The sequence below is a fragment of the Loxodonta africana genome, chromosome 4, assembly GCF_030014295.1.
Source record: "Loxodonta africana isolate mLoxAfr1 chromosome 4, mLoxAfr1.hap2, whole genome shotgun sequence".
Lineage (NCBI taxonomy): Eukaryota > Metazoa > Chordata > Mammalia > Proboscidea > Elephantidae > Loxodonta > Loxodonta africana.
The window spans coordinates 184,515,730-184,659,908 of NC_087345.1; positions in this window are offsets into that span (position 1 = coordinate 184,515,730).

The following is a 144,179-nucleotide window of genomic DNA, read 5'->3' on the forward strand; positions in this document are numbered from 1 at the left end:
TTAGACATCCAGTGCTATATTCCAGGCAGGTGTAATGTGGAAAATGTTGACCGATAGTCTTTGGCCTCACTGAAATTGCGGTGGTGAAGACATGTAACATAGAGGCAAAAGGAAGGTTTGCTGGCTTGACATTTTGAGAATTCTCTACTAGTTTTCTCCTATTGTAACAGGAGTCCATTCATGTATTCGCTCATTTTAATAGCTCTTTGTTGAACACAAACTTCACGTCGCAGTCTGTCCTAGGCCATGGTGAAACAGAAGTAAACAAAACTACTGTTGATGGAATTTACATTCTGGTTGGGGGAAGTAATAAATAAACAAAAAACTATTTTTTGGTGAGCAAAAAGGAAGATTAATGAAGCAATATAAAGTGTTAGACTTTTTGGATAGAGAAGTTGAAGATCACCTACATCCCATAATAATCAACTGAGATAATATATGAAAAATCTCTGTAAATGTTAAAGGGCCATGCAAAAGATAATCGTTAGTATTTTATTGTGCTACTTAACGTGGATTAGTGTTCAAAGTAAAATGCAAATATAACCATGAGATGTAAGTAAGAAAAAAGTATTTCATAATGAGTAAAACCTATTGTTTATAATATTGTTGTTGTTAGGTACTGTTGATTACAACTATAGTGACCCAGTGTGACAGAGTAGAACTGCCCTATAACCATTTGCACCACCAGGCCTCCTAGTGTTCATTTTAATGTCTGTAATTTATTGAGTAACTATTAAAAAACTATTATATACAACCAAAAACCCAGTGCCGTCAAAGTCGATTCTGACTCATAGCGACCCTATAGGACAAACTTGTATATAACTATTATATACAAGACAGTTTAAAAAGCACATGCTGTATTTTTATTCAAATAATGTGTGCCCTCTGCATTTGTTGGCCAGCCACACCAATTCTCTTCCACATATTGCCATTAAAAAAAAAAAAATACCATAGCATGCTTATGAAAAGACCTTGTGGGGGAAGGGCACAGACAGTAAACAAAGAAGGTATGTGTTATTTGCAAAAAATACAGTATATTCTTTTATTTGATCTTATTGTAGCCCTATTTGAGATATGTCCTTCACTTTACAGATAAGTGAGCTAAATGTAAGAGAGACTAAATAACTTTCCTAGTAAACTTGTAAACTATGGAATTAGGAGCTAACCTAGGCTTCCAATCTCCAAATTCTATGTTCTTTTCTCTATATTATATGGGTTCTTTTGAGTGTGTCCATCCAGTTTATTAATCTCTGAGAGCAGTACATGAATGGGTAGGTTATGGCTTGACCATTTATCATGCAGTTTGAAAAAAACAAAAACTGAAACAAAACCTCACCTGATATTGGACATGCCTATCTAATATGTAAAGGTGGGTTGTATGAGGTTGTATGGAGATAGCCGTCCTGATGAGGTGTTGGAATCTGGCTAAAGTGTCTCCTAAAGAGGGAAAGGGTATTTCCACTACAAACAACCAATGGAAGAGTAGATGCTCAGATGGGAATTTGAAATCATGCAAATGGGTTTTTGTGGTTCTCGTTGCTAGATGACATCAGGTCAATTCTGACTCATAACAACCCTATATTCAACAGAACAAAACACTTCCCGGTCCTGCATCATCCTCACAATTGTTGTTATGTTTGAGTGGATTGTTGTAGCCACTCTGTCAGTCCATCTAGTTGAGGGTCTTCCTCTTTTTCCCTGACTTTCTACTTTACCAATCATGATGTTCTTCTCCAGAGATTGGTCCTTTCTGATAACATGTCTAAAGTATACAAAGTCTCACCACCCTCACTTCTAAGGAACATTCTGTCTGTACTTCTTCCAAGACAAATTGGATCTTCGTCCTGTTAGTCCTTGGTTCTTTGCCAACATCATAATTCAAATGTATCAAATCCTTCATTGGTCTTCTTTATTCATTGTCCACTTTTTTGCATGTATATGGGGCGATGGAAAATACTATGGCTCGAGTAAGGCACATCTTAGTCTTCAAAGTGACATCTTTACTTTTTAACACTTTAAAAAGTTATGTTGCAGCATATTTGCCCAATGCAATACATTGTTTGATTTCTTGACTGCTGCTTCCATGGGCATTGATTGTGGATCCAAGTAAAATGGAATCCTTGACAATTCCATTCTTTTCTCTGTTTATCATGATGTTCCTTATTCGTCCAGTTTGAGGATTTTTGTTTTCTTTATGTTGAAATGTAATTCACACTGAAAGCTGTAGTCTTTAATCTTCATCAGTAAGGGCTTCCAGTCCTCTTTGCTTTCAGCAAGCAAGGTTGTGTCATCCACACTTCACAGGTTGTTAATGAGTCTTTCTCTAATTCTGATGCCACGTGCTTCTTGATATAGTCCAGTTTCTTGGATTGTTTTGCTCAGCATACAAATTAAATAGGTATGGTGAAAGGATACAACCCTAACACACGCCTTTTCTAATTTTAAACCATGCAGTATCCCCTTGTTCTGTTGGAACAACTGCCCCCTGGCCTATGTACAGGTTCCTCATAAACACAATTAAGTGTTTGAAATTCCCATTCTTCACAATGTTATCCAAAATATGTTATGATCTATACAGTTGAATGCCCTTGCACAACCAGGAAAACACAGGTAAACAGCTTTCTGGTATTCTTGGATTTCAGCCAAGATCCATCTGACGTGAGCAATAGCACCCCCCCTTCCATGTCCTCTTCTAAATCCAGCTTGAATTTCTGGCAGTTCTTTGCAACTGTACGGCTGAAACTGCTTTTGACTTATCTTCAGCACAGTTTTACTCATGTGTGATACTAATGATATTATTTGATAATTTCTGCATTCCATTGGATCACCTTTCTTTGTAATAGACGCGTATATGGATCTCTTCCAGTCTGTTGGCCAAGCAGCTGTCTTCCAAACTTCATGGTATAGGTGAGTGAGCACTTCCAACATATCATCCATTTGTTGAAACACTGAATTTAGAGACTATTTCAAAAATAGGTTTCACTCATTGAACACTAATGACTAAAGGCTAGGGAGTTGTGGGATGACATCAAGAACATCATGCATCAAAAAAGCAAAAAGTCATTAAAAAGACAGAAAATAAAAACCAAAAAGAGTTGTGAGAAGAGACTCTGAAACTTGCTCAGAGTAGCTGAAGTGAACAAAAGAAATGATGAAGAAAACAGCTCAACAGAAGACTTCACAGGGTGACTCGAGAAGACAAAGTAAAATATTATAATGAAATGTGCAAAGACTTGGTTATAGAAAACCAAAACGGAAGAACCCACTTGGCATTTCTCAAGCTGAAAGAACGGAAGAGAAAATTCAAGCTTAAAATTGAAATTTTGAAAGTTTCTCCAGGAAAAAAACTGAATGACACAGGAAGCATCAAAAGAAGGTAGAAGGAATACACAGAGTCTCTGTACCAGAAAGAATTGGTCAACGTTCAACTATTTTAAGAAGGTATCATATGATCAAGAACCAATTGTATAGATGGAAGCAGTCCAACCTACAGTGAAAGCACTGAAGGAAAACAAGGCTCCAGGAATTGACAGAATACCAGTTGATACGTTTTAACAAATGGATGCAAGTTTGGAAGCGCCCATTAGTCTATGCTAAGTAATCTGGAAGACAGATACCTACCTGGCCAACCAAATGTAAGAGATCCATATTTGTGTCCATTCCAATGAACAGTGACGCAACAGAATGCGGAAACAACAGAACAATGTCATTAATAGCACAAACAAATAAAATTCTGCTGGAGATTACTAAAAAATGGTTGGAGCAGTACATCGACAGAAAACAGCCAGAAATTTAAACTGGATTCAGAAGAGCACATGTAAGGAGAGTTATCATTGCTGATGTCAGATGGATGTTGGCTGAAAGCAGAGAACACCAGAAAGAATTTTACCTGTGCTTTATTGACTATGCAAAGGCATTCAGCTGTGTGGGTCATAACAAATTATGGACAATATTGTGAAGAATGGGAACTCCAGAAGGCTCAAAGTAATATACAATACAGTACTGAATGAGTGGGGCAGATAATGTATCAGTTTTTTTTTTAATAATTTTTATTGTGCTTAAGTGAAAGTTTACAAATCAAGTCAGTCTCTCACACAAAAAAATTATATACTCCCTAAAGAGACAGCCTGCTCTCTCCCTCCACTCTCTCTTTTCGTGTCCATTGTGCCAGCTTCTTACCCCCTCTACCCTCTCATCTCCCCTCCAGGCAGGAGATGCCAACATAGGCTCAAGTGTCCACCTGATACAAGAAGCTCACTCCTCCCCAACATCCCTCTCCAACCCAATGTCCAGTCCAATCCATGTCTGAAGAGTTGGCTTCAGGAATGGTTCCTGTCCTGGGCCGACAGAAGGTCTGGGGCCATGACCACCTGGGTCCTTCCAGTCTCAGTCAGACCATTCAGTCTGGTCTTTTTATGAGAATTTGGGGTGTACATCCCACTGCTCTCTTGCTCCCTCAGGGGTTCTCTGTTTTGTTCCCTGTCAGGGCAGTCATCTGTCATAGCCGGGTACCATCTAGTTCTTCTGGTCTCAGGATGATGTAGGCTCTGGTTCATGTGGCCCTTTCTGTCTCTTGGGCTCATAATTACCTTGTGTCCTTGGTGTTCTTCATTCTCCTTTGATCCAGGTGGGTTGAGACCAACTGATGCATCTTAGATGGCTGCTTGCTAGTGTTTAAGACCCCAGAAGCCACTCTTCAAAGTGGGATGCAGAATGTTTTCTTAATAGATTTCATTATGCCAATTGACTTAGATGTCCCCTGAAATCATGGTCCCCAAACCCCTCCCCCTGCTACACTGGCCTTCAAAGCATTCTGTTTATTCAGGAAACTGCTTTTAGTTTAGCCCAGTTGTGCTGACCTCCCCTGTATTGTGTGTTGTCTTTCCCTTCACCTAAAATAGTTCTTATCTACCAACTAATTAGCGAATACCCCCTCCCACCCTCACACCCTCCCTCCTCTCATAACCACAAAAGAATGTTTTCTTCTCAGTTTAAACTGTTTCTCAAGTTCTTATAATAGTGGTCTTATACAATATTTGTCCCTTTGCAACTGACTAATTTTACTCAGCATAATGCTTCCAGGTTCCTCCACGTTATGAAATGTTTCACAGATTCCTCACAGTTCTTTATTGTTGCGTAGTATTCCATTGTGTGAATATACCATAATTTATCCATTCATCCATTGATGGGCACCTTGGTGGCTTCCATCTTTTTGCTATTGTAAACAGTGCTGCAATAAACATGGGTGTGCATACAGCTGTTTGTGTAAAGGCTCCTATTTCTCTAGGGTATATTCCAAGGAATGAGATTTCTGGATCGTATGGTAGTTCTATTTCTAGCTTTTTAAGGAATCACCAAATCGATTTCCAAAGTGGTTGTACCATTTGACATTCCTGCCAGCAGTGTAGAAGTGTTCCAATCTCTCCACAGCCTCTCCAAGATTTATAATTTTGTGTTTTTTGGATGAATGCCAGCCTTGTTGGAGTGAGATGAAATCTCATTGTAGTTTTGATCTGCATTTCTCTAATGGCTAATGATCGTGAACATTTCCTCATGTATCTGTTAGCTGCCTGAATGTCTTCTTTAGTGAAGTGTCTAGTCATATGTTTTGCCCATTTTTTAATTGGGTTATTTGTCTTTTTGCAGTTGAGTTTTTGTAGTATCATGTAGATTTTAGAGATCAGACGCTGATCAGAAATGTCATAGCTAAAAACTTTTTCCCAGTCTGTAGGTAGTCTTTTTACTCTTTTTCTGAAGTCTTTGGATGAGCATAGGTGTTTGATTTTTAGGAGCTCCCAGTTATCTAGTTTTTCTTCTGCATTCTTAATAATGTTTTGTATACTGTTTATGCCATGTATTATGGCTCCTAAAGTTATCCCTATTTTTTCTTCCATGATCTTTGTCATTTTGGATTTATATTTAGGTCTTTGATCCATTTTGAGCTCGTTTTTGTGCATGGAGTGAGGTATGGGTCTTGTTTCACTTTTTTGCAGATGGATATCCAGTTATGCAAGCACCATTTTTTAAAAAGACTGTCTTTTCCCCATTTAACTGTTTTGGGGCCTTTGTCAAGTATCATCTGCTCATATGTGGATGGATTTATGTCTGGATTCTCAATTCCGTTCCATTGGTCTATGTATCTGTGCTTGTACCAGTACCAGTCTGTTTTGACTGCTGTGGCAGTATAATAGGTTCTAAAATCAGGTAAAGTAAGGCCTCCTACTTTGTTCTTCTTTTTCAGTAATGTCTTATTTACCAGGGCCTCTTTCCCTTCCATATGAAATTGGTGATTTGTTTCTCCATCTCATTAAAGAATGTCGTTGGGATTTGGATCGGAATTGCATTAAATGTATCAATCGCTTTTGGTAGAATAGACATTTTTATCATGTTAAGTCTTCCTATCCATGGGCAAGGTATGTTCACCCACTTACGTAAGTCTCTTTTGGTTTCTTGCAGAAGTGTACTGTAGTTTTCTTTGTAAAAGTCTTTTACATCTCTGGTAAGATTTATTCCTAAGTATTTTATCTTCTTGGGGGCTACTGTAAATGGCATTGATTTGGTGATTTCCTCTTCGATGTTCTTTTTGTTGGTGTAGAGGAATCCAACTGATTTTTGTATGTTTATCTTATAATCTGATGCTCTGCTGAACTCTTCTATTAGTTTCAGTAGTTTTATGGAGGATTCCTTAGGGTTTTCTGTCATCTGCAAATAGACATTAATGTATTAGTTTTTATAGTTTATCATATGTGACCAAAAAAATAAAGTGACTCAAACTATGTTAAGTTAAAAAAAAACAGAAAAACAAAAAACAACTGGAAAGCTAGGAGGAAAGCTGGTTATTGGCAGATGTGAATTGAGGGCTCATTGTGTCTTTGAGGTCTATTTCACTTACATGGCTCCATTCTCTGCTCCATATCAGGGGCCCTTGCATATTTAGTCTCACGTGATTCTGAAACTCAGTTTAGAGAAGAGGATGTCTCTCATTAAAAAAAGAAAAACTCAAAATTTTAGGTCTCAAATTTCATTTGTCTTATTGCCTTGCCTGGCATTATGTTCTTTTCCCAAACCAATCAATATGACTATTGTTAATTGGCTTTTCCCATATCATTACTAATTTCCAGATCCTGGAGATAAATTTAACATCACCTGAAAAATATTAAAGAAGAATGTGGTAGGACAGGGCTTTGGGAACATTAATGTACACTTGATTCATTTGGGGATTTTAATAAATGCAGATTCATATTTCATTTTGGACAGACCTGAGACTGCATTTCTAAAAAGCTCTGGAGTGATGCTGATGCTGCTGAACTGATGACCATGCTGGGAGCAGGAAGGGAGAAGAGAAAATCTTCCCAAAGCACAATAGGATGCTCTTACTGAGAAGAAATGGGAGTGGATGAGGAGTGGGAAAAATAACAAATAAGTGTCAAAATAAAAATTGAGTAAGAGTTCCAAAGAAGGATATCTTAAAGGCAGCTGAGTGGTGGTCACAAATTGTTTTATGTAGTGTCATATTCAAGAGCATGGACTCTAGAGCCAGACTGCCTGGGATTGGAACCACTTACCAGCAGAAAAGTTACTTAATTCCTCTGTGCCTCAGCTTCCCCCTTTAGAAAGTGAGTTAGTGCAGCTCTTCTGTCATAGGGCTTCTAAGAGGTTAAATGGGTTAATGCCTAATATACTTAGAACAGTCCTGGATATATAGAATGTGCTGTGTAAGTATGTATCAAATAAAAATAAGTAAAATAAGCTACGTATAAAAGGGGGAAAAGATATGAGTAGGAGGAAAGGAGAAAGAAACACATTCTAATGGGGAAAAAAGTACAGAAGTAAATATAGTTTGAAGGTGTTGGGGGGATAGTTAGGCAGATTGTTATATTTGGATGTAATTATTGGGGGTAGTTTTTTTTTTTTTTTTAAAGATGGTATCAATAAGATAAAAGTAATTGTTCACAAACTTTAACAAGCATCAGAACTACCTGGCCTGTTAGAGATTAATGGGCCTCTCTCACTCCAGAGCCTCTGTCTCAGTGGGCCTTAGGATGGGAAAATGATTAAATCCATAAAGGGAAAATGATCTTAAAGTTTAAATAATGATTTTGTTTAGAATGTGGACATCTGGGAAAATGATATTATGTGATTATTTTTATTCCTGTAGCATAACAATTTTTCCTCCCTTTGTCTCCACTATAGTGGTGATGTAGGGGTCTATGACAAAGAAATAGAACTACCTCACTTGTGTTATATACATCTTAATTATTTTTTAAGATGTTAAGTTTAATAATCAATTATTTCCCTTTCCTTAAAGGCCTGATGGCTTAATATTTTATTTCACCTTCTAATATTTGTAATATAGATTCTGTCATGCATCTTCAGGTAGGGTAGACACATAACAAGAATAGTAATTAGGAAACTTCTCTTCTAGTTAAATCTCTGCTTTCAAATACTGCTGCAAGTTGACATTCAACTTTCTGGAGGCTCAGTTTTCTCATCTGTCAAACGAGGAGCCACCTAAATAATCTCGAGACTAGACACCTCCATAGAAGGCCCCTCAAGTAACAGTAGTTTCTATTTCTCCAGGACAGACTCTAAATACGTAAGGTGGAGTTTGAGTAGCTCATTCTGTTTCACTTGGCCTAGTTATTGAACAGAAATGAACTTTTTACATATACAACTTTTGTTCCAATTTAAGCCATTCCTTCTCTTCCCAGGGGTTTGGTATTTGGCACTGAAAAATCATAGGTACAAATTTTTTGGCAGCAGAACCATGTCAATGGCAACACACAGGGAAGATTTATGTAGTTTTGCTGCTGATATTCCTGGGATGCCCTGGTGCTCCTACATCTTAAAGACTGACTTTTTTCAATTCTCCAAGTCCTACTAAAAAAACTGCTTATTTGAACTGTAGTTAAAGTTAAAAAAAAAACAAAAACTAGTGCAAAGTTAGAGCCTATTAAATGGAGCAAGAACATCAGCAAACTATATTTCTTAAAACCCTTTTTTCTCTGGTAGATTTTCATATTCTTTGAATAAGAATTGATTGTATTGAGCCTGTAATATCTGTAAATGCACTTAATAAAGGGAGTAATAAGTATATAGGGCAAGTACCCTAGTACCGTGTGCATCACTAAAACAACCTCATTATCCCTACCCAACTTTCTCCAGAATTCTTGGGCATATGGGAAAATGCTGGATTTTCCACCAAATACGAGATGAAGAGTTGAGCAATTTTATATAAATCTCAGTGGACAGAGCATTCTTAGCAACTAAAAGTTTTGGAGTCATCTAGTGTGGTGGTGGAGTCCTGGTAGTACAGTGGTTTAGAGTTTGGCTGCTAACCAAAAGGTCAGCAGTTTGAATCTACCAATCACTCTTTGGAAACCCTGTGGGACAATTCTACTCTGTCCTATAGGGTCTGTATGTGTCAAAATCAACTCGATAGCAATGAGTTTGTTTTTTTAGTGCAGTGGCATCTTGATTACACAATATAATAGGTTGATGCCTAAAATCACCTATATTTATAGGATATTCTTTTGAAATAATAACTCTTCCAACTCTAGGAACTTAAACATTTTCTTCCATTATAATTGCTGTATATATATATATATATTTTTTTTTTTTCCCCTAGGAGCACTCCATCTAGTCATCCTTGTTATATTTGCTCATTTTTTTAGTGTAATTGTTACTGTAGAAACAAGAATATGCCCTTTAATCTTTGTAATGGGGACTCTTCAGGGAAATCTCAGACGTTATAGATATGTTGCTGTAAATTTAAATAATCATCAAAGTAATAGTGTGTGAAGAGCTAAGAAAAAAAAAACAGGTGTGTTAAAGCTTCTTTGCAAAACTTGAAGCCGTAACATATGTAATGGAGGGAGGACAAAACAAAACAAAATAGCAATAAGAGCTGAACCAAAAAATTATCATTAATCCAAAATGACTACTTTTACCAAATATATGCTGGTTTCTTTCTAGGCTCTGTCACCCCTTTTCACCTATGAAGAATCCATATCTTATCTCGAATCTAATTGTACCTCCTCCTTGTAAGCATCTGTTTGAAGAACTTACAAGAATAGCTGCTTAAACTAGAAAAATAAGCACTTATTGTGCACTTGGTAGGTCTGAAACACTATGCTAGTTTTTATGAAAACTAAATAAAATAAAACACTGCGCATGACAATTTTTATGCTGCAAGGATTCAAAGCCATTCATTGATAACTACAAAAGCTAGAGAGGTAGTGAACGATCCTACACAGATGACCTGGGAATTCAAGGTAGCTGTAGTATTTTAAAGCAAGCCCTTTGAAAGGTGTAAAGAGATTGACATTTAAATCAACAAGACCATTATTCTAAGTGGATTAGATAAACATAATTAAACGTGGAAAGGCATGAAAGTTTCTGGGACTTAATGGAATGAAGGGTGGGGTGATTAGACTTTATCCCGTGTGCCAGTAGCATGTGTTAAGAAGTGGTGGTTTAGTAAAGGACCAGTGAGAACCTAGCAAGTCAGGCTAAGTTTGGCTTTTATTCTATATAAGTAGTGAGCCTTTGGAATATAACATTGAGTCATGGGACATTTACTTTAATGTCTAGCTTGCGCAGTAATTCCTCTCCTGGGCAATTCTAAATTACTATTCCTAAGTCTTTCCAATGATGTATGAACAGAAATAAACTCATTGAATTTATGATAGTATATGAATATCAGGTAACATCTCTATATGCTTTGTAGATTGATATTGAAATATCCTTTGTAGGAAATCTATTTAAGCTCCTCTTCCTGCTCTATGTCCTCTCCTTCTTTTGATAGCTTGATTCTATTAGGACATGCCTATATCAACAACAACAGCAAATTCATAGTTTAAAGCCTTTTGAATCTGCCTCAATTACCAAGGCCATTAAGATTTATTTTCTTTTTTGTCCTCAGAGAAAACCTGTCTCAATGACAGGACAGGCACTCTGTCTAAAAGCCCATGAGTGTGAACCGTTGCTGAAGTGTGCAACAATTGAAGAACTTTAAATTCTAAACCTAACTCTCTTAAATTTCCAGCATTTGCATGGCAAATGTCTTTGCACTTCTCTTTTCTGGTTCCTTCATCACTAAAATGGTGTTGATAAAAATCATCATTCATCTGCCTTCCAGGGATATTGTGAAGATAAGCTCATATCCATAGTAATGCATGCCGCACATAGAATTCTCAATAGTAACTGTATTAATAACCGTAACAGCAATAAGGCAACATTATTCTGCTGTGGTTATTATAATTTATTGGCATTGGAGCTTGACTCAAGGCCTGAGATTGCAGAAATCTATGAGGAGGTGAAGCTTTCACTGGCATGCTCTTTACAGATGCCTGTTTCTTTAGCTTTTCCACAGAGATTATAAACATTTGTCTATATTCAAAGAAGTAAGTAAAGCGTTTGTTTTCTTTTATAGCCTTACATTTAAAAATAACGTCGGTGCTTCCCAATTAAGACTCATGCCCTGGAGAATCGATCCAATGAAACATACTCCAAGTTAGAAAGAGTGAGAAAATTTATTTAGGAGAGGTACACCATTGGAAACCCAACAGTAATACAGACTGTCTCTATGGAATCCCAAAAAGCAATTTTTACATTAGAGCTTACATAGAATTTTTACAAGGGTTAGATGTGTCTTTGTAGCCCACAGATGGCAAGGCTGGAAGAGTTTTTTGTCACAAGATAGTGACAAGAGACTCTTTTTCAGACTAACGAGATACATACTGGACATCTCCTTATCAGGCTAAAGATATGTAAGTCAGACATCTGGGCTCTAATTTCCCTGTGGGGGGTTGTAAGTCACAGGTAGTTGGACAGAACAAAACAAAATTATTAGCATTAGATCAAAACAAAGGACAAAGTTATTTGCATCAGATCAAAACAAAGCCATTAACAAATGTATGTGGAAAGGAGAAGGCAGGCAGAGGAAGGAGAAAAACTTACAGGTTCATTATGGGTTAGTTTTGTCAAGCTCTCAGTTGCCCATTTTGTAAAGGAGAAAACATGTTGGGGAGTATTAGGGTCACTTTGGTGACATTCTGCTTCTGTCCATACATAATACACTTTTAGCAATCTAATGAGCCAGTCAGCGTATTTGTTTATTTTTCCTTATTATTTGTCTTTTCAAGTTTTGACAGAAAATGAAACGGAATTCAATAGGACTGACCCACCCAGTGCAGGCTATAGACAACTACCTACATGGCATGACTTTCTTAGGGCTCAGATGTCTCCCTAATGTCCTCCCTTGGCTTGCCTCCTAAGGTGATATTCTAAGGATTCATTCTTCAAAGATGGAGGCATTGTCATCTGTGAGAAGCTAACACATTGAGAGGATTGAGTGTAATCAGTGCCTGATCAAACTTCATTGTCAATAGGACACATAGAGGTTAGAAGGATGGCTAGTGGAAGCTGCTACGTCCTGTGCTGCTCCAACTACTTCGGCTTGCATTAGGCAGAGTGAGTCGACTGCTCTAAGAATTCCCAAGCCCAGCAGCTTAACCCTATAGGAGTTACTTCCTGCTCACATAGTACTTCACTGTCTTGTGAAAGCTTTCTATGTGGTGATTCAAAGACTCAGGCCCTGTCTACTGTGTAGCTTTGCTCTCCATCAGAACTTCTTAGTCCTTCATTTATCTTCCAAATAGGAAAGATATAGTGAGGGTTTTGGGAGAAAGACTTTAATGGGCCAGACCATGAACATATTCCACATGCATCTGACCACCTCTAACTGCAAGGAGGCTATAAACTATATCTAGCCGTGTGTCAAAAAGATAAAGGAAATCGTATTAGTATCTGCCACAGGGCCCTGCAAGAGGTAAACAGCATAGGTTTTGGTTTCAGACGAACCACGTATTAATTCTTGGTAATGCTGCTAGCCATGTGACCTAGAATAAATGCCACTAACAGTTGTATGGTCTTGAGTTTTTCTTTTCTTTTCTCCTTCTCTTCCTTCTGCTCTTCTTGTTCTTCTTCCTCTTCCTCCTCTTCCTTCTTCTCTTCCTCCTCCTCCTTTTTCTTCTTCTTTTCTCCTTCCTTCCTTCCATCTATCCTTCCTCCCTCCCTCCCTCCCTCCCTTCCTTCCTTCCTTTCTTACTCCTTTCCTTCCCTTTATTTTTTAATATCTCTAAAACTTGTTATGTTCACTTTTAAAGTAAGAATTATATTGGGACTTTCTTCATTTGAGTAGTAGCAATCAAAATAAATAATGTATGTAAATTTTATCAGTGTTTCTGGACCAAGTATGGAACCAAGGACACGTTATTTCCCATTATTTTTAATATATGCTGGAAGAATATGGGATGGTGATAGCAAGACTGAGTTAATGACATTGAGTTTCTCTACCTTTGTCAACTGACTAGACAGGAATTAAAAGATTTCTCAGCCTGTTAGGTATCAAGTACCAAGGATATTTACTGTGTGTCCTGACCCTAGACTCATGTAACTGGACACAGAATATGGAAAAATATTTAGGCTGCAAAATACATCTGTATTCATAGCATTTCTCACATATGTAGCTTCTTTTCCAAATACTTTGAAAAAAACACATTAGTGCAAGGGTGAGTATGGAAATGAGACTTTTTTTTTTTTTAATAGTAAACTGCATGGTGTCCCAGTATATTTTTTGGTTTGTCTTACAGGCTCTTCAGCCAGTCTATCTAGACTAATTGAATCTGATTAATTGAGCTACAAATCTATGAGGGTAATTTAAGGGATTTTGTAAACTTCCTGCTTATACATAAATCAAAATGATTACAAAATAGTGCTTCTCACTGTGTTTGGCTTTAGGAGTCTATAAAATTAGAGGAAATGTGCGCATTCTAAAATATGGGATAAACTGGTTGAGGTTCAGTTGTGCACAGATGTTGCTGTTGGCTCCTGTTTAAAGAAAGTTTTCTCACTTCAATCTGAATGATGATTGCATGCATCCTGGAAATAGGGCATAGATTGAGATATTTTTCTATCAATTGGACTTCTCGCTCTATTGCTATAATGTTAAAAGTGTTCTTGAGAAATAGTAATTAAAGAAGGTATTCTTTTCTGAAAAGGAGATAAGCCAAAAAACCCTGAAGTGAAGGTAATTCCTCAGTATACTTGTATTATCAGTATTTTAGTACCTATCCACAGTTAAAATTCATGGAACACAGCTTTCTGAATTGAAAAATACTCATTTTCCCTACAAAAAAAATGTGGTTAAAAATCAGGTGTTAGTGGCCTGCTGAGATTGGAGTTTGGCTGTTCCTTGGCATTTTAAATACTATGAATAATGTAAATGCTGTTTTCTGAAAATGCTTCAAGAAAGAGAATTCATGTTCTAATCTGATCTGTACCAGCTGCAACTCTTTTCGCTTTTTACCATTATCTATAGATATTTTTTTATAGATATAAGAAAAAGAGGCCATGTGTTTATAATTATAATTTGTTAGGCTTACACATAAAAATAATTAACCCATTATTAGGCTAATTTCCATTTATACACTTTAACAAATAACTTCTTTATTTCCCCAGCTTTAATATTCTGAATTACAGACTTTCTTATGCTTTCACATGCAACATAATGGTAAAAAAGATTGGAAAATTAGTAATAGGACAAAATATTAATATTGGTATTATAATATTTCATTTCTTGTCAATAGAATATTTAAGAAAATTAAACTACAGTAGCAAAATAGGCAACATAAGTAATGGGTTTATGAAAACAGAATCCATTCCTTTCCCAAATATATGTTACCAGTGAGAAAATCAGGACAATTTTAAGTCAGCTTTTCAGATAATTATTGTTACACAGCTTATTTTAAAAATTGGTCTCTAAAACTAGGCTGATACCTGACTCAAAGTCAGTGCCCATGTGACCTAAATGTTCCAATGAAAAATAAGCCCCTGACACACTCAAATTAAATTTCGTAAAGTTCATCTAGTAGCTCCTTGGCCTTTACTTACAAATCCATTTAATCATATATGCTGTAAATTGAAAAGTCACAGAAAAAGTGATGGCGAACAGCTGTCTTGCTAAATAAAAATTCTGGGAATGAAATTAACTGTGGTTTATGGTTCCACTTCAGGGCTGAGGATGAAGGAAACTGTATAACAAACGAGGTTTTCTTTGTTATACTTTACAAATATTCACCAGAACAGATGCGTTTATAGTATAAAACATATTCTCTGCATCTGTGTGTGCAGACCAAATAAGGTATATAGATTATAAAGACTTAAAAGGTCACTGAAAGCCTAACGACTAAAAACTAAAAAGGACCTTCTCTTACAAATTTACGTAATTCCTTATAATTGCTCTTATTATTTATTTTTGTTTCATATCATTTTAGATCCTAAAAGATTTTTAGTAAAAAAAAATATAATACCACTTATTTGTAGGGTGAATTGCATATCAAGAAGGAGTTTCACATATATGGTCTTCATACCCTAGTTGTATAGAAAAGAAAGTGGATTTCCTGGAGACAATAGACTTTGGACTTTATTAAAGCCATGTGACTAAATCTATGAATTTTGACACTGGTCATTTTCTCTTTATATGATGACACTAACACCTTAATTTACTATTTCATAATATAAGTTATTTTATAATTAATTTAAAACTTAAAAATGCTGGAGAAAATTAATGTGATAGAGGACAAAAGAAAAGAATCTAATGCGCTGATCCATGCCTAGAACAGATGAGAAAAGACAAGTTTCAGACCCCAAACAGACACTATCTTACTGAAACTAACTACACGCATGGCATTGCTCAGTTGTCAGGAAAGTAAGGCTTTCTGAGAAACTGAAAGCAAATTTAAAAATGGGAATCCAAGTGAAAAGCAGGACATGGAATCTAGATTTCCCTCTTAAATATTTACTAAAACTTGGTGAACACAAGTTTTTGTTCTGAAAACTGAAGTTATAGAAAGGATGTGACCAAGGGGCAAAGTCTAACAGGACACCTGAAGATACACGTCAGTATAATGGTGAACTGGGAATAAGCCTGCCCCAGAGGATGAAACAGCAAAGGACCTTAGCTCAGAGAGGATGAAAAAAAAAAAAAAAACTCTTCTGATAATTCATAGCAAAAACTAACCCTCATATTACATTGTGGACTCAGTTCATATGGAAAATAAAACACCTCAAGAACAGAAATTAATTTATTATAGTCCCAGGTTTGTGGTATACATAGAAGCAAATGCAAAGTTTTGGAGGGATGATATATTAACTCACTCTCCAGAGTATTCTTAAATATAAACTTGTAATAAACGTGAGTTTACAGTGAAAAAAAAAATTAGAAAACATGCAAGAAGGCAACTCACCACAAGCAAGAGCATGTGGTTGTTATTGTTAGGGGCTGATGTGTTGATTTTCGACTCATAGAGACTCCATGTGACAGAGCAGAGCTGCCCTATAGGGTTTTCTAGGTTGTAAGGGGATAAAGACACAGACTGAAGAGAAAGACTTCAATGACTTCGGATACTGCAATTTTTAGTCAGGAATTATAAAATAAATATGTCAGGTATGTCTGAACAAATAAAAGAGGCATTTAAAGACAAGAGTAAAGATCAAAGGTAAAAAAATGATGAAGCAATTTTTTGAAATGGCCAAATTGAAATCTAGACATGAAAAACAAAACTAGGTACAAACAGAATAGACCCAGATGAATAAACAATTAAATAAATGAAGTGTGTATCTGGAAAGTTTTTTCAAGATGGCAGAAAGAGATAGAAGGTAGAAAAAGTGAAAGACAAGTCAAGAGAAACAGTCAATAGAAATAAAAGGTCCAGCATTTGAATCGCAGTTTAGTAATGAGAGATGAGAATAAATGATGAAGAGAAAATATTCAGGGAAAGAATATGTATATATATAAAACCATATTATATTAAAAGATTAATCACTTAAGGGAAAATATTGAAGTATTAAAAGGGGGAAGAACAAAACGAATAATGCCTTAAAAAAAAAAAAAGCAAGCCTGAAGGTGTCTTCTTATTAGCAACAATGGGAGCTATTAAGACAAATTTTTGTTTTCAGTAAAACTCTGCCTTAAAATAAAAGAATAAAAAAGTCATTTTCAAATAAATATGTGTAATATACTTGTCAACAGGAATATAAACCCAGATGAATAGCCTTACATGTAGGCAATGGTGGACAATGGAACTTGTAAATAAATGTAAATATTATCTAAATATTAGTAGTAATAATAATTTCAATAAAATCTAAATTTTGAGGTTAAGAAACAAAATAATACTAAAATAAAAGGCAATATTATAACATGAGTGACAATTGTGGTAATTAAAGTTAAAGATTCTAAGGACTTTATATCATTTGGAAGATGGATAATTGTATTTATTTTTGACTGTTTAAGTACACATAAAAGTGTCAAGAGGAGCCACAAAAAGAATCATAATACAGTAAAACCAGGGAAAGCTGGAAACTATGTGAGGTGTAAACCTGTCAGAGAAGGAAAACTAAAAGGACGTAGGATTCTTTATACAGAGCACTAGTAAGGACACTGTCCAGGTCAGAGAACTTTCTAGACCTAGGAAAACAATGCAGTCCCGTCAAGTTCCAGTTCTCACAGGTTTCAGTGTAGTATGCATAACTTCCATAGAAGTAAAGAAGAAAAAAAAAAATCAGGGCAAAAGGAAGCAAAAGCGAGAAAAGAGTATAAGAGAATGGGTCAAATATGAAGCACAAATAATAGAATAGCAATGAAACCAAATATATTTATTATTGATAGACGCAAAGACTGTCAGGATGGACAAATAAATAAAAAGATTCAGCCCTATGTTGTTTACAAGAGACAAACCTAAAAACTTCAGAACAAAGTAAAGGTTGAGAGAAAAGGAATAAAAAATGATGTCTTAAATACCAGGCAAACACCAAGCATAGCAAGGTTGGTATACCTATTTTATTACCATGCAAAATGCTCTTTAGCAGAAATAAAATAACAGTAAAATTAAAGAGGGTTATTACAACAACTTGCATGCACTAAACAGTGTAGCTTCAATTTATGCAAATACAGATACACAAGGAGAAAATGCAAAATCCACCATCGTAGTTACAGATTTAACACAAATCTTTAGGTAATTCATAAATAAAGCAAACAAACAAAAACATCAGTGGTCAATGAAAATAAAAAAGATAAACTACTCCAAAGCATTTATATAGACCGTTACAACCAAATATTAGGGAATAGTCACCCTTGTAAGAACATCTGTGTACTTACATAATGCCTGCATGTGCTCGGGAGTCATTAACATGCACAGAAATAAAAACCTCAAGGGTGTTTTAGAGTCACTACAAGAGCAGAAATTGAAATCTTATAATATCAAATTTTTGTGAGGATCTCAGTCATACTCCACTGAGGAGGGGAATGGTGGTACATTCACCATTTTTTAAAATATCATAGACTTTATTTTTTAGATTAGTTATGGGTTTACAGAAAATTGGACTCTAGTTCCCACATAAACTTCCCTCTCTTCTCGCATTTTCTTCTATTATTAACATCTTGCTTTGGTGTTGTACGTTTTTTAAAATTGATGAATGGATATTTTTTTTTTAATAACTTTTATTAAGCTTCAAGTGAACGTTTACAAATCCAATCAGTCTGTCACATATAAGTTTACATACATCTCACTCCCTACTCCCACTTGCTCTCCCTCTCTTGAGTCAGCCCTTTCAGTCTCTCCTTTCTTGACAATTTTGCCGGCTTCCCTCTCTCTCTATCCTCCCATCCCCTCTCCAGACAAGAGTTGCCAACACAATCTCAAGTGTCCACCTGATATAATTAGCTCACTCTTCATCAGCGTCTCTCTCCCACCCGCTGACCAGTCCCTTTCATTTCTGATGAGTTGTCTTCGGGGATGGTTCCTGTCCTGTGTCAACTGAAGGTCTGGGGAGCATGGCCGACGGGATTCCTCCAGTCTCAGTAAGACCATTAAGTTTGGTCTTTTTATGAGAATTTGGGGTCTGTATCCCACTGATCTCCTGCTCCCTCAGGGGTCCTCTGCTGTGCTCCCTGTCAGGGCAGTCATCGATTGTGGCCGGGCACCAACTAGTTCTTCTGGTCTCAGGATGATGTAGGTCTCTGGTTCATGTGGCCCTTTCTGTCTCTTGGGCTCTTAGTTGTCGTGTGGCCTTGGTGTTCTTCATTTTCTGTTGCTGTCCAGTCGATTCTGAGTCATAGTGACCCTGTAGGACACAGTAGAACTACCTCATAGAGTCTCCAAGGAGTGCCTGGTGGATTTTAACTGCTGACATTTTGGTTAACAGCCAAGCTCTTAACCACTAGCCACCATGCTTTCTGAACGAATATCAGTACATTATTATTAACAAGTCCATAGTTTACATTGGAATTTCGTTTCCTAAAACTTTTTAAAGGTATAAAGCTTGCATAGACTGTGGTGTGCAGTCCTGTGGGTTTTGACAAATGCATAATATCATCTATCCACCATTATATTATCATACAGAGTAGCTTCATTTCCTTAAAAACACTTTGTGTACAGTTAATTCGGCTGCTAACCGAAAGATCGGCAACTGGAATCCTCCAGTCACTCCTTGGAAACCCTAGGGGGCAGTTCTACTCTGTTCTATAGGGTTGCTATGAGTCAGAATCAACTCAAAGGCAATCGGTTTTTGTTTTGTTTTGGTTTTGTACCTGTCTTAGTCATCTAGTACTGCTATAACAGAAATAAAACAAATGAATGGCTTTATTAAAGAGAAGTTCATTCTCTCACAGTCGAGTGGGCTACAAGTCCAAATGTAAGGCATCAGTTCCAGGGGAAGGCTTTATTTCTGTTTGCTCTGGAGGGAGGTCCTTGTGATGCATCAGTCTTCCCTTGGTCTGAGAGCATCTCAGTGCAGGAACCTCAGGTCCAAAAGACGTGCTCTGTTCCTTGCACTGCTTTCTTGATGTTATGAGGTCTCCCCTTTCTGCTAGCTTCCTTTTCCTTTTATCTCTTGAGAGATAAAAGATGATGCAGGCCACACCCCAGGGAAACTCCTTTTACTTTGGATCAGGGATGTGACCTGGTAAGGGTGTTACAATCCCACCCTAATCCTCTTTAACATAAAATTACAATCGCAAAATGGAGGACAACGACACAATACCAGGAATCATGGCCTAGCCAAGTTGATACACACATTTTTGGGGGGACATAATTCAATCCATGACAGTACCCTACCCTGGAACTCATGGCAACCAATGACCTTTTTACTGTATATTTTCACTTTTCCAAAAATGTCATATGTTGTTGTTGTTAGGTGCTATTGAGCCAGCTCCAACTCATAGCAACCCTATGAACAACGGAACAAAACACTGCCTGGTCCTGTGTCATCCTCACAATCAGTGTTGTGGTTGAGCCCGTTGTTGCAGCCACTGTGTCAATCCTTCTCATTCAGGGTCTTCCTCTTTTTCGCTGACCCTCAACCTTACCAAGGGTGATTGTCCAGGGACTGGTCCCTCCTGACAACATGTCCAAAATATGTGAGACAAAGTCTCACTATCCTTGCTTGTAAGGAGCATTCTGTCTGCACTTCTTCTAAGACAGAATCATATATGATATAGCCTTTTCAAACCGGCTTCTTTCACTAAGGATTTAAGGTTGCTCTCCGTCTTTGTCTTTTCATACCTTGATAGCTAATTTATTTTTCATCACCGAATAATAGTTCATTGTGTGGATGTCTAAGGAGCCCTAGTGGCACAGTGGTTAAGTGCTCGGCTGCTAACTGAAAGGTGAGGAGTTTGAATCCACCAGCCACTCCATGGGAGAAAGGCGTGGCAGTCTGCTTCTGTAAAGATTGCTTCCTTGGAAACGTTATGGGGGCAGTTCTACTCCGTCCATAGGGTCATTATGAGGTCAGAATCAACTCCATGGCAGTGGGTTTGGTTTTCTGTTTTTATTTTGTTTTGTTTTACTGTGAAGGTACTACAGTTTGTTTGTTAATTCACCTATTGAACAATGTCTTGTTGCTCCCTAGCTTTTGGAAATTATAAATAAAGCAGCTATCCTCAGCTGCTAAGGAAAGGTCGGTGGTTTGCACCCACCAGTGGCTCTGCGGAAGAGAAGACCTGGCAATCTGCTATCAGTTACTATAAAGATTACAGCCTAGGAAAGCCTGTGAGGCAGTTCTACTTTGCCCTATATAAAACCAAAACCAAACCCACTGCCATTGAGTCAATTCCAACTCAGAGTGACCCTACAGGACAGAGTAGAGCTGCTCCATAGAGTTTCCAACGAGCGCCTTGTGGATCCGAACTGCTGGACCTCTTGGTTAGCAGCCGTAGCACTTAACCACTATGCCACCAGGGTTTCCTCTGCCCTATATAGTTGTTATTAATTAGAATCGGCTCCATGGTACTCAACAACAACAAATGTGTAAGCCTACGTTTACTTTTTATAAGAAACTCCCAGAATGTCTTTGAAAGTGCCTGCAACATTTTGCATTACCATCAGCAGTAAATGGGAGTTTCTGTTGGTCCACATTCTTGCCAGCATTCCATAGTGTCAGTTTTTTTTTTTTTTTCTGGATTTTAGCCATTGTGATAGGTGTGTAGTGGTCTCTCATTGCTTTAATTTGCAATTCTCTAATGACATATAATGTTGAACATCCTTTCATACGGTTGTTCTCCAGCTGTATATCTTGAAACCTTTTGTCCAGTTTTTAATTTTTTTTTTGTATGTTTGTGTTTTCTCACTGGTGAGTTTTAAGAATTCTTTGTATATTTTGGATACAAATATTTTATTAGATACGTATTTTTCAAATATTATCTCCTAGTCTCTCTTAACAGCATTTTTCATAGAGAAGATTTTAATTTGAATGAAGTCCAACTTACTATTTTTTTAAATTTCATGAATCAGGATTTTGTATCTAAAACCTCATCACCAAACTCAAAAACACGTAGTTTTTCTTCTATGCTAGCAACTAAAAGTTGTATGGCTTTGTGATTTACTTTTAAGTTAATTCAGTGAAAGGTGTGAGATCTGTTTATAGACTCTTTTTTCTTTTTTGCTTGTGAATTTTCAGTTATTCCAGAACCATTTATGGAAAAGTGTATCATTTCTCCATTGAATTGTTTTTTCTCTTTTGTGAAAGATTAGTTTACTATATTTGTGTGTGTTTGTTTCTGCGCTTTGTATTCTGTTCCATTGATCTATTTGTCTATTCCTTGGCCAATAGCACACTGTCTTGATTATGGTGGCTTTCTGCTGTCTTGAAATCAGGTGATGTCTGTCCTCTAATGTGTGATTTTTCATCTTTAGCCTGGAGATGTAATGAATTGCATTAATTGGTCTTCAAATGTTTAACCAGCCTTCTTGTATACCTGGAATAAGTCCTGTTTTGTTGTGGGTATAAATCTTTTATATACTGTTGGGTTAAATTTGCTTTTATATATATATATATACACACACATATCTACATAGTTAATTTTATTGTGCTTCAGGTGAAAGTTTACAGAACAAATTAGATTCTCATTCAAAAATTTATACACAAATTGTTTCATGACATTGGTTGCAATACCCACAATGTTTCAGCACCCTCCTCCTCTCCACCTTGGGTGCTCATGTCCATTCGTACAGTTTTCCTGTCTCTTCCTGCTTTCTCATCTTGCCTTTGGGCAGGTGTTGACCATTTGGTCTTGTATACTTGGTTTAACTAAAAAGCACATTCCTCACCTGTGTTATTGTTTGTTTTATAGCCATGTCTAATCTTTGGATGAAAGGTGGACTCCAGGAGTGGCTTTAGTTCTGAGTTAGTAGGGTGTCCAGGGGCAATAATCTTGGGAGTTCCTCCAGTCTCTGTCAAAGCAGTTAGTCTAGTTTTTTTCTTTGTGATTTTGAATTTTGTTCTATGTTTTTCTCCTGCTCTATCCGGGACCATGTATTGTGATCCTGGTCAAAGCGACTGGTGGTGGTAGCCAGGCACCACCTAGTTTTTCTGGGCTCAGACTGGCGGAAGCTGTGCCTTATGTGCTTCATTAATCCTTTGGACTAGTGTCCTTGGTTTTCCTCATTCCCCTCTTCTCAATAGATGTATCTTAGATGGCCATTCTTAAGCTTTTAAGACCCCAGATGCTATTCGCAAAGGTAGGATGTAGAACATTTTCTACATGGACTAAGTGATGCCAATTGGCCTAGATGTCACTTGAAACCATGGTCCCTAGCCTGAGACTAAGTAACTTGGTCCCTCAAAGTGTTTGAATGTGTTTAGGAAGCTTCTATGATTTTGCATTAGTCAAGTTGTGCTGACTTCCCCATATTGTGTGTTGTCTTTCCCTTCATCAAAGCTAACACTTGTCTGACGGCAATGGGTTTGGCAATGGGTTTTTACTGCCTGGTTAGTGATTCCCCCTCCTCCTACCTAGTAACCATGAAAGATTTGTGTGTGTGTATGTTTAAACCTATTCTTGAATTATTATAATAGTGACCTCATGCAAGATTTGTTCCTTTTTTTTTTAATTGTACTTTAGAAGGTTTGCGGAACAAGCTAGCTTCTAATTAAACAATCAGTACTTATACTGTTTCGCTGCTATTCATAAGGTTTAAATAGACTAAGGTGCGCCTGACCGAAGCCATGGTATTTTCAATCACATCATATGCATGTGAAAGCTGGACAGTTAGTAAGGAAGATCAAAGAAGAGTTGACGCCTTTGAATTGTGGTGTTGGCGAAGAATATTGAATATACCATGGACTGCCAAAAGAATGAACAAATCTGTCTTGGAAGAAGTGCGGCCAGAATGCTCCTTAGAGGCAAGGATGGTGAGACTGTGTCTTACATACTTTGGACATGTTGTCAGAAGGGATCAGTCCCTGGAGAAGGACATCATGCTTGGCAGGGCACAGGGTCAGCGGAAAAGAGGAAGACCCTCAACAAGGTGGATTCACACAGTGGCTGCAACAATGAGCTCAAGCATAACAACGACTGTTAAGGATGGCGCAGGACCGGGCAGTGTTTCATTCTATTGTGCATAGGGTCACTACGAGTCGGAACCGACTCGACGGCACCTAACAACAGCAACAACACTTATACTGTTATATGACATTGCTTAACAACCCCATGATTTGTCAGTACTCTCCCTTCTCAACCTTGGATTCCCTATTACCAGCTTTCCTTATCCCTCCTACCTTCTATTCCTTGACCCTGGGCTGGTGTGTCCCGTTTAGTCTCATTTTGTGCTATGGATCTGTCTAATCTTTGGCTAAAAGATGAATCTCTGGGGTGACTTCATTACTGACCTAAAAGAGTTTCCAGAGCCCATACTCTAGGAGTTTCTCCAGTCTCTGTCATGCCAGTAAGTCTGGTCTTTTTTTTTTTTTTTTGAGTTAGAATTTTGTTCTTCATTTTTCTCCAGCTTTGTCCGGGACCCTGTATTGTGATCTCTGTCAGAGCAGTCAGTGGGGGTAACTGGGTACCATTTAGTTTTACTGGATGCAGCCTAGTGGAGGTCATGGTAGTTGTGGTCTATTAGTCCTTTGGACTAATCTTTCCCTTGTGTCTTTAGTTTTCTTCATTTTCCCTTGCTCCTGAATGATTGAGACCAGTGGAGTATGTTAGATGGCCACTCACAGGCTTTTAAGACCACAGATGCTACTCACCGAAGTAGAATGTAGAACATTTTCTTTATAAACTATGTTATACCAATTGAAGTAGATGTTCCCTGAAATTGTGGCCCCATGGCCCTCAGCCCAGGAATTTATCCCTAAGGGAGTTTGGATTTGTCCATGACCTTACCCTGAACAAATTGTGCTGGCTTCTTCAGTACCGTGTGTACTGTCTTATGCTTCACTGAAGTTATTATCACTTGCCTAATGTCTATGTAGTGTTTTTCCACCCCTACACCTCCTCATCCTGGTAACTGTCAAAGATTGTTTCTTTTTGTGTGCAAACCTTTGCATGAGTTTTTATAGTAGTGGTTTCACACAGTATTTGTCCTTTTGTGATTGACTTGTTTCACTCAGCAAAATGCCTTCCAGATTCATCCCTGTTGTGAGATGCTTCTCAGATTCATCACTGTTCTTTATCGTTGTGTAGTATTCCATCGTGTGTATCCTAGTTTGTTTATCCATTCCTCTGTTGATGGGCATTTAGGTTGCTTCCATCTTTTGGCTATTGTGAACAATGTTGCAATGAACATGGGTGTGCATATGTCTATTCATGTGATGGCTTTTAGTCTCTAGGATATATTCCTAGGAGTGGGATTGCTGGATCATATGGTATTTCTATTTCTAGCTTTCTAAGGAAGCACCATATCTTTTTCCAAAATGGTTTCACCATTTTGCATTCCTACCAGCAGTGCATAAGAGTTCCAATCTCCTCACAGTCTCTCAAAATAACATTTGTTATTTTCTGTTTTTTTGATTCGTGCCAGGGTGAGATGGTATCTCATTGTAGATTTGATTTGTGTTTCTCTCTCGGCTAGTGATCACCAGCATTTCTGCATATATCTGTTAGCTGCTTGAATGTCTTCTTTGGTGAAGTGTCTGTTCATTTTCTTTGCCCATTTTTTAATTGTATTAGTTGTCTTTTTGTTATAGAGGTGCTGAATTTTCTGTAGATTTTAGATATTAGACCTTTGTCTGATTTGTAATAACCAAATTTTTTTTCCAGTCTATATGTTCTCTTTTTACTCTTTGGTGAAGTCTTTTGATGAGCATAAGTGATTAATTTTTAGAAGATCCTAGTTATCTAGCTTAAACTCTGGAGTTTATATGTTGTTCATTATAATTTGTATCCTGTTCATGCCCTGTATCGGGATCTGTAGCATTGATCCTATTTTTTCTTTTATGATCTTTATAAATTTTTTCATATTATTATTATTATTTTTTATATTTGGGTCTTTGATTCTTTTTGAATTAGTTTTTGTGTATGGTGTGAGATATGGGTCCTGTTTCATTTTTTTGTAGATGGACATCCAATTTTGCCAGCACCACTTGTTAAAAAGACTGTCTTTTCCCCATTTGATGGACTTTGGGCCCTTGTTGAAGATCAGGGGTCCATAAGTGGATGGATTTACACCTGGGTTCTTGATTCTGTTCCACTGGTCAGTGTATCTGTCTTTGTACCAGTACCAGGCTGTTTTGGCTACCGTAGCTGTATAATTAGTTCTGAGGTCGGGTAGTGCAAGTCCTACTTTATTCTTCTTCTTCAATAATGCTTTACTTAACCATGGCCTCTTCCTTTTCTATATAAAGTTAATGACTTTTTTTTTCCATCTCTTTAAAGAATGTTGTTAGTATTTGGATCTGGATTGCATTGTATTTGTGAATTATCATTTTTAAAAAAATGTTGAGTCTACCTATCCATGAGCGTGGTACGTTTTCCATTTATATAGATCTCTCTTGGTTTCTTGCCGTAGTGTTCTGTAGTTTTCTTTGCATAGGTCTTTTACATCCCTGGTTAGATTTATCCCTAAGTATTTTATTTTTTTAGAGGCTATTAAAAATGGTATTGTTTTCCTGATTTTCTTGTCATGACTGTCTTTACTGATGTATAGGAATCCAACAGATATTTGTATATTTATCTTGTATCATGCTTCACTGCTGAATCTTTCTATTAATTCCAGTAGTTTTCTTGTGGAGTCTTTTGAGTTTTCTACATGTAGTATCATATCACCTGCAAATAGGGATGGTTTTACTTCTTCATTACCAATTTGGATGCCCTTTATTTTTGTTTCTTGCCTTATTGCTCTGGCTAGGACTTTCAGCACGATGTTAAATAGGAGTGTTGATAAAGGACATCTTGTCTTCTTCCTGTTCTCAAGGGAAATGTTTTCAGCCTCTCTCCATTGAGAATGGTGTTGGCTGTTGGTTTTGTATAGATAACCTCTCTTATGTTGAGGAATTTCCCTTATTTTATTGAGAGCTTTTATCATGAATGGATGTTGGACTTTGTTGAATGCCTTTTCTGCATCCAATTGAGATGACTATGTGATTCTTTTTGTTTCTTTTCTTTCTGTGACACATTACATTGATTGATTTTCTAATGTTGAACCATCTTTGCACACCTAATATGAATCCAACTTAGTCATGGTGTATTATTATTATTATTGATATGATGCTGAATTCTGTTGGCTAGAATTTTGTTGAGAATTTTTGCATCTATATTCATGAGAGATATTGGTCTGTAATTTTCTTTTTTTGTGGTGTCTTTGCCTGCTTATAGTATCAGGGTTATGCTGGCCTCATAGAATGAATTCAGAAGTATTGCTTCCTTTTCTATGTTCTGAAATAGTTTGAGTAGTACCTGTGTAAGTTCTTCTCTGAATGGTAGAATTCTCCAGTGAAACCATTTGGGCCAGGGCTTTTTTGTTGTTGCTGTTGTTGGGAGTTTTTTTTTTTTTTTAATTACTTTTTCCATTTCTTCTCTTATAATGGGTCTGATCAGATTTTCAGCATCAATTTGCTATAGTTTGGGTAGGTAGTGTGTTCCTGGAAATTTGTCCAGTATAGTTTTTCATCATACTCTGTTATGATTGTTTTTATTTCAGTTGGGTCTTTTGTAATGTCCACCATTTCATTTCTTATTTGGCTTATTTGCATCCTCTCCTGTTTTTCTTCTGTTAATTTTGCCAGTGGTGTGTCCATTTTGTAGATCCTTTCAACAAGCAAAACTTTGTTTTTTTTTATTCTATCTACTGTTTTTTCTATTCTATATTTCATTTATTTCTGCTCTGATCTTGATTATTTCCTTTTTTCTGGTGACTCTAGGGTTCTTTTGCTGTTCTCTATTTGTTTATGTAGCTAATGTTTTGATTTTGTCCCTTTCTTATTTTTTTGATGTGTGCATCTCTTGCTATAAATTGACCTCTGAGCACTGCATTTGCTGTTTCCCATAGGTTTTGGTATGATGTGTTTTTATTCTCACTTGATTCTCTGAATATTTTTATTCCACCTTTGAATTCTTCTATTACCCAGTGGTTTTTTAAGCAGGGTGTTATTTAGTTTCCATGTAACAATTTTTTTTTTCCTTACTCTTCCTGTTGTTATTTTCTACTTTGATTGCATTGGAATTCCAATTACTTGCAGATTTTTGCTTTTGATTGTATTCCACATCATTCTAAGGGTTTCTTCATTCCTTTTTTAAAATTTTTCCTCAAAGCTGTTTCCAATTGTTTACCTTCATTTTCACTGATCCTGTCTTTCATTTTTTCAAATCTGTTCCTCAGCCTTTCTATAACAATGTCCTTTTCTAAATTCTTCCAAATTTTTGATTCTGTGTTTTCCATGAATTTTTCTGCCTTTTCCATGAGTTTTTTTCCCTCATTTTTGTCTGCTTTTTGCTTCAACTCTTGGGTAGCTCTGACTATCAGAGATTTGAATTCCCTATCAGGTAGTTCTAATGCCTTTTCTTCTAATGGAAAGTCACCTGGTATTTTATTTGGGGCACCTACTGGAACCATCCTGTCCTTTTTTAAAAAAATATGTTTTGATATTGTCTGCTGTCTTCAGAATATTCAGTAGTTAGTTTCTTCATTTATTGATTGTAGATTTATTTATTTTGGTCCTTCTTTTTTGTTTCATTTAGTTATGTTTGAGCAGGCAGACTATGCGTTCTTTGTTGTTTGCTCACCTGTGGACACGGTATTTTTCACCTCCTTGTCCAATGGTCAAGGCCAGTTGCTCAGCTATGGTGCAGCAAGGCAGGTCTAGCTGAAGGGAGAGGCTAGGATGGATTGTTTGAGGCATGTACTTGGGATGACAAGGTGAGCTGGAAGTCAGTGCAGGGCAAGTTATGGTAGGTCATACCTGTGCTGCTCAGGAGCACAATGCTCAGCACATGGTACAGATATGTAGGAGGGGGGGAGGGGAAGGTTTGATGTGTGCAGCTAGGCTGGGTATGGAAAAGAGAGAGATGAGAGAGAAACATGAGGAAAAAATTCTGAGGGCACCTTCAGTTGGAGTAGAGAGATGAGAAACCAAGAAGTGAAGGGAAAAATAAGGAAAATGAATAAATATAAATTTTTAAAAAATGCCCCCCCAAGATCCCACTGGTGTGGCTGTGCAGACCAGGACAGCAGCTTCCAAGCTGTTCAGTACAGCCTGGCTTGAGGGGTGGGGATGATACACAGCCCCAGATATTCAAGATATAGGAAATAAAGGTAAGTGGAAAGATATGTGAAAGCAAGGAATGAAGGAAGATAGAAGGGAAAAAGGAAAGAGATAACAAACAAACAAAACAAGAAAGAGAAAAACAAAGAAAAAGCCCCCAGGGATCAAACTAAGGTCATGGCTCGTACCAGGGAAGCTGTTCTCCAGCTGAGTAGCACTGCACAGCCTGTCAAGAAGAAACAAAGATGGCACACAGAGTCAGGTGTTTGAGGAAAAGGAGGGGGAGGGAGTGAGAGATAGGGAAGAAATGAAAAGAGGCTGAAAAAAGAAACACCAGCAACAAAGAAACGGAAGTGAAGAAGCTGGCTGGTGCGGGCAGGGTGAGTCCTCGTGGCAAAGAAGTGGTGCCTCTGAGCTGCTTTTGTGGCCCACTGGGATGCAGTGAATCAGCCTGCTGGGAAGCCCCTGATGGACCTGCTGGGAAGCAGTGAATTGGCCTGCTGGAAAGCTGGGAATCAGCCCTCCAGGAAGCCATGGACCAGCCAGCCAGGAAGCAGAGAAGGCTGAGCAGAACGAGGCAGAGTGAGAGTGGGAAAAAGCATGTCTTGCTGGTTACCAGGTGCTCTGTCTCCTACTGGAAACTCTGTGAATCTGCTTTCCAGTAATACCTGTCCCCCAATCTCTGACAGGAGTCCAAGACGGAGGATCCATGCCTTGTTAGCTGATAGGGGACCTCCACTCACAACTCTCCTCGGTTTCTGTTCTGTGTCAGTTTTTTACTCCATTGGGTGGTTGGTTGAGTTCTTTATCTCTTCATTTGATGCTTAGGGTTCTAGGATTGACATTTGTCTCTATTTAGTTTTTCTGGTCTTTGCTATGGAGGGACAGCATGGTGCTTCTCTCTCTAGTTCCATGTTGGCTTTACCTCCAGTATATAGTTAATATTTGTTCTTTTGAGCTTGACTTATTTCACTCAGTGTAATGCCCTAAAAAACCATCCATGTTGTTAGGTATTTTGCAGTTTCATCATTGCCCTTTATTGTAACATAGTATTCCATTGTATGTATGTACCGTAATTTGTTTATCCTTTCATCTGTTGATGGCCACTTAGGTTGTTTCCAAGTTTTTGCTATTGTGAATAAGGCTGCAATGAATACGGGTATGCATATGCTTATTTATATGATGACTCTTATTTCTGTGGGATAGATTCCCAGGAGTGTGATTGACGGATCATAAGTTATTTGTATTTCTAGATTTTAATGGGTACCGTATTGATTTCCGTAGTGGCTGTACCATTTTATATTCCCACCAGCAGTGTAGAAGAGTTCCAATCTCCCTGCAACCTCTCCAACATTTGTTATTTTCTGTTTTTTGATTAGTCCCAGTAATGTTGGAATGAGATGGTATCTCACTGTAGTTTTGATTTATGTTTCTCTGGTGGCTAATGATATTGAGCATTTCCTCATGTGTTTGTTAGCCACCAGAATGTCTTCTTTGGTGAAGTGTCTGTTCATATCCTTTACTCATTTTTTAATGGGATTATTTATCTTTCATTGTTGAGGTGTTAAAGTATTTTACAGATTTTTCAGATTAGACCCTTGTTGGATATATCATAGCCAAAAAAAAATTTCCCAGTCTGTAGGTTCTCTTTTTACTCTTTTGATGAGCATAAGTGTTTAATATTTAGGATCTCCCAGTTACAGAAAGTATAAAAAATTATTTAATTTTTAGTAGTTTCCACAAGAAGCATCAAAAGAAGATGGAAGGAATACACAGTGTCACTGTATGAAATAATTGGTCAATATTCAAACATTTTGGGAGGTACCATATGTTCAAGAACTGAAACTATTGAAGGAAGAAGTTCAAGCTGCACTGAAAGCCTTGGTGAAAAATAGGGCTCCAAGAATTCACTGAATACCAGTTGAGATGTTTCCACCAGCCAGTGCAGCACTGGAGGTACACACACATCTGTGCCAATAAATTTGAAAGACAGCTACCTGGCCAACCAATTGAAAAAGGTCCATATTTTTGCTCATTCCAGACAAAGGTAGTCTTAAGAGAATGCAGAAGTTATTGAACAGTATCTTTAATATCATAGGCAAGTAAAATTTTGCTAAAGATCATTCAAAAATCATTGTAGCAGTACATCAACAGGAAGTTGCCAAAAATTCAAGTCAGATTCAGAAGAGGACATGGAACACAGGATATCATCACTGGTGTCATATGAATCTTGGCAGAAAGTGAAGAATACTAGAAAGACTTTTACCTGTGTTTTATTGTGGCTATGCAAAGGGATTTAACTCTATGATTTAAATTATCAATAATATTTCAAAGAATGGGAATTCCAGGATACTTAATTGTGCACATGAGCCTTTATATAGACCAAAAGGCAGTTGTTTGAACTGAACAAGGGGATACTGCATGGCTTAAAATCAGGAAAGGTGCAGATCAGGGTTATATCATTTCATCATATTTATCCAATCTGTATGCAGAGCAAACAATCTGAGAAGCTCAAATATATGAAAAAGAATGTAGCATCAGGACTGGTGGGAGACTCATTAACAACCTGTGTTATGCAGATGACGCAGCCTTGCTTGATGAATGGGAAGAGAACTTGGAGCACTTACTGATGAAGATCAAAGGCTACAGCCTTCAGTATGGATTACACCTCAACATAAAGAAAACAAAAATCCTCACAGCAACATTATGATAATCGGAGAAAACATTGAAATTGTCAAGGATTTTATTTTACTTGGATCCACAATCAACCTCCATGAAAGCACCAGTGAAGAAATTAAATGACGGAGTGCACTGGGCCAATCTGCTACAAAAGACCTCTTTAAAGTGTTGCAAAATGAAGATGTCTCTTTGAGGGCTAAAATGTGCCTGACCCAAGCCATGGTATTTTCAGTCGCCTCATATGAATGTGAAAAATGGACAGTGAATAAGGAAGACTGAAGAAGAATTGATGCCTTTGAATTACAGTGTTGGTAGAGAATATTAAATACTCCATAGACTGCCAGAAAAATTAACATCTCTGCCTTGGAAGAACTACAGCCAGAATGCTCCTTAGAAGAAAGGATGCCGGGACTTCTCATGTATTTTGCACATGTTATTAGGAGGGATCAGACCCTGCAGAAGAAAGTCATGCTAGGTAAGGTAAAGTGTCAGTGAAAAAAAAGATCCTCAAGGAGATGGACTGACACAGTGGCTGCAACAATGGGCTAAAACATAGTAATGATAGTGAGGATGACACAGAACTGGGCAATGTTTCAATCTGTTGCACATAAGGTCACTATGACTCAAAACCGACTCAATGGCACATAGCAACAATAACAACAGTTATCTGGTTTATCTTCTGGTGTTTGTGCATTGTTACAGCTTTTTTTTTTTTTTTTTGCCATGTGTTAGGGCCCTCAGTGCTATCTCTAGTTTTTCTTCCATGATCTGTATCATTATAGACTTTAGATTTAGGTTTTTGATCCATTTTGATCACAATTTTTGTGTACGGTATGAGGTATGGGTTCTATTTCATTTTTTTTTTTTTAACAGATGGACATCCAGTTTTGCCAGCACCAGTTGTTATAATGACCATATTCTTCCCACTTAATGGAGTTTGATTCTTTATCAAAGGTCAGCTGATGGTTGGTCAGTGAATTTACGTCTGGGTTCCCAATTCTATTCCATTGGGCAAACTTGTCTGAGGTTGTAACAGTACCAGGCTGTTGTGACTACTGTTGCTGTACATCTGTTGAATGGAAAACAGATGAAGATCTCTAAAATGATAATGAAAGAGGTGATGCAAGCTATCAGGTATTGTTGACTTAATATCGTTTATTTATTATATGATGCAATGAATGAAAGTGTCTAGATTTGCTTGCCAAATGTTCATATGGTGGGAGTTTCATTCACAAAGGGAGGGAAGTGAAGATGACTGTTTCACTTTATTTCATAAGATATAAAATATTTCAAGCATACTTAATATGTAAAATATATATATATCAGAGAGGAAAGAATTCTAATTACATGCTTGGTTTGATAAACTTAATTTATTTGCCTGAGAAAATGTAATTTGATGAAAACATTCTTGTCGATGTCATTTTAACAGTCCAAAATAATTGGTACTTTAAATTGGAGGCTGATTATTTAAATGGTAACAAGTGATTCTTGGCCCTCAGAACTAATCTGAAGGTATTTGAGTTAGTTCTGATCATAATTGAAATGAAAAACTCATAGCTATATATCTAATATTATTTAGAAAATTTATTTCTATGTCGTTACTTAAGCACATGAAATAAATAACTTCAAATGGATCTTAAAGTGTTTTCCCTGGGGGGAAAAAAAATCAATAACTTACACCACATACAAAAATCAACACTAAATGATTCATAGATTTAAATAGAAAAGTTAACACACTAATTCTTCTAGAAGAAAAAGTAGAAGTATGATATCTTGATTACCTGGATTAGGTAACTAGAACACAATTAGTGCTAGTCATAAAGAAAAAAAAAATTGGTACACTGGTAACCATTCAAATTAAGAAACACTGTTCATTAAATAACATAAGAGAGTGAAAATATAAGCTAACACATGCACAAATTTTGCTTCTAGTACAACACACTAAGTACCTACAAGATAATCCCCTGCAGAAAACAATGTGAATCTTGGACATGCTATAAAAAGCAACTACCTGAAGTCACTTGAGAGTGAACAGAAGCAGGAAGACTTTGGCGGGGAGTGTATACTTGCTGGGAGGATTGGCCCCTGGGAGCTGCAAAAGGAAATGATGATGCCGGACAACTTAAATCCCATATATTGCTGGTGTAAATGGAAAATAATTTGAAGGTTTCTCAAAGATTTAAACATGTTTTTAATATGTGACTCAACAATTTCATTGTCATTAAGTGCCACTGAATCGGCTCCAACTCATAGGGACCTTATATAAGAGAGAATAAAACGTTGCCTGGTCTTGAGTCATTTTCACAATACTTGCTGCCGTCTAGTCAATCCAACTCATAGTGACCTCATAGAGTTTCAGAGTCTGTAAATCTCTGTAGAAGCAGACTGCCACATCTTTTTCTCTCAGAGCCGTTGGTGGTTTCAAACTGCTGACCTTTCAGTTAGCAAGCAATTGCTCTAACCACTGCTCCACAAGGGCTCCTTATAGTCACAATAGGAGGTACGTTTGAGCACATTGTTGCAGCCACTGATTGACATAACAATCCTACCTCTCAGTATTTTCCAAAGAAAAATGAAAACATATGTCAATAAACACTTGTACGCAAATGTGCATAAAAGCCTATGTTTAATAGCTCAAAACTGAAATCGAGCCAAATGTCCAAAATAAGACAATGGATCAACAAATGTGTGGTCTAGTCACATAATAGACTAGTAACCAGCAATAAAAAATAATGTCTTACTGACACCAGCAATAGGTATCTCAAATACATTATCCTGAGTGAAGGAAGATAGACAAAAAAGAGGATACACTATAATTCCGTTAGTATTTAAAATTCTAAAACTGGCAAAACTAATCTATATTTATAGAAAGCAGAACTGTGGTAACCTAGGTTCCAGGGTGGGGTGGGCGGCATCACAAAGGGGCTTTGTGGGAGGAAGGAAATATTCTATTTATTTATTGTGGTGATGGCAAAGGACTTTAGTAAACACTCAAATAAGTTTAGGATTGGCAACAGAATTTTTCCACTTTTTTTGTTTGCATGTTTACATATACATGTGTGTTTGCATGTTTACATATATATTTCATTTTATTGTGCTTTGGGTGAAAGTTGTCAGCTCAAGTCTTTTTCTCATTCAAAAATACATGCACATATTGTTTAGTGACATGGGTTGCAATCCCCACAGCACACTCCACCTCTCCACTCTAGGTTCCTGTGTCCAGTTTTGTCCAGTTTATGTTCCTTCCTGCCTTCTCATCTTGCTTTTGGGCAGGTGTTGTCCATTTGGCCTCATGTATTTGATTGAATGTGTGTTATTTATGTATTTTTGTATGCCTGTCTATCCTTCAACTGAGAAGTGGCCTTTGGGGCAGTTTCGGTTCTGAGTTAGCAGAGTGTCCAGGGGCCCTGTCTCGGGGATTCCTCCAGTCTCTGTCTAGTAAGTCTGGTCTTTTCCCGTGAATTTGTGTTCTGTTCTACATTTTTCTCTTGTTCTGTCCAGTGTTCTCTATTGTAATCCCTGTCAGAGCTCTCAGTGGTGGTAGTCGGGCACCACCTAGTTCTTCTGGGCTCAGGCTTGTGGAGGCTGTGGTACTTGTGATCCATTAGCCCTTTGGACTATTATTTCCCTTGTAACTTTGGTTTTCTTCATTCTCCTTTGCTGGGGACAGGATGGGACAAGTAGGTGTATCTTAGGTGTCCACTTTCAAACTTTTAAGACCCTAGACACAACTCAGCAAAGGGAGATGTAAAACATTTTCTTTGTCAACTATGTTATTTCAGTTGACCTATATATCTCCCAAGACTAGGGTCTCTGGCCTCCAGTTCCAGCAACTCAGTCCCTCACGGTGTTTGGATGTGTCTAGGAAACTTCTACACTTTTGCTTTGGTCTACTTGTGCTGACTTGCCCTATATTGTGTGTTGTCTTTGCCTTCACTAAAGTTCACACTTGTCTACTGTCTTGTTTATAATTTCCCCCTCCCACCCTCCCTACACTCGTAACCATCAAAGAATGTTTTCTTCTGTGTGTAAAACTTTTCTTGAGTTCTTAAAATATTGGCCTTAAACAATATTTGTCCTTTTGTGACTGACTTATTTTACTCAGCCTAATGCCTCCAGATTTATCCATGCTGTGAGGTATTTTGTGGGTTCATCATTGCTTTTTATTGTTGCTTAGTATTCCGTTGTGTATATACACCATAATTTGTTTATCCTTGATGGGCATTTAGGTTGTTTCCATCTTTTTGCCATTGTGAATGGTGCTGCAATGAACATGAGTGTACATATATCTATACATGTGGTGGTTCTTTTTTATCTATGGTAGGAGTAGGATTGCTGAATTATATGATATTTTTATTTCTAGCTTTTTAAGGAAGAGCCATATAGTTTTCCTTAGTGATTGTACCATTTTACATTCACTCTAGCAGTGCATAAAAGTTCCAATCTCCCTGCAACCTCTCCAATATTTGTTATTTTGTGTTTTTTAGGTTACTACCAGTATTGTCGAGGTGAGATGGTATCTCATTGTAGTTTTGATTTGCATCTCTCTACTGGTTATTGATCTTAATGGCGTTTCCTCATGTGTCTGTTAGCCACCTGAATGTCTTCTTTGGTGAACTGTCTGTTTATACCTTTTGCCCATTTTATAATTGAATTATTTGTCTTTTTGTTATTGAGGTATTGCAGTATTTTATAGACTTTAGAGATGAGAACTTTGTCAGATATATTGTAGCCAAAAATTTTTCTCGGTATGCAGGTTCTCTTTTTACTCTTTTGGTGAAGTTTTTTGATGTGCGTGTTAAAGTTCTAGGAGTTCCTATTTATCTAGTTTCTCTTCTGATGTTAATGCATTGTTAGTTATGGTTTGTATACTATTTATGCCATATATTAGGGTCCCTAGCTTTGGCCCTATTTTTTTTTTTATCTTAATTTAGATTTTACATTTAGGACTTTGATCCATTTTGAGTTAGTTTTTGTGTATGGTGTGAGCTATGGTTCTTCTTTAGTTTTTTTTTACAAGTGGACATCCAGATTTGTTGGCACCATTTGTTAAAAAGGCTGCCTTTTCCCTTTTTAATGGACTTTTGCCCTTTGTCAAATATCAAGTGCTAATAGGTGGATGGATTTACATCTCAGTTATCAATTCTGTTCCATTCTTCTATGTGTCTGTTATTGTACAAGTACCAGGCAGTTTTGACGACAGTGGCTACATAATAGGTTCCAAAATCAGATGGTGCGAGACCTCCCACTTTGCTGTTCTTCTTCAGTACTGCTCTACTTAACTGCGGTCTCTTGCCTTTCCAAATAAAGTTGGTGATTTTTTTCTCCATCTTGTTAAAAAATGCTGTTGGAATTTGGATCGGGATTACATTGAATCTTTGGGTAGTATTGACATTTTCACAGTGTTGAGTCTTCCTATCCATGAGTACAGTATGTTTTTTCACTTAAGGAGGTCTCATTTGGTATCTTGCACCAGAGTTTTGTAGTTTTCTTTGTATAGACCTTTTATGTCCCTGGTTAGATTTATTCCTAGTACTTTATCTTCTTGGGGGCTGTTGTAAACGGTATTGATTTGGTGATTTCTTTTTGAAGTTCTCTTTGTTGCTGTAGAGTAATCCAACTTATTTTTGCATGTCAGTCTTGCAACCTGATACTCTGCTGAATCTTTCTATTAGTTCCAATAGCTTTCTTGTGGATTCTTTGGGGTTTTCTGTGTATAAGATCATATCATTTGCAAATGGGGATAGTTTTACTTCCTCCTTACCAGTTCCAATGCCCTTCATTTCTTTTCCTTGCCTTATTTCTTTAGCTAGAACTTCTAGCGTGATGTTGAATAAAAGTGATGATAAAGGGCGTCTTTGTTTGGTTCCCATTCTCAAGGGGAATCCTTTCAGTCTCTCTCCATTTAGAATGACCTCGGCTGTTGGTTTTGTATAAATGTCCTTTTTCATGTTGAAGAATTTTCCTTCTATTCTTCTTTTACTGAGAGTTTTTATCAGGAATGGCTGTTGGACTTCATTACATGCCTTTCTGCATCCATTGATATGATTGTGTGATTCTTTTGTTTTATTTACATGAAGGATTACTTTGATTTTCTAATGTAGAACAATCACTACACCTGGTATGAATCCCACTTGGTCACGATGTAATATTTTTTTGATATACTGTTGAATTCTCTTGGCTAGAATTTTGTTGAGAATTTTTGTGTCTATATTCATAAGGGATATTGGTCTGTAATTTTCTTTTTTTGTGGTGTCTTTCACTGGCTTTGGTATCAGGGTTATTCTGTCTTCATAGAATGATTTCAGAAGTACGCCTTCCTTTTCTATGCTCTGAAATAGTTTCAGAGTATTGATGCTAGCTTTTCTCTGAAAGTTCCATAGAATTCTCCAGTGAAGCTGTGTGAGCCAGGGCTTTGGTTTTTTTTTTTTTTTTTTTGAGAGGGAGGGGTTTTTTGGTTGTTGTTGTTGTTGTTACTATTACCTCTTCAACGTCTTTTTTTCTTATGGATCTGTTTAGGTTTTCTACCTCGGTTTGTGTTAGCTTAGGTAGGTAGCATTTTTCTTAAAAAAATTGTCTACTTCCTCTAGTATTTCAGATTTGTTGGAGTACAGTTTTTCATAGTATTCTGTTATGATCCATTTTATTTCAGTTAGGTCAGTTGTGATATCACCCATCTCATTTCTTTTTCGGGTTATTTGCTTGCTTGTCCGTTTTTCTTTTGTCAGTTTGGCCAATGGTTTGTCGATTTTGTTTGTTTTCAAAGAACCAGCTTTTGGTCTTGTTGATTTTTTCTATTGCTTTTATCTTCTCTGTTTCATTTATTTCTGGTCTGAACTTTATTATTTCATTTCTTCTGGTGCCTTAGGGCTTTTTTTCCTGCTGTCTACTTGTTCCAGCTGTGGGGTTAATGTTTTGATTTTGGCCCTTTCTTCGTATTAAATGTGCGTGTTTATTGCTATAAATTTACCTCTACGCATTTCTTTTGCTGTGTCCCAAAGGTAAGATATGTTTTCATTCCCATTTGATTATATTAATTTTTTTATTCCATTCTTTATTTCTTCTGTTACCCCATAGTTTTCAAGCATGGTGTTGCTCAATTTCCATGCATTTGATTTTTTTTCCTGCTCTTCTGGTTATTAATTTCTACTTTTATGATATTAAGGGACCCTGGTGACACAATGGTTAAGGGCTTGGCTTAAGGACTTGGCTGCTAACCAAATATTTGGCAGTTTGAATCCACCAACCACTCCTTGGAAACTCTATGGGGAAGTTCTACTCTGCCCTATATTATCATTATGAGTCAGAATCCGCTCATCTGCAACAGGTTTGTTTTTTATTGCATTATAATCAGAGGAGATGCTTTCTATTTCAACGTTTTAGATTTTGCTTTGTGACCTGAAATATGGCCTATTCTGGAGAATGTTCCATGTGCTTTGGAAAAGAATATATACTTTGCTCCTATTAAGTAGAGTGTCCTGTATATGCCCATGAGGTCTAGTTGGTTGATTGTGGCATTTCTGTCTTCTATATCTTTATTGAATTTCTTTCTAGATGTTCTATCCCTTACCAAAAGTGGTGTGTCGAATTCTGCTAAAATTGTTGTGGAACGATCTGTTTCCCTTTTCAATGCTGTTAGAGTTTATGTACTTTGGACCTCTGCTATTAGGTGTGCATATATTTATTATGGTTATGCCCTCCTGGTGTATCGACTCTTTAATCATTACATAGTGTTCTTCCTTATTTTTTTTATGGTTGATTTTACTTTAAAGTCTATTTTGTCAGAGATTAATATTGCCACACCTGCTTTTTTTTGTTTATTGTTTACTTGGTATATATATATATATATATTATTTTTTCCACCCTTTGAGTTGTAGTTTGTTTATCTTTGTGTCTGAGCTGTGTCTCCTGTACACAGCATATAGATGGACCATGTGTTTTAGCCATTCTGCCACTCTCTTTCTCTTTACTGATGCATTTAGGCCATTGACATTCAGTGTAATTATTGATAGATATGTATTTATTGTTTTATTGTGTGTGTGTGTGTATGTACATTGTTGATGGTTCTGCTTGATTTTCTGTGCTGAGTTCCTTTTGTTTCTGGATTTTCTTTTCATCTCTTTCATTATTGTTGATTTTGTGTTTTTGTGTTTGCTGAATCTTCATGTTTTTCTTCTTTTTTATTCTGATTGCTAGGTTTTTTAGCTTCCTTTGTGGTTTCCTTGAAATTTACCCTTATTTTTCTAAGTTTAAACCAGTTTTTTTATTTCTTGATATCACTTTCACTTCCTCTCCACATGGATGTTCTATAACTACACTATTCCCCTTTTTTTATTTTGATGTTGTTGTCCTTTACATGCTGACATCTCTGGTTCCTTATTTTCAGTCTTTTAGTTTTGTTTTGTTTTTGTGAATTCCTTAATTGGGTTGGTATCTGGTGGCTATGTCCTGTGTCCTAGTCTTGGATTTTTGTCTGATGTTGTTTGTTCTCTAACTGAAGGGCTCCATTTAATATTTCTTGTTATTTTGCTCTAGTTTTTACATATTCCCTTAATTTCTGTTTATCTGGAAATGACATAATTTCACCATCTATTTGAGAGACAATTTTGCTGGCTATATAATTCTTGAATGGCAGTTATTTTCCTTTAAGTCTTTATGTATGACATCCCATTGCCTTCTTGCCTGCACGGTTTCTGCTGAGTAATCAGAGCTTAGTCTTATTGGTTCGCCTTTGTAGGCAACTTTTCGTTTTTCCCTAGCCACTCTTAGGATTCTTTGTCTTTGTTTTTGGCAAGTTTGATTATGATATGTCCTGGTGACTTTCTTTTGTGGTTTATCCTGTGTGGGGTTCCTTGAGCTTCTAGGATAGTGTCATGAATTGTGTTTTGCCCCCCCCCCCCAAAAAATGTATGTGTCAATTTGGCTGGGCCATGATTGTCAGTATTGTGTGATTGCCCACCATTTTTCATCTGATGTGATTTTCCTATGTGTTGTAAATTCTGCCTCTATGATGTTAATTAGGAGGGATGGGCAGCAGTTGTGTTGATGAGGCAGGACTCAACCTATGGGATTAGATTGTGTCTTGAACCAGTTTCTTTTGGCACATAAAAGAGAGATGTGAGCAGAGAGACAGGGCGACCTCATACCACGAAGAAAGCAGTGCTGGGAATAGAGCGTTTCCTTTGGACCCCAGGTCCCTGTGCAGAGAAGCTCCTAGTCTAGGGAAAGATTGATGAGAAGGCTGACAGAGAGAAAAAGACTTCCCCTGGAGCCGACACCCTGAATTTGGGTTTTTAGCCCACTTTACTATAAGGAAATAAACTTCTCTTTGTTAAAGCCATATACTGGTGGTATTTTTGTTATAGCATCACTAGATAACTAAGTCAGATAGCTATGTTCTCATCTTTCATGAAGTTTTCTGTCAGCAAATCTTCAACAGTTCTCTTTCCGTTTTCTGCTATTCCCCCCACCTGCTCTGGTACTCCGATCTCTAGTAGGTTTTTCCTCTTAATAGTATTCCACATAATTCTTAGGCTTTCTTTATGCTTTTTTTCTGATTTTTCCTCAAATAAATTGGTGTTAAGGGATTTATCTTCAATCTCACTAATTTTGACTTCCATTGTCTCAATTCTGCCCTTATGACCTTCTACTGAGTTGTCTAATTTTGAAATTTTATTGTTAATATTTTTAGATTTCTAGTTGCTGTTTTTGTATGGTTTCTAGCAGACTGTTTATTCTGTCTTTTTTTTTTTTTTTCCTTGTGTTGTTTTCCTGAATTTTTCCTATTGCTTTGTCTGTGTACTTCTTGATTTGGTCTGTTTTTTACCTGACCTCCTTCTTGATCTCTTGGAAAGCTCTGTATATTAGTCTTTTAAATTCTTTATCAGGTAGTTCCATTGCTTATCTTCCTCTGGAAGGTTTTCTGGTTCTTTAGTTTGGTGGCTTGCTGGAGTCATCTTGTCCTGCTTTGTTATGTGATTCAATATTAACTGTTGTCCCTGAGGCATCAAGACATTATTATTTTATTTATTTATTGTATATTTGTTTACCATAGGCTGAATTTTTGCTTTGTTTTGTTGTGATATGTCCAGCTAGGCTCAGAATGTGTGCTATTTTGGTCGTTAATCTGGCCTCATCAAAGCTCTCACCTCTTGTCTCCAGGTGGTCAGAGCAGGTACTAGGTGTGTGAGCCTGGGAATCTGTTCACTTTTCTTGTGGAGCTGCTGAAGATGTATGTTGTATTTCTGGTGAGGTGATAAATCTGTCCTGCTGGTACAGGGGCATGTTCTCCCTGGTCATTAGGTTGGGTGCTGTTTGTGTGCTCCACCACCTACCAGTTTGTTGGGGTGCAAGTGTCTGGGTCATCAGTCTCCAAGTGTGTGGTGCAAAGACTCACCTACAGTCCTGAGCAGGAAGAGCTGCATGGGAGTTTTTGCAGTAGGTACAGGTCTCTGGTTGCAGTGGGGGGTGGTGTGGGAGGTAAGGCAGGGGGCTGTTGGCTGCCCATGGGTTCCCAGATGGAGGGTGTGCCTCTGTCCACTAGAGTGCATAGCAGAGGGGTAATGCAGCCAGTCCTTGGGTGTCAAGTGCCATTGGATGGAGGGATGGGGGCACTACCTGTTTTCAGGTCCATTGTTGGCAGCTAGATGGAGTAGGTGGTACCACAAGCCCTCAAGTCCCACCATGTGGGTGAGCGAGGCCCCTTCTTTAAGGAGTGAGGTGGTGTCAAATGCCACAAATTTGTAGCCTCCATTTGGATGCTGATGAGCTTCACCTGGAAGCCCTACCCATTTTGTCCTAAAGAGGGCATTCTGGGTTGACAAGCAAGGCACTGATGTGGGTGGTTGGTGGGGGTGAAGGGTGCTGCAAGTCCACGGGTGCCTCCAGACTGGGCCGTGAGTTCCTGGCTTAGGGGATGTGGTGGTATTGAATGCTGCTGAACTGGTGTCAGAGCAGGGAGAAGGGTGGATGAGGAGAAGGGGTGCTCCTCAGCCTTAGAGCTCTGGTGGGGGAAGGGCTATTGTGCAGGCACGCGATGGGTTGGGAGCTTGTGCTTGTCTGGTGTCGCTCCTGTTTTGTTCTGGAGGTGCAAGCAGACTCCCTGCTGCTTAGCTTCACCGGATGGAGTGGGTTTTGGCTTGGGGTGTTGCTGCTTGCCTCAGTGAGTATGTGCTGTGTGTAAATTCAGCTAGCAGGATGCCAGTGATCCAGCAATCTGTAACCCCCCATTTCTGCTGTTTTGAATTGTCTCTCCTTCTACCTGTCACTCAGTCCTCTTCTTCAGCTTTGTCTTTGATGCTTAGGGTTCCTAGATTGTCATATATATCCAATTCACTTGTTTGTGTAGGTCTTTGTTGTAAGAGGTACGGCATGAAGCATCTGACTATTCCACGATTGTGGCCCCCCTCCTCAGAATTTTTCCACCTTTTTATTAATGTTTTAAAAAAGTTATTTGATTTTTTTTTAACCTAACTTCTCTATGCTTATATGACTAGAGACTTTCTGTTCCTCTTTAAACCTATTGATAAAGGAGCATCCCTTGGAAATGTAAGGAAGAAAGAAAGATAATGAAGCAAGGATACTAACTATAAGCCCCTTGCACTCTTGTAGTGGAAAAGACAAGCACGCAGATATCTCTATCACAAGATGTTTAGTGGTAAGGACTGTGAAAAAGATCCAAAAATGTGCTAGAAATTTTACCCATTTGTCTTATAGGTCCCTTCTCAAGTACATTTTCAAGACATGAGATAGAGATCTTCTGAGCTAAAATTTCTTTCATGACTCTCTGTTTTCAATAGAACTCACAGATGTTAAAAATATTAACACATTCTAAATGAACTTAGATTTGACAAGGACTCTCTTATGGAACAAGAATTGTTTTGATATGTGTAGTTGTAGAAATTCCAGAGAAATATCAAAATGTTAAGTCACTACAAGTTATATGGCTATTTAGAGGAAGAGATATATATACCCAATATACATAGTTCTATTGTTCCATTGTACATGGGGTCACCACAAGTCGGGGGCCAACTCCACAGCAGCTAACAACAACAACAAGTAATACCTGGGGAGCTGTTATGTTCTACTTCGCTAATATAATGGAAGCTGAAAGGTCAAACATTTTCACATATTTTCATGTTCAACTCTCTTCAAATAAAACCTAAAGGCAAGATTGATCTGTGCTTTATGTTTTCTACTTGCCTTTTCCAAGGTTTCTGGCTGAATTGATTTATTTGAGCATCGAGTTTTTAAATTAACAGTTTCTAGCAAAGTGAAGGCCTACAGTGACCTTCAGCAGCTTGTCATTTTAGAGGTGCAGTGACCCTTGACCAACAGCCTTAACAACGGTTTATCATTCTTTGAACTTTACACACATTGAGCCCAATTTGCTGAGCAGGTGTTCTTTTCCCCTTTTCATAATTCTGACACATTTGGAAGCTGCTCTACCTCTTATGGTGTACTAAATGCCACCTTGGTGATGTTGAATTCTCATAGTTTCCACAAACACCTGTAGTACTTTCAGCACATAGTTTATGCAGGTTTACCACTCCTAAGGGGGTTACTGGTCCCGAGCTGGAGCTCAACAGCTGAATCAGCCTTATGCAAGCTGGACATATACCACTGAAGCACCTGGACCTGAGGTCACGGCATGACTGCAGGACTCCTCTCACCCATGCCCCACAATAACAACAAGGCCCTGAGGTCCTGAGTTCACTCTAAATCTTGACAGAAACTTAATTAAGGGGTTCTTTTTCCAGGCATATGGTGATGTCTAGGAACTTTAGTGTACTCTAAAAACCCTGTCAAAGCTCAATGAGGGGTGAAAAATCTATTCAGCCAAAGCGTTACTTTGGAAAAAGAGAAGACCCTAGAATTGTCCTGTTTCAGACCAAAGTCATTGGAGAAAGCAACAACTCCCCATGGAAGCCATTTTCCTTCTACATGCCCTGACCCACTCCAGCTCCTGGTCTTTTAAATCTTTATAGGCTTTCTAGTGGAGTTGGGGAAATCACCACAACTGTATGGATCCCTGGGTAGTGCAAACGGTTAACACCCTCAGCTACTAACCAAAAGGTTGGAGCACAGTTCTACTCTGGCACACATTGGGTTGTCATGAGTTGGAATTGACTCAATGGCAGCTGGTGGTTGTAGACTCATCACAGGTATCAGAAGCAAAATTTAGCACTCATTGGATCTTCCCTCTCTTAGTTAAATTTAACTTATTCTCTCCTTTTATCACATGCATGGAAGAAAATAGGAGCAAAGTATCTGTTTTCACACTTTTTTTGCACCGGAAAGAATGATGAATAGACAAGGTATTTAAGTTCACATAATAGTCATTAACCATCTAAGCTATATAGTATCCTGATTTTCTACTTAATTCCTCACTATATTATATTGTTAAATTTTGTCATATGATTTACAAATGGTCCTTCAAATCAATAAACTCAGAACAAATTCAAACATCTAAATATATTTTTAGAATTGTAGACAGGATATTCAGCTGGATTCCAGAATTTTAAATGTTTAAATGGATATGTTAACCTTGTGTGACTATAGATTACGTATAAATATAATCTTTGTGATCAGGATGAAATTACTAATTATGATAAGAGTTACTGCACTGATTTGCTGTGTTTATTTTATTTTGTATTTTGAAGTTGGTGTTAATACGAATGTTGAAATATAAGAGTTCTAATAATTAGATTACCAGACTATCTGAATACTAATAAAGATGTGAAAAAATTATTACCAGTTCCATTAGGTTCCAGAAATGATTTATTGAGATCCTGAAGTACCATACTTGCCAAAGGGGAGAACTGTCTTCCAAACTCATCTCTCTTTTCTAAATTTGGTTGTCCAAAATCACTGCATTTACTACAATTAATAAAAATCCTTGGCAAGGCATCAGAGTGTCCCTCCTGAAAGCTGCAAGCTCTCTCCCCTAAGGACTTGGAATGACACTAAATTAATAGGAGGGAGGAAAGAAAGAATTAATTAGTATTTGATAGCAGAGCATTTAGATGTTGATTTATTAGTCAAGACCAACATTAGCTGAGTTTACTTTACAAACCTCAAAACGTATCCTTTGCAGGCTTATTCTCACCACTGCCATAAATTGTCTGTACATTAACTGATAGTAATATGTCAAAAACAAATGTAAGAAGCTCTTTGTAAGATGGTGGCACAAGTATGGATGTATAAATTTTCACTTATTAAAATGACCAAAAGGTTATTAAAAACTATGGGAAAAATTTGGTCAGCATAAAGAAATAAAGGATGGGACAAGCAAATTGAAATAGAAACAAAGAAAGGGTCATAATATTATTGTCAGACAACATAGCACTCAAGGCATTAAACTTTACGGCGTGTAATGGGAATATTTTATCTTGTAAATGTTATCTTCGTGTGGCAACGTTTTTATAAAACTAGGTTTTATTTTCCTTAGATAGCTAGTTTTTCAGTTTTGACTGAAGCTGACCTGGTTATATCAGTTTATGTGTACTCTTTTAGTGATTTAATGCTTTTTTTTTTTTGAGGAATGGGTAATTTTTAAACAGATGCAGAAGGAACTGTTTGGGAGTCATGACACACACGTTTGAAATCTTTTTAAGATTTAATTATCATTGAGAGACTAAATATATAAACAGACAATGGACCTCATATGACAATAGAACTCTGTCCCACAACCTCTTTAGCAGCCAGCCCGGAAAGCCAAACCTCTGCAGAAATTGGCCCTGAATGGCCTGGACTTGGTCATTCTGCCAGCTTCCCTGTTTTCACCCCCAACCCAGGAGCATCAAGAAATACATTTATCATATTAAACAATGCACACGATTTCATATTTATTCTCATATTAGCACTTTTTGATCACTTGCCGGTGGTTGTTTTTTCTCCCTCAGGTTCTGCAGACAGATTTGTTGCATAAAACTACACCTCTGAGAAATTCATGGAGGCTGGCAGGGTTTTCTGGACCCTTGCTGTGGTATCACTGCCAGCAGTATGCTCCTTTATTAAAAAAATATAGAAGCTCACTTGCAGCAAGTTTGATACCAAGGATGATAAAATGGCAAGATATTTTTAAATATAGGTTTTATGAGACCTGCATTGTGTGGAGTGAAATTAAGATCAAATATGAAGGAAATCACCCTGATGCACGAAGCGTGGTACAGACTGTCCTCACGCTAGTCATATGGCTCTGTTGGCTAAAGAATGCCACCATCTGGATTTGGAATTAAGTGCAGAAGTTTGTTCGGCACCTGTGGAGTCTGGTGTGCCAGGAGCCATGCCTCCCTGCCACAAGATGTGCTATTTGGAAAGCTCTGCAGAGCAGCAGATGGGCAATTGGTGGACAAGTATTGTAGAAGAAGACACTATGAGTCTTTCTCCATCCCACTACCTCTTCTTGCCCAGTACCCATAATCCCTTCCGGATAGTGGAACAAGCAGCAGGTATCTAACAAGACACATTTAAAAACTATGATTTTGTTTTTGTTTTTGGAGGGATTAACCTAGAGGTATGGTTACACTCCTGTTCCTCCTTTAGAATTTTGCATGCAAACCTCAAAACAAATTTAACCAGGTGTAAAAATGGCATGGAGGCAGTGTCCTACCTCCTCCAACCCTGCAAGGGCCAAGATCAGCAGCACAAGTCTGACTCCCATGAGGTGGATGCCAGACAAGACTCCCCTCTTTGCCGTCTTTACTAATTCTGACACCAACCATCCCTCACACAACAGTCCCTACTTCTCTGCTGAGTTCAATAATTCATTGCAATAGCCATACAGAACTCACAGGCCATATACATGATTATGGGGTTTATTATGGAATTAACAGTTATCATTCAGGCTTAGGAACACTCAAGATACAGGTCTTCCATCAGGACAGCCTCTTCCCAACTGTGCTGCCAGGCACTCCTCTCCTGGTCCTAGGCCTCTCCCCAAAGGCACTCAGCCTTCTCTCTCCATGGGCCAGTAAGTCCACCATGCCAATCCATGCCCTCAAGAAGACTACAGTTCACTGAGGGAGGCAGACAAGTAAATCAGCATTTATAATGAAGTGGGAAGAGTGAGGATAAAAGTATGCATAGAGGATAGAAGTTGGGAGCACAGACAGAAGACACTTGCTCAGACTGTGGCGATGAGTGGTCAGGCAGCGTCTCTAGAAGAGAGGGTACTCAGGATGAGTTTAAGCTGGGAGCAGAAAGCGAGGCAGGGTTGGCTACGTGGGTTTAGGGCCTGTGCAATCACACAGGGCCCAAGCTTAGAAGGGCCCTGTACTTTGTTTAATGTTTTGCTGTCATTGTCATAAAATTTTTAATAATTTTTGAACAGGGGTTTCTATGTTTTCATTTTGCATTTGGCTTCACAAATAATGCAGCCAGTGCAGGATGGAAGGAATACATTGGGGAAAGGCAAAGAGGCATAAAAAACATGGAAACCTGAAACACTGAATAAGAATAAACAGTATATAAGAAGCGATAGGAAAGATTCCAAATTTCAGTAGATTGAAAATAAAGGCAGGATAAGGAAATTGAGACGGGTATTATAAGTTTTCAAGAAACTAATCCATGTAAGAAGGGAAAGAGAAAAGAAGGCTCAGGGGTAAAAGGGTTTTGTTTTTCTTTTGTTTTTAAAATGATGATAAGAACTATATCTTGTTCCTATGCTGATGGCAAAGAAGTGATTAGAGAGGGTGACGATATAGGTGTGTAGGTGAAAGTAAAGCTATTGGTTGATAGAACACAATGACCCAAGAAGACAAAAGAAAAATCTTTCCCGGGTCTGTTTTCTTCCCTTATCCCTATCGCCAATAGTTTATTCTAATCCTCCATCACTGTGTGCTTAGATTATAGGAATAGTTTGCCATTAAGATCTTTCCAACATTAATCCAGTATTCACATCCTGACAGTACACTCTCATTCAAAGCCACACTCAATGATTACTCCATCTAGTCATATCTCTACATTGGCTCCTATGAGCTCTTTAAATATCTGCTTCCCTCATTTCAGCAAAAGAACTTCTACCCATCCATTCAGATTGATCTTTTCCAAGGGATCTTCCTCACTGACATCAGATTAATTTTTTTCATAGTCAAAATTTTATTATAGTTATTACCTGTATGTCATAATTAATTCTATTCAACTCTCCGTGTATTAGTTTCCTAGAGCTGCGTTAACAAAATATTAAAATTGGGTGGCTCTAAAGAGCACAGGTGTGCTGCTACACAATTATGAAGGGTAGAAATCCAAACTCAGGGCATCAGAAGAGTCATACTCCCTGTAACAACTGTGGGAAGATCCTTTCTCTGTCTCTTCCAGCTTCTGGTAGCCACAGGTATTTTGGGGCATTCCCTGGCTTATAGATGTATTTTTACATGACTTCTCCATCTGTGTTTCTCTCTATCAGTTCTCTTTTTTCTTAAGGACACCAGTCAAACTGGAATAGGACCCACTCTGCTCTGATATGAGCTCATGTTAACTGATAACTTCTTCAAAGACCCTGTTTGCAAACAAGGTCACATTCACAGGTACTAATGGTTAGGACTTCAACATATCTTTGGGGGACACAATTTAGTCCACAACAATCTCTAATATTCTGCCATGCTCCATGAAGCCCTTCTCAGAAAAAAAAAAAAATCTACTATATGCATTCCTCATATATAAGTTACTGGGTTTTGCACCACACAAGCCCGGCACCTTTGTCTTAATAGTCTGGTTCCAAAACTGCACTGAAGCACTCCAAGGTCACAGCAAACTTATTGAGGCATCACAAGGCAGTTTAGAATTTTGAGGGAAACACAGAGAGACTTGACAGTTTTCAAACACTGCCAAACTACTACCTCAAAGTAATTCATGGCTTCACCATTAGAATGTACCCTATTCCTTTCAGTAGCATCACATCTTTGCAAAGCAGAGCTTCTGTTAGATGCTGTGATAAAAAGACATGTACAACAAAAATCAGTATGGATCAGAAAACAAGGATAGCAGAGTCCAATCTGTTCTCAAGGATTAAGAAACTGTGCTGTGCCCAAAAAGTAGTTATATCCCATTACCAAGTAACTGTAGTTATTTAGCTATAAAATAAAATGTTATTTTCTTTCAACTTAAGTGTATTGTTTTTTGCAGATGGCTACCAATTTGTTAGGACATAAAAATGTATGTAAGCCTTTTGGACCTAGCTACTTAATAAATGGAGCTGCTATTTATTTTGAAATAGGGCACCGTGGAAATATTGATGAGTACTTCCCCAACCGGGAAAGTGTAGGAGTCTTTGCCTTGATTTATTAGACTAGAAACCCGTGCAGAAGCCAAAGGCAGCTCTCTGGTCAGTAATCTATAGTGAGATCACTGTTCCACTGGGGAGGGAGCTGCTAAACTCAGTCCATCCCCATTAGGTCTTCTCTCTATGGGAAAGTCAGTAGGAAACACAGAGTAAAGACCTGGATAAAAAAAAGCTCTGAATGAAAACTGGTCAGGAGTCATGACAGAGCAGCCAGGAGGCAGTTTGTTTGGATTTCGGCTTTCTCTGTAACTGATAGACCTTTAGAAATGAGTACCATTGAGAGAAGGAGCTGGCAGCTCCACAGAGGAGCAAAAACAGCCAAGGAGGGAAACACAGGTCAGGAAAGGCTGAACTCTAAGGTTGACAGATTTTATTGCTTCATTAGCCTGGATAAGAATGACAATGCCCAGTTCCAGCTGAGAAAAAATATTTCTGTTATTCTTCTTTAAACTTTTTGCATCCTTATACTAACTGTTCCACCCCACTCATCAGTTACACTTGTTTGTTTTGACCTTTGCAACCTTAAAGAGCCCAGTCAGCATATTAAACCAGTTGCTGTCAAGTCCATTCTGATTCATGGCAATCCTCTCCCACAGGGTTTTTAACAGCTGATTTTCAGAAGCAGAATGCCAGGCCTTTCTTCTGAAGTGCCTCTGGGTTAGCAGCCTAACACATTAACCATTTGCACCATTCAGGGACTCTGATCAGCATATTTAGGCTTAAACTCTTTCATGGCAAAACACTGGTATCCCACTATAAGATTAAAAGTGCTCGTTTAGTTAAACTGCCCCTATTTAAGCTTTAACCTCCGTAACTGGCATCAACTAAAACCATTATATAGGTTAGTGAAGTGTTTGTTCAATGTGCCATAACAAACTAATAAGACTGCATTCTGTAAAAGTAATGTCTCAATTAAAAAAAAAAAAATTAAGGTAGTAACCTTAACAGATACTTGCTCAGCATGGTTTCTAAAGCATTAACTTCTAAACTATGGATGAAGACATAAGAAGATTCATCAAGGAAAAATTACAGTTAAGCACTTCTCTATCATGAGTTTATCAAAAATGGTATTATTCTCTGTCATTTAAAAAAATAGTCGTTTTGTACATATTTGTTTTCACTTCGTGTAATGATCATAGATCTCATCATGGAGCTCTTTTTGTCAATGTACTTACCGATCTGTTCCATTCAGTCCTTTCATAGTCTCTGTATTCTTGAGGAAGGTTATTTTTCGTTCAAGAACTCATTGTCTTTTGGTGAAATATATTATCTCTTGTATTATTGAAGCCAGATATTCATTGACCCAGGATCACAAATGATAAATGACAGTTTAGATCTAAAGAAGGCTGGTTTCATTTATTTGGCTCTTATACTATTTGTGTAATTCAGACTGTGTGTCTTGGGGGAGGAGAAGGAGAAAGATATTTGAACATTTCTGAAGACTAATAAAATAAATACACATATGCAATACTTTCCATTTATGTATTCTGGTATACATATTAGATATTCATGTAACATCTTCTCTAATCATAGGAATATTCTGATATATCTTTGTTATATAGGCAGCTACACACGTTTGTTTTCATTTCCTGAACATATTGCTTAATTCTTTAAAGTGTCTTGGGGTTGCATTGTCAGAATACTATATGGTTCGTAATTTAAGTCACATGTGAGAAACATGTTCTATCATCAACTCAAGATGAATTTGTGGCAGCACAGTCTTTTATACTTTTTCTTCCTCTTCGCTGTATAACAGAAATTTTTCTCCAGGATTTTAAAATTAAAAGTTCCCCATGGCTCTGTTTAAGAATGTCAGATCAGTTCTGCACAGGAAAAATAACCACTATTTTTATTTATTTATATTATGCCGCCATGAATTGGTCACATTTTCTACTTTACATTTTTGTTTTCATTTCTAAACAGAACAGCCTGAAAATTGAAACTTGCTGACAATTTTAATGTAGTACATCCTGGGTGTTCACATAAAAGAATAGTAGCTTTCCAATAAAAACTTTCATATTAATTTACAGTTTCATAATTTATTTGTTTCATATTTATTGGATGTCTGCCTGCTCTGTGCAAAGCACTGCAAAATGGTGGCCTTAGAAAGTCAATCAAACTTACATCTTGTTCTCAAGACAGATTAAGATTTCATTTAAAAAAAATGACACCTACATAAAAATATGTAAAGGATTTCATAATGACCTGGAGAAGGAGACGCAAAAGGAAAATATTGTGTGTGGTAACAAAGTGGAACTGTGCGTCTACAAACTTTTACATTCTAACATCATTTTAGGGTATGTAGCACTTGGTGTAGTGGTTAAGAGCCACGGCTGCTAACCAAAAGTTCGGCAGTTCAAATCCATCAGGCGCTCCTTAGAAGCTCTATAGGGCAGTTCTACTCTGTCCTATCGCGTTGCTGTGAGTCAGAATCGACTCAATGGCAACAAGTTTGGTTTGGTTTAGCATTTTCTTTACTACATATATTTGCAGATTATACATATGTACTGTGTATTGCTTTTGGTGTTATTTACCATTGAGTCAGTCCAACTCATGGCTCTGTTATACAACTTACATATAATAGAATGAAACATTGATCAGTCTTGTGCCATCTCTATGAACATATATGTATATGTACATATATAACACACACAACACTATAGTGTAGATAAAATCAAATTAAAAATCACTCAAGGCAGAGATAACATGACATCCTAGAGAGATGCACCATGCCTTCCCCCTGCAGCAAAGACCAAAAAAAAAAACTAGGTAACATAGATACAAACACCAATCCTGGAAAACAAAGCATCAGATGAAGGGATAAAGAACTCAATCAAGCACCAAATGACAGATGAGTTCTGATGGAAAACAGAGAATGAGGAGATGTACAGCGTGGAAGTGTCCTGCCAACTAACATGGCACAGCCTGGCCATTTTGAAACACAGGCAGGGAGTATGGGAAGATAAATTCACAGAGTTCCCAACAGGAGATAAAACACCCAGTAACCAGAGAAGCATCCTTCCCCATCCCTTACCCTTCTGGGGAGTAGAAGCAAGAAGCACCCCATCCTGGCAGCCCCCACCGCCAGGGTCCACAATTCAAGCCCCATCCCCACCCTGGGGCTGCCCCATCCCCTCACACAGTGTGGCTTTTTTTCTTTCTTCCTTTCTTTTGCAATCCCATCTAGCCACATACACCATCACTGCCTGCCCCCTTCCTGCTGGTTTCTGCCATGCTGCTGTTTTTTTCGTTCTTTCCTTCCTCCCTCCCACCTAGCCCTGCACACCATCTCCTCTCCCCACCAGACCCTGGATCCATCACCTCATTTTCCAGCCCCCATCATGATGACATTTTTCCCTCTTCTTTTTCTTTCACCCTCCCACCTAGCCCCATAAGCCACCTCCCTGCCCCACCCACCACTGGGTCAGCCCTTCACTCAATCTCTGGCCCCAACCATGCTGCATTTTTTCTCTTCCTTCTTTTTCTTTCTCCTTCCCACCTATCCCCTTCTTCTATGTCCCCCACCTTCCCACCAGACACTACAGCACTGTCACAGCTAGAGAGCCACCGGCCTGCTGCCATTCTTTTATACCTTTTTTTTTCCTTTCACTCTCATACCTAGCCCCATAAGTCACCTCCACTTCCCTCCCACTGGAAACTGAGTCTGTCTCACCCTCACTGGTTGTCCCACCATGATGCCATTTTTTTTTCTTTTTATTCTGTCCTTACTTTTCTTTCTGCCTCCCAACTAGCCCCATTTGCCACTTCTACCCATTCCCACAGGCCCCACAGTGCCACTGCAAATAGAGTGCCACTGGTGCACCAGCCTGCCACAGCCCTGAGTATGCTTCACACACACTTGCCAGCTTCTATTGTGTCTGTTTGTTTTTCAACTACTTTTCTTCTTTATTTTCCTTTCCTTCCTTTCTTTCTCTCTCCCAGCTAGCCTCATATACACCTCCTCCTCTTCCTTCCAGCCTCTGAATCCACCCCAACCCCAGCTCCCATTGCACCACCTTTTTTTCTCTATCTCTCTCTTTTCTTTCTCCCTCCCACCTAGGCCTATACACCACATCCCCCACCTTCCCACCAGCCTCTAATGAACCACCACGGATAGAAGGATCAAGGCATTCAGGCCAGCCACCATGCCAGGCCTGCCCAGCCCCCTTCCCATCACTCAACCAGCTACCGAATGGTAGGAAGTGAGCCCATGCCACTCTCCTTTGACACTCTAGCCCATCTGGGGAGACTGTGAATGCTTCCACAAAACTGGAACAACAACAGGAAACAGACAGTGCCTGCCCAATCCAACCTTATCCATCTTGCTAAACCAGTGTACAGTGAAACAGACTATCTGCTGCTATCCTGCCCACTCAAATAAGGTGGTGAGGGCTAACATGTCCATAGACAAACAAGCAGCCTGCTTGCCCTGACTTATTAAAATAAAACAAAAAAAGCAGGACAAAACAAATGAATATACAATCAATCGATCAATAAAATAATACCTTAATATCTTGGAGACACCAGGCAATATCAAAACATTAAAAAGAAGGACAAGATAGGCCCAGCAAGTGACCAAAATAAAAAAGCACATAATCTTCTGGTAGAATAAAAGGCAGTGGAACTACCTAATATGGAATTCAAAACACTAACATTTAGGGCTTTTCAAGAGATTAGGAAAGAGATCAAGGAAAACACAGACAGCACCAAGGAAAAAAGAGACAGAATCAGGGAAAATACAGACAAAACCAACAAAAATATAGCCAATGTTAAGGAACACAAACAAAGCAATAGAAGAACTCAGGAAAATAATGCAAGAACAAAATGTCAAAACAAATGAACAATTAGAAGTCACACAAAAATACTAACTAGAAATCCAAAAGTAAAACAACAAAATTTCAGAAATGGACTGCTCAATAGAAGGTTTTAGGAGCAAATTTGAAACAGTTGAAGATAGAATCAGCAAAATTGAAGACAAATCCATGGACACCATTTTGTTTGAGCAAAAATCAGAGAAAAGAATGAAGAAAACTTAAGAATTATGTGAAACACAATCAAGAGCAAAAGTTCCTGTGTAATCAGAGTTCCAGAAAGGGGGAGAAAATAGAAAACACAAAGACTTTTGAAGATTTGCTGGCAGAAAACTCCCCAAATATCATAAAAGATGAAAAACTGACAATCCAAGAATCTCAACAACCACATAAAGGATAAACCCCAAAAGAAGTTCACCCAGACATATCATAATCACACTTGCCAAACCAAAGACAAAGAAAGAATCCTGAGAGCAGTTCAGAAAAAACAAAATTCACTTACAAAGAGGAACCAGTAAGACTAAGCTCAGATTACACGACAGAAACTGTGCAGGCAAAAAGGTAATGGAATGACATATATAAAACCTTGAAAAAAAAAATTGTCAACCAAGAATAATATGTTCTGCAAAACTCTCTCTCAAATACAATGGTGAAACTAGGACATTTCCAGATGAACAGAAGTTAAGAGAATTCATAAAAACCAAACCAAACTTACAAGAAATATTAAAAGGAGTTCTTCAGATAGAGAAACAACAACATCAGAAAACAACCTGAGTCTAGGACACAGGACAGCATCAGACAGATACTGACCTAGGTAAAGAAATTCTCAATAACAAAAGGAGTGGCTGGTGGACTTGAACTGCTGACACTTTGGTTAGAAGCCAAACTCTTAACCACTGCACCACTGGGGCTCCAAAACAAAGTTAAAGACTTAAAACAGGGAAACAGAAACATCAACCTGTAAATGACAGAACAAAAGTGGGAATAAATGGTGTAGGTCTAGAACTTTCAAATGAAGTGGAAGTCAAGGTGGTATCAATTAATAAAAGACTGGTTCAAACTTAGGAAGATAAGGGAAAATTTAAAGGCAACCACAAAGAAATCTAACAAACCTACTCATGAAAATAAAAAATAAAGGCTCACTAAACACAAAACTATAACAATGAAAGAAATGAAAATCCACAAACAAAAGGAACTCAGAACAGTAAGAGTAACAAAGAAAATGTCAGCACCACAAAAAAAAAAAAAGGCAATATAACAGCAATAAACTCAGACCTATTGATAATCGCACTGAATGTAAATGACTTAAATGCACCAGTAAAAGACAGAGAGTGGTAGAATAGATTTAAATAACAACAACAAAAGACACATAAATAGTCTGTGTAAAAGAGACATACCTTAGATAAAAAGATATAAATGTCTTAAAAATAAAATAAAAGGGTGGAAAAAATATATCAAGCAAACAGTAAACAAAAAGAGCAAGACTGGCAATAATAATCTCAGTTAAAATAGACTGTAAGGCAAAACCCAGCCTAAAAGACAAGGAAGGACATTATATAATGATTAAATGGGCAATCCACCAAGAAGACGTAATCTTAATAAGTATCTACACACCCAACAAGAGGGCTCCAAAATGTGTTTTAAAAAACTCTAATAGCACTGAATAGAGAACTAGACAGTCCAAAATAATAATAGGTGAAAAACAGAACATCTAGAAAGAAACTCAACAAAGACAAGAAGATCTGAAGTTACAATCAACCAACTTGACCTCATAGGCATATACAGAACATTCCAAACGGCAGCAAAGCATTCTTTTTCAGAGCACATGGAACATTCTCCAGGATAGACTACATTTTAGACCACAAAGCAAGTCCCAATAAAACCCAAAACACTGAGCTTGTACAAAACATTCTCTATGATCACAACTTCATAAAAATAGAAATCAATAACAGGAAGTGCAGGAAAAAATCAAATACATGGAAAATCAATATCACCTTGCTTAAAACTATTTGAGTAATAGAAGAAATCAAAGAGGAAATTTAAAAAAATTCCTAGAATCAAATGAGAAGGAAAACACCATACCAAAACCTTTGGGACACAAAAAAGGCAGTGCTCAGAGAACAATTTATAGCAATAAATGCAAATACCAATAAAGGAGAACGTGCAAAATCAAAACATTAGCCCTACAGCTTGAATAGAAATAAAACATCAAAAGAAGCCCACAGGCATCAGAAGAAACAAAGTAATAAAGATTAGAGCAAAAATAAATGAGATAGAGATCAGAACAACAATAGAAAGAATCAACAACCAAAATTTGGTCCTTTGAAAGGATCAACAAAATCAACAAACCGCTGGCCAAACTGACAAAAGAAAAACAGGAGAAGAAGAAAATACCCCAAATAAGAAATGAGAGGGAGGACATTACAACAAACTCAACTGAAATAAAAAAGATCATAAGAGACTACTAGGAAAAATTGTAATCCAACAAGTTTGAGAAACTAGAGGAAATAGACAAATTTCTAGAAACACGCTGCCTACCTAAACTAACACAAAGTGAGATAGAAAATCCGAAAAGAACAAAACAAGAAAGGAGATTGAAGAGGTAATTAAAAAAAAAAAAAAAACTCCCAACAGCAACAAAAAAGCTCTGGCTTGCACTGATTACTTGGCAGAAAACTTGCAAGTAAGAAGGCAATGGGTCTTTCAGAGGCAGAGCCAAGATGGCTGAATTCACAGATGTTTCTTGCGAGCCCTCTTTACAACAAAGACCTGAAAAAACAAGTGAAACAAGTGTATTTGTGACAAGCTGGGAGCCCTGAGCATCAAAGGCAAGCTTAGAAAATGAACTGAGGGACGGGGAGACTAAGAGACCATTAGAAAGCAGAGAGGAGTTACAGGACCTGAATCACAGGGAGCCCTGAGGCAACATTCCCGGAGTGGTGGCGGTGGAGGGCTGATACTAGCACTGGGCTGCAGTTTCCTCAGGTAGAAACAGCCAGCCACACAGCCAACTCACACCTCCAGAACCTGAGAAGAACGGGCTCTTGGCAAAAGTTAAGTACTTGCATATAAGTACCGCACCCCCCCACCCCCAAGCTGGCTTCAGTGGCTGAATTCCAAGGGCCTGAGATAGGCACTGTTGAGTACCTAGAGCCATCCTCTCAGACTTGGAGAAGGAACAAAATTGCAATTGGAGGAAAAGATAATTTGCTAGGTCCACTAACCAGCGGAGCTCAGGACCGAAGTGGCTCATACCCAGGAATAAATGGTCCATAGACTTTGAACACCTTTCCCTTCTGCATGGACCTGTGTGGGCCTATTTCAGAAGATTAGGCCCTTGTTGGCAGACTCCAACCATTTTACCTGTGCGGTGGAGAGGAGGGTGTTTGATGTTTGACATTGCTTTGCCTATTTTTTCTTCACCTACCAACATCAGGGACCTAAGGACTGGTAGCTCCACTCAGGTCACCCAGCCACCCGCGACAGTGGTCCAAGGATAACTGGTACCTCCCAGTCCTTACAACCAAAAACTTTGGGTGCACATAGTCCATCTGCAGAACCCACCCACCTGCACACTCTAGGGAACAGGGATGTGCTTTCCTCAGAGACCCTTGGGGGTCAGTATTCAGCCCCCGACTTTGTTCAGAGCATGACCCCCTGCTGCAATCAGATACTGGTATATATGCCAATCACCCCTGCCCCTCTAAGACTGTAGGACAGAGCCTGTACCACACACTTGATGATCAGCTACCTGGAAACCTGAGCTGAATTCATACAAGAAAACTGAATGGACTCCTAAACTGATATACCTGTTAACAGCTCTAGCCATCTGGGGACAGGAAGTCAGAGCTCCAAAGGTGAAAATAATCACTCTAGCTCACTAAAGCAACCCATTTGGGTATACCAAAACAAAACAAAGCAAGAAGCTACGACACAGTAAGCAAGCATAAACTAATACAATAACTTATAGATGGCTCAGAGACAACAGTCAATATCAAGTCATGTAAAGAAACAGACCATGATCACCTCAACAGGCTCTCAAAACAAAGAATCCAGGGATCTTCTAGATGAAAGTGCCTTCCTGGAATTACCAGAGCCAGAATACAAAAGCTTAATATACAGAACCCTTCAAGACGTCAGGAAGGAAATGAGGCAATATGCAGAACAAGCCAAGGAACACACAGATAAAGCAACTGAACAAATTAGAAAGATTATTCAGTAACGTAATGAAAAGTTTAATAAGCTGGAAAAATCCATAGACAGACAGCAATCAGAAATTCAGAATATTGACAATAAAATTACAGTAGTAGACAACTCGATAGAAAGAGGAGCAGAGTTCAGCAAGTAGAAGCCAGAATTTCTGAACTCGAAGATAAATCACTTGGCACTAATATATTGAAGAAAAATCAGATAAAAGAATTAAAAAAAAAACAAAGAAACCTTAAGAATCATGTGGGACTCTATCAAAAGAGAAATAACCTATGAGTGATTGGCGTGCCAGAACAGGGAGGGATAACAGAAAATACAGAGAAAATCGTTGAAGATTTGTTGGCAAAAAACTTCCCTGATATTGTGAAAGATGAGAAGATATCTATCCAAGGTGCTTATTGAACTCCACATCAGGTAGATCTGAAAAGAAAGTTACCAAGACATATTATAATCAAACTTGCCAAAACCAAAGGTAAAGAGAGAATTATAAGAGCAGCGAGGGATAAATGAAAAGTCACCTACAAAGGAGAACCAATAAGAATAAGCTCGGACTACTCGGCAGACACCATGCAGGCAAGAAGGCAATGGGATGACATATTTAAAAAATTGAAGGAAAAAAATTGCCTACCAAGAATCATATATCCAGTAAAGCTGTCTCTTAAATATGATGGTGAAATTTAGACATTCCCAGATAAACACAACTTTAGAGAATTCGTAAAAACCAAAGCAAAACTACAAGAAATACTAAAGGGAGTTCTTTGGTTACAAAATCAATAATATCAGGTAGGAACCCCAGACTAGAACACTGGGCAGAGCAACCAGAAGTCAACTCAGACAGGGAAATTCGAAAAAAAAAAAAAAAGCAAGATTATAAAAAAAAGTTCAAAACAGGGTAACGGAGATGATGTTATATAAGAGAAAGGACTAAGGAATGTAATCATCGACCTTCCATATGGAGAGGAAGATAGGGCAATACAATAAAATAAAAGTTGGGTTTAAATTTAGAAAAATGGGGGAAATAATAAGGTAACCACAAAGGAGACAAACTATCCTACTCATCAAAATAAAATACAAGAAAAAAATAGAGACTCAGCAGAAACAAAATAAACAACAACAAATATGAGGAAAGGACAATATATAATCTACTCAGCACAAAAAATTAAGTGGGAAAAAAGAAACTGTTAACAACACACAAAAAAAGGCACCAAAATGATAGCACTAAATGCATACCTATCCATAATTACCCTGAATGTAAATGGACTAAATGCACCAATAAAGAGGTAGAGAGTGGCAGAATGGATTAAAAAACAAGATCTTTCTATATGCTGCCACAAGAGACACACCTTAGACTTAGAGACACAAACAAACTAAAACTCAAAGGATGGAAAAAAAATATATCAAGCAAACAACAATCAAAAAAGAGCAAGAGTGGCAATATTAATTTCTGACAAAATAGACTTTAAAGTTAAATCCATCATAAAGGATAAGGAAGGACACTATATATTGATTAAAGGGACAATACACCAAGAAGATATAACCATATTAAATATTTATGCACCCAATTACAGGGCTGCAAGGTACATAAAACAAACTCTAACAGAATTGAAAAGTGAGGTAGACAGCTTAATAAAAATAGTAGGAGACTTCAACATACAACTTTCAGTGAAGGACAGGACATCAGAAAGAAGCTCATTAAAGACATGGAAGATCTAAATGCCACAATCAACCAACTTGACCTCATAGACTTATATAGAACTCTCCATCCAACACCAATCAGGTATACTTTCTTTTCTAGTGCACATGGAACATTCTCTAGACTACACCACATATTAGGTCATAAAGCAAGCCTTAGCAGAATCCAAAACATTGAAATATTTAAAGCATCTTCTCTGACCATAAGGCCATAAAAGTAGAAATCAATAACAGAAAAGGCAGAGAGAAGAAAACAAACACTTGGAAACTAAACAATACCCTGCTCAAAAATGACTGGGCTATAGAAGACATCAAGGATGGAATAAAAAAATTCATAGAATCCAATGAGAATGAAAACACTTCCTATCAGGACCTTTGGGACACAGTGAAAGCAGTGCTCAAAGGTCAATTTATATCAATAAATGCACATATACAAAAAAAAAGAAAGGGCCAAAATCAAAGATTTACCCTACAACTTGAACAAATAGAAAGAGAGCAACAAAAGAAACCCTCAGGCACCAGAAGAAAACAAATTATAAAAATTAGAGCAGAATTAAATGAAATAGAGTACAGAAAACCAACTGAAAGAGTTAACAAGACCAAAAGATGGTTCTTTGAAAAAATTAACATAATTGATAAGCATTGGCCAAACTGACCAAAGAAAAAGAGAGGAGGAAACAAATACCCCGAATAAGAAATAAGATGCACGATATTACAACAGACCAAACTGAAATTAAAAGAATCACATCAGGTTACTACAAAAAATTGTACTCTAACAAATTTGAAATCCTAGAAGAAGAAATGGATAAATTTCTACAAACACACTACCTACCTAAACTAACCCAAACCGAGGTAGAACAACTAAATAAACCCATAACAAAAGAAGAGATTGAAAAACTATTTTAAAAACTCCCAACAACAACAACAAAAAGAGCCCTAGTCCGGACCGCTTCACTGCAGCGTTCTATCAAACTTTCAGAGAGTTAAACTACTATTACTAAAGGTATCTCAGAGCATTGAAAAGGACGGAATACTATCAAACTCATTCTATGAAGCCACCATATCCCTGATACCAAAACCAGGTAAAGACACCACGAGAAAAGAAAACTATAGACCTATATCCTTCATGAACGTAGATGCAAAAATCCTCAACAAAATTCTAGCCAATAGAATTCAACAACATATCAAAAAAGTAATTCACCATGACCAAGTGGGATTCATACCAGGTATGCAGGGAGGGTTCAACATTAGCAAAACAGTAAACGTAATCCATCATATAAATAAAAGACAAGAATCATGTGATTTTATCAATTGATGCAGAAAAGGCATTTGACAATGTTTGGCACCCATTCATGATAAAAACTCTCAGCAAAAAACATATAGAAGGAAAACTTGTCAATATTATAAAGGGCATTTATACAAAGCCAACAGCCAACATCACCCTAAATGGAGAGAACCTGAAAACATCCCATTGAGATCGGGAACAAGGATGCTCTTTATCACCACTCTTACTCAACATTGTGTTAGTGGTCCTACCCAGAGAAATCAGGTTAGATAAAGAAATAAAGCACATCCAGATTGACAAGGAAGAAGTAAAATTATCTCTATTTGCAGATGACATGATCTTATACACAGAAAAATCTAAGGAATCCTCCAGAAAACTACTGAAAGTAACAGAAGACTTCAGCAGAGTATCGGAATACAAGAAAAACATACAAAAATCAGTTGGATTCCTGTACACAACAAAAAGAACATCTAAGGGGAAATCACCAGATTAATACAATTTACAGTAGTCCCCAAGAAGGTAAAATACTTAGGAATAAAACTTACCAGAGATGTAAAATCTCATACAAAGAAAACTACTATACACTTCTACAAGAAACCGAAAGAGACTTACATAAGTGGGAAAACATGCCTTGCTCATGGATAGGAAAACTTAACATTATAAAAATGTCTATTCTACCAAAAGCAATCTATACGTTTAATGCAATTCTGATCCAAATCTCAATGACATACTTTAATGAGATGGAGAAACAAATCAGCAACTTCATAGGGAAGGGAAAGAGGCCCCAGATAAATAAGGCATCGCTGAAAAAAGAACAAAGTGGGAGGCCTGACTTTACCTGATTTTAGAATCTATTATACTGCCACAGTAGTCAAAACAGCCTGGTACTCGTACAACAACAAATACATAGACCAATGGAACAGAATTGCGAATCTAGGTGTAAATCCATCCACAAATAAGCAGTTGATATTTGACAAGACCTCAAAACAGTTAAATGGGGAAAAGACAGTCTTTTTAACAAATGGTACTCACATAACTGGATATCCATCTGCAAAAAAATGAAGCAAGACCCATACCTCACTTCATGCATAAAAACGAGCTTGAAATGGAGCAAAGACCGAAGTATAAAATCTAAAAAGATAAAGATTATGGAAGAAAAAATAGGGACAACTTTAAGAGCCCTAATACATGGCATAAACAGAATACAAATCATTACTAACAATGCACAAACACAAGAAGAGAAGCTAGATAACTGGGAGCTCCTAAAAATCAAACTCCTATGCTCACCCAAAGATTTCACCGAAAGAGCAAAAAGACTACCTGCAGACTGGGTAAAAGTTTTTAGCTATGACGTTTCTGATCAGCGTCTGATCTCTAAAATCTATATGATACTGCAAAAACTCAACTGCAAAAAGACAAATAACCCAATTAAAAAATGGGCAAAGTATATGAACAGGTACTTCACTAAAGAAGACATTCAGGTAGCTAACAGATACATGAGGAAATGCTCACCATGATTAGCCATTAGAGAAATGCAAATCAAAACTACAATGAGATTCCATCTCACTCCAACAAGGCTGGCATTAATCCAAAAAAACACAAAATAATAAATGTTGGAGAAGTTGTGGAGAGACTGGAACACTTCTACACTGCTGGTGGGAATGTCAAATGATACAACCACTTTGGGAATCGATTTGGTACTTCCTTAAAAAGCTAGAAATAGAACTACCATATGATCCAGCAATCCCTCTCCTTGGAATATATCCTAGAGTAGTAAGAGCCTTTACACAGATATGTGCACACCCATGTTCATTGGAGCACTGTTTACAATAGCAAAACGATGGAAGCAACAAAGGTGCCCATCAATGGATGAATGGATAAATAAATTGTGGTATAGTCACAGAATGGAATGCTATGCATTAGTAAAGAACAATGATGCATCCATGAAACATTTCATAACATGGAGGAACCTGGAAGGCATTATGCTGAGTGAAATTAGTCAGTTGCAAAAGGACAAATATTGTATGAGGCCACTATTACAAGAACTTGAGAAATAATTTAAACAGAGAAGAAAATACTCTTTGATGGTTAGAAGAATGGGGAGGGATGGAGGGAGAGGTGTATTCACTAATTAGAAAGTAGACAAGAACTATTTTAGGTGAAAGGAAAAACAACGCACCATGCAGGAGAGGTCAGCACAACTGGACTAAATCAAAAGCAGTTTCCTGAATAAACTGGATGCTTCGAAGGCCAATGTAGCAGGGGTGGAGGTCTGGGGACCATGGTTTCAGGGGATATCTGGGTAAATTGGCGTAATCAAATCTATTACAAAAACATTATAGGTCCCACTCTGGAGAGTGGCATCTGGGGTCTTAATTGCCAGGGCATGACCATCTAAAGATGCATCAATTGGTCTCAACCCACCTGGAACAAAGGAGAATGAAGAAAGCCAAAGATACAAGGTAATTATGAGCCCAAGAGACAGAGAGGGCCACATAAACCAGAGACTACATCATGCTGAAACCAGAAGAACTAGATGGTGCCCGGCTACAACCAATGACTGCCCGGACAGGGAACACAACAGAAAACCCCTGAGGGAGTAGGAGGGCTGTGGGATGCAGACCTCAAATTCTTGTAAAAAGACGAGACTTAATGGTCTGGTTGAGACTAGAAGGACCCCGGAGGTCATGGTCCCCAGATCTTCTGTTAGCCCAACACAGGAACCATTCCCAAAGCCAACTCTACAGACAGGGATTGGACTGGACTATGGGATAGAAAATGATAGTGGTGAGGAATGAGCTTCTTGGATCAAGTAGGCACATAAGACTGTGTGGGCAGCTCCTGTCTGGATGGGATATAAGGCTGTCAGAAGATGGCCGAATGGACACAAAAATAGAGAATGGAAAGGAGTGTGCTGTCTCATTAAGGGAGGAGCAACTGGGAGTATATAGCAAGGTGTATATAAATTTTTGTATGAGAGACTGACTTGATTAGTAAACTTGCACTTAAAGCACGATAAGCTTTTTTTAAATTACTGCAAGAAACCAAAAGACTTACAGAAGTGAAAAAACATATGATATCATAGAGAGGAAGACTTAACCTTGTGGGAATGTCAATACTAACCAAAGCGATCTGTAAATACAATACCAATCCAAACTCCAATAGCGTTCTTTACTGAGATGGAAAACTAATCACCAATGTTATCTGGAAAGAGGCCCCAGATAGCTAAAGCATTTTTGAAGAAGAACCATTTAGGAGGCCTCACAATACCTGATCTCAGAACATACTATACAACCACAATGGTTAAAACAGCCTGGTACTGGTACTGGTACAGTGACAGCCACGTAGACCAATGGAACAGAATTGAGAACTCAGATGGAAACCCATCTGTCTATGGTCAGTTGATCTTTAACAAAGGGCCAAATGCCATTAAATGGGAAAGAGACAGTCTTTTCAACAAGTGGTGTTGGCAAAACTGGATACCTTTCTGTTGATAAATGAAACAGGACTCATATCTAACACCTTACACAAAAATAATTCAAAATGGATCAAAGACCTAAGTGTAAAACTTAAAACAATAAAGACCATGGAGGTAAAAAAATATGGACAACTCTAGGGGCCATAATATATGGCATAAATATAGTACCAAACATAATCAAAGATGCACACACAGCATACATAAACTAGATGAATGCGAACTACTAACAATTAAACATGCTGATCAAAAGACTTCTCCAAAAGAGTAAAAAGAGAACCTATGGACTGGGGATAAATTTTTGGTTATAATATATGCTACATAGGACCAATCTTTAAAATTTATGGAAAACTTCAACTTCTCAACAATAAAAAGATAAACAATCCAATTAAAAAATGGGCAAAGAATATGAACAGACATTTCATCAAAGAATATATTCAGGCAGCTAAAAAACATGAAGAAATGCTTGTGATTATTAGCTATTAGAAAAATGTAAATCAAAAGTACAATGAGATACTATCTTACCCTAACATTATCGGCACTAATAATAAAAAAAAAAAAAAAAAAAAACACAGAAGATAACAAATGTTGGTGAGGTTGTGGAGAGATTGAAACTCTTAGGCACTGATGGTAGTACAACCACTATGGAAAACGATATGATGCTTCCTCAAAAACTATAAATAGAAATACCATACGATCCAGCAATCCCACTTACAGGTATACACCCTAAAGGAATAAGACCTAGGCACAAATAGACACATGCACTCCCATGTTAATTGCCCCATTATTCACAAAAACAAAAAGATGGAAGCAACCTAAATGTCCATCAACAGGTGACTGGATGAACAATCTGTGGTACATATACAAAATGGAATACTAGGCAACAATAAACAGTAATGACAAATCTGCAAAACTTCTCACAACAGTCATTATTCATCTAGAGTTACTAGAAGTTGTACTTTTTTTTTATTAATTTTTATTAAGCTTCAAGTGAACGTTTACAAATCCAATCAGTCTGTCACATATAAGTTTACACACATCTTACTCCCTACTCCCACCTGCTCTTCCCCTATTGAGTCAGCCCTTTCAGTCTCTCCTTTCGTGACAATTTTGCCAGCTTCCCTCTCTCTCTATCCTCCCATCCCCCCTCCAGACAAGAGCTGCCAACACACTCTCAAGTGTCCACCTGATATAATTAGATCACTCTTCATCAGCATCTCTCTCCCACCCGCTGACCAGTCCCTTTCATGTCTGATGAGTTGTCTTCGGGGATGGTTCCTGTCCTGTGCCGACAGAAGGTCTGGGGAGCATGGCCGCCAGGATTCCTCTAGTCTCAGTCAGACCATTAAGTATGGTCTTTTTATGAGAATTTGGGGTCTGTATCCCACTGATCTCCTGCTCCCTCAGGGGTCCTCTGCTGTGCTCCCTGTCAGGGCAGTCATCGGTTGTGGCCGGGCACCAACTAGTTCTTCTGGTCTCAGGATGATGTAGGTCTCTGGTTCATGTGGCCCTTTCCGTATCTTGGGCTCCTAGTTGTCGTGTGACCTTGGTGTTCTTCATTTTCCTTTGCTCCAGGTGGGTTGAGACCAATTGATGCATCTTAGATGGCCGCTTGTTAGCCTTTAAGACCCCAGATGCCACATTTCAAAGTGGGATGCAGAATGTTTTCATAATAGAATTATTTTGCCAATTGACATAGAAGTCCCCTCAAACCATTTTCCCCAGACCCCCGCCCCTGCTCCGCTGACCTTTGAAGCATTCATTTTATCCCAGAAACTTCTTTGCTTTTGGTCCAGTCCAGTTGAGCTGACCTTCCATGTATTGAGCGTTGTCTTTCCCTTCACCCAAAGCAGTTCTTATCTACTGATTAATCAGTAAAAAACTCTCTCCCTCCCTCCCTCCCCGCTTCGTAACCACAAAAGTATGTGTTCTTCTCAGGTTTTACTATTTCTCAAGATCTTACAATAGTGGTCTTATACAATATTTGTCCTTTTGCCTCTGACTCATTTCGCTCAGCATAATGCCTTCCAGGTTCCTCCATGTTATGAAGTGTTTCACAGATTCGTCACTGTTCTTTATCGATGCGTAGTATTCCATTGTGTGAATATACCACAATTTATTTACCCATTCATCCGTTGACAGACACCTTGGTTGCTTCCAGCTTTTTGGTATTGTAAACAGAGCTGCAATAAACATGGGTGTGCATATATCTGTTTGTGTGAAGGCTCTTGTATCTCTAGGGTATATTCCGAGGAGTGGGATTTCTGGGTTGTATGGTAGTTCTATTTCTAACTGTTTAAGATAACGCCAGATAGATTTCCTAAGTGGTTGTACCATTTTACATTCCCACCAGCAGTGTATAAGAGTTCCAATCTCTCCTCAGCCTCTCCAACATTTATTATTTTGTGTTTTTTGGATTAATGCCAGCCTTGTTGGTGTGAGATGGAATCTCATCGTAGTTTTAATTTGCATTTCTCTAATGGCTAATGATCGAGAGCATTTTCTCATGTATCTGTTAGCTGCCTGAATATCTTCTTTAGTGAAGTATGTGTTCATATCCTTTGTCCAGTTCTTGATTGGGTTGTTTGTCTTTTTGTGGTTGAGTTTTGACAGAATCATGTAGATTTTAGAGATCAGGCACTGGTCTGAGATGTCATAGCTGAATATTCTTTCCCAGTCTGTAGGTGGTCTTTTTACTCTTTTGGTGAAGTCTTTACATGAGCATAGATGTTTGATTTTTAGGAGCTCCCAGTTATCGGGTTCCTCTTCATCATTTTTGGTAATGTTTTGTGTTCTGTTTATGCCTTGTATTAGGGCTCCTAGGGTTGTCCCAATTTTTTCTTCCATGATCTTTATTGTTTTAGTCTTTATGTTTAGGTCTTTGATCCACTTGGAGTTAGTTTTTGTGCATGGTGTGAGGTATGGGTGCTGTTTCATTCTTTTGCAAATGGATATCCAGGTATGCCAGCACCATTTGTTAAAAAGACTATCTTTTCCCCAATTAACTGACACTGGGCCTTTGTCAAATATCAGCTGCTCATACGTGGATGGATTTATTATCTGGGTTCTCAATTCTGTTCCATTGGTCTATGTGCCTGTTGTTGTACCGGTACCAGGCTGTTTTGACTACTGTGGCTGTATAATAGGTTCTGAAATCAGGTAGAGTGAGGCCTCCCACTTTCTTCTTCTTTTTCAGTAATGCTTTACTTATCCGGGGCTTCTTTCCCTTCCATATGAAATTGGTGATTTGTTTCTCTATCCCCTTAAAATATGACATTGGAATTTGGATCGGAAGTGCGTTATATGTATAGATGGCTTTTGGTAGAATAGACATTTTTACTATGTTAAGTCTTCCTATCCATGAGCAAGGTATGTTTTTCCACTTAAGTATGTCCTTTTGAATTTCTTGTAGTAGAGCTTTGTAGTTTTCTTTCTATAGGTCTTTTACATCCTTGGTAAGATTTATTCCTAAGTATTTTATCTTCTTGGGGGCTACTGTGAACGGCATTGATTTGGTGATTTCCTCTTCGGTGTTCTTTTTGTTGATGTAGAGGAATCCAAGTGATTTTTGTATGTTTATTTTATAACCTGAGACTCTGCCAAACTCTTCTATTAGTTTCAGTAGTTTTCTGGAGGATTCCTTAGGGTTTTCTGTGTATAAGATCATGTCATCTGCAAATAGTGATAACTTTACTTCCTCCTTGCCAATCCGGATACCCTTTATTTCTTTGTCTAGCCTAATTGCCCTGGCTAGGACTTCAAGTACGATGTTGAATAAGAGCGGTGATAAAGGGCATCCTTGTCTGGTTGCCGTTCTCAAGGGAAATGCTTTCAGGTTCTCTCCATTCAGAGTGATATTGGCCATTGGCTTTGCATAAAGATGCCCTTTATTATGTTGAGGAATTTTCCTTCAATTCCTATTTTGGTAAGAGTTTTTATCATAAATGGGTGTTGGACTTTGTCAAATGCCTTTTCTGCATCAATTGATAAGATCATGTGGTTTTTATCTTTTGTTTTATTTATGTGATGGATTACATTAATGGTTTTTCTGATATTAAACCAGCCTTGCATACCTGTTATAAATCCCACTTGATCAGGGTGAATTATTTTTTTGATGTGTTGTTGGATTCTGTTGGCTAGAATTTTGTTGAGGATTTTTGCATCAATGTTCATGAGGGATATAGGTCTATAATTTTCTTTTTTTGTAATGTCTTTACGGTTTTGGTATCAGGGAGATGGTGGCTTCATAGAATGAGCTGGGTAGTATTCCGTCCTTTTCTATGCTTTGAAATACCTTCAGTAGTGGTGGTGTTATGTCTTCTCTGAAAGTTTGGTAGAACTCTGCAGTAAAGCCGTCCGGGCCAGGGCTTTTTTTTGTTGGAAGTTTTTTTATAACTGTTTCAATCTCTTTTTTTGTTATGGGTCTATTTAGTTGTTCTACTTCTGAATGTGTTAGTTTAGGTAGGTAGTGTTTTTCCAGGAAATCATCCATTTCTTCTAGGTTTTCAAATTTGTTGGAGTACAAGTTTTCATAATAATCTGAAATGATTCTTTTAATTTCATTTGGTTCTGTTGTGATGTGGTCCTTCTCGTTTCTTATTCGGGTTATTTGTTTCCTTTCCTGTATTTCTTTAGTCAGTCTAGCCAATGGTTTATCAATTTTGTTAATTTTTTCAAAGAACCAGCTTTTGGCTTTGTTAATTCTTTCAATTGTTTTTCTGTTCTCTAATTCATTTAGTTCAGCTCTAATTTTTATTATTTGTTTTCTTTTGGTGCCTGATGGGTTCTTTTGTTGCTCACTTTCTATTTGTTCAAGTTGTAGGGACAGTTTTCTCTGTTTTTGGCTCTTTCTTCTTTTTGTATGTGTGCATTTATCCATATAAATTGGCCTCTGAGCACTGCTTTTGCTGTGTCCCAGAGGTTTTGATAGGAAGTATTTTCAGTCTCGTTGCTTTCTAAGAATTTCCTTATTCCCTCCTTGATGTCTTCTATAACCCAGTCTTTTTTCAGGAGGGTATTGTTCATTTTCCAAGTATTTGATTTCTTTTCCCTAGTTTTTCTGTTATTGATCTCTAGTTTTATTGCCTTGTGGTCTGAGAAGATGCTTTGTAATATTTCGATGTTTTGGACTTTGCAAAGGTTTGTTTTATGACCTAATATGTGGTCTATTCTAGAGAATGTTCCATGTGCACGAGAAAAAAAAGTATACTTTGCAGCAGTTGGGTGGAGAGTTCTGTACAAGTCAATGAGGTCAAGTTGGTTGATTGTTGTAAGTAGGTCTTCCGTGTCTCTATTGAACTTCTTACTGGATGTCCTGTCCTTGTCCGAAAGTGGTGTGTTGAAGTCTCCTACTATAAATGTGGAGGTGTCTATCTCACTTTCGAATTCTGTGAAAATTTGATTTATGTATCTTGCAGCCCTGTCATTGGGTGCATAAATATTTAATATGGTTATGTCTTCCTGCTCAATTGTCCCTTTTATCATTATATAGTGTCCTTCTTTATCCTTTGTGGTGGATTGAAGTCTAAAGTCTATTTTGTCAGAAATTAATATTGCTACTCCTCTTCTTTTTTGCTTATTGTTTGCTTGATATATTTTTTTCCATCCTTTGAGTTTTAGTTTGTTTGTGTCTCTTGTAGGCAGCATATAGATGGATCGTGTTTCTTTATCCAGTCCGTGACTCTCTGTCTCTTTATTGGTTCATTTAGTCCATTTACATTCAGCGTAATTATAGATAAATAAGTTTTTAGTGTTGTCATTTTGATGCCTTTTCATGTGTGTTGTTGGCAATTTCATTTTTCCACATACTTTTTTGTGCTGAGACGTTTTTCTTAGTAAATTGTGAGATCCTCATTTTCATACTGTTTGACTTTATGTTAGTTGTGTCGTTACGTTTTTCTTGAGTTATGGAGTTGTTATACCTTTTTGTGGTTACCTTATTATTTACCCCTATTTTTCTAAGTAAAAACCTGACTTGTATCGTTCTATATCGCCTTGTATCACTCTCCATCCTGCGGTTCAATGCCTCCTATATTTATTCCCTGTTTTTGATTATTGTGATCTTTTACCTATTGACTTCCATGATTCCCTGTTATGTGTATTGTTATTTTTTTTCAATTAATCTTAATTTGTTTGTTTTTGTGATTTCCCTATTTGAGTTGATATCAGGACATTCTGTTTTGTAAACTTGTATTGTTCTGGTATCTGATATTATTGGTTTTCTGACCAAACAATATCCTTCAGTATTTCTTGTAGCTTTGGTTTGGTTTTTGCAAATTCTCTAAACTTGTGTTTATCTGTAAATATCTTAATTTCGCCTTCACATTTTTTTATTTCAGAGAGAGTTTTGCTGGATATATGATCCTTGGCTGGCAGTTTTTCTCCTTCAGTGCTCTGTATATGTCGTCCCACTCCCTTCTTGCCTGCATGGTTTCTGCTGAGTAGTCTGAACTTACTCTTATTGATTCTCCCTTGAAGGAAACCTTTCTTTTCTCCCTGGCTGCTTTTAAAATTTTCTGTTTATCTTTGGTTTTGGTGAGTTTGATGATAATATGTCTTGGTGTTTTTCTTTTTGGATCAATCTTAAATGGGGTTTGATGAGCATCTTGGATAGATATCCTTTCTTCTTTCATGATGTCAGGGAAGTTTTGTGTCAGGAGTTCTTCAACTATTTTCTCTGTGTTTTCTGCCCCCCCTCCCTGTTCTGGGACTCCAATCACCCGCAGGTTATCCTTCTTGATAGAGTCCCACATGATTCTTAGGGTTTCTTCATTTTTTTTAATTCTTTTATCTGATTTTTTTTCAGCTATGTTGGTGTTGATTCCCTGGTCCTCCAGATGTCCCAGTCTGCATTCTAATTGCTCGAGTCTGCTCCTCTGACTTCCTATTGCATTGTCTAATTCTGTAATTTTATTGTTAATCTTTTGGATTTCTACATGCTGTCTCTCTATGGATTCTTGCAACTTATTAATTTTTCCACTATGTTCTTGAATAATCTTTTTGAGTTCAACAGTTTTACCGGTGTGTTCCTTGGCTTTTTCTGCAGCTTGTCTTATTTCGTTTGTGATGTCTTGAAGCATTCTGTAAATTAGTTTTTTATACTCTGTATCTGATAATTCCAGGATTGTATCTTCATTTGGGAAAGATTTTGATTCTTTTGTATGGAGGGTTGGAGAAGCTGTCATGGTCTGCTTCTTTATGTGGTTTGATATGGACTGCTGTCTCCGAGCCATCACTGGGAAACTAGTCTTTCCAGAAAATCCGCTGACTGGTACGCTGGCTCCAGGCTCTGAAAACAATCGCTGCCTCTCCGTATTTGTTCATTCTCTGTCTCTAAATCTGTGTTTGCTGTTCAGAGTTCATAGATTGTTATGTATGTGATCAATTCACTTGTTTTTCCGAGTCTTTGTTGCAAGAGGGATCTGCGGTAGTGTCCACCTAGTCCGCCATCTTGGCCCCGCCTCCAGAAGTTGTGCTTTGAAAGTTACTGTTTAACATATGTTGAACTCCTGGGCACAGAAAACATTTAGATGCAAATTTAAAAAATGCCTGTACTAATTCATCTTTCAAATTGTATATGTTATATGACACAATTAATCAATTATTATTATTAATTTTACCAGTTTTAGAGTAGCACCCCAAATAAGATGTCTGGGGTCAATTAGAGTATCTAGCACAGGGCACGATACTCAGTATATTTGTCAAATAAATAGATGAAGTGATCGCATTGTTAATCATGTCTAATTGCAATGGACTAATAATCCGTCGTGAACTCTAGCTATTAAAATAGTTCATAGGAAGAGATTGAAAATAGCACACACTCTGTTGACATCACCCAACTCATTAAACCCACTGTGACTATTAGGACAGATAAGAACTGCCCTATAGGCTTGACAAGGCTGCAAATCTTTACAGAGGCAGACTGCATCATTTTTCTCCTGTGGAGCAACTGGTGAATTCAAACCGCAGCCTTTGGTTAGCAGCTGAGCACTTAACCACGGAGCCACCAAAGCTCCTTCCATCTAATTCATTAAAAAAAAAAAAATTCATTGGCTACATAATTTTTTAACTCTTAATCTTGATATTTTTCTGTAAATCTATATGACCTTTTAATGACAGGAAGTCCTGCTTTTTCCACATTTATGGAACAAATGCAAAAAGTGTGAGCTTCTCAGTTATTATTATTATCATAGAAGTTTATTTGACAGCCAGGTACTTCACACACATATAAAACTATTCAGTATGTGTTTGGGTGTCTAAACTATGGGATTTTTCAGCTTTCTAATTTTTTATTATTTGTCTTTTTTTTTTTATAATGTGTCTCTAATATGTTTACAACTTAATTATTTGGACAAAGCATATTCATGCTTCTACTTTATCTATTTACATATTGCTACTTTAAAATCAATTTAAATATCTCTTGTTAACACTAGGAAGCAGGCATTGTAATTAATGTTGGCCTCATTTTTAAAAAGTAAGAACAGCATAGGTATGTCTAAGTTCTTTATTTTCTCAGTATAAGCTAAAAATATCTCTTTCATCAGAAGACAATTTTTAAATTTCTAAGTTTCCTTTTTACTCTAAAAAAAATTATACTTGGCCTGTCCTTTTTTGCTTCCCTGTAGTAGTCTGCTGGTTGTAGCTACGAAATGAAACCCTATGACTCCAATTAAGATCCTATCACTGGATTGTGAGATTGGAGAGAAAAAAAAATCATTTGCTCGTTTCCAGTAGCAAAATCTGCCTTTAATTGCTCTGACCTTTTTTTGAGTATTTTCTAAATATTAAAATCATGAAGTATAATTTTTAAATATTAATTTAGTGTAGTCACTGCATTTTTAGTAATCTTTACAATGCTCTCAGTGCCAGTTCTCAAAATCTGTGCAGTGTGGGGAAAGTCTTTATCAGGTTTTGATAAGAAACTAAAGAAATAATTTAACTTTTCAATATGTAGTTGATTCACCGAGAAAATCAAAACACCAGCAAACTCCCTATAGTCAACGAAATGCCGCAATGCATGAAATTAAGGGAGTTTGGGCATCTTGCCAAATTCTCAGTTGTTAGTATGTCATCTCCAAACCCATACACCTTAATCTATTTATTAGGAATTTATGAAGTCTCTAGGCTTCATAAATGGGTTTACTTTGATAAATTCTCCAGGCATTATGAATCGTTATTACATATTTTTCTTATCAGACCATCAACATAGTTGATATAAATATTCCCAGTCTCCAGTAATTATCAGAGAAGTGTCATGTAGCAGGAAGGGTCTTAAAGCCTATTTATTCACTCATCTGCATTCAATGAGATGCAAAGTCAAAACTGAAAATGGTTATTCTTTAAACTTATTTGTGAATATAAAAGGAGTTTTATTAAAGTGTTTTGAACTAATAACCATCATAGTTAGTTTGGATTTTTTTTTTCCGCTAACTAATATACCTACTTGAAAGGTACATTTTGCCTTTGATTTAGTTCTCAAACAACATCAAAATCTTTGTTGTACCGTAAGAATAATTATTTTTAATAGTAAAATCATCTGCCAGTCTCTTTATATTGAAACATCATTTTGTTCTGCTTCCTTGTTTTCCTAGCTGTCTGTTTCCCCCCCGCTCCCCAGGCCTTTATTCCCTGTTTCTTTATATTACTTGTTTAGTCCAAAGTCAAATAGTGTTCTTAAAGTGCCCTACCTTTGAATATAAGCCTCCTACCACACACTGATTCCTCAAATGCTTAATGACTAAATTATTTTGCATTGCCTCAGGAACTTGGAAATCAAACACAATCCTCACAGTTTCTCTTATTTTTAGTTATGTAACTTAACTTAGAACTATACCATTGTTTTGAATTTCATGATGTCTCTCAAAATGATATGTTGAAGTCTTAACTCCTGTTTCCATCTTTAGAAATTGAGTCTTTGCAAGTGTAATTAGTTAACATGAGGTCATAAAGGAGTAAGGTGGGCCCTAATCCAATATGGCTGGTGTCCTCATGAAATGAGAAATAACACAGAGAGACATGCAGAGAGGATAATAACAAGAGAAGACATACAGAGACACAGAAGAAAGATAGCCATATAAAGATGAAAGCAGAGATCGGAATTATACTTCCACAACTCAAGGAATGCCTGGGACTACCCAAAGCTGGAAGAGTCAAGGAAGGATCTCCCTCTAGAGTTTTCAGAGAGAACATGGTTTGGCCAACACTCTGTATTCAGACTTCTAGCCTTCAGAACTGTGAGACATTAATTCTTGTTGTTTTAATCCCCCTAGTTTCCAGTAGTTAGTTATGACAGTCCTAGGAAATTAATGTAACTATGGAAGGGAAAAATTGCATTAGCCTTACAGAGTTTGCTTTTCACAAAGCTGTAATACCAAATATTGGCAGTACATATTGGAAGTGAAAATCCATATATAAGATTAATTCTTGAGATTTACTCAATGTGAAGTCAGCATATATGAAAAAAGTAAAACTACCTAAACCAAAACTACCTGGTGTTACTACAAAGCATCAATTTTCATATGCCAGAAAATTGCGACCATGATGTTTTACAAATGAAGCATACTTACTTATAATCTGCTCCTTAAGACACGCTCAAAACTATTTATTTTAAATTATTTTGTAACATAAAATCCTCTTTCTCTAGAATAAAATTAATTTGCTGTCTTAGATGGATGCTATATCGGCATTATAGAAGTAGCAGAAAATGCAGACAAATTGAGAGCTTGAGACACACCTCGAATGTTCATACCATAGATAAAATCATGGATCTGACTTGCCATAGCTCATTTATTTATGTTTGCATTTTGCATGGCATTTTGTTTTTAGATTTTAGGTTGTCCATGCTACCCCCTCACTAAATTTGACCCGTTTGAGAAAATGGATTATTTCCAGCTACTCTGTGTCCCCTTAGCATCTAGCACAATGCCTAGAAGCGGGAAACCAAAAGCTTGTTGTCACCCTGTCTATTCTGACATATAAAACCCTATAGGACATAGCAGAGCTGGCCCCATAGGGTTTCCAAGGCTATAAATCTTTACAGAAGTAGACCATCTCATTTTTCTCCTGTGGAGCTACCAATGGGTTCCAAAAGCTGACATTTCAGTTAGCAGCCGAGTGCTTTTATCACTGTGTCACCAGGGCTCCTGTAGAAGCCAGTAGGTACTTAATAAGTACCTGCTAATTCAATGGGAAAAAAAAAAAAAAAAAACTCTAATTTTTTTTAATGTCTCCAAATTAAAAACAAGAAGAAAAATCTCATTTTTAAAAAAACTATCATATAAAATTAAGTACGATGTATAAGATTGATAAGCTTTGGAGTTCTGAAAAGTCTACTACTAGTTTTTTATAAAGCCTTCAGTCATAATTCTTTTGGCATACAAGCTTGCTGTCTGCATTAGACATGGTCCTGCAATCTCTTTACACACACTTGGAACAGCAGTTCCAAAAAGCTAATTGCTGCTTCAATCAGCCACTTGTGCCTTCGGAAGCTGAGCTTGCACACACAAATGGACACTTGCATATAAATATAAGATTTCCAAGAGTAATGACAAATGGGAGATGCCTTTTTATACCCAAATCATGTATGCTATCAAAACCCAGTGCTGTCGAGTCGATTCTGACTCATAGTGACCCTGTAAGAGTAGAACTGCCCCATGCTATCAAAGTATGGTGTAAAAATGTAAAATAATATTAATAACAAATATTAACCACAAAATCTAAATATATTCTATTGGATTCCGTGTGGCCACATATTTTAAAACATGGGTATTGTTGTTAAATAAGTAAGAAACAATGGGTTAAAATTAATAGATTAAAACTATAATAATAATTTTAAAACAATGTTTTCTTGAAATATTTAATTTATGTTTAAGTAATTGATAAATGGATACAGAAATGCATTAAACGTGGAAAAAATTGAGTCTTATGATAAGAGCAAAAAAATTATATCCTGAGTGTAGAGTATACTTTTTTTCATTATATTATACTCTTTTAATCTTTTCTATAACAAATATATTACCTTTTATGAAGATTATCCAGATAATGTTAGAATAATGTGTATCCTGCTGGCAAGAAAGAACACTTAATATTTCACAACTACCCCTAATCCATCACTCAAAATCTTATTATTTTCCTAAAGGCAGAATGGTTTAAATGGCCAATTATTCACATGTAGAATTTCTCTTTTTACTTTTCAGCATCTCAAACCTTAGTGTTTAAAATAATACTCCAGAGGAGGGAATACCCTAAGTGAGGTATATTTAATATGCTTTAAAGGCTACTTATGGCTTTGTAAGGGATTATTTTGACTCTGAACTATATGTGAGCTATATAGGAACAAAATGTGACCTTAAAATTTAACCCTTTTTAAGATGGAAAATGAGTATGTTTAAAAGATAGTGCAATTGAATCATCACTGGTAAGAAGTCATTTATTTGGAATTATTTAATTTAGGAAATTTTTCTATAAGGTTTATTTTACTTAAAAATATGAATCCAACTATAATTTGATAGTAAAATGGGTGATCGGTAAGGCTCTTTTAACTTTGACAAGCACACATTGACTCTCGAGGTTCTCCTGCTCTGGAATGCAGAGCTACAACATGCCTTACATAGTACTGGTGGCACAGTGGTTAAAGCGCTCAGCTGCCAACTGAAGGGTCTGCAAATTGAACCCTCCAGCTGCTCGGAAGAGAAGGATGTGGTGGTCTGCATCCATAAAGACTTATAGCCTTGGCATCCCTATGGGGCAATTCCACTCTGTCCTATATGGTCACTATGAGTCATAATTGACTTGATGACAACAGGTTTTGTTTGGTTTTTTTGATAACCTTATATATACTTTATGGAAATACATTGTCCTTCATATGTTCTTTATTTTCCTTATATATAAAATGGGAGTAAAAATACCTATGTCACAGACATTGTGACACTTAAATAAGAAAAAATAAATAAATAAAACTGCTGATTATGTTCTTTTTTTTTAATTTCACACTCCTTTGCTTTTTTAGTTGAGGGATGTACTTTGAGGGTTTGTGAAGATTAAATCTAGAATAGCATAATATAATAAATAAAGTACATTTCCTAAAATGAATATTAATAGAGTTCTTATATATTTTTTATTAGTCACTCTCCCAACTGTTCTACATTAAATAACTGTTTTAGTTTTCAAAGCATCCTTATGAGGTAGCTGTTAATACTGTACCCATTTTACAAAGGAGGGAAATGAGGTATGGAGAGCAGAGATGACATGCCTAAAGTTACACAGCTAGAGACTGCTAGGAAGTGATGGCATGAAGAAATCCAAGATCTCAGCCTACTGCAGGAGCACCAAGAAAAGCAACTAGAAATCAGTAATCTCAACTGTGTAAGAACTCTGAAAAGTGGAGAATAGCAGCAAATGAAAATAAAAAATAAACATGCTGGAAATAAGTGAAAGACAACTTTTAAATGGTAGGAATCTTTTTTCTACTGTCTTTACCCCCCTCCCCCTTCAGTGTGGAGACTGTGGTGGCAGCCACAGCAAAAGCAGACCATGGTTCACTTTCTCCGAGGGGGGCTGTCACTGGTTAAGCAGTGAAGGAGGAAGACTTTGCTGACAGACTCTCCAGCGTGTCTGTTCTGATCTCTCTGAGAGCTGCCTGAAGAACTGAAGCCTCGTTCTGGCCTGAATTTGAGTTCACACAGGGTTCGCTAGGGAGTAGCAAGCAAAGACTGAAGGCTGTGACCACATGAGAGTTTCTTGCAGAAATTACCTCTTTCAAAAGCATCATGTATCAGGGAATTTGAAAAAGCCACACACATATGCAGAGCTAATAAATTGTAATATTCTAATGTCCCAGGCTCAATAAAATTTACAAGGCACACAAAAAAACTGAAAATGATGCTTCATTCAAAAGAACAAGATAAAGGGACAGAAATTCTGTCAATGGAAGCTCAGATTATGGACAGATTAAAAGATTTTAAAACAACAGTATTAAGCTCAAAGAACTAAGGGAAAACTTTAAAAAGAGCTAAAGGAATCCCCCCAAAACAATACATGAACAAATTGAGAATATCAGTAAAACTATAGGCATTATAAGAAGGAATCAAACAGAATTACTGGTGCTAAAAAATAAAATAAGTGAAAGGAAAAATTCAGTGGAATAACTCAATTGTACCTATGAGCTGACAGAAAAATAGAGCCAACAAACAAGAGGATAAGGCAAACAAAATTACTGAGTTTGAAGGGGAAAACAAACAAATAAATAAACAAAAAGAAGCATGGAGAACATTGAGCAAAGTCTAAAGACATTGTGGATACCATAAATAGAACTAACATGTACATCATGGGTTTTCCAGAAAAACAAGAGAGAGAGAGAAAGGAACAAAAAGAATATTTGAAGAAATAATGGCAGAAAATGTTCCAAATTTGTTGAATGACATGAATTGAATTTACAAATCCAAGAATCTCAACAAACTCCAAGCAGGGTAAACTCCAAGTGATCCACAGTAAGACATATTATCATCAAACTCTCAAAAGCCAAAGATAAAGAGAGAATCTTGAAGCAGCAAGTGAGAAGAGGATTGTCACATACAAGGGATTCTTACTAAGATTAAGTCCTGATTTCTCCTCAGAAACCTTGGAGGCCAGAAAACAATGGGATAACATATTTAAGATAATGAAAAAAAAAAAAAAAACTGTCAATCAGTAATTCTATATGCGATAGAATGTCTTTCAGGAACGAGGCCAAAATGAAGATATCTCTTGATAAACAAAACGTGAGGGAGTTTGTGACAACTAGACAGGCATGCCTTATGTGAAATGCTAAAGGAAGTCTTTCAGTTAGAACTGAAAGGACACTAGACAATAGCATGAAGCCATATGTGGAAAACAAAGATCTCCAATAAAGATAGTCTCATGGGAAAATATAAAGACCAGTTTTTGGAATTTTTAATATATGTAAATTTAAAAGTTGTACATGATTTCAACAGACAAATACATAAAATATGATTATAAATTTATGTTACTGGGCACATAATATATAAACATGCAATTTACAATAAACTTGCATAAAAATAGAGGACCTGTATAGGAATAGAGTTTTATATGTTACTCAGCTGATATCAATTTAAGCTAGGTTTTTATAAATTTAAGATGTTAAATGTAAGCTTCAATGTAACTGCAAGAAATTTTCTAAAAATTATACACAGAAGGAAAGGAGAAGATAATCAAAGTGGTTTAATACAACTAAACAAGAATGATGAAAGTATTGGAGAAAATGAAGAACAAAGAAGGTACAAAACATAAAATAAAATAGCAAAATGGATGAAGCCCTTCCTTACCAGTAATTACCTTATATGTAAATCATTAAACTCTCAATTAAAAGGGAGAGAGTGGCAGAATATATACAAACACATGATTCATTTTATGCCATCTAAAGAGATACATCTTAGGACTTAAGACACAAATAGGTTGAAAGTGAAGGAAAGAAAAAAAAAAATTACCAATAGTAACCAAAGAGAGCTAGGGTGGCTACACTGATAACAGATGAAAAAGACTTTAATTCAAAATCTATTACAAGAGAAAAAGAAGAGCATTATATTATGATAAAAGTGTAAATTTATCAAGAATAACAATTGCAAATATGTACACACCTAACATCAGATCCCAAAAACATATGAAGCAAACCCTGACAAAATTGAAGGGAAAATTGACAGGTCTACAATAATTCAATACATCACTTTCAATAATAGACACAACATTTAGAAAAAAATCTATAAGGAAAAGCCTGAACAATGCTATAAACCAACTAGACCTAACAGACACTTGTAGAATACTCCACCAACAACTGTACAATACCTATTTGTCACCAGTGCACATGGATTATTCTTCAGTGTAGTTCATATGCTAGGTCACAATAAACTTAAAAAAAAATTAAAATCGTTCAGAGTATCTTTTAGGATCACATGCAATGAAGCTAGAAATTAGTAACTGAAGGAAAATGTGAAAATACACAAACGTGTGGATATTAAACAACACACTGTTAAACAACCAGTGAGTCAGGGCATAAATCAAGAGAGAAAGGAGAAAATACTTGGAGTCAAATACAAATGAAAGCACACATACCAAAACTTACGGGATAGAGAAAAGGCAGTGCTCAAAGGTAGATGTAAAGTGGTAAACACCTGTATTTTAAAAAAGAAGAAAAAAATCAATTTTAACCTTAAAACTTGAGAAACTAGAAAAAGAAGAGCAAACTAAACTCCAATTACAAAAAGGAAAGAAAAAACAAAGATTAGATGAGAAATAAACAAGAAATAGAATAAAAGAACAATAGAGAGACAACAAAACTAGAAGTTGGTTTATTTGGAAAACATCGATAACATTTACAAAGCCTTAATTAGACAGACAAAGAAAAAAAAAAAACAGAGATGATGCAAATAGCTGAAATCAGAATATAAAATGGAGACATTACAACTGACCCTTCAAAAATAAAAAAGGATCATAAGAGAAGACTATGAACAACCGTACATTCCCAGATGAATTAGATGAAATGGACAAATTTAGAAACACATAAACTACCTAAATTAACTCAAGAAGAAATAGAAAATCTTAACAGAACTTTAACAAGTGAAGAAATAAAGTCAGTAATAAACTTATTTTTTAACTCATTCTATGAAGCCAACAATAGCCATGGAAGCAGCAGTCAAGAAATCAAAAGACGCATTGCATTGGGTAAATCTGCTGCAATGGACCTCTTTAAAGTGTTGAAAAGCAAAGATGTCACCTTGAAGACTAAGGTGCACCTGACCCAAGCCATGGTATTTTCAATCACATCATATGCATGTGAAAGCTGGACAATGAATAAGGAAGACCGAAGAAGAATTGACGCCTTTGAATTGTGGTGTTGGTGAGTAATATTGAATGTACTATGCACTGCCAAAAGAACGAACAAATCTGTCTTAGAAGAAGCAGAGCCAGAATGCTCCTTAGAGGCAAGGATGGCGAGACTGCGTCTTACATACTTTGGACATGTTGTCAGGAGAGATTAGTCCCTGGAGAAGAACATCATGCTTGGCAGAGTACAGGGTCAGCAGAAAAGAGGAAGACCCTCAAGGAGGTGGATTGACACAGTGGCTGCAGCAATGAGCTCAAGCATAACAACGATGGTAAGGATGGCTCAGGACCAGGCAGTGTTTCGTTCTGTTGTGCACAGGGTCGCTCTGAGTTGGAACTGACTCAAAGGTACCTAACAACACCACCAACATGAAGCCAACATTACCCTGATACCAAAGCCAGACAAAGAAACCATAGGAAAACTACAGACAAGTATCCCTTATGAATATAGATGCAAAAATCCTCAAGAAAATACTAAATAATTAAATACAAGAGTATAATAAAAATAGTATACATCATGGCCAAGTGAGATTTTTTCCCAGGAATACAAGAGTGGTTAAATATTAGAAAACCAATCAATGTAATAACCAATTGCCCTTGAGTCGATTCTGACTCATATCGACCCTATAGGACAGAGTAAAACTGCCCCATAGGGTTTCCAAGCAATAGCTGCTGGATTCAAATTGCTGACCTTTTCGTTTGCAACCATAGATCTTAACCATTGTGCCACCAGGGCTCCAAAAAATCAGTTAGGGTTCTATATACCACCAATGAGCAATCTGAAAAGAAAATTAAGAAATAACTGGATTTACAATAGAATCAAAAACAGTAAAATACTTAGGAATGATTTAACCAGGAAATTTAACGGTAAATGATGTGTACACTGACAATTATAAACCATAACTAAATAAAATTAAAGAAGAAATAAGTAAATGGAAAGAGAGTCCACGTTCATGAATCGGAAGACTTAATATTGTTAAGATGTGAGTACTACCCAAAATGATCTGTAGATTCAACACAATCCCTATCAAAATTCCATCAACCTTCATTGCAGAAACTGAAAAGTTAAACCTCAAATTTATATGGAATTTCAATATTGAAAAAACAAAAAGCAAAGTATGAAGACTCACTCCTGATTTCAAAATGTACTATAAATCTGCAGTAATCCAAATGGTCTGGTACTGGTTTAAGAAGAGACATATAGAACAGTGGAATAGAATTGAAAGTCCAGAAAAACATTACACCTATGGTCAACTGATTTAAAAAAAAAAAAAAAAAAGGATGAATTTGGACCCATATATCACAAAAAACAAAAAGCAAAAAACAAACACATTGCTGTTCAGTTGATTCTGACTTACAGCAATCCAATAAGACAGAGTAGAATGGCCCCATAGGGTTTACAAAAAGCTGCTGGTGGATTTGAGCTGCAGCATTTTGGTTCCAGCCAAGCTCTAAACCACTGCACTACCACTTCACAAGATATACAAAAATTAACTCAAAATGATTCAACAACCTAAATATAAGAAACAGAACCACAAATTTTGTAGAGTGAAATATAAGGTTAAAGCTTCATTGCCTAGTTTTCAAGAGTGGATTCTTAGATATAATACTAAGAGAACAACAACAAAAGACAAAATAGATAAATAGGACTTCATCAAAATTAAAAATTTACACATCAAGGGCCTCTATCAACAAAGTGAAGAGACAATCCACAAAATGAGAAAAAAAAAATGGAAACATTATATTTAATGAGTTTGGTACCTAGGAAATAATTCTTGTTGTTGTTAGGTACCATCCATTCAGTTCCCACTCATAGCAACCCTATATACAACAGAAGGAAACACTGCCCAGGCCTGCGCCATGCTCACAATCATTGTTATGCTTGAGCTTGTTGTTCCAGCCACTGTGTCAATCCATCTCATCAAGAGTCTTCCTCTTTTTCACTGACCCTCTATTTTACCGAGTGTGATATGCTTCTCCAGGGACTGGTCCTTCCTGATAACATGTCCAAAATCATTGTATTGTTATTAGGTGGCACTGAGTCAGTTATGACTCATAGTGACCTCATGTAAAACAGAACGAAACACTGCCCGGTCCTGTGCCATCCTCACAATCATTGTTATGCTTGAGCCTATTGTTGCAACCACTGTGTCAATCCATCTCATTGAGAGTCTTCCTCTTTTTCACTGACCCTCTACTTTACCAAGCATAATATCCTTCAGGGACCTGACCCCTCCTGAAACCATGTCTGAAGTATGTGAGGCATAGTCTCGCCATCCTTGCTTCTAAAGAGCATTATGGTTATATCTCTTCCAAGACAGATTTGTTTGTTCTTTTGGCAGTCCATGGTGGAGTCAGTGTTGTTTGCCAACACCAAAATTCAAAGGCATCAACTCTTCTTCATTCTTCCTTATTCATCATCCAGCTTTTACATGCATGTGAGACAATTGGAAGTACCATGGCTTGGGTCCAGCGCACTTTAGTCTCTAAGGTAACATCTTTGTTTTTCAACACTTTAAAGAGGTCTTTTGCAGCAGATTTGCCCAATGCAATGTGTCTTTTGATTTCTTGACTGCTGCTTCCATGGGTCTTGATTGTGGATCCAAATAAAATAAAATCCTTGACAATTTCAATCTTTTCTCCGTTTATCATGATGTTGCTTATTGGTCCAGTTGTGAGGATTTTTTTTTTTTTTTTATATTGAGGTATAATCTGTACTGAAGACTGTAGTGTTTTATCTTCATCAGTAAGTGCTTCCAGTCCTCTTCACTTTCAGCAGGCAAGGTTGTGTCACCACCATAATGCAGGTTGTTGATGAGTCTTTCTCAAATTATGATGCCCCATTTTTCTTCATAGAGTCCAGCTTCTTGTATTATTTGCCCAGCATGCAGATTGAATAGGTATGGTGAAAGGATACAACCCTAACGCACATCTTTTCTGACTTTAAACCATACAGTATCCCCTTGTTCAGTTTGAACAACTGCCTCTTGATCTATGTACAGGCTCCTCCTGAGCACAATTAAGTGTCCTGGAATTCTCATTCTTTGTAATGGCCGAAGTACATGAGATAAAGCCTTGACATCCTTGCTTCCAAGGATCACTCTGGCCATGTTTCTTCCAAGACAGACTTGTTTGTTCTTCTGACAGGACACAGTATATTCAATATTCTTTGCCAACACCATAATTCAAAGGCATCAATTCTTCTTTGGTATTCCTTATTCATTGTCCAGCTTCCACATGCATATGTGGTAATTGAAAATATCATGGCTTGAGTCAGGCACACCTTAGTCCTCAAAGTGACATCTTTGATTTTTAGCACTTTAAAGATGTCTTTTGTAGCAGATTTGCCCAATGCAATATGTCATTTGATTTTCTGACTACTACTTTCATGGGTGTTGATTGTGGATACAGGTAAAAGGAAATCCTTGACAACTTCAATATTTTCTCCATTTTTCATTATGTTGCTTATTGGTCAAGTTGTGAGGATTTTTGCTTTCTTTATGTTGAAGTGTAATTCATACCGAAGGCTGTAATCTTTGATTTACTTCAGTAAGTGCTTCAAGTCCTCTTCTCTCTCAGCAACCAAAGTTGTGTCATCTGCATATTGCAGATTGGTAGTGAGGCTTCCACCAATCCTGATGCTGCCTTCTTCTTCATATAGCCCAGCTTCTTGGATTCTTTTCTCAGCAGATTGAATAAGCATGGTAAAAGGATACAACCCTCATGCACACTTCTCTTAATTTTAAACCATGCAGTATCCCTTGCTTTGTTTGAGGTACTGCAACTTGGTCTATGTTCAGTTTCTGCTTGAGCACAATTAAGTGTTCAGTCTTCACCAGTGGAAATGACTCTCACAATTCAACAATAAAAAAGACAAACAACTTAATCAGAAAAAGGGCAAAGAACTTAAACAGACATTTCATCAAAGAAAATATGCAAAAGGCCAATAAACAAATGAAAAAATGCTCAACATCATTAGTTATTAACAAAATGCAAATCAAAACCACAGTGAGATACCACTCCACACTCAATATTATTAAAAACAAAACAACACACACACACACGGTAGAAATAATAAAGATTGATGAGGATGTGGAGAAATTGGAACCTGCACTCATTTCTGGTAAGACTGTAAAATGGTGCAATCAATGTGGAAAACATTTTGTGGTTCCTCAAAAAGTTAAATGGAATTAGCATATGACCCAGCAATTCCGCTTCTAGGTACATACTCAAAAGGCTTGAAAGCAGAGAATCTTAGAGATACTTATACACCAATGTTCATTACAGCATTATTCACAACAGCCAAATTTGGAAATAACTCAAGTGTCCATCAACAAATTATGGAAAACAGCAAAGGCAGTGCTTGGAGGCCAATTGATAGCAATAGATGCACATCAAAAAAGGAGAAAGGGACAAAATCAAAACATTAGCTATATAACCAGAACAAATAGAAAGAGAACAGGAAAAGAAACCTAGAGCCACCAGAAGAAGGGAAATTATAAAGATCTGAGCAGATGTAAAAAAAATTTTTTTTGAGCAGATGTGAATGAAAAAGAAAGGAAATTATAAAGATCAGAGCAGATATAAATGAAATAGAGAATAGAAAAACAATAGAAAGAATGAACAAAACCAAAAGTTGGTTCTTTGAATGTATCAACAAAATTGACAAACCACTGGCCAAATTGACAAAAGAAAAACAGGAGAGGACACAAATAGCCCACATAAAAAATGAAATTGGGGGACATTACAACACACCTGACTGAAATAAAAAGGATCAAAACAGACTATTATGAAAAACTGTACTTCAACAAATTTGAAAACCTAGAGAAAATGGACAAATTTTTAAAAACACACTACCTGCCCAAACTAACACAAAATGACTTTGAAAACCTGAACAAATCCACAAGAGAAGAGATTGAAAAGGTAGTTTAAAATATTCCCCCCCAAAAAGAGCCCTGGCCCAGATGACCTCACTGGCGAGTCTACCAAACAGTCAGAGAAGAGCTTACACTTGTACTACTCAAACTATTTCAGAACATAGAAGAGGAATCAATACTTCTGAATTCAACCTGTGAAGCCAGCATGACCCTGATACCAAAACCAGGGAACCAAAGCAACCATAAAAACCCACTGCTGTTGAGTTGACTTTGATTCATAGCAGAGAGTATTGCCCTTATATTCGTGTTATCTGTTTAATAAAAACTGTGGCACTAAAAAAAAAAAAAAAAAGTATGGATAAACAATTTGTGGTATATACATATGATATACATAAAGAGAAATGAAGTATACAAGCTACAATATGGAAGAAACTTGGAAGCACTATGCTGAGTGAAAAAAAAAAAAAAAACCCAATGCCATCAAATCGATTCTGTTTCAGAATGACCCTATAATGAAATAAATCAGATTTGAAAGGACAGATATTATAGAATCCAATTTATGTGAAATATCTAGAATCGGCAAATGCGTAGACCAAAGTGGATTAGTAGATACCGGAGCAGACGGGAGGGGAAGATGAGGAGGTGTTGCTGCAAGGGGTACTGAGTTTCTATTAAGGGTGATGAAACACGGTGAACTTAATGTCACTTAATTGTATATGTAAAAATCATTGACATGGGAAATGTTCTGTTGTATATTCTACTACAATAAAATCAAATAGAAAGAAAGAAAAGAAAAAAAAAAGCTACACTGCTGGTAAGTGGCAAAATACGGATTCAAACCAAGGACTACGGCTCCAGAGCCCATGCTCTTACCCCCTATGCTATCTGCCTCTCTAACCAATGAAAAAAAATCTGTTTTTTTTTTTTTTTTAATTTGAGTATCAGAATGAATGTTTCTTTCCTGACAGTTTACCACTGCATCGTCCCTTTTATACCACTCTGCATAGGATTGCTTTACATTTAGTACAATGCCATAGATTCTGAAAGATCAAAGCATTTCAGAAATTCTGAAGCCTTATAGAAACGTAATCCCCTCTGAGAGGGATGGCCATAACTGAGCAGAAAATTCAAGCAATCCTGCCGTGCACAAATGAGAAATGATTACTTTGGACATGGGGGGAAATGCCTTTAGCTCTAAGTGCTGGGCTTTCTGTGTATATATGAAGTATAGATGAAACCCCAGACTGATGCTCTATCCAAAAGAAGCACTTGGTTAAACACCCGGCTTTTCCACTTAGACAAGACGAAGAGCTAAGTGAATACAGCTGGAAGTTAAGCCATTTGTTCCAGATGGTGGAAACATTTCAAACCTGGTGATTCCTAAGGCAATAGCTGTGCACACACATTTTATTCCAATAAAAGTAATAATGTGTTTGGAAGTGCAAGGGCTACTTCTTCGGTGTAGATACAAAACGTGTATCATTTTAAGGAAATATCTGTGCTCACAAAGCAAAGCACAAAAATGGGGTAATTATCTGCACAATTGAGCTTAAAAATATGCCTTTGCCTCAAAGATATGGTTATTGAGCTTTTTTTTTTTTTTTGACCAGTAATCAGTACAATTGCTTTACCTATTGATTTCATTTTACCGATACAGATAAAATTTTTAGAAATTGCTTGCTTGGGTTTTTGCTTTTAAGTGTAGATGTGTCTCTCTATCATGTTTTATGGGAAGGGGAAGAAGCAGAGGTGAACCCTTTTACTTTGGCCACCAGGGCTGTCATTCACTGTCGACACTGGGCATATGCCTGAAGTTAAACTGCTGTCGCCACCAATACAATTGCCTCCTCTGCCCCTAATCACATGGCTCTCACCATGGTTGAAGCCTAATGGACATTCTCTCCGTATCTGCCCAGTCTCTCCCTTCCTCCGGGGCCCTGAGCTCTGCTGAGCAGTTAGACACCTCATGCTGGGTTCTCAGTTAGTGTGCCTCTCTTCTCCCTTTACCACCTTCAGAGGTAGAACAGGACGCCTCACTCTCCTTCCTCACCCGCAGACACTCAATGCTTGGTTGCTGCTCTGCAGCTGAACCAGGAAACCTCCAAGTAAATTAAGCCCCAGCCTCCTCCTTGGAGGGTCTCCTCTCTCCCTCCTCCAAGAAAGCGGCAAGAAAGCAGTTCTCTCCCCCTGAAGGCTTGTTTTAGGGAAAGAAGCCTGGGATTTGTATTTCTGAGTTCTGGCTTCAACACTGACTAGCAATTGTAATTTTGGCAAATAATTACCACTCTCTAAACTCAGTATTTTCATTTTCAAATGAAAATAAAAACAATACCTAACTCACCAAGTGGTTTTGACAATCTAATTAAATGGAATAATACTTAGAGACTCACTTATAAACTGTAGCCATAGCATATATTTTTTAACTTATTGTGGTGAAAATACATATAACAAAACACATGCCAACTCTTCTATGTGTACAATCCATTGACACTGACTATATTCTTCAAGTTGTGCAACCATTCTCCATATCCTTTTCCAAATTATTCTACCACCATTAACATAAACTCAGTGCCCGCTAAGCAAACACTCCCTCTTTCCCCTTGCCTCCCACCCCTGCTAACCACTAATAATCTTTGGTTTCTATACATTTGCTTATTTCGTATAAGTGAGATCACACAGTATTTGTCCTTTCTTGGCTGTCTTCTTTCTCTCAGCTCGATGTTTTCAAGGTTCATCCATGTGGTGGCATACATCAGGACTTCATTTTCCTTACAGCTGTGCAGTATTTCTTTGTGTGTATATGCCACATTTTGTTTAACCATTCACCTGTTGAAGGACACATTTTGGCTATTGTGTAAAACATTGCAATGAATATCCATCTACAGGTTTCTGTTTGTGTTCCCGCCTTCTTAGATATAGCATATTATATGTGTATGTGTGTACATTTTATTTTATACACACATGTATTTTGTCCTTGTGATGTATTCATACATACACTACAGTGGCTGATGTTACTGTTGTTGAAAAGAAACTGGTTTGAAAGAAGGGATAACAGAGCATTACTGTATGACTTGAAGTATTTCTCCTATGTTGAAATGAAAGGAATTGAGTGCTGATTTTAATCTCAAGCTTATAAACACTCAGAAAAGTGATTACCACGTGCTAACTTTGGTTCCTAGATATTAAGTCATGCCTGAATAACCTCTTCTTTTTAAGCCTCTGAGAGTGTATAGATCTGAGGAATGTGTAGATATAATGTAACTCTACTTCAGATAGGCAATAAGGAGGCATAGAGATTGATGTATTTATTCGTTAATGTACTAACCAATGTTTATTGAGTGTCAGCTCTGTGTAGATACCACTCTAGGCCTGTGGGTACAGGAGGGAACAAAACAAGTCTTACCTTAAGAGAGAAAATGACTATAGACAAATAATTAAGTAGACACATATTAAGTCAAATGGTGATAAATGGTGTGGAATGGTGCATTGCTTTCTAGATCATTTGCTGATTGCTGACTGAACACCACTGCTGCTATCAATCTATTAGGACTTCCCTAGAGGCATGCATCCAAGCTAATTCATTCTTTACACATTGTCTCAGAAATTTAAGCAGAGAGATAATATTTTTATGAAATAACTAGAATTGAAAAAATTCTCAAGAATAAATAAAAACCATTATCTAATAAGACACAATATAGTAAGCATAAAGAGCAAGAAGCCTCAAGGTTAGATTAAAAACAAAACAAATGCATAAAGCGTGGATAAAAGGTACAGTATGAAAAAAAATTGAGCTTATCATGATTTAACATTGAAAGGGCACTACTAAAAATGACAATGGTGTATTCATGCAAGTCTAGTATTCATGGGGCAAGAGACAATAGTCCTCTCTACACAACAGGGGTCAGGTCATATCTAATCATTCTTTAACTTCTGAATATTGCACTGTGAGTAGAATATCAACAAATTGGTGACTATTCACTAAGAAAGACCAAGATGTTGAGCAAACTCAAAGCCATAAAATATGCATAGCATTGGAGAGAATTGGAATGAAGACCCTAAAAAAAACATGGAAACTCTAAGATAACATGATATCCCTTAGGTATGTTTTAGAGGCAGTTTGTTTAACCAGGAAGGCCATGCCTAGTAATGGAAGTTTTCAGACATCTCATGAGGATGAAAACTCAGTGCCTTCTCTTATAAATTCACATGGATTCTCAGGGCTGTGTATTGTGTAGCCGTAATGCTTTCTCAGTCCTTACGCATTTCTTTCTCTCAAACATGAGGGTTTCCAACCTTATTTTCATCCCTCTCTCTATCAGTTAGAAAGACATTTGATTTAATATAACAGGGAAGTCCAAAATAATAGTGAATTTGAAAAAATTTGTTTTTATCTCATAAGGAGAAGTATATCTGTGGACAGCTAAGAGATTGTACTGCAGCTTTATGAAGCTTTGAATTCTTTAAGCTTTCTACTCTCATACCGCATGGTGTGCCGTACCATGTTCCTCATCACCATCGTTCGTTATGGCGGCTGGATCTACAGTCATCACAAGGCATTCCAGGAAGCAGAATGGAGTAAGTGAAAGAAAGATGAGCCCTCTCCCTTTGTAGCCTTACTGGAATCCCCACACATTTCTGCTTATACCCTTATTAAAACCAAAAAACAAAACAATACAACAACCAAAAAACCCGTTGCCATGGAGTCAATTCCAACTCATAGCAACCCTGTAGGACAGAGTAGAACTGCCCCATAGGGTTTCCAAGCCTGTAAATCTTTGCATGGAAGCAGACTGCCACATCTTTTTCCCATGGATTGGTTGGTAGGTTTGAACCACTGACCTTTTGGTTAGCAGCTGAGCATGTTAACCACTGTGCTACCAGGGCTTCATGACTGATCTCATTTTATTTTTTCTAGTATGTGGCTTTAGTTTCTTTTGAAGTTTTATATATTCACACGCATCTGTTTGTACTTTCCCTTAGTTCATAGAGCAGTAGATATGATTGGAACAATGCTATTTATGAACCAAATATTGAGGTTAATACATTTTTCCTCTTTCGTAAGTGAAAAACTCTTCTTAATATCTGTCTAATAGCAAAGAACTCCAAAAGACATTTCTGCACATTTTTGAAAAATACTTTTTCATTACCCAAATTTTTATCTATGAGCACATTTTATATATATAATACAATTACCAAGTATTAAGATTCCTAGAGATGGTGAGGACTCATATTTTATATATATCAATTTTTTAGTTTCTCTTGTGAAATTTAATATAAATATCTTTGCTATTTTTATTATGCAGATAGAAATTAATTTCAAAAAATATAGCCCTTTGCTTCATTTCCTAATAGGCCATATTTTGTCTCATTTTATTTCCCTTGAAAGAGATTGTGTCTATTAGAGAGGACTATTTCTCATTTAGTATCTACCAGGATCTCGATTCTACAAATTCTCTCTCATTTATTAAACAGATGGAATCATTCTTTTCTGTGTGATGATTTAAATTCAGCAATGAGTTTTTATACCATTTTATTTGCTTATATATACTCAAAATGCTATACAATAGACAAGTAAGAAAGACAATTTATTGCAAAAATATAAGTTAAAAAAAGTCTTAACCTGTCCTTACCCATAAGTCAATGAAATTGGAGTATCTTTTCCTTTTCAACACTGAAGAGAGCTCTGTAATTGGACTTTAAAATAATTGCACGTCTCCTATCGGGTTGTTTATTTTAAACTGATACTTTATAGATGATTACTGAACTGTTCCTTGAACACCACAAATCTAAATTAGCCTAAAACACAATAGAGATTTCAGGATTCATATCATGAGTCTTAGAGAGAATTTGAAAACATCTCTATTTCAGGAAGCCTTATCTTAATTATTTTTCTAATCAATGTAAGCATAATATCTTCAAACAATGCACGGTAAGTCTAACACTTAAACACATATCAACCTGCTGCCTCTGTCAAGCTAAATACTTCTGAGGGAGGGAGGGACAGAGGAAGGAAGAAAGGAAGGGAGGAAGGCAGGAAGAGAGGAACGGAGGCAGAAAGGAAAGAAGGGTGGCAGGAAGCAAAAAGAGGGGGGTGAAGGAAGGAAGGAAAGAAAGAAAGAAGAAAAAAAGAAAGAAAATACAGGAAAAAGATAGGTTTATTAACTTCTTCAGGAAGGTACTGATATGCCAATGAATGAATTGATTCAGTGAAAGCAGTTATCCAACTTTTAAGAAAAAAAATTATTAACCAAGTTGTTTGAATTGACCGGTTAGATGAATAAGCTAATTATTATTGCTAAATTTAGACAGACCCATAGGTGTTGTTAGAAATTCCTAACATTCCAGTCTCATATTTTATTCTTTTGATTATAATCCAATACTGTCATTGTTTAATTTGTTGCTCAAACTTGCATGCCACCATCTTTTTGTTTGTTTGTTTTTACTTCCTTACCTTCTGGTACCACAAAACGTTCTAGGTTCACATCGTATTTTCTCTGCCCCAGCCTTGGAATCTTTTCCAAAGAGCTGTGGTTCCTTTTATCAGAAAATGCTGGTTAGAAAGCAAGATCTGGTCACATGTTGGGTGTATTCATTGCTAAAATGCATATGTATGCACATTATCCCATATACTTTTTTACACACACATCTATATTTCTGTGTCTACTCATGGAAACCCCATGCACAATGAGACCAAATGCTACCCGGTACTAAGTCTTCCCCAGGACCAGTTACAGATCAGACCATGGTGATTCATATTCACTGACTGATTTTTAGCAGTAGATCTTCAGGCCTTTTTTCCTAGTCCATCTCAGTCTGGAATCTCTGCTGAAACTTGATCAGTAGAATAGCAACATGCAAGCCACCATTTATAAATGAGTGATGGCTGTGCATGGGGTGTGTTGGCTGGGAGTCGAACAGGGTCTTCCACATGAGAGGTGAGGATACTATCACTGAACCAACAATCTCCATATATAAATATAATGTGTTTGTAATCCATCACCACAGGGTTTATTATATTCATTCCCCTTGCTTATTTGGAACTTCTTTATTCAACAGTAAGAAACCTGGCTGTCATCATGACCAATATATTTCTGATTTTTTTCATGCTTGTATACTTGTAACATCATTTCAGAATATTTTTTGGGTTCATGCTTTTTGTGTCTCAACCATTCTCTCTTATTTCATCTAAGCAATATTTTGTAAATTTCAGGGCATAAAACCCCATATTTTTATACAATTTATTACTTGGTCTTTTATTATTTCTGATGCTATTGTGAATGGAATTTCTTTATTTCATTTTTAGGTTTTTCATTGCTATTTTACAGAAAAACTAATGACTTTTTATATTGACCTTGTATCCTACAAACTTGTTAAACTTGTTTATTAGATACAGTAATTTTTTTTTTTTTTTAGAGTGTGGAACCTTCCAGACTTTCTGCATAGAGGATCATATTAGCCACAAAAAAAAAAAGACAGTTTTACTTCTTTCTTTTCAGCCTTCCTTTTATTTCCTTGTCATTCTTGACAGTACTTGCTGGAACCCACAGTATGATATTAAATAGAAGTGGCAAAAACAAACATCCTTGCCTTTTGCCCAATCACAGGGAAAAAAAATTCAGTCTTTCACCATTAAGTACAATATTAGTGGCAGAGTTTTTTTATAGATGACCTTTTCCCTTCTTTTTCCTAATTTCTTGAAGTTTTTCTTTGTTTTGTGCATACATAATGAAGTGGATTTGGGGTTTGGTAAAACAGTTTTTCTGTGTATTAAGTTGATTGTGCTTTTTGCCCTTTATTCCGCTAATATGGTCTACTGGCATTAGTTGATTTTTGGATATTAAACCAACCTTGCACTCTGGAATAAATCTCACATATGTAAGCTGTATAGTCCTTTTCATATGTTAAATTCAGTTCACTAGTATTTCATAAGATTTTTCTATCAATATACATGAAGGATATTAGTTTCTAGTTTTCCTTTTTTTCTGATTTTTTTGTGTGGCTTTGATATCAGGGTAAAACTGACATCGTAGAATAAGCTGAGAAGCGTTCTATCCTCCGCTATTTAGTGAAAAAGTTTGTGAAGTTTTGTAGTTTCTTCTTTAGATGCCTGGTAGAGTTTACCAATAAAACCCTCTAATCCTGGGCTTTTCTTTGTTGGAAGGCTTTTAATATTTAACTCAAATTTTTACTTATAAATCTATTAGGATTTTTTTATTTCTTCTTTAGTCAGTTTTGATAAATTGTGTTTCTGAAATGTGTCTATTTTATCTAAGTTGTCTAATTTGTTGGCATAAAGTTTTTATACTATCCCCCTAATACATACACATGTATATATATGTCTGGAGGAAAGCCTGGTGGCATACTGGTTAAGTGCTACAGCTGCTACCCAAGAGGCTGGCAGTCAAATCCACCAGAGACTCCTTGGAAACTCTGTGGTGCAGTTCTACTCTGTCCTATAGGGTCGCTATGAGTTGGAATCAACACGATGGCAGTGGGTTTGGTTTTGTGGGTATATATATATACATATATATATATATATACATATATCCCCCGAAAATCCATTGCCGTCATGGTGACTGTATGGGTGCAGACTAGAATTGTTCCATAGGGTTTTCAAGACTGTGACCTTTCAGAAGCAGATCACCAGAACTGTCTTCCTAGGCACCTCCAGGTGGTGGGTTCAAAACACCAAAGTTTCGGCTAGTAGTATAAAGATTAACTGTTCACGCTACACAGAGACTCCTAAAAAATGACTATATATATACATATTTATTTTTAATGTAGGTATTTAAAGCAATAAAGTTCCCTCTAAGCACTGCTTTACTGCAACTCATTCATTCTGAAATGCTGTTTTTTCACCTGCATTCAGTTCAAAATGGTTTCTAATTTCTTTTGTGTTTTGGCTTTGACTCATGGGTTATTTCGACCTGTTTAGACAATTTCTAAATATTTGTCAATTATTTTCTTTTTAATTTCTAATTTGATTTTAGGGAGGGACCAGTCCCTGGAGAAGGACATCATGCTTGACAAAGTAGAAAGTCAGTGAAAAAGATGGATTGACACAGTGGCTGCAAGGATGGGCTCAGACATAGCAATGACTGTGTATGTATTTCCCCAACATACTCACCCTTGTCAGGGTTCTCTATTTTTTTTATTTATTTAGTGTGCTTTAAGTGAAAGTTTACAAATCAACTGAGTCTCTTATACAAAAACTTATATACGTCTTGCTTTGTTCTCCTAGCTGCTGTCCCCCTAATAAGACAGCACACTCCTCCTCTCCACCCTGTGTTCCCTGTGTCCATTCAACCAGCTCCTGCCCCCCTCTGGTTTCTCATCTCACCTGCAGATAGGAGCTGCCCACATAGTCTTATGCATCTACTTAAGCCAAGAAGCTCACTCCTCAGCAGTATAATTTTCTGTCTTGTACACCAGTCCAATTCCTGTCTGAAGAGTTGGCTTCAGGGATGGTTCCAGTCTTCAGCTAACAGAATGTCCAGGGACCATGACATCAGGGAATCCTCTAGTTTCATTCAGATCATTTAGTCTGGTCTTTTTATGAGAATTTGAGATCTGCATACCACTGTTCTCCTGCTCCATCAGGGATTTACTGTTGTGTTCCTTTTCAGGACGTTCATTGGTGGTAGTTGGGTACCATCTAGTTCTTTCGGTCTCAGTCTGATGTAATCTCTAGTTTACGTGGCCCTTTCTGTCTCTTGGGGTCATCTTCACCTTATGTTTTTGGTGTTCTTCATTCTCCTTTGCTCCAGGTGAGTTGAGACCAACTGATGCATTTTAGATGGCTGGTTGCTAGCTTTGAAGACCCCAGATGACACTCACCAAAGTAGGAAGCAGAATGTTTTCTTAATACATTTCCTTACACCAATTGACCTAGATGTCCCCTGAGACCATGGTCCCCAGAACCCCGCCCCTGCTATTCTGACCTTTGAAGCATTCGGTTGTATTCAGGAAACTTCTTTGCTTTTGGTTTAGTCTGGCTGTGCTGAAGTCTCCTGTACTGTGTGTTGTCTTTCTCTTCACCTAAAATAGTTCTTGTCTATGACCTAATTAGTAATACCCCTCTCCCTCCCTCCCACCCTTGTAGTCATCAAATAATATTTTCTTCTGTGTTTAACCATTTTCTTGAGTTCTTATAATAGTGGTCTCATACAATATTTGTCCTTTTGCAACTGATGAATTTCACTCAGCATAATGCCTTCCAGATTCCTCCACGTTATGAGATGTTCCACAGATTCATGGTTGTTCTTAATCATTGCATAGTATTCCATTATATGAATATGTCATAATTTATTTATCCATTCATCTGTTGATGGGCACCTTGGTTGCTTCTGTCTTTTTGGCTATTGTAAGCAGTGCTGCAATGAACATGAGTGTGCATATATCTGTTGGTATGAAGGTTCTTATTTCTCTAGGATATATTCCAAGGAGTGGGATTGCTGGACAGTATGGTAGTTCTATTTCTAGTTTTTTAAGGAAGCGCCAAATCGGTTTCAAAAGTGGTTGCACCATTTTACATTCCCACCAACAGTGTATAAGTGTTCTAGTCTCTCCACTACCTCTCCAACATTTATTATTTTGTGTTTTTGGATTAATACCAGCCTTTTTGGGGTGAGGTGGTATTTCATCGTAGTTTTGATTTGCATTTCTCTAATGGCCAGTGATCATGAGCATTTCCTCAAGTATCTGTTAGCTGCCTGAATGTCTTCTTTGGTGAAGTGCCTGTTCATATCCTTTGCCCATTTTTTTAATTGGATTATTTGTCTTTTTGTTGTTGAGTTTTTGCAGTATCATGTAGATTTTAGAGATCAGATGCTGATTGGAATTGTCGTAGCCAAAAACTTTTTCCCAGTCTGTAGGTAACCTTTTTACTCTTTTGGTAAAGTCTTTGGATAAGCAAAAGTGTTTCATTTTTAGGACCTCCTTTTTTTTTTAGTTACCTAGTTTCTTTTCTGGTGTTTGTGCATGGTTAGTAATGTTTTGCATACTGTTTATGCCTCGTATTAGGGCTCCCAGCATTGCCCCTATTTTTTCTCCATTGATCTTTATTGTTTAAATTTTATCTTTAGGTCTTTGATCCATCCTGAGTTAGTTTTTGCGCATAGTATGAGGTATGTGTCTTGTTTCATTTTTTTGCAGATGGATATCCAGTTATGCAGCACCATTTGTTAAAGAGACTGTCTTGTCCCCATTTAATGGATTTTGGGCCTTTGTCAAATATCACCTGCTCATACCACCTGCTCATAGGTGGGTGGATTTATGTCTGGATTCTCAATTCTGTTCCATTGGTCTATGTATCTGTTATAACTGTACCAGGCTGTTTTGACTAATGTGGTGGTATAATATGTTCTAAAATCAGTTTCTTTTTTCCACTTAATTTTTTGTGCTGAGTAGTTTTTCATTATATATTGTCTTTTCCTCTTTTTCATTGTTGTTGATTTTGTTTTTCCTGACTTTTTATGTTTTTCTTGTATTTTATTTTGATGTGTAGGATTGTTAATCTCCTTCGTGGTTACCTTATTATTTATCCCTATTTTTCCGAGTTTAAACCAAACTTTTGTCCCTCTATATAGCCTTGAACTCCTCTCATTATGAAATATCTATGACTACCTTTTTAAGTCCCTCTTTATTGGTTTAATTTTACCCAATGATTTCACTGTTTCCGTGTTTTGAACATTTTTTTAATCCTTATTTATTTTCATGATTTCCCTTTCTGGGTTGATATCTGGTTGCCCTGTCCTGTGTTCTAGTCTTGGGTTGTTATCTGATGTTATTGATTTTCTAATCTGAGGACTCCCTTTAGTATTTCTTTTCATTTTGGTTTTGTTTTTGCAAATTCCCTAAACCTATGTTTATCTGGAAATGTCTTGGTTAGCTAATGCTGCTATAACAGAAACATTGCAAGTGGGTGGCTTTAACAAAGAGAAATTTATTCTCACAGTCTAGGGGACTAGAAGTCTGAATTTAGGGTGCCAGCTCTAGGGGAAGTCTTTCTCTCTCTGTTGGCTCTGGGGGAACATCCTTGTCATCAATCTTCCCAAGTCAAGATACTTCTCAGCATAGAGACCTGGGTCTAATGGACATGCTATTCTCCTGGCTCTTGTTTCTTGGTGGTCCTCCATGTCTCTCTTCTTGTGTCTCTTTCTTATATCTCTAAAGAGATTGACTTATAACACAACCTAATCTTGTAGATTGAGTCCTGCTTCATTAACATAACTGCCTTTAATCCTTCATCGGTTACATCATAGAGATAGTGATAGGATTTACGACACATAGGAAAATCACATCAGATGAAAAAATCATGGAGAATCACACAATACTGGGACTCATGCCTTAGCCAAGTTGGCACATATTTTGGGGGAACACAATTTAATGCATGACATTGATAAAAAAAAAAAAAACAACTCTTAACCAATAAAGACTTGACTGAATTGCATCCTACACAAGCACACCTTAGTATTCAGCCACACACTTAAGGGGCCTCTGGTATATTCTGGAATTTATTGTTTACTCCTCTCCTGTACTTTGTCTCAAATTCTAGCCAATTCAACCTCCTTGAAATCTGTTCACTTTCACTTTCACTTGGAGAGACATTTGTGCTTTCTTTCTGGTCCTCCTCCTAGTGCTAGGCTGGAAAGTGCCTTTAGGAAAACAGTTATGGGAATCACAGGACTTGCTTCATTTGTTTACATTCTCTTAGGGATTATAGTCTTCTGTTTATTTTAGGCCAATATCTGAAATAAAATTTGCTTCATATGTTTTGTCCAGTTTCTAGTTATTTGTAGCATGGTAACAAGCCTCGTCCTAGTTATTTTGCCACTATATGGACTCATTATCAGGATTATTTTAAAGCAAATCTAAAACCTCATCTCTTTTTGTAGCAATTCTTGTCTTTTAAATAGATTTTTTCTCTTTTAAAATGCAGAAATACCACATTAACATATTACATATTCAAGTGGGAATATACTGATATCATTGACACATTTTAAAACTACTGGATTTAATGTAGAAACATAATAACCATAATGTTGTTGATAGCTTTAATAGATTTCTATATCTTAAAAAAGGCCATGCACAATAAATTGTGCTGGTTATAGAGATGGGACCAGTGAAATTAAAAATATGTTCTTTCTCTTAAGCCCAGTTGAGGCAGTTTTGAGTCTTTTGAGCCTTAAAAAAAGGAAGAGAATTGGAATTTTTGTTTCTTTTTGGTGGTAATTGAAGTAAGTCATGTCTCATTTTTAGTTTCACATCAGTATTGAAATGAAATTCTGTCAAGGCACATAGTTTGCTGTATACCAGGTAACAAAGTAAGTATTCATGCCTGACTGATTGTAGGGCAGATGTGATTTCCTTAGGAATATTTACTTCCAAATTACTACCTCACAAATGCTTACTGTTATTATAAGTGTTAATGTTCCTTTATATTTGGTAGCTAATTGAGATGAAATTAGTGTTTAATCTAAAATTATAATATAATTTTCAAAGTGGGAGAAGGAAAAACAGGAGTCAATAAGAAAGAAGGCTACTTTTTTTCATAATTTTGTCAGAATCTCTTATAATTCTAGATTTGTGACAATGGTGAAAACCATTTTGTTCAGCAAGATTTTTAATTAAAAGAAAAAGAAAATGGTATTTTCTTCTTTCCAAGACCCTTAGCCCAAAGTAATATTATTAAATGCTTTTGTTTTATTTGTTATATTTCATGTACTCTGGGGAAACCCTGAGCAAGAGTAGAATGATAAAAGATAACTATATGCCTATACTTGGTAGTTATTTATTTTAAATGATGATAAAAAGATGGAGCACTCTACTGAAAGTTAGTTAACTAAAATATTGAGATAATATCTGTTTAATTCCAGTTCTTTGAGAATATTTTGTTGTCTGAAAACTTTAACACACACAGTTCAAGTGAACCTTGGAAGAGAGACATAAAAAATAGCATTAATATATAGCACACTGTTCTTAGCATTGAAAGCATGAAATCGTCTTCCATGGACCATCTCATGCATATATAAATAGTAAATAATAAAATATGATCTTTTAAATAAGTGAGTAAGATTACAATAAGTGAGCAATTTTCAATCACTTGGAAGTAAACATCATCTAACCTTTCATGACAAATACATGTTTTCTTCTTATCCATTGCCTTCAAGGTGATCCTGACTCAGAGAGACCTCATAGGACAGAGTAGAGCTGCCCCACAGGGTTGTCAAGACTATAAATCTGTACTGAAGCAGACTGCCACATATTCCTCCCATGAAGCAGCTGGTGAGTGTGAACTGTGGTCCTTTTTGGTAGCAGCCAAGTGCTTAACCATTGTGCCACTAAACCCGTTGCCGTCAATATTGACTCATAGAGACCCTATGGGACTGAGTAGAACTGCCCCATAGGGTTTCCAAGGAGCACCTGGTCAATTTGAACTGCTGACTTTTTGGTTAGCAGCCATAGCTCTTAACCACTACACCACCAGGGTTTCGATTGTGCCACTAACGCTCCTTAACTTCTTTCTTACCTGTTACCAAATACTAATTCTCAGTCACCATTTGTAGGAAAAATGTATTTGATAACAATGTTGCTTAGGCCATCAGAAATGTGTGATTCAGTTTTCTAAAGCTATAAATCTATTAGTGTTCTGAGTGAATGGAGGAAAACATTTACTAAATAAATCCCTTGAGACTTCTACAGATACTCTTCTGATATTATGTTTAAGTCAAATTTTAAATTACTGAGAAACTATTCAGGTGTTTTATCCTTTAATAATATTTTCTTTTCAAAATATTTGTTGTTGCTGACAATTACAAAATGTACATTTTTTCAAGGATAATTTAAAACATGGCATTACACAGACAAACAAAGCCACTGCCGTTCTGTCGATTCTGACTCACAGTAACCCTATAGCACGGAATAGAACTGCCCCATAAGGCTTCTAAGGAGCAATTGCCGACCTTTTGGTTAGCAGCTGAGCTCTTAACCACTGTGCCAACAGGGCTCCAAAAATTTAATAGCATATCCAAATCCTAATTTGTTTTAAAAGTAGAGTCCCATGGTGGTGGGATATCTCCAATTTCACATTTTTTCAAAACCAATTTAAATTCAATTCTTCTTAGAGTATACATGTCGTACCACCTCAAAAATCTGCCAAGATACTTAGATTAGTTTCAGTGACCCAGAAGTTTACACCATGCGATCTGTCAATTCTGACTTTCCACTCTTGTCAATCCTAGCAAAAAGCACCATCTTTTTTTTGATGCTTGTGTACCTAGAGATTATGTATGTCTGTGTGTGTGTGTACACATACAGAAATGGAGAATGGAGTAAGGAAGAAGGTCATGTAGTAGCAAGGAATAATGATGATTGCTGGAGACTTGGAAAATACTAAATGCCAGAACTGGTCTGGATTTGACAAGCAGGGCTAGAGATCTGAGTTTCCTAAAATCTCAACACGTATCCCCATAACATCCCCTGTAATTCATTCCAGAGCTCAGCAGCCCTCTCAGGAAGTAAGTCTGGCATTATTTTTTAGAAGAGCTTTGAACAGGATAACTTTCTCAATTGTGAGCAATGTTTTTGAAGTGCATACCACGTGTTCAATGAGAAAATACATTTTGAGTGTTTATAGAAAAGCACTCATCCATTTAGTGGAAAGTGGGTTCTTTCTAGATATTTGACATAATTGGTCTAATCAAATATTACCTAAGCAGGTTGCAGCATTTGTGTGTGTGTGTGTATATATATATATATACATTTCGTTCATGGTCTTTCTTCACAGAAAGACTAAATACTTTTCCTAGTTGTTGTTAGGTGTCCTCAAGTTGGTTCCGACTCATAGCGATGCTATGTACAATAGAAACACGGCTCAGTCCTGCACAATCCCCGTGATCTTTGTTGTCGCCTCTGTGTCAATACATCTCTTTGAGGGCATTCTCCTTTTTTGCTGATCCTCTACTTTACCAAGCATGATGTCCTTCTCCAGGGATTGGTCCCCTCCTATTAACAAGTCAAAGTACATGAGACAAAAACTCCCCATCCTCACTTCTAAGGAGCCTTCTGGCTGTATACTTCTTTTAAGACAGATTTGTTCATTCTTCTGGCAGTTTGTGGTATATTCAACGTTCTTCTCCAACATCATAATTTAAATGCATCAATTATTCTTCGGTCTTCCTTATTCATTGTTCAGCTTTCCCATGCATATAAGGCAATTGAAAATACCATGGCTTGGGTCAAGCACATCTTAGTTCTCAAAGTGACATCTTTGCTTTTCGACACTTGAAAGAGGTCGTTTGCAGCAGATATGCCCAACACAAAATACATCATTTGATTTCTTGACTGCTGCTTCCATGGGTGCTGATTGTGGCTTCAAGCAAAATGAAACCCTCGACAAATTCAATATTTTCTCCTTTTATCATGATATTGCTTATTGGTCCAGTTGTGAGGATTTTTGTTTTCTTTATGTTGGGGAGTAATCCATATTGAAGTCTGTGGTCTTCGATCTTCATCAGTAAGTGCTTCAAGTCCTCTTCACTTTCAGCAAGCAAAGTTGTGTCACATGTACGTGACAGGTTGTTAATGCATCTTCCTCCAATCTTGATGACGTGTTCTTCTTCATATAGTCCAGCTTCTTGGATTATTTGTCCAGCATACAGACTGAATAAGTGTGGTAAAAGAATACTACAGTGATACAAACCTTTCCTGATTTAAACTGTGCATATCGCCTTGTTCTTTTCAAATGACTGTCTCTTGGTATGTACAGGTTCCTCATGAGCACAATTAAGTGTGCTGGAATTCTGTCTTTTCAATGTTATCCATAATTTGTTATGATCCACACAGTGGATTGGCTTTACATAGTCAATAAAACACAGGTAAACATCTTTCTTGTATTCCCTGCTTTCAGTAAAAATCCATCTGGCATCAGCAATGATATCCCTCATTCCACGTCCTCTTATGAACCCAGCTTGAATTTCTGACAGTTCCCTGTCAATGTATGTACTATTGCAATTGTTTCTGAATTATCTTCAGCAAAATTTTACTTGCCTGTGATGTTATTCAGTAATTTCTGCATTCTGTTGAATCACCTTTCTTTGGAATGGGCACAAATATGGATCTCTTCCAATTGGCTGGCCAGGTAGCTTTCTTCCAAATTTCTTGGCATAGATGAGTGAGCACTTCCAGCTTTGCATCAGTTTGTTAAAACATTTCAATTGATACTCTGTCAATTCCTGGAGACTTGTTTTTCACCAATGCTTTAGTGCAGCTTGGACTTCTTTCAGTACCATTGGTTTTTAATCATATGCAACCTCCTGAAATGGATGAATATCAACAAATTCTTTTTGATACAGTGTCTCTGTATATTCCTTCCATCTTCTTTAGGTGCTTCCTGTGTCATTCAATATTTGGCCCATAGAATCCTTCAGTGTTGCAACTCAAGCCTTCAATTTTTTTTCAGTTCTTTTAGCTTGAGAAGTGCTGAGCACACTCTTCCCTTTTCATTTTCTAACCCCAGGTCTTTGCACATTTCATTATAATACTTTACTTTTTCTTCTCGAGCCTTTCTTTGAAATCTTCTGTTCAGGTCTTTTACTTCATAATTTTGTTCATTTGCTTTAACTTCTCTACATTCAAAAGCAAATTTCAGGGTCTCTTCTGACATCCATTTTGTTATTTTCTGTCTTTCCTGAATTTTTAATGACCTCCTGCTTTCTTCATGTATGATGTCCTTGATGTCATCCCATCATTTATCTGGTCTTTGGTCATTAGTGTTCAATGCATCAAATCTATTCTTGAGATTGTCTCTAAATTCAGGTGAGATATATAGAACTTTATACTTTGGCGTTTGTGGACTTGTTTTAATTTTCTTCATCTTCAACTCGAAATTGCATATGAGCAATTGGTGGTATATTCCACAGTCAGGCTTTTTCTAGCCTTGTTCTGACTAATAATATTGAGTTTCTCTATCTTCTCTTTCCATGAAGTCTATTTGATGCCTGTGTATTCCATCCGGTGAGGTCTATGTGTCTAGTCACTGTTTATGTTGTTGAAAAAGGTATTTTCAATGAATACGTAGTTGGCTTGCAAAATTCTATTGTGTGATTTAAAGCATCGTTTCTATCCCTAAGGCCGTATTTTCCAAGTACTCATCTGCCTTCTTTGTTTCCAATCACCAGTAATTATCAATGTATCTTGATCTTGTGTTTGATCAATTTCAGACTCCAGAAGCTGGTAAAAATCTTCATTTTCTCCAACTTTGGCATTAGTGGTTGGTGCATAAAGTCAAGTAATAGTCATATTAACTAGTGTATTAGGCTGGGTTCTCTAGAGAAGCAAAACCAGTGAAGCATATATATATATATATATATATATATATATCTCAAGGAAATGGCTCACATAGTTGTACAGACTGGAAAGTCCCAAGTCCATGGGTCAGGCTGGAGGCTTCTCGCAACTCACATAGCTTCAAGGGCTGGTAAACCCAAGATCCAGACCATGGAGGCTGACAAATCCCATGATTGGCAGCCAAGCTGCTAGCTCAAATCCGAAGAAATAGAGGTCAGATGAACAGAGCTAGCTACAGGATCCAGAGTAATTAAAAGTCTGTGAGCCTTGCCAGAAAGTTCACCTATATTGGATGCAAGTGAAGCCCCCAAGAAAACTCCCTTTCAACTGATTAGCTACTCATAGCAGATCCCATTATTGAGGTCATCACATTATATCAGATTTCATCATGAAAGTGATTACATCATTATAGGACTAGCAAGCTACATCATAACTGCCAAAGCACTGACAATCATGGCCCAGCCAAGTTGACACACAACCTTAACGACCACAATCCACTGCATGTTATCTTGGCACCTGTATACATCTACTTAAACCATATATAATCTCTGAATAAAGACAACTATAAAACTATATTTGTGACTAACATGATACAACACATGTATGACCAAAAGCTATTCGCCTTATTTACATCTTATATTTTATAAGTGAAGAAAAAAAATGATGCACAGATACAAGGTAGAAGTACCCACAACAGTTACAGTCCACATTTCTGCAACTGATCATGTGGTGGTAACTGGTATTTAGAGCTATCTTCTTCCACCACCCACTCTGTATTCCCTTTGCCCTCAGCAAGCATCTCAGATGGTCGTGGTTCTTTGCCTGGTGGGGTGACCCAAACCTTCATTCCTGAAGGGTCTTGGCCATTAGTAGTTACGTTGGAATTGAGTTGCTGCAGTTTTCCATTGACATTAATCATGGGCCTGGTAGTACTAAGAGAAGCCCTAAGGGATGTCCTGTATTCCAGACATATACCTCTTTACCTCCATTATGTAATATCAATCTGATTTACTCTTGGTAATCAGGATCAACCACACCACCCTATATGGTAACTCCTTTCCTTGCCTGTTGATCCAGAGGCATAAGGAGCCCAATGTAGCCAGATGACATTCTTAACCTCCAGTCCAATGGAATCAGTGATGTTTCTCCAGGTGAGAGTATTCCTTCCTTTGGAACTAAGACCTCTAGACCCAGAAAATAGGGTCATAGGGACAGGAAGAAAAAATTTTGCAAGTGGATTACAAGGGGTAATAGTGAGTGATGCCATTCCCATTTCCATCCCTTGATTCCTGGACGCATGAATCCTGGCTATGGGAGAAACAGCATCATGTGTTGGATGCTGGTTTAGAGCATATACAGCCTCCTGGAGAACATGGTACCAACACTGCAAGGTATTGCCACCTAGATGGAGCTGTAATTAGAAGGCCATTCCATAGTTCTATCAAGCCAGCTGCGTCAGGATGATGGGGAACATGGTAAGACCAGTGAATTCCGTGAGCATGGGCCCATTGCCACACTTCATTTGCTGTGAAGTGAGTCCCTTGATCCAAGGTGATGTGTGGGATACCATGATGGTGGATAAGGAATTCTGTGTGTCTACAGCTGGCAGTTTTGACAAAAGCACTGTGTGCAGGAAAGGCAAATCTGTATCTAGAGTAAGTGTTTATTCCAGATAGAACAAAACTTTGCCCTTTCTATGATGGAAACAATCCAATGTAATCAACCTGCCACCAGTTTGCTGGCCAATCACCTTGAGGAATGGTGTCATATCGGGGACTCAGTGTTGGTCTCAGCTGCTGGCAAACTGGGCACTTAGAAGTGGCTGTAGCCAAGTTAGCCTTGGTGAGTGGAAGTTCATGTTGTTGAGCCCATACATAATGTCCATCCCTGCCACCACGGCCACTTTGTTCATGAGCCCATTGAGCGAGCAAGGACGGGGGTAGCTGGAGAAAGAGGATGACTTGTTTCCACAGAATGTGTCATCCTATCCACTTGATTGTTAAAATCCTCCTCTGCTGAGGTCACCCTTTGGTGAGCATTCACATGAGACACAAGTATCTTCACTTCTTTGGCCCATTCAGAGAGGTTTATCCACATACTTCTTCCCCACACATCTTTGTCTCCAATTTTCCAGTGATGTTCCTTGCAAGTCCCTGTTCATCCAGCCAAACCATTGGCCACAGCCCATGAATCAGTATAAAATCTCTCATCTGGCAGTTTCTCTTTCCAAGTAAAGTGAACAACCAGGTTCACTCCTCAAAGTTCTGCCCATTAGGAGGATTTCCTTTAACAACTGCCCTTCAGGGAGGTCTCAGAAAGAGGCTATAGAGCTGTTGCTGTCTGCTTTTGAGTGGTGCCTGCATATTGCACAGAACCATCTGTAAACCAGGCACACATTTTCTCTTCCTCAGTTGACTGATTATAAGGAAATACCCATGGGGCCATAGGTGCAGACTGAGAGATGGATGGTAATGTGACAGGAGTGGAGACCATGAGCATTTGGGCCATTTCCTTATGCAACTTACTTTTGCCTTCAGGTCCTGCTTGGCCCAATCTGATATATATCACTTCCATTTAATGATAGAGTGCTGCTGTGTACATCGAACTTTATGACTGTGTTGGTCAGACAACACCCAGTTCATGATGGGCAGCTCAGGCTGCATGGTGACTTGGTGGTCCATGGTTAAGCGTTCAGTCTCTGTTAAGGCCCAGTAACAACCCCAAAACTCCTTCTCAAAAAGATAGTATTTATCTGCAGAGGATGGCAGGGCTTTGTTCCAAAATCATAAGGTCTGGTCTGTGATTCGCCAACAGGATCCTGGCAAAGACTCCAAACTGCATCTCCATCTGTCACTGCCACTTCAAGCACCATTGGGTTAGTGGATCATATGGCTCAAGGGGCACAGCAGCTTGCACCTGTTGCAGATCCTTCTCTTGTTCTGGGCCCCACTCAAAATTGGCAGCTTTTTGAGTCATTTGATAAATAGGCCAGAGTAGCACAACAACAACAACAAAAAAAAATGAGGGATATAGTGCCTCCAAAATCAAAAAGACCCACTAGGTGTTGTACCTTGTTTTTAGTTGTGGGAGTAGCCGGGTGCAGTAACTTAGCCTTCATTTTACAAGGAATATCTCAGCATGCCCCACCCCACTGGGCCCCTGGAGATTTCACTGAGATGGAAGGTACCTGAATTTTTGTGAGATTAATTTCTGACCCTTAGCATGCAAATGTTTTACCAGTAAGTCCAGAGTCATTGACACTTCTTCCTTACTATGTCCAGTCAGAATAATGTCCTTGATGTAATGGACCACTGTGACGTCTTGTGGAAGTGAAAGGCGATCAAGGTCCCCACAGACTAAATTATGACATAGGGCTGGAGAGTTGATATAGCCCTGAGGTAGGACACTGAAGCCAGTAAGCCTTTCCAGAAAATCCACTTATATTGGATGCAGGCCATGACTCCAAGGAATTTTCCTTTCAACTGATTTACTACTCATAGTAGATCCTGTTATGGAGGTGATCGCATTATATCAGATCTCATCATGAAGGTGATTAGATCATTATATGACTGCCAAACTACCTCATAAATGCCAAATCACAGAGAATCATGGCCCAGCTAAGTGGATACACAGCCTTAACAATCACCACTGGTCTCCCTTGTAGGTGTATCCTATCACTGACAGTGTCGTACTTCAGGATGCATCTTGAAATGTCGTGTTGATGATGAGTGTGATGCCATTCTTCTTCAATTTGTCATTCCTGGCATAGTAGCCCATAAAAACCCAGTGCCGTCGAGTCATGATACTGTTCAATTTAGAATGGGCATTTCAAGTCCATTTCAGCTCATTAATGCCTAGAATATTAATCTGTATGTTTTCATTTCATTTTTGACAATTCTAGTTTTCCTAGATCTGTACTTTGTACATTGCATGTTCCTATTATTAATGGGTGTTTGCAGTTGTTTCTTCTAATTATGAGTCATGCCACATCAGCAAATGAAGGTCTGGAAAGGTTGACTCCAGCCATGTCATTCAGGTTGACATTACTTTGAGGAGCTACTGCTTCCTCAGTTATATTTTGGGTGTCTTTCAACCTGAGGGACTCATCTTCTGGCACTATATCAGACAATGTTATGCTGCTATTCATAAGGTTTCCACTGTCCAATTTTTTCTTTTTTTAAGTCAATAACCAGGTCTTTCTTCCTAGTTTGTCTTATTCTGGAAGCTCCACTGAAACCTGTCTGCCATGGGTGATGCTGCTGGTATTTGAAATATCAGTGGTATCAATTATAACATCACAGAAACACACAAGTTATGGCAGTGCAACAACTGAAAGACAAGCACTTTTCCTAGCACGCATTCAACTACAGGTGATATAATTCTCGACGTCAGCATCTGTTTACATTGTCCTCTTGGGGCCTGAAATCTGAAGAAATCTGCTACAAGTTATTATTATTTATTTTTACACTCAGTGAAGGGAGAAATTGGGTGAGTAAATCAAAATAACAAAATGAAGAACATTTCCCCTTTAAGAGCTAGGTGTTTTTGCTAAAATCAATTTTCTAAATTTATTTTGAGTAAATCTATTTTCATTTACATTTTCCAATTAGAGCAACTGTTTCATTATATTAGAATTTAAGTTGAACATTTTTATTTTAAATACAGCGTTAAAAGGCAATATTGAATTTCTGAAAGTGTCGAATTACTTTCATATTGAACTAAAAATCTCTTAAAGTAGAAGAGGAAATAGGAAAAATGTGTCAGAATATAGCACCTTTAGATATTGAAATGATTTGATAAATGCCCAAATTCATAGGCTCACAGAACCACCTATCCTGACCTATCCAACAAGATGACATGCATTTTGAACTATGTCATCAAAGCAAGCATTTTTTAGGAATAATCCCTAAGAAAGATATTTCTGTTATTACTTTCTGGCAAAATCCTGTGCTTCTTAAATGCCAGCACAAAATAGCTTTTATTATCAAACTTGTGTCATTTCTATTCAAAGATAAACATATTTTTCATACTGTGTCCAAAGGGAAGATAAATAATAATTTGCTGCCATATCCATAGATAAACTTTCAGAAACCAAGAGGGCTTTTGTTAAACTTTTGATATTTCAATTATTATTTCACTGTAGGCCCTACATTCCATTTTTATGCATTCAGAATTTTGTCGATTTCAAATACATTTTGAGGACCTCAAATGGGAAGAGTTATGAAAAGTAGTTACTACAGTTAAATCAGTTGATATCGTGAGTACATTAGGACTTTCAGATCATTGCCAAACAGATGAGAAGATTTCAGATTATTATTAAAATTGGATAACAAAAAGTCTGTGGGGGGAAAAAAAAGCCATTTGGACAGTGAGCTGGGATATGCCCCAAAGTGTTGTGGCTGTACACTGCAGCTTTCCATCTTCAGAGGCAGGGCGGAGGACATGAGCTCTCTAGAGGAGCAAAACCAGTGAGGTGTGTATGTATATGGACACATCTCACTGGTTTCGCTTATATACATATATATGCTTACATATATCTATACAGAGAGAGAGATTTACTTCAAGGAAATGACTCACGTAATTGTGTGGGCTGACAAATCCCCAGATCAGTGGGTCAGGTGGCAGGCTGGAGACCACTGCTGGCTCTCAGGATTCTGGGGGCTGACAAGTCCAAAATCTGCAGGTCAGGCAGCAGGCCTGGGATTTTTGCTTTTTTTATGTCTCAGGAAGCCGAGGTCAGGCAATGAGAAGGGTGCAGGGTTGAGAGACAGATATGGAGCTTTGCCAGATCTTCCGTTTATAAACTGGAGGCAATCCACATCCTCAAAAAATCTCCCCTTTCAACTGACTGGCTGATCCTATCAAAAGAGCTGATTATATTACATTGCATTATGGAACTTTAGGCAACTCAGTGTCTAGCCAAGCCATTGAGAATCATAGCCTTGCCAAATTCACACATAACATTAACCACTAAAAGCATCCTATCAAAGCAAGGGAGCGGGGGCGAGGTATTGTAGTGTGCCCAGGAGCACAGGCTCTGGAGTCTGACAGCCTGACTCAAATTCCAGTTCCAAAACTCATCCGCCTGTACAACTCAAGCAAATTAAATGGCCTGTCTGTATCTCAGCATCCTTATCCATAAATTAGACTTAATAATAGTACTGAACTCCCAGCATTATTTTGAAGATAAAATGAAATAATGCTTAGAAATTACAATCCCAGACACATAGCGAATGTGAAATACATTTTAGCTATTGGCATTGTTTTGAAAGTTCCATTTGTACTTCTTAGTCTGGCTCATGACAAGCTACTTCAAGGTAGGGCCAACTCAAAGCATCGTCGTGCTAACATTCCTGGTAAAAACAGTCTTAGTCTCCTATACGATGTCCTTAAATTGTCAAACCATGCCCTGGACGGTAAATGGAGTCATCTACCCCCAAATGAATTCAGGGAGCTTTTCCTCTGACTCTCCCAAAGCAGTGACACTGTCTGAAATAAAGAAGGATAAAGGGAAAACAAATGTGTGGACAACTCTTTCAGCCTCAAGGAAAAAAACTGAGCTCATATAGTAAGATTAATAGCTCTTTGGTTTTGAAAAAAGACACATCATTGGCAGATAGATTTTGCTAAAATAATTTAGACTAAAGCTTCTTAATCCTTGCACTGATTTTACTTAAAAAAAAAAAAACAAAACCAAACCAAAATCAACCAATCAGCTACACCTTCTTCCTCTGTCTTTCCATAACCTTTCTGAATTGCCCTTGAACAAAGAGACTTCATTTCTGAAACCCAGGACATGATAGATAATTCTTATTTCTGTCAGACACAACTCAACTTCATCAGAGCAGCTGCAAAATAGAAGGTGTTCTTACTAAAACAGTGCAGCAGCCCAATGGGGAGAGTGGGGGTTTGGGGGCTGGGAGTCTAAGTTTGCCTTTTGTTCACCTCTTGGTGATATGTGTCACTCACCATTGGGGTGTAGACGTTTGGGAGTCTGCAACCAATTCATATTCTGGAAGCCTGTGTGACTTCTGGCCATCTTGAATTCCTAGAAGAGAATGAAAGGCATGGGTGTTTGTAAGTCTCAGCGGTGAAATGCATTTCATCTTCCGGATCCACATATCTCAGTTCACTGAAGCCCTACCACCTGCAGAGAGAAAACAACCTCCCTCGCTGAATCCTCAGCCCAACCCTAGCGCATACATGCGGGTGTTTTCCTGTTAAAATAAGCAAATTATTATCAGCCAGTATCTGTTTCCCATTTTTTTCCCCCTCTGGCCTGTTTACCAGCTTTTTCACTGAGAGACTTCCCTGTAGAGTATAATTCCCTTTATTTTTGTTCATTCATAAGTGTTTTATCTCTCCCAGCTGCAACTATTTTCAGCAAATTTCTGAGGACTTATAATTAAATGTGACTCATTCGACCACCAAAGTAGAGCTACGGTGTAAAGGCTCAGGCAGTCAAAGCTCTTCAATACAGTCGATTTACACAACATATATTTTTTGGCATAAGTACATGATTTATTGGTGAAGAAACTTGTCAATTAAATTATCTCTACCTCTGTTCTAAAATGAAGTTGATTTTTTTTACATGTGCAAATGCCTAGAAAAGACTACTAATTCTTTTTCTAATTCAACTTTTTTTTTTTTTTCCCCCAGAAGTTGCCAGTGCAAGGAAAATAATCGGGACAAAGTAAACTCATCAGTTTCATACAACACAAAATCAAATCGCTAATGCCAGGCGTTCCCATGGCAACTGCCTTCCTAAGCAAACTTCCTTACAAAATACATAGCTGTTCTTCTATCTCGTTGCTAAGTTCTCTTGACAAAAGCGCACCACAGTAACCTCTCACATATACGTTGTTAAAGGAGATAAAGCTTCCATGTGCCAGGCATGGCTTATCTTTGAAATCATAACTTAGGCATTTAATCCACCATTTTCAGCACTAAACAGACTCTTTTCCCTCTTTTGCCCTGAAATTGTGCCATATTAGAAAATAAGATATTCATGTGAGACTTTAATATATATTACTGTTAATTGCGTGAATAGAATGTTCCTTTTCCTTCCATATACTATTATTTTTAATTGCTGTGAAGCCACCTCTGACTCATGACAACCCCATGGATAACAGAAACATTGCCCACTCCTGTGTCATCTTCACAATTGTTGGCTTACTCAAGTCCACTGTGTTTTCTAAATGTCTTTCAACAAATATTTATTCTAAATATTTGTGTGGAATAGTGTGATTGTCAAAGCTAGTACATTGCATATGGAACACCTCTCAGACGTGACATCAAAAATTCTAAGGGGCTCATCTTCCAGCATGATATCAGACAATATTCTGTGAGCCACAGGGTTTTCATCTGCTAATTTTTGGAAGCAGGTCACCAGGACTTTCTTTCTGGTCTGTCTTAGTCTGGAAGCCCCACTGAAACCTGTCCACCATGGGCGGCTCTGCTGGTATTTGAAATACTGGTGGCATAGCTTCCAGCATCACAGTCATACACAAGCCACCACAGTACAACAAACTGACAGGTGGGCAGTGGTTTCATACCGAATGGTAATGGAAATTAAAAATGTAAAAATTATCCCTAATATTGATATTTCTTAATTATCCTTCCTGGAGGTTTTTTTTTTTTTTTAGAGGTATTATAGAGCCATGGTAAAGCATAACTATTAAAATTAAAAAAAAAAAAAAAAACAGAAGAGAAAGAAATAGATGTTGGACTATGTTTCACCTGGCATTTTCTGACAGACCATTAGCGATGTGCTCACCACATTTTGGAAACAGTTTTATACTTTCCTGTATTGCAGTTTTCTTACATCTTGTGCTTAGTAGCTTTTTATGCGTATATATGCTATTTTCTGGAAACCCTGGTGGTGTAGTGGTTAAGTGCTACGTCTGCTAACCAAAAGGTTGGCAGTTCAAATCCACCAGGCACTCCTTGGAAATCCTATGGGGCAGTTGTACTCTGTCCTACAAGGTCGGTATGAGTCGGACGGAATTGACTCAACAGCAGCGGGTTTGGTTTTTGTTTGTTTTTTATGCTGTTTCCCAAAATAAATTACTTATTGCTAAAGGGAACTAAATGTTTTAGTTGGAAATGTTGTTTGTGTTATTAGTTGTTGAGTTGATTCCAGCCCATGAAAACCCCATGTGTGCAGGGTAGAACTGCTCTAAAAGGTTCTCAAGGCTGTGGCCTTTCAGAGCAGATTGCCAGGCCTGCCTTCTGAGGTGCCTCTGGATGGGTTAGAACTTCCAACCTTTCGGCTAGTAGTACAGTGCTTAACTGTTTGCACAACGCAGGGACTTCTCAATTAGAAGTGACTACCTGGAATTTTGATGCCACAGTGTAAGCTTTGGGGAATATAATAATGATTTCAGAATTGGAAATATCGAGCTTTGTCAGATAGGCAAGACAAACATATAGACACATTCACGAGAAAGTTCATGGAGGGAACATGATTAAGAACATGGCTCACCAGTTTTAATAACTTTATATACTACCTAACACAATGTCTCATAGGTAGGTCATCATTAAATGCTTTGCCTGATAATAACGTCAATAAAAGCCTTTGGTCATGGTGATAGCCTCAAATCGTTGTGGCTCTCTAAGTCAATTTTAAGCATTGATGTTTTATTGATTCCAGAATAACTTGATGCAAAATCACTTTGTTCAATTCCACAAAGCTCGAGATGTAGACATTTACAACCTCGGAATAGCACCCTAGAGAGAAATTTGCCAAGAACTAATAACCGAGATGTTATCCGGTCAGCCAACTGTGATCATTTTTAGGCAGCAGAAATATGAACTGTATTTCCTATTTGAGGGCCTACTGTAAAGACGCTTTTTTCTTTTTTTCCAGAATTATAACAAGAAACAATTCTGTTCGATTTTGTAGCATGTTGTAAGAAAAATTATATTTGAAAAATATATTTTCTTTGTATTTTAAAGCACATATAAATTCTCATCTAAGATATTGGAAATGTGTAATGTAATGATAATAAATTCATATTGGCCGTACAGTTATTTATTTATTTTTCTGATGGAAAATTTAAGTGTAAAAGAGATAATGGAGAACAATACATGCTATTTGTATCATTAGTTAAATCAGTTGAAAAGGAAATAAAAGAGAGACTTTTATATGATAGGTATATTCATATCCGTTTTAAAAAGTTTTTTTTTTTTTTTTTAATGTGACGAGCAAAATAAATCATTTAGATGCAGAGTTGGCTATGATTACAGAGGAAATAGTCCCAAGGCAACATAGAAAATGAGAAGGTGAGTTGGACATTTGGAATAAATTGAGAAACTTATAGACAATTTAGGTTCTAAAAATAAATGTAGTGATACGGTGATTACATGTACTAGGCCTCTTCCCAAGAATTTCCATCTCAGGTGAATCGATCGTGAGCTTAGAGTCACTTTTAATTATTCTAAATATTTGTGTGGAATAGGGTGGTTGTCAAAACTAGTACTTTGCAGACAGAACACATCTCAGATGAGGTATGAAGGGAAATTCTAAGCTTTCCAGCCAATCTATAGATAATGAACCTAGCACAACTCTGATGAACACTCCACAGCCACCTGGAAACTACTGCAGGAATCAGACAAGTTAAAACAATGTTTCTGATAATACAGTAGAACAACAGACCACTGCAATTTAATCTAATACCTTAGAATCTTTAAAAAAAACTAAAATGAATAAACCATAATTCAATAATACTGGTTGTAGGATTAAAACATAATAAAATGAGTAAATTACAAATGATAAATTCTTATGGATATATATATATTTAATAAATATATATGCTTAAACACACATATTTGCACTTTTTAAATCATAAAGTGTGGTTTAACTGTGATGTTCCTTTTTAATTTTCAAAAAAAAAAAATAAATCAAAGATTACTGTATCCAGCTTCCGTTTCTTCAGTTAAAATGCACCAGAGATGACTGCTTCAAAAGGCAACAGATCATGACATGAACTTAATCTCCATCATTCTCCACATTCAGATAGTTACCAAGTCTTGCAAAGAGATGGGTTCCCTCCTCCCACCTTATCATCTCTGTTTAGGTGGGAACCTCACTGTTACTCCCCTGTTTCCTATTTTGATACCATTTCAATTTTCTAATGGGAGAACAATTGTCTTTTTTCGATAATCTTCTTTTAAATGACTTGTCACTACTTATAATAGATCCTCCTCCCCTTCAGGACAGAACCCATTCTCCTTGCATGACTCATAAGGCTTTCCCTAACCTGATACCTAGATTTCTTGCCACTCCCATATTGCCATCATCTACTGCAACGCTACGGAACTAAGCACACTTCACAGAATCTACCACAGTCTCACATTCCCAATTCTCTCACTTGCTGTTTACTTTGCTTGGAAATACTATTTTTCTTTGTCTGGGTAACTCCAAAATCGAGACTCAGCTCATGAGTCATTTCCTCCAGGAAGTCTTTGCTGACCTCTTGTTATATAAATGAATAAAAAATGGCTTCCGTGTATTGATTCCAAGTTGTTTATTTCTTCATAGTAAACTAAGGCCCCATATCCCCCAAAAAAGTTCACTGGCACCAAACTCAAACTTTTGTAAACCGAGTGAAACTGCACCCAACATTTGCTAGCCATAGATAAGATAAAATCCTGTAGTTATAAAATCTCTAAGATGCTGGTCATTCTGAGATCTCTGAACGAGGACTCCCCACCTTGCTGCAGGAGGCAGCACCTAGGGACAGAAACTTCTCCTCTCCAACTTTCCCCTCCTCCCCTCTTCTAGTAGCTCCCTGCGTGGCTTGCCTCTGGAGGGTCTCCTGATCTAGGAGACCACCTCCTGCATGAGGCTGTCAATGCGTCAGCTTCAAGAAATACCTTGTTGTGCAATGTTACCTCGTGTTCATGTATTTTTTCTTGATTAGCCCTGAATTCCCTCGAACTCACTACATCCCTGTTCTCCCCTCTATCTGTGTTTCTTGCACATTCATCAAAATGTGTTTGCACTGTCTGTCCATTTGAAAACCTCTCCTAATTGATCCTGTGTATGTGTACAGGGAAATACCTACAAATCGATATTGCTGCTCACAGCTGGTGATCACAAGGTTGAAAATAGAAGGGTTTCAGATATAGAATACAAAATGTAATTTATTTTATGAAGTCTGTTACAAGAAATTGATTCATGATCTATATTGTCATACCCCCAGCTCCATCTTCAAATACATAATAGGTTTAGAAATACTTTGCTGTGATGTTTTTACTATTAGAAAAGATTATAATTTAGCACACAAAAATTCTTTTTCTTCAAAGGGCTATATCTGAATATAATTTTTTTTTAATTTTTATTGCGGTTTAAGTGAGAGTTTATAAATCAAGTCAGTCTCTCACACAAAAACCTATATATACCTTGCTACACAATCCCAATTGCTCTCCCCCTAGTGAGACAGCCCGCTCTCTCCCTCCACTCTCTCTTTTTGTGTCCATTTCCCCAGCTTCTAACCTCCTCTACCCTCTCATCTCCCCTCCAGGGAGGAGATGCCAACATAGTCTCAGGTGTCCACCTGATCCAAGAAGCTCACTCCTCACCAGCATCCCTCTCCAACACATTGTCCAGTCCAATCCCTGTCTGAAAAGTTAGCTTTGGGAACAGTTCCTGTCCTGGGCCAATAGAAGATCTGGGGCCGTGACCACCGGGGTCCTTCTAGTCTCGGTCACATCATTAAGTTTGGTCTTTTTATGAGAATTTGGGGTCTGCACCCACTGCTCTTCTGCTCCCTCAGGAGTTCTTTGTTGTGTTCACTGTCAGGGCAGTCATCGGTTGTAACTGGCACCGTCTAGCTCTTCTGGTCTCAGGCTGACGTAATCTCTGGTTTATGTGCCCTTTCTGTCTCTTGGGCTTATAATTACCTTGTGTCCTTGGTGTTCTTCATTCTCCTTTGATCCAGGTGGGTTGAGACCAATTGATGCAACTTAGATGGCTGCTTACTAATGTTTAAGACCCCAGAAGCAACTCTCCAGGGTGGGAAGCTGAGTGTTTTCTTAATAGATTTTATTATGCCGATTGACTTAGATGTCCCCTGAAACCATGGTCCCCAAACCCCTGCCCATGCTACTGTGGCCTTCGAAGCATTCAGTTTATTCAGGAAACTTCTTTGCTTTTGGTTTAGTCCCTTTGTGCTGACCTCCCCTGTATTGTGTGTTGTCTTTCCTTTTACCTAAAGTAGTTCTTATCTACTAATTAGTAGATAACTCTCATAACCCCACTCTCATAACCATCAAAGAATATTTTCATCTCTGTTTAAACTATTTCTTGAGTTCTTATAATAGCGATCTTATATAATATTTGTCCTTATGCAACTGACTAATTTCACTCAGCAAAATACCTTCCAGATTCCTCCATATTATGAAATGTTTCACAGGTTCATCACTGTTCTTTATCGATGTATAGTATTCCATTTTGTGAATATACCATAATTTCTTTATCTATTCATCCATTGATGGGCACTTTGGTTGCTCCTATCTTTTTGCTATTGTAAACAGTGCTGCAATGAACATGGGTGTGCATATATCTGTTCCTGTAAAGGCTTTTATTTCTCTAGAATATATTCCAAGGAGTGGGATTGCTGGATCATATGGCAGTTCTATTCCTAGCTTTTTAAGGAAGCGCCAAATCTATTTCCAAAGTGGTTGTACCATTTGACATTCCCACCAGCGGTGTATAAGTGTTCCAATCTCTCCACAGCCTCTCCAACATTTATTGTTTTGTGTTTTTTGGATTAACGCCAGCCTTGTTGGAGTGAGATGGGATCTCATTCTAGTTTTGATTTGCATTTCTCTAATGGCTAATGATCGTGAGCATTTCCTCATGTATCTGTTAGCTACCTAAATGTCTTCTTTACTGAAGTGTCTGTTCATACCTTTTGCCCATTTTTTATTTGGGTTATTTGTCTTTTTGTATTTGAGTTTTTGCAGTATCATGTAGATTTTAGAGATCAGGTGCTAATCAGAAATGTCATAGCTAAACACTTTTTTCCCAGTTTGTATGTAACCGTTTTAGTCTTTTGGTGTAGTCTTTGGATGAGCATAGGTGTTTGATTTTTAGGAGCTCCCAGTTATCTAGTTTTTCTTCTGCATTGTTACCAATGTTTTCTATGCCATTTACACCATGTATTAGGGATCCCAACATTGTCCCTATTTTTTCTTCCATGATCTTTAACATTTTAGATTTTATATTCAGGTATTTGATCCATTTTGAGCTCGTTTTTGTGCATGGAGTGAGGTATGGGCCTTGCTTCATTTTTTCACAGATGCATATCCAGTTATGCCAGCACTATTTGTTAAAAAGACTGTCTTTTCCCCATTTACCTGTTTTGGGGCCTTTGTCAAATATCAGCTGCTCATACGTGGATGGATTTATGTCTGGATTCTCAATTCTGTTCCATTGGTCTATGTATCTGTTGTTTTACCAGTACCAGGCTGTTTTGACTCCGGTGGTGGTATAATAGGTTCTAAAATCAGGTAGAGCAAGGCCTCCAACTTTGTTCTTCTTTTTCAGTCATGCTTTACTTATCTGGGGCCTCTTGCACTTCCAAATGAAGTTGGTGATATCTTTCTCCATCTCATTAAAAAATATCATTGGAATTTTTACTGGAATTGCATTAAATCTATAGATCTCTTTTGGTAGAATAGACATTGTTATAATGTTAAGTCTTCCTATCCATGAGCAAGGTATGTTTTCCACTTATGTAGGTCTCTTTTGGTTTCTTGCAGAAGTGTTTTGTAGTTTTCTTTGTATAAGTCTTTTACATCTCTGGTAAGATTTATCCCTTAATATTTTATCTTCTTGGGGCTACTATAAATGATATTGATTTGGTGATTTCCTCTTCGATGTTCTTTTTGTTGGTGTAGAGGAATCCAACTGATTTTTGTATGTTTGTCTTGTACCCCCATACTCTGCTGAACTCTTCTATTAGTTTCAGTAGTTTTTTTTAGGAATCCTTAGGGTTTTCTGTGTATAAGATCATGTCATCTGCAAATAGAGTTAATTTTACTTCTTCCTTACCAATCTGGATGCCCCTTATTTCTTTATCTAGACTAATTGCTCTGGCCAGGGCCTCCAGCACAATGTCGAATAAGAGTGGTGATAAGGGGCATCCTTCTCTGGTTTCCGATCTCAAGGGGAATGCTTTCAGGCTCTCGCCATTTAGGGCGATGTTGGCTCTTGGCTTTGTAAAAATGTCTTTTATTATTTTGAAGAATTTCCCTTCTATTCTTATTTTGCTGAGAGTTTTTATCATGAATGGGTGTTGAACTTTGTCAAATGCCTTTTCCGCATCAATTGATAAAATCATATGGTTCTTGTCTTTTGTTTTATTTATATGATGGATTACATTAACTGTCTTTCTAATGTTGAACCATCATATCTGGTATGAATCCCACTTGGTCATGGTGAATTATTTTCTTGATATGTTGTTGAATTCTATTGGTTAGAATTTTGTTGAGGATTTTTGTATCTAAGTTCATGAGGGATATAGGTCTGTAATTTTCTTTTTGTGTGTTATCTTTACCTGGTTTTGGTATCAGGGGTATATTGGCTTCATAGAATGAGTTTGGGAGTATTCTGTTCTTTTCTATGCTCTGAAATACCTTTAGTAGTAGTGGTGTTAACTCTTCCCTGAAAGTCTGGTAATACCCTGCAGTGAAGCCATGTGGGTCAGAGCTTTGTTTTTGTTGAGAGTTTTTTTTTTTTATTATTACCTTTTCAATCTCTTCTTTTGTTATGGGCCTATTTAGTTGTTCTACCTTTGTTTGTGTTAGTTTAGTGAGGTAGTGTGTTTCTAGGAATTTATCCATTTCTTCTAAGTTTTCAAATTTTTTAAAGTACAATTTTTCATAGTAATCTGGTATGATTCTTTTAATTTCAATTGGGTCTGTTGTAATAGCACGCATTTCATTTCTTATTCAGGTTATTTGCTTCCTCTCCTGTTTTTCTTTTGTGAGTTTGGCCAATCGTTTGTCAATTTTGTTGATTTTTTCAAAGAACCAGCTTTTGGTTTTGTTAATTCTTTCAATCGTTTTATGTTTTCTATTTCCTTTAGTTCTGCTCTGATTTTTATTATTTGTTTTCTCCTGATGCCTGTGGGTTTCTTTTCTTGCTCTCTTTCTATTTGTTCAGGTTATAGGGATAATTCTTTGATTTTGGCCCTTTCTTCTTTTTGTATGTGTGTATTTATTGGTATAAATTGACCTCTGAGCACTGCTTTCACTGTGTCCCAAAAGTTCTGATAGGAAGTGTTTCCATTCTCATTAGATTATATGAATTTCTTTATTCCATCCTTAATGTCTTCTCTAATCCAGTCTTTTCTGAGCAGGGTATTGTTCAGTTTCCAAGCAATTGATTTCTTTTGCCTGCTTTTTCTGTTATTGATTTCTACTTTTATGGCTTTATAGTTAGAGAAGATGCTTTGTAATATTTCAATGTTTTGGATTCTGCTGAGGTTTGCTTTATGAGCTAATATGTGGTCTATTCTAGAGAAGGTTCCATGCTCACTAGAAAAGAAAGTATACTTGGTTGCTGTTTGGTAGAGTGTTCTGTATATGTCTATGAGGTCAGGTTGGTTGATTGTGGCATTTAGATCTTCTGTCTCTTTATTAAGCTTCTTTCTGGATGTCCTGCCCTTCACCGAAAGTGGTGTGTTGAAGTCTCCTACTATTATTTTGGAGCTATCTCACTTTTCCATGCTGATAGATTTTATGTATCTTACAGTTCTGTCATTGGGTGCATACATATTTAATATGGTTATATCTTCTTGGTATATTTTCACTTTAATTATTACATAGTGTTCTTCCTTACCCTTTATAATGGATTTAACTTTAAAATCTATTTTGTCAGAAATTAATAGCACCACTTCTGCTCTTTTTTGATCGTCGTTTGCCTGATACATTTTTTTCCCATCCTTAGAGTTTTAGTTTGTTTGTGTTTCTAAGTCTAAGGTGTGTCTCTTATAGGCAGCATATAGAGAGATCATGTTTTTAATTCACTGGCCACTCTCTGTCTCTTTATGGCGCCTTCAGTCCATTTAAATTCTGCATAATTATGGATAGGTATTAATTTAGTGCTATCATTTTGATGTCTTTTTTTGTGTGCTGTTGGCAGTTTATTCTTCCCACTTAATTTTATGTGCTGAGTTGTTTATCTTTATATATTGCGCTTTTCTCATATTTATTGTTGTTGATTTTATTTCTGCTGAGTGTCTATTTTTTTCCTGTATTTTATTTTGATGTGTAGGATACTTTGTTTCCTTGTGGTTACCTTATTATTTACCCCTATTTTTCTAAATTTAAACCTAACTTTTGTTTCTTTGTATCTCCTTTTCTTCTTCTCCATATGGAAGATCTATGACTACATTTCTTAGTCCCTTTTTTATGGTTTTAATTTTGTCTTCTTTTATATAATAACTCCTTTTAGTGTTTTTTGTAGTTTTGGTTTGGTTTTTACGAATTCCCTAAACTGTTTATCTGGAAATGTCCTAATTTCACCTTCATATTTAAGAGACAGTTTTGCTGGATGTATGATTCTTGGCTGGCATTTTTTTTCCTCAGTTTTTTAAAATAAGTTGTCCCATTGCCTTCTTGCCTGCATGGTTTCTGCTTAGTAGTCTGAGCTGTCCTTTGTCAGTGACTTTTCATTTAAAAAAAAAAAAAATTTTTTTTTTCATTAATCCTTAGCTGCTCTTAAATTTCTCTCTTTATATTTGGTTTTGGCAAGTTTGATTATAACATGTCTTGGTGACTTTATTTGAACATCTACCTTATGTGGAGTTCAATGAGCATCTTGGGTAGATATCTTCTTATCTTTCATGATATCAGGGAAGTTTTCTGCCAACAAATCTTCAACAATTCTCTGTATTTTCTGTTATTCCTGCCTGTTCTGGTACTCCAATCACTCATAGGTTATTTCTCTTGATAAGAGTCCCACAATTCTTAAGCTTTCTTCATTTTTTTAAATTCTTTTATCTGATTTTTCTTCAAATATGTTAGTGCCAAGTTATTTATTTACAAGTTTAGAAATTCTGCCTTCCACTTGCTCAATTCTTCTCCTTTGACTTTCTATTGAGTTTTCTACTTCTGTAATTTTATTGTTAATCTTGTGAATTTCTGATTACTTTCTTTCTATGGATTTTTTCAGCTTATTAAATTTTTCATTATGTTCTTGAATAATCTTTTTAATTTCTTCAATTGCTTTATCTGTGTGTTCCTTGGCTTGTTCTGCATATTACCTCATTTCCTTCCTGATGTCTCGAAGGGTTCTGTATATTAATCTTTTGTATTCTGCCTCTGGTAATTCTCAGAAGGCACTTTCATCTAGAAGACTCCTTGATTCTTTGTTTTGAGAGCTTGTTGAGGCGATCATTGTCTGTTTCTTTATGTGACTTGATATTGACTGTTGTCTTCAAGCCATATATGTTATTGTATAAGTTTACTTTATGTGTGCTTATTGTGTTGTAGGTTTCCTGCTTTGTTTTGTTTTGATATGCCCAAATGGGTTGCTTGAGTGAGCTAGCTTGATTATTTTTGCCTTTGGAGTTCTGGCTTCTTGTTCCCAGATTTCTAGAGCTGTTATCAGGTATATCAGTCTAGGAGTCCTTTCACTTTTCTTGTATGAATTCAGCTCAGTTGTCCAGGTAGCTGATCATCATGTGTGTGGTACAGACTCTGTTGTACAGTCTTAGAGGGGCTGGGGTGATTGGTGTAGGTACTGGTATCTGGTCAGGGGTCACACTCTGAACAAGGCAAGGTGTTAAGAATTGCCCCCCATGTGTCTCTGAGGAAAACATGTTCCTGATCTGTAGAGCATACAGGTGGGTGAGTTCTGCAGATGGACTGTGGGCACCCAATGTTTTTGGTTGTAAGGCCTGGGAGGTACCATTTATCCTTGGACCCCTCCCATGGGTGGCTGGGTCACCTGAGTGGAGCTACCAGTCCTTAGGCCCCTGATGTGGGTAGGTGAGGACCCTGTTTAATAGGCAAAGCAATGTCAAACATCTAACACCAAACCTCCACCAAACAGCTGAAATGGTTGAAGACTGCTAACAGGGGCCTATTATGAAATATGTCTACACATGTCCATGCAGAGGGGAACGGCAGTCAAAGTCCACGGACTCTCTATGCCTGGACAGGAGCAGCTTCTGTCCTGAGCTCCCCTGGTTAGTAGAGCTGGCAAATTATCCTTTCCCCCAATTGCAATTTTTTTCCTTCTCCAAGGCCAGATGGATGGCTCTAGGTGCTCAACAGGGCCTATCTCTGGCCCAGGGAATTCAGCTGCTGAAGCCAGCTTGGGGGAGGGGGAGGGGCACAGTAAAACATACGCAAATGCTTAACTTTTGTCAAGAGCACCGTTCTTCTCTGGTTCCTGAGGTGTGAGTAGCCTTTGTGGCTGGCTCCTTCTCCCTGAGGAAACCGCAGCCAAATGGTAGTACCAGCCTGCTGCCACCACTTCCAGGAATGGTGCCTGAGGGCAATCTGTGATTCAGGTCTGGTAACTCCTCTCCGCTTCTGAACCATCTATTCCTCCCCCTCCCCCTCAGTTCGTTTTCTAAGCTTGCTTTTGATGCTCAGGGCTCCTAGCTTGTCATAAATATACTTGTTTCACTCATTTTTTTAGGGGGGGTTTTTGTTGTAAAGAGGGCTCGCTGGAAGCATCTGTCTATTCTGCCACCTTGGCTCCACCTCCGAATATAAAATATTTGAGTATTGACTTCAGTATAAGAAGTCTGAATTGTGTTATTTCTTTAATCTTTTTCTTTTCTTCTTGTTTGGTTGCCCATCAGTGGCGGGGGGGGTGTTTTTAAAAATACAGAATAAATAAATTAGTTCTCAGCAGTACATTGACAGGGAACTGCAAGAAATTCAAGCCAGATTCAGAAGACTTGGAACGAGAGTTATCATTGCCGATATGAGATAGATCTTAGCCAAAAGCAGAGAACACCCAAAAAGATGTTTACCTGTGTTTCATTGGCTATGCAAAGGTGTATAACGAATTACTGATAACTTGTGAAGAATGGGAATTCCAGAACACTAAGTTGTGCTCATGAGTAACCTGTGCATATACTAAGAGAGACATTCAAACAAAATAAAGGATGCTTCGTGGTTTAAAGTCAGGAAAGTTGTGAGTCAGGGTTGTATCCTTTTGTTCAATCTGTATGCTGAGCAAATAATTTGAGAAGCTGGACTATATGAAGAAGAATGGGTCATCATAGTTGGAGGAAGACTCAGTAACAACCTGCGATATGCCCATGACAGAACCTTGCTTGCTGGAAGTTAAAAGGACTTGAAGCATTTACTGATGAATATCAAAGACTGCAGCCTTCAGTATGGATTGCACCTCAACATTGTTCTTGTATTAGTTGTCCGAATTATTCTATTGCTTTGTCTGTATTTTCCTTGATCTCTTGGAGAACCCTATGTATTAGTCTTTTTAATTCCTTAATGGGTAGTAAGTACCATTAGTATCTCTTCCTCAAGAAAGTTTTCTCATTTTTATTTTGGTCACTTGCTGGAGCCATTTATCCTGCTTCTTTTTGTGATTTGATATTGTCTATTTACTCTGATGCATTAAGGCTGGTCAACTGCATATGGGTGCATGGGGTATTCTCAGTGGTGGCTGGGTTTGGTGTTTTGTGTGCACACTGCTGGTTTCTAGGTGGTTAGGGTGAGGGTGCCCAGGACATTGGTCACTGGTGGATGGTACAGAAAGTCTCACCAACAGTCTCAATTGGACAGGACTTCATGGGCGTGATCAGAGCAGGCACAAGTCTCCATTTGCAAGGGTGCAGTGCAGGAGGTGAGGCAGGGAAGTGCTGCCAGTCCTCAAGTACCTACTAGGAGGGTGTGTCCCTGTCCACTAGAGCATAATGTGGGGGAGGGTGTGCTGCCAGTTCTTGGGCCCCATGGCAGGTTGCTGAAGGGATAAGATGTGCCGCTGCTCTGCAGGCTACTGGTGCAGGGGCTGGGCATAGGAGCGGGTACCTCTATTTGCAGTTCCCAGCACCAGTGGCTGGGTGGAACAGTGGACATTGCCTGTTTGTGGGTCCTTAGTGTGGGTGCCTGGGCATAGGAACAGGTACCCAATCCTTAGGCCTCCAATGCTGTTCAGAAGAGTGGGTGCTGCCAGATCTCCAGCCACTGACGTCAGCAGCTAGGTGGTGGAAGAGATGCCACTGGTCTGTGGCCCTGGCTCAGGTGGCTGGGCATAGGAGTATGCGCTGGTGGTTGGACAGAAGAGGGACGCACCTGTCCAAAGGCTCCCAGTGTGGGTGGTTGGGCAGAGATGCATGTACCTCCAGATTAGAGGCCCCTGGCAAGGTTGGGTGAGCAGAAGAGGGGACACCTGTAATCCACTGGTCCCTGGCATAGATAGCTTGGCAAAGAGGCTGGCACAGCCAGTCTGCATGTGCCTGGCACAAGTGGCTGAGTGAAGGAGTCAGCACCGCCAGTCCATGGGCCCTTAGCTCAGGGGATGGGGCAGTAGTGGGTGCCCCCAGATTGTGATCACATGCAGAGTGGGATAGATGAAAGGGTTGAGGGGGCACTGCAGGTCTGCAGGCCTCTGTTAATGGAAGCTGAAGGGCTTGGTAGGTGAGGTGAGCACACTTAACATTTGCAGGGTAGTAAGCACCCCTGCCTGTCTCTGGATGTGGCTGTAAAATCGATCCTGCTTTGCTGCACCAGGTGATGGAGGCTTTGACTGGGGACACTGCTTGCTTTGTCTCATTATGGCCACATTGTGCAGATTTGACTGGCAGAGCATTGACGATCCATAATTCTCCATGTCCACTGTTTTTATACATTCTCTCCTTCTACTTCACACTCGGTCTGATTCTTCAGCCTTGTCTTTGTTGCTCCGGGTTCCAAAGTTGCCATCTATATGAGATTCACTTGTTTTCTTGGGCCTTTGTTGTAAAAGAGGTACGTTATGAGGAGTCTAACTATACTGCCATCTTGGACCACCTCTTGTTATTCTATTTTTATTTATTTATTATTTTTGTTTAATGCTCGGTTTAACTTTTCTATGCTTTATTTCAATTCTTTAGGTGCAAGTAAAAGATATATATTCAAATCAGCTTCAGAAAAAAAGTGGATTTAATGTAAGAATCCACTCTTATCCAGGCATCCCTAAACCGTGATGAAATCAGCTCCCACATCACATAGTATTTTTACTTTTGAGGTTTTTTTCTGGCTCTTCCTGGACCTAAATTTCACTATCGATTTCCTTTCTCTGACTTACCCATACACTAACCTTCTTTGGAGTTTGGTTTGAATATAGCTTTGGTTGATTATAAGGCACATTCTTAGCCCAGATTTGTTTCAAGTATGTCATTTGGCATCCTTTTGATTATTGCTTTAAATTCTAACTACCTAAATTTCTCCATTTCCCAATTTCAAATTCCTGAAAAAATATGTAATTGATCTAGTGATCCAGTTCATCTTCGTAACAGTGGTCATAAAATTCTGGCTAGTCTACATATGGGTTACCCTCAAGTCAGATACCTACTTCTAGTCCAACCAACTGTTATCTAGTGTGAATTGACTTCTGATGTGTAAAATGTGGCTGTAAAACATGAACAAGGCATTGTAGAAGGGAGCTAGCCATACAGAGGGATGCTGAAAGAACATTGCATCTATGATATATATTAAGTACTAGAGATGATATTGCTAGTATATGTTGAGTATTAGAGATAAACTCAATTATTCATTCAACTGTTGAATGAGTATTTATTGAATTCTGCTCTCAGCCACAACTACCCATCTATCAGTAGGTCATACCATGGTGGCTTGAGTGTTGCTATGCAGCTGGAATTTATGCCACTGATATCTCAAATACCGGCAGATTCAGCCATAGTGGACCGGTTTCAGTGAAGCTTCCAGGCTAAGACAGGCTAAGGAAAAAAGTGTGCTTCTCTATTTCCAAAAAATTAGCAATTTAAAACCCTATGAAGCACAGTTCTACTCTAACACACATGAGTTTGCCAGGAATGGGAATAAACTTTAAGGCAATTGGTTAATAGTATAGGGCAGAAGTTGGCAAACTTTTATGTAAATTATCAAATAGTATATTTTTTAGGCATTGCAGGCCATATAGTCTCTCTCCCAACTACTCAACTCTTCTACTGTATGGCAAAAGCAGCCATACACAATACTAAGGAAACGAGCGTGGCTGAGTTCCAGTAAAATTTTATTTACAAAAACACCTGGTGGGCTGTATTTGGCCTGAGGGCCATAATTTTCCATCCCATGTTACAGAGAATAATGATGTCATGGAGAGTAAATTACTGTAAATAGTATAGTCAGAATTGGCCTTTCTGAAGAGGTAATATTTGAACTAAGATACAAAATATGAGAAGGACCCAGACATAGGTAAAATCTCAGAATTGTTATGAGGAAGAGGAAATTGAAGAGTAAGAACCAAATCAGCTAGAACTAATAGGCAGTCTTCATGGGACATTGACATGAATCAGTCAACTGCTCAATTTTTCATGTCCCTTCACTGTATTCAAATTCCTTGGAAAATAATCTTATGGTACTTGACCACACACATTGATTCACAGAGTACAAGGCTACACAGAATGAAAGGGAGAAATTTTTCCGAAATGAAATTGAGGCACTATAATCAAAAGAAGGAAAGGTATATGATGGGCATGCAAGAATACAAATAGATAACTACTACAGGTATTTAGAGCATTTCCAGAATTGTAAAGAAATCTTCATACTTAATAAAACTTAGGTCAGTCTGCACTCGTGTTCAGATCTTTCATTCCTAAGGATATTCTTTGCTCTGGAATCTGCTTTGCCTAAAATTAATATATTCATTCCATCTATGTTTTAGTAGTAGCTTGATATGACTTCTTCTTTCCATTTACTTTATATTTTTATCTTTATGTTTAAAGAAGGAGAATTGCAGGCAGCATATAGTTGGGTCTTTCTTTTTTAGTCAGTCTTAAAAAACCCAGCCTCATTAATCTGTTTAGACCATTTAAATTTATGTGATTATTAATATGGTCAGATGTACCTCTACCATTTTGTTCCTATTTGATACACATTTTCTTTGGTTTATTTTTTTCTCCTTTTTATGTCTTTTTTTAGATTAATTCATTTTTTTATTATTCAATTATGTCTTATTAATTTATTAGCTGTAGCTCTCTTTTTTTTTTAATTGGTTGCATCAGAGATTATAGTATGTGTCTTTTACTTAGCACGATCCACCTTCAAGTAATGTTATCTCACTATATGTATATTGTCAGAATCTTACAGCTATGTAGTTCCATTTCTTCCTTCTTTAACTCTGTGCAATTGTTGTGCAATTCATTTTATACAAATGAAATACCTCACATGACATTATTTTTATTTTAAAGTCAATTACTGGGGGGGCGGAGCCAAGATGGCGGACTAGGCAGACGCTACCTCGGATCCCTCTTACAACAAAGACACAGAAAAACAAGTGAATCAATCACATACATAACAATCTACGAACCCTGAACAACAAACACAGATTTAGAGACGGAGAACGAACTAATACGGGGAAGCAGCGATTGTTTCCAGAGCCTGGAGCCAGCGTACCAGTCAGGTACAGCACAAGCACAGAGACCTGCTCCACCCTCCTGAACTAACCCCAGGAGGGGGACCAGCCGGTTCCACGGGCGGCGTGGGACGCAGCCGGTAGGAGAAGTCCCCGGGAGGCAGTGACCGGTCTTGGAGCAGAAAGAGCAGCATCCAAGCCGGGGAACCGTCCCGCAGGGATTTGGACTGGACACAGGTACGCCATAAACACGGAGAGTTGCTTCACCCCCCTGAACTAACCCCGGGAAGGGGACCAGCCGGGTCGCGCGGGCGGCATGGGACGCAGCCGGTAGAAGAAATCCCCGGGAGGCAGCGACTGGTATTGGAGCGGGGAGAACAGCGTCCCAGCCGGGACGCTCGGTCACGGCACAAGCACAGGGACCTGCTCCACCCATCTGAACTAACCCCGGGAGGAGGCCCAACTGGTTCTCGGGGGCAGCACGGCCACGCGGCTGGAGGGACGAGAAGTCCCCGGGAGGCAGCGACTGATTTTGGAGTCGAGAGTGCACCGTCCCAGTAGGGGAGCCTTGACGCTGGGCTTGGGGCTGGAAGCGGAGGATCTGACTGTGACTCCAGCGGGCCAGACCCCCCGGGGGCAATCTCCACACAGCCAGCACACATAGGCGACGCGCCCACGGGAATCTCAGATATAATAGTCATTCCAAGCAAGACAAGCAACTCTGGCTATATTCTGAGGTGCTACTCTCCTATCTCTCTGTTCCCTCCCCCACCCTCCCCAGGCGGCTTCATTAACAGCCAAATAGCCTGAGCCAGAGGGAGAACTCTGATAGGGATCTGACTGCATTTTTTTTTTTAGCAGATTTTCTGGAAAAACTAGTTTCCCAGTGATGGCTCGGAGACAACAATCCATATCAAACCACTTAAAGAAGCAGACCGTGACAGCTTCTCCAACCCCCCAAACAAAAGAATCAAAACCTTTCCCAAATGAAGATACAATCTTGGAATTATCAGATACAGAATATAAAAAAACTAATTTACAGAATGCTTAATGATATTACAAATGAAATTAGGATATCTGCAGAAAAAGCCAAGGAACACACTGATAAAACTGTTGAAGAACTCAAAAAGATTATTCAAGAACATAGTGGAAAAATTAATAAGTTGCAAGAATCCATAGAGAGACAACATGTAGAAATCCAAAAGATTAACAATAAAATAACAGAATTAGACAACGCACTAGGAAGTCAGAGGAGCAGACTCGAGCAATTAGAATGCAGACTGGGACATCTGGAGGACCAGGGAATCAACACCAACATAGCTGAAAAAAAATCGGATAAAAGAATTAAAAAAAATGAAGAAACCCTAAGAATTATGTGGGACTCTATCAAGAAGGATAACCTGTGGGTGATTGGAGTCCCAGAACAGGGAGGGGGGACAGAAAACACAGAGAAAATAGTTGAAGAACTCCTGACAGAAAACTTCCCTGACATCATGAAAGACGAAAGGATATCTATCCAAGATGCTCATCGAACCCCATTTAAGATTGATCCAAAAAGAAAAACACCAAGACATATTATCATCAAACTCACCAAAACCGAAGATAAACAGAAAATTTTAAAAGCAGCCAGGGGGAAAAGAAAGGTTTCCTTCAAGGGAGAATCAATAAGAATATGTTCTGACTACTCAGCAGAAACCATGCAGGCAAGAAGGGAATGGGACGACATATACAGAACACTGAAGGAGAAAAACTGCCAGCCAAGGATCATATATCCAGCAAAACTCTCTCTGAAATATGAAGGAGAAATTAAGATATTTACAGACAAACACAAGTTTAGAGAATTTGCAAAAACCAAACCAAAGCTACAAGAAATACTAAAGGATATTGTTTGGTCAGAGAACCAATAATATCAGATATCAGCACAACACAAGGTCACAAAACAGAACGTCCTGATATCAACTCAAATAGGGAAATCACAAAAACAAACAAATTAAGATTAATTAAAAATAAATAAATAAAAATACACATAACAGGGAATCATGGAAGTCAATAGGTAAAAGATCACAATAATCAAAAAGAGGGACTAAATACAGGAGACATTGAACTGCCATATGGAGAGTGATACAAGGTGATATAGAACAATACAAGTTAGGTTTTTACTTAGAAAAATAGGGGTAAATAATAAGGTAACCACAAAAAGGTATAACAACTCTATAACTCAAGATAAAAACCAAGAAAAACGTAACGACTCAACTAACATAAAGTCAAGCACTATGAAAATGAGGATCTCACAATTTACTAAGAAAAACGCCTCAGCACAAAAAAGTATGTGGAAAAATGAAATTGTCAACAACACACATAAAAAGGCATCAAAATGACAGCACTAAAAACTTATTTATCTATAATTACCCTGAATGTAAATGGACTAAATGCACCAATAAAGAGACAGAGAGTCACAGACTGGATAAAGAAACACGATCCATCTATATGCTGCCTACAAGAGACACACCTTAGACTTAGAGACACAAACAAACTAAAACTCAAAGGATGGAAAAAAGTATATCAAGCAAACAATAAGCAAAAAAGAAGAGGAGTAGCAATATTAATTTCTGACAAAATAGACTTTAGACCTAAAGTCAATTACTTTTAAAGAGATTTAAATAATAAGGAAAAAATCTTTCTTAGTTATGCACATGGTTACAAATTTTAATATTCTTCATTCCTTTGTGGAGATCAAAATTTTATGTCAGATATTGTGGTTTTCACCTAGGGAAGTTCAGTTTGGGTCTGTTGTAATATCTTCGAGGTCTCAGCTTAATATTCCTACATTTTCCTCTGGCTTTATGAATATATGAAGTATAGTTATAATAATTTTTCATGTATTTCTCATAGTAATTTTTCATGTATTTGCCTATTAATTCTATCATATGTGTCATTGAGTTTGATTTATTGACTTTTTTCCTCCTTATTATGAATCATATTTTACAGCTTTTTTGCATGGCTATAAATTTTTTTGCATGTCAACCGTTTTGAATTTTATCTTATCGAGTCATGAATAATTTTTTTATTCTCTGCATACAATAATTATTATAAATATTCTTGAGCTCAGTTCTGAGATGCAGCTGTGTTACTTGGTAAGAGTTCAATATTTTGGGTTCCTGCTTTTAATCTTTGTTAGGTGGAACCAGCCCAGCATTTATTTTAGGGATAATTTTTTACTACTACTGAGGCAAAACTCTTCTGAGTACTCTACTCAATACCTTTTTAATTATAAGTGTTTTCCACACTTGGCTTTGGAAACAATGAACATTGCTGGTTCTGTAAGTTTCAATACTCGTTTTATTTCCTTATACACGTGAATGAATCAGTACCAAATGAAGACTCTAGAGGATCCCTCTGGAAATCTCTGGAGCCATATTTCTGTCCAGCTCTCTCCTTTCTAGTTCCTTACTCTGTGTTCTTTAGCTGCTTTGGCCTCTCTGGGTAGCGTCTCCTTAACTCAGGTAGTATGCCGGCAACCACCTGGCTTCTCTCCGAGCTTTGGCCTGGAAACCGTCTCCAGGTAATAAGCTGCATCAGTTTTAGAGGTTACCTCTTTTTTTTTCTTTTTTCTGGTTTCTCTGGAATCTTTCTCCTTTGATGTTTGCTGTAAAATGTCTTAAGCTCTATTGTTTCTAGTGCTTTGTCTCTTTTTTTAGGTGTTTCAGAACCAGTTGCCAATGAGTTGACTCCAACTCACAGTGACCACATGTGTGTCATAGTAGAACTGTCGTTCACAGAGGTTTTGATGGCTTATTTTTCGGAAGCAGACCCCCCCTTTTTTTTTTTTTTAGACCACTAGGCTTTTCTTCTAGCACCTATGGGTGGGCTTGAACCTCTAATCTTTTGGCTAACAGCTGAGCATGTTAACCATTTGTACCACCCAGGGACTCCTGGTGTTTCATGGGTGAGAGTATATCTAGTCCATGTTACTCTATCTTGGCTGGAAATGGTAGTCCTCAGTAGCTTTCATTTATTAATTTTTCTGTTTTTCCATATATACCTTAGGGGCACCAGTATTTGTGTACAGTAACTCTCATATGATCACATGCTGATTTTTAATAAATCTTATAATCTGAAAATTTGAAGTTTCTCAGAAACCCAAAGGTACTCTGAGACCCTCATATTAGTTTCCAAGAGGGAATGAGTAAACACATTGTTTAAAAATATTGTCTCTAAGTCAAACAACATTTTTATTTTAATAAAGAATCAAGATCTTAAAAAATGTTAATGTCAGTAATCATTTCAATAATACTTGTTTGAATAATTTATTTAATAATATTTCTGTAAGGACTTTTATACCAGTTGATATAGATGATAATTTTGTCTTAAAAATAGTAACACCTTCAGGCATTGTTTGTAAATGGATGGTGTTTTATTATATACTTTATCACCAGATTATTCAAACAGTTCACGAGAAGAAAGGTATATATTTTTTAGACTCAACTCAATGTTTCAAAGCTCCTTTCCTTTTGCCCCTCTCTGACTTCTGGCATGAAGTGCATAAACACTTTCTTCCCAGAAGAATGGAGCAGATTTTTCATGGTCAATCTAAAAAAAGAAGATCTCTGAAATAGTTGAATGGATTTCAGATGTTAGAACTGGAAGGCAATCTATCTAGGCCACTAGTTATGCTATATAATTAACTGTGAAAACGTATAAGCCACATTGTAGATTTTAATAATTAAGTATCTGCATTACTAAGAAATTTTTCAAGGTATCGCCAAATGTAAAATTCCACAATGGTATCTCTATGAATTATTGAGTAGCCCCACGGGTGGAGGTTTTAATAATTATGTTCAAGGACACCTGGTCAGCATCCTCAGAGAAAATAAAATTGTTTAATACAAATTCCAAAACTTAAGTTTTCATGCTCTTACTTTGTAAGCAAGTCACAATTTTTTTGTAAAAAGTATTGACATGGATAGTTCTAGGAAACCATATTTAAGGCACATTTTCAATGATTTTTATCTTTTGAATACATGTATTTAATGTTTTCACCACATATATTTCCCTTAATATGTATGTGTACTTCTTTAGAAAATTAAAATCAAACTACCATGTTATTTTGAAATATTTTACTGTTTTAATATATTATGCTGGATGTTAAAATACATATTTTATAATGTTCATTTTCAAATGTTATTTACATATTTATCTAAATTTTTGTTTTAAATAAATACATATTGTGCAAATTATAGATCTACCAAAATTTTTAATTAATCTCGGAATATTGGATATGTACCACCACCACAGCGATTGCCATAAAAAGCCATTTAACACACCACCCCTGAAATTCATTATTTCATTGCTTAAAACAGCAATCATATATTCCTACAGACCTCTGAGTCAGCTAACTTTCAGATGACTTAGACAGGGCTCGACTGGATGGCTCTACTGATCTTAACTGGGCTGTTTCTTGAATACGGTATTTAGTTATAGATCAGCTGGTCAAAGCTGAACTCGGCTGGGACTGGGCTATTTCAGCTCTGGGTAAAAGTTTCTTTTATACTTCTCATGCAATCAACAAGATAGTCTAATAATATTTTTCTCAAGGCAATGGCAGAGAAACAAGGGAGAAAATTTGTATGTGTGTTTCTACCTTAACCTGCCATTCTGGTTATTTCACTCTCTCTGTCTGTATTTTTCTCAAGAGATAGAAAGTTTTCACTTTCAAGTAGATAATATAGCTTTTGGCCTAAGCATCTTAAGAAACTTTCCTTAAAAATCCTTCCTTCAAATGTTTACTGAAATAAGGCAAACTCATTGCATTATTTATTGATGGTAGTTTTGGCTCCACTACTCCTGTTGCTTCAAAAATAATTACTTAAATGAATTTTATTCCATACCAAAGATTCCAGCAGGGTTCTGAAGGAATGTAAAAAAACTCTTGCTGGAGCTGCCAGTAAATTTGTGCTTTATATTGCTGGGTTGACCTTTGCCTATTCCAGGGATATATTTGCTATCTTTGTTTTTATTTTACTTCTGATGGATATTAACTACAGTCAATGCATATGATGCCAAGTTGCTCTTTTTGAAATTGATTTTGTTTTTCAAATACATAACTGACATCACATAGCCTCCTTCTCTCTTCCCTAGCACCTCCTCCACAGCACAGCCCTCGAGAGCCAGAGCTAATGTGTTCTACACATTAGTTCAGGCATTGCAGTCTGCTATTACATTTTATACATTCAATTAAAAAAAAAAAGTTTTTATCTTTTTTTCATTACTTCAGGGTTTTTAGGAAATTTAAGAAACTATGCAGTTGGTCATATTAAAGATGATTCCTATTTCTTAAAAAAAAATTACATAATAAACTATTTTTTGACTGGACATTATTAATAAGAATTTAATATAGATTTTCTTCCACCATTTAATTGCCTTGAAGGGTTGGAGTTAATCATTTGCTTGTCTACAATTAATGCAATGTAGTTTTGTTAGTTAACTACTAAAAATGTGGATAACCCGTTTAATAGAAACCACTTCAGAACCTCATAATACTTTCATTTTACTTTAGGGAACATTTTGTTGGTGACGGTTCAGTGAGCTAGCTAAATATTCAGTGCATCTTAAGTCCTTCTTTCCTCACTTTCAACCAAGAGTAAAACCAAATTTCAGTGACTGGGTGATATATTTTTTGTGTGTGTTCTAAGTGTAAGTTTACAATTCAAGTCAGTTTCTCATACAAAAACTTATATACACATTGTTATGTGACCCTAGTTGCTCTTCCTGCAATGTGACAGCACACTCCTTCTCTCCACCCTGTATTTCCTGTGTCCATTTAATGAGCTCCTGTCACCCTCTGCCTTCTCATCTCACCTCCAGATAAGAGCTGTCCACCTAGTCTCATGTGTCTACTTGAGCTAAGGAGCATACTCTTCACAAGTATCATTTTATGTCTTATAGTCCAGTCTAATCTTTGTCTGAAGAGTTGGCTTTGGGAATGGTTTTAGTTTTGGGTTAACAAAGAGTTCGGGGGCCATAACCTCTGGGGTCCCTTCTCATCTTCCCTCCAGACAGGAGCTGCCCACACAGTCTCATGTGTCTACTTGATAAAAGAGGCCATTCCTCACCAGTATCATTTTCTATCTTATAGTCCAGTCCAATCCCTGTCTGAAGAGTTAGCTTTGGGAATGGTTCCTGTCTTGGGCTAACAGAAGGTCTGGAGACCATGACCTCTGAGGTCTTTCCAGTCTCAGTCAGACCACCAAGTCTGGTCTTTTTATGAGAATTTGAGGTCAGCATCTTACTGCACTCCTGCTTTTTCAGGGATTCTCTGTTGTGTACCCTGTCACGACACTCATTGGTTATAGCCAGGCACGATCTAGTTCTTCTGGTCTTAGGCTGATGTAGTTTCCGGTTTATGTGGCCCGTTATATTTCTTGGGCTCATAATTACCTTGTGTCCTTGGTGTTCTTCATTTTCCTTTGTTCCAGGTGTGTTGAGACCAATTGTTGCATCTTAGATGGCTGCTTGCTAGCATTTAAGACCCCAGACACCACTCTCCAAAGTGGGATGCAGAAAGTTTTCTTAATAGATTTTATTATGTGAGTTGATGTAGATGTCCCCTGAAACCATGGTCCTTAAACCCCCACCCCTGCTACAGTGGCCATCGAAGAGTTCAGCTTATTCAGGAAAACTCTTTGCTTTGGCTTAGTCTAGTTATGCTGAACTCTCCTGTATTGTGTGCTGTTTTTCTGTTCACCAAAAAAAATTCTTGTCTACAATCTAATTAGTGAACACCTTTCTCCCTCCCTACCTCCCTCCCCATTCTCCTAACCACCAAAAAATATTTTCTGAAGGCGGGGCCAAGATGGCAGAATAGACATACACATCCACTTATAACAAAGACCCAAAAAAACAAGTGAGATGATTATATTTATGACAAGCTAGGAGCCCTGAACATCAAAGGCAAAGTTAGAAAACTGAATGAGTGGCAGGGGGAGGAAGAGATGATTCAGAAGGGGAGAGGAGTTGCTGGGCCTGAATTGCTGGATCCCTCAGGCACCATTCCTGGGAGTGGTTGTGGTGGTATGGTACTAGGGTTTGGCCACAGTTTCCTTAGGGAGAAGCAACCAGCCACACAGCCTACTAACACCTCCAGAGCCAGAGAACAGCGCTCTCGGCAAAAGCTAAGTATTTGAGTATATTTTACCGCACCCCCCCTCCCCCTCCAAAGCCAGCTTCAGTGGATGTTGATTCCCTGGGCCAGAAATTGGCCCTGCAGATCACCTAGAGCCATCCTCCAGGCGTTGGAGAAGGAATAAATTCACAATTCAGAGAAATGATAATTAGCCAGCTCTACTTTTTTTTTTTTTTTTACTAACCTGGGGAGCTCAGGACAGAAGTGGCTTCTGTCCAGGCATAAACAGTCTGTGGAATTTGAGTGCATTTCCCCCCTGCATGGACCTGTGTGGGCCTATTTCAGGAGAATAGGCTCTTGTCGGCAGACAACAACTGTTTCAGCTGTGTAGTGGAGAGGTGGTTGGTGTTTAACACCACTTTGCCTATTAAATAGGGTCCTCACCTACCCACATCAGGGTCCTAAGGACTGGTGGCTCCACTCAGGTCACCCAGCCACATGTGACAGCAGACCAAGGATAACTGGTACCTTCTAGTCCTTACAACCAAAAACTCTGGGTGCCTGTGTTCTGTCTGCAGAACCCACCCACCAGTACGCTATAGGGAATAGGGACGCACTTTCCTCAGAGGCACTTGAACGATGATTCTCAGCCCCCTGCTTTGTTCAGAGCATGATCCCCTGATGCAAACAGATACCGGTACCTACTACACCAATCACCCCTGCCCCTCTAAGCCTGTGGGACAGAGCCTTACCACACACTTGGTGAGCAATTACCTGGACACCTGAACTGAATCCATACAAGAAAAGTGAATGGACTCCTACACTGATATACCTTAAAACAGCTCTAGTGATCTGGTGACAGGATGTCAGAGCTTCAAAGGTGAAAATAATCAAGCCCGCTCACTCAGGCAACCATTAGGGCACATCAAAATAAAACAAAGAAAGTGAGAAGTTAGGATATAGTAAACAGACACAAAATACACTAATACAATAACTTAGATGGCTCAGAAACAAGTCAATATAAAATCTCATAAGAAGACAGTCCATGATCGATTCAACAAGCTCTCAAAAAAATAATCAAGGGATCTTCTAGACGAAAGCGCCTTCCAGGAATTACCAGATGCAGAATACAAAAGATTAATATACAGAACTCTTCAAGACAACAGGAAGGAAATCAGGCAATACGCAGAACAAGCCAAGGAACACACAGATAAAGTAGTTGAAGATACTAAAAAGCTTATTCAGGAACATAATGAAAAAATTAATAAGCTAGAGGAATCCATAGACATACAACAATCAGAAATTCAGAAGATTAACAATACAATTACAAAATTAGACAACTCAATAGAAAGTCAGAGGAGCAGAATTGAGGATGTGGAAGGCAGAATTGGTGAACTTGAAGATAAAGCACTTGACACCAATATATTTGAAGAAAATCAGATAAAAGAATTTTTTAAAAAATGAAGAAACCCTAAGAATCATGTGAGACTCTATCAAGAAAAATAATCTACAAATGACTGGAGTACCAAAACAGGGAGGGATAACAGAAAACACAGAGAGACTTATTGAAGATTTGTTGGCAGAAAACTTCCCCAATATTGTGAAAGATGAGCAGATATCTATCCAAGATGCTCATCGAACTCCACATGAGGTAGATCTCAAAATAAAGTCACCAAGACATATTACAATCAAACTTGCCAAAACCAAAGATAAAGAGAGAATTTTAAGAGCAGCTAGGGATAAACAAAAAGTTGCCTACAAAGGACAGTCAATAAGAATAAGCTTAGACTACTCAGCAGAAACAATGCAGGCAAGAAGGCAATGTGATGACTTATAAAAAGCATTGAAGGGAAAAAATTGCCTGCCAAGAAAACTGTCTGTCAAATATGAAGGTGAAATTAGGACATTTCCAGATAAACAGAAGTTTAAGGAATTTGTAAAAAACAAACCAAAACTACAAGAAATACTAAAGGGAACTCTTCTGTTAGAAAATCAATAATATCACATATCAACCCAAGACTGGAACACTGGACAGATCAACCAGATATCAACCCAGACAGGAAAATCACAAAAGTAAATCAAGGTAAAAAAAAAAAAAAATTAGCTGAAAACAATGAAACAGAAATGTTATTGTGTACAAGGAGACAACATTGAAGCAATAAAGGAGGACTAAGAAATGTAGTCATAGATCTTTCATATGGAGAGGAAGACAAGGTGATATAGGGAAATAAAAGTTAGGTTTAAATTTAGAAAAATAGGGTAAATATTAAGATAGCCAGAAAGGAGACAAACTATCCTACACATCAAAATACAATATAACAAAAATATAGAAATTCGGAAGAAACAAAATCAACAACGACAAGAGGAAAAGACAACATGTAAAGATAAACTACTCAGAACAAAAAAATTAAGTGTAAAAAAGAAACTGTTGACAACACACACACACACAAAAATCAAAGTAACAACTCTCAATTCGTACCTATCCATAATTATGCTGAATGTAAATGGACTAAATGCACCAATAAAGAGACAGAGAGTGGCAGAATGGGTAAAAAAAAACATGATATTTGCTTCCTACAAGAGACACACCTTAGACTTAGAGACAAAAACAAACTAAAACTTAAAGGATGGAAAAAAGATATCAAGCAAACAACAATCAAAAAAGAGCAGGAGTGGCAATATTAATTTCTGACAAAATAGACTTTAAAGTTAAATCCACCACAAAGGATAAGGAAGGACACTATATAATGATTCAAGGGACAATATACCAGGAGGATATAACTGTATTTATGTACCCAATGACAGGGCTGCAAGATACAGAAAACAAACTATAACAGCACTGAAAAGTGAGACAGGCTTCTCCACAATTATACTAGGAGGCTTCAACACACCACTTTTGGAGGACAGGACATCCAGAAAAAAGCTCAATTATGTCTAAATGCCTCAATCAACCACTCAACCATATAAACATATACAGAACAGTCCACCCAACAGCAGTCAAGTATACTTTCTTTTCTAGTACACATGGAACATTCTCTGGAATAGGCCACATATTAGGTCATAAAGCAAGCCTTAGCAGAATCCAAAACACTGAAATATTACAAAGCATTTTCTCTGATCATAAGGCCATAAAAGTAGAAATCAACAAGAGAAAAACCAAGGAAAAGAAATCAAACACATGGAAACTGAACAATACCCTGCTGAAAAAAGACCAGGTTATAAGGACAGTAAAGATGGAATAAAGAAAAGAAATTCATAGAATCCAAGGAGAATGAAAACACTTCCTATCAGAACCTTTGGGACACAGTGAAAGCAGTGCTCAGAAGTCAATTTCTACCAATAAATGCACACATAAGAAAAGAAGAAAGGGCCAAAATCAAAGAATTATCCCTACAACTTGAACAAATACAAAGAGAGCAACAAAAGAATCCCTCAGGCACCAGAAGAAAGCAAATAATAAAACTTAGAGCAGAATTAAATGAAATAGAAAAGAGAAAAAAAAAATTGAAAGAATTAACAAGACCAAAATCTGTTTTTTTGAAAAAAATATCAAAATTGATAAACCATTGGCCAAACTGACAAAAGAAAAAGAGGAGAGGAAGCAAAAAACCCATATAAGAAATGAGATGGACAATATTACAACAGACCCAATTGAAATTAAAACAATCATATCAGATTACTATGAAAAATTGTACTCTAACAAATTTGAAAACCTAGAAGAAAAGAATTAGTTCCTAGAAACACACTGCCTACGTAACCTAACACAAACAGAGGTAGAACAACTAAATAGACCCAAAACAAAACAAGAGATTGAAAAGTTAATCAAAAACCTCCAACCAAAAAAGCACTGGCCCGGATGGATTCACTGCAGAGTTGTACCAAACCTTCAGAGAAGATTTAACACCACTACTATTAAAGGTATTTCAAAGCATAGAAAAGGATGGAATACTCCTGAACTCACTCTATGAAGCCAGCATATCTCTGACACCAAAAGCACCTAAAGACGCTACAAAAAAAAAAAAAAAAATTACAGACCTATATCTCTCATGGACGTAGATGCAAAAATCCTCAACAAAATTCTAACCAATAGAATTCAACAACATATAAAAAAAATAATTCACCATGACCAAGTGGGATTCAAACCAGGTCTGCAGGGATGGTTCAACATTAGAAAAACAGTTAATGTAATCCACCACATAAATAAAGCAGAAGACAACAACCACAAGATTTTATCAATTGATGAAGAAAAGGCATTTGACAAAGTTCAACATTCATTCATGATAAAAACTCTCAGAAAAATAGGAGTAGAGGGAAAATTCCTCAGCATAATAAAGGGAATTTATACAAAGCCAAAAGCCAACATCACCCTAAATGCATAGAGTCTGAAAACATTCCCATTGAGAGGAAAAACCAGACAAGAATGGCCTTTATCACCACTCTTATTCAACACAGTGCTGGAGGTCCTACCCAGACCAATTAGTCTAGATAAAGAAATAAAGGGCATCCCCATTGGCAAGGAATAAGTAAAATTAACTCTATTTGCAGATGACATGATCTTATACACAGAAAACCTTAAAGAAGCCTCAGAGAAACTTGAAACTAATAGAAGAGTTCAGCGGAGTATCAGGACAGAAGATAAACATACAAAAATCAGTTGGATTCCTCTACACCAACAAAAAGAACATCGAAGAGGAAATCAACAAATCGATACCATTTACGGTAGCCCCCAAGAAGATAAAATACTTAGGAATAAATCTTGCCAGACATCTAGAAGACTTATAGAATGAAAACTATAAGACTCTCCTGTAAGAAACCAAAAGAGACATACATAAGTGGAAAAACATACCTTACTCATGGATTGGAAGACTTAATATTGTAAAAACGTCTATTCTACCTAAAGCAATCTACAGATAGAAAACAATTCCAATCCAAATTCCGACATTCTTTAATGAGGTGGAGAAACAAATCACTAACCTCATATGGAAGGGAAAGAGGCCCCGGATAAGTAAAGCATTACTGAAAAAGAAGAACAAAGTAAGAGGCCTCACTCTACCTGATTTTAGAAACTATTATACTGCCAGAGTAGACAAAACAGCCTGGTACTGGTACAACAACAGATACATAGACCAATGGAAGAGAATTGAGAATCCAGACATAAATCCATACACATAGGAGCAGCTGATATTTGACAAAGGCCCAAAGTCAGTTATACGGGGAAAAGACAATCTTTTTAACAAACGGTGCTGGCATAATTGGTTAAAAATTGGTTAGCCATCTGCAAATTAAATGAAACAAGACTTGTACCTCACACCATGCACAAAAATGAACTCAAAATGGATCAAAGACCTAAATATAAAATCTGAAACAATAAAGACCATAGAAGAAAAAGTAGGGACAACATTAGGAGCCCTAATATAGTAAATAAAATAATACATCACATAAATAGAATACAAAACATTACTAACAATGAAGAAGAAAAACTAGATAATTGGGAGCTCCTAAAAATCAAACAGCTAACAGCTATGCTCATCCAAAGACTTCACCAAAAGAGTGAAAAGATTACCTACAGACTGAGAAAAAGTTTTTAGCTTTGACAATTCCAATCAGTGTCTAATCTCTAAAATTTACATGATACTGCAAAAACTCAACAACAAAAAGACAAATAACCCAATTAAAAAATGTGGAAAAGATACGAACAGGCACTTCACCAAAGGAGACATTCAGATAGGTGACAGATATGTAAGGAAATGTTCATGGTACTTAGCCATTAGAGAAATGCAAATCAAACTACAATGAGACACCATCTCACTCCAGCAAGGCTCACATTAATTTAAAAAAACACAAAATAATAAATGTTGGAGAGGTTGTGGAGAGACTGGAACACTTATACTCTGCAGGTGGGAATG